The sequence below is a fragment of the Anguilla anguilla genome, chromosome 2, assembly GCF_013347855.1.
Source record: "Anguilla anguilla isolate fAngAng1 chromosome 2, fAngAng1.pri, whole genome shotgun sequence".
Lineage (NCBI taxonomy): Eukaryota > Metazoa > Chordata > Actinopteri > Anguilliformes > Anguillidae > Anguilla > Anguilla anguilla.
This window is the reverse complement of record NC_049202.1, coordinates 42,158,744-42,271,248: the sequence shown is the minus strand read 5'-3', so window position 1 is coordinate 42,271,248 and position 112,505 is coordinate 42,158,744. Positions and strand designations below refer to the sequence as shown.

The window sequence follows — 112,505 nt, the reverse complement described above, 5'->3', positions numbered from 1 at the left end:
CTTTACAACATAATAAAAGAGCAAGTATGTAGACTAGAGGAATCACAGGCTATTGGTAACTCACCAGTTTTGGCACACTTCTTTAGGCATAACTAGGCGTAACATGGCATACCTGTCATCCCAATCCTAAAAAACCTGTATTTTAACGGTCCTTAGGCTACATATTTTAAGTGATCTTGGTGAGTAAACTGACAACCAAAAAGGCAAATATAAGAACATATCCCAAGCTGTTTGCTTATTTTTTTAAGTTAAAATAAATGCATGCGGGTGGAATGCTGTGTCAGTGTGCAAGACATCATACTTCCTTGAACTTCGCCATTGTTGATGAAAAACCTTTATTTTAATTTTTTATGTCCTTTACTTATATTGCTTTATCAGTATTATAAATAAACATTGATACAGCCAACATATCCACATATTTCAGAAATATGCAATGCAATATCACAAAATAGAAGAAGAAAACTAAACATAACTGACTATTTACAATTACAACATACTCAATTAAAATATTGGAAGAAAGAAGAAATACAGTTTATCAGAATGCAAAGTTTATTTCACATCTGAGGTTCTTAAAGTACCCCTACACATGTATTTTAAAACCTTAAAAATATTCTTTATTGAATAATTTGTTTAATATGGGTTTTCCATCAAAAAAGTTCAATGACCTACTGAAAATGGCTTAATAGCATTTCTATGCCTTTACCATCTTTGTGAATGCTGGAATCTATGAATATGCAAATTGACAATGCCTCAGAAGTCTGACGTAATACAGGAAAAAACATTTATCCATATATGTATTTTCAGATAAAAAGATAATTTCTCTATGGAGAAAATGAATGGGAGTATAACATAACAGTTCTTGTCACAATCTGTGATTAAAACTGGCGTTTGAAACTTTTTCTATCCAGACACATTTCTCTCTTAAATGGCACTGGACCCACTGAATTATGATGCTGCTTTCCAACCCAACGAATTATTTTGCTAACAAAAACCTAAAACTTCTGCAAATGTTAATTACATCACAGCTAGCCTGGTGGTTTTTTAAGTTGGCCGAAGCTTCCATTACTCACCAAAGAAATATTAAGTAAGTACTCAAATAACTTAAGGAAATGACTAACAAGAACCACAACAATAACAACAATAAAGAGATTTACAAAGATATATGTGCGGCATTCGGTCCGACAGTGAACCAGATTTGTCTCAGCAGCGCCGGCTGGTGGAGAGAGCACATGCACCTGGGTTGCGTTGACTAATCAGCCCAGGTGCTTAAAGGTATGTTCCTCTTCACAGTTTGGGGCCGAGACCTGGAGCACACACACACTGAGAGCGCGGCTGTTTTGAGTTCTGTTTGTTTTGAGCACGCAAGTCAAAGAAAGAAACTGGCCAACTGAAAAGTCAGCTACAAACGGCGTACTGAAAAGCAGCTCTTTCTTTTAGCTTTCTTATTTTAGTTTGTTGTTTCAGTAAATAGTTTTTGCCCGGAACCCGTGAGGGGGAAGGGTGAAGGGTGAAGGTGTCTGTTTGTTTTCGTGTGTGTGTGGGTGCGCTCTTTCTCTCCATGTGGGAACCAGCAGTGCACTCCCGGAACTGCCACCTGTCCCTCCCATGGGTGTCACATTGGCATGCGACAATATACAACAATGTACATTGTACAAAATAGAAAACAGATCATTTATTGTACTAACCAGTAACTAGCTTATGCATGTGAAAGGTAGCTGGAAGTATAGCCCTATGTGTAATGTAATTGTGTGCAATGCTCCAACCAGTAGGAGTTGCTAATGCAACGATCAGGTCTCATACCCTCACCAGACGGCCCAGCAATTTGTTTTTTAAATACAGAATATTTTTAGATTATAAAAATTGATGAAAAGCCTTGTTTTTAGCTGTGACCACAGCTCTATAGCTCTGTCTGTCGGTCGGTCGATCGGTCGGTCGGTCCACAAAATGTGTCCCATCCCGTAGCAGCCACAGTTTTTGCCCCAGGAGGCTGAAATTTGGCATGGACGTTGGTCATGACTGAAGGTAGAGCTGAGTAACTTTCAAGACCGATTGACCAAGAGGGGGCTTGGCGATGGGTGTGGTCTATCACAAAAAGGCGCATAACTCCCGAATGGATTCACAGATTTGCACAAGATTTTGTGGAAAGGTTGGTCATGAGCCAAAGAAGAGGTCACGTGTTTGTTTGAGGGTGTGTGAGGGGGCGTGGCAATGGGCGTGGCCTATCACAAAAAGGCGCATAACTCCCGAAAGGATTCACAGATTTGCACAAGATTTTGTGGAACGGTTGGTCATGAGCCAAAGAAGAGGTCATGTGTTTGTGTGAGGGTGTGTGCGTGGATGCATGGACACATGGATGCATGCGCGTGTGCAGTCGCAGCTATTGTGGATTTGCGCTTGTTAATATACAAATGTCCAAATGTCATAAAATATTTTGAAGGAATTAGGAAAACAATAATTTCTCTATTTTTAAAAAAAATCTGGAAATATGACTAGCCTGTTAATTCAAACACTAAACAAATTTACACAAACCAGCTGTGTGGCTTGGCTAGGTCCAATCATCAGTGTGACCCAATCAGATTGTGCTGTGCTGGCCAGTTAATCTGCGCAATCTAGTTCGGTAGCGCTGAGCAACCCAACTGAAAACAAGTGACTGATCCAACTAATTAGAGTGGCGTGACTCAGCTAGTCAGCTTGGTGTGATCCAATTTGGTAGCGCTGAGAAACCTAATTGGAAATATCAGAGCCACCCAAGTCAAACCATTAAAACGCAGATACTTCGGTCACCATGTCAGTCAGGTTTCTGTGCAGAAAAGTTTCAGTTTACTACGTCGCTGTCCTGTAGTATCGTTGCATAGTGGACCATGATAGGTTCCACGTATTTGTGATTTCCCAAATTTTGCACATCCATGTTCGTTTCCAACTCAGAGTTCAGGGAAGTACGCAGAAACTCTTTGTCTACAGTGGAAGAATGTGAAAAGGGCGCTCTGGTGACACCTCCGCACAAAATCAATCTGTATAGTGAAAGTCATGCTTCCAAGAGGAGTTAACCATTAAAAAACTTGTTTTTGAATGGTAGGGTCTTTAAAGGTGGACCCTGGGATATGACACCAAACACGTGCAAACAAAGCACAGATTTCACAGCGCTCCTTTGTCTGTCCTGACAGAGCATCACAATTCAAGTGTGAATCTTTTCTCCCCTCCTTTGCTGTCATGTCTTGAGGATCCACGTGCATAACCAGAAGTAAACAAACTTGATGATGGTATCAAACTTCTCCATAAACAAAATATAGCTATAGTTTTTGGCCGTGTATATTGTATCTTGCTGAATATAAGACAAACATTATTCAGTGAAGATCATTGCAAAGTGCAGGAAGACAATGTACACCATAGGCAGATGAAAAAGAAAAAAAACAGCTAATTAGTCTCAGCTGAGGAATTCGTTTTCTAAATAACTCATCTAGAAAATAAAAAATCTCCAGAAACAAAAAATAAAGTCTTCCACACTCCAAAATCTCACAATCAAAAAAATAAAAATAATTTTCACAAAGGTCAAAATGGTCCAAAGTATGGTTGATGTTCTGCTGCTTTTGTTGCTGGCACCAAATTTGGATTCTAAATTGTGTGCCTTGTCCCGGGATAGGCACAGATTATATGCCTCCATGAACGTGCACAGCAGGATGCACAAATCTGCAGTTATAGTTGGGAAAAACGTGAAATAAAAAAACAAAGGTGTTAGTGGCAGTGATACACTAGGGGCGCTGAAGGACGTAACATCTAACAAAAGGTAGAGAGGAGATTGAGTGCACTGGAATGTGGATGCTTATAAAACCTGTGGATGGTCCCAAAAAACATTTGATTTGGAGGAATTGGTGGAGCATTCAGACAAAATATTAGAAGCACAGACAGGAATGCATTTCAAAAACTTCATGGAGCATGAGAAAACACTATTAAAGCAAATAGTTTTGAGGCACCTGGACATTGAAGATAAACAACATATATCCGCTGCTGAATTCAAGAAAAAGGACAAAGTATGTCTGGACATTATTTTGTTATGAATTCAATGCCAATGAACAAGCAACGAAAAGAACAATACAACAACTTCAAGTTAGAATCTTAATCTCTATTGCTTTCCTCTTATGAAATCTATGCAGGTACTGTGGAATAACAAGAAAATCAACCACAAAAAGACAACTTTGCCTTCATTTTCCCTCGCCTGTGACACTTCCATCATTGTGCAAGTAATTCCCTTCCAAATTCACTGTCATCATTTGACTCTTCCTCCCTCCGTTCCATCTTTATTAGACTATATTGAACAAATATTATTATTTCATAATATTTAAAAATAATAAATAGAATAACAAGTCATCTGAACAGGTCGAAAGAGTTTCAAGATTGTCAACCTTCCACATCTGCAGAAGCAAATGGGAAGGTTGGTGTCACTACTGGTCTCACCAGAAAAACTCTGACTGTCCATGAAAGGCTGACCAATGAATTTCAATAGCTCAAATATCTGTAGTTCAAATATCTTCAGAAGCATGAATTGAAAATGGAAATACAACAGGTTGAATTGGACACAGATTAAGAAGAGAGATGCAACAAAGCATGTCTGAAAATGCTTCAGATGTCATTATGTCAGTACCACCTACTGTGCACAATAGATTACAGAATCTATAAAATAAATACTCTTACCTCAGGTCGGTGTTTTTTTTCCTTAAAGCCAAAAGGATCAAAATGGTATCTAGTCAGAAAAATGGTGCGATGAAAAACATCTCTGTAGGCAAGTCCTTCTCTCTCATTCCCTGTTTCAATTGTGGGAACATCTGAATGGTTGAGGAGGACCTTGAAGTCAGTGGTCCTCTTCTGTTTGAGGATTGAGGCAACCATGTTGTTTCAGATACTTGTGAAGAATGGCTGTTGCAATGACAATGCAGCATCTTCTGTGTTTAAACGCAGTGTTTTCTGAAAGCACTGGAAGTGATTCTTCCATTGACTAAGCATGTGCTTTATCAGAGCCCTGGTGTGGTTATGAGCTTGGTTGTAGCACCATTGCTTAGCTGTAGTTGCATATAAGTATGTTGTGAATGAAAGGTTTCTTGGTGAAAGGTGCCACATGTCAAAATCTTTAAAGTGATCAGAACTTGGAGAAAAAGGACTTGATTGACATTTTTACGTATCTTGCGCAGTATGTCACTTGTCAGTTCTTGAGACACATTGTATACTGGAACAGGATATTTGAAAACAAATAGATCCCACTTGTAATAAAGTTTCTTGGTGAAAGGTGCCACATGCCAAAAACCTTAAAGTGATCATAGAAAAGGAGTATAGGCTTTCCTCTTTGGGTCAAAGATGAAAGTCTGGGCCACAACAATGAGAGTATCTCCATTGTATTTACTTTGTGCATTCAAAAACAATCTTGAAAATTGACGTCATAAAAATGATATAATGGATCACTGCTGTCAACAAATACAGAACTTGTCTGACTGGTGGTGATCATTCGTCTCCATTGAAGTAGCCTAGTCCAAATAATCCATGTGTTGCCCCTGACAGGCAGCATTAATCTGAAATTAAACCGGCCTCCTCGAAGGTTTAATTTCATCCCCGGCTCTGGTTTAGAACTGTCCTCAACAGCTAAGGGCGTGGTTATGGCAGTCGGTTGGAGGGAATCACGACGTAAATCCCAATTTGTCACCGTGATTCACAGGTTGTGCTTGCAAATACAGATAAAACCATACATTTTTCCTGCGTTGGGAGACGTTTTCGGATTTCCATTCATGGAAATGGGTGGAGCATAAATAAATTATAGCCAATGAAAGGGTGACTTCACAATGTCGCGCCTTAGAAGGGCTTGATTGACATTTGTACCTATCTAGAACAACGTGGCGCTTGTCAGTTCTTGAGACACATTGCATACTGGAACATGATACTTTAAAGTATATTTAGAAACAAATAGATCCCGTTTGTAATAAAGCTATTATTTATGGACACACCATTGGGCATATAGCTGATAGCTGGTAAATTGTGTGTACGTCGAAATATCTATGAATAACACTATTGACGACGGAGGAAGACACTTCTGTGACAAGTCTTAAGGCTACGACCTCATTTCTTCAGGCTCAGGTAAAGAGTGCGTAATGCGTATTTTTATATAGGCTAGATACAACTGACAGCTCGATTCTTTCGCATGGTAATTTTTATGGCTTAGATTGAGATTAATCGAAATGATTTTGAAAATGTTACACATTTGGAGTTAAGAGTGCTTTTTCATACTTTATGGTAAGTTAGACCGACTCAACATTCATGTAATGAGATCGTCATGTTTGTGAAAAAAAAGTTTAATCTGCTTCACCACTTATAGTGAGCTATGTCGTCTGTGGAAATCCAGTTGTTCCAGCTCTGCCTGAAACTACTGTACACGTTGACACGGTCTGAACGAGCGTGTAGCCTACATCTAGCATAGGCTGGTCTATTGCAACGTTTTAAAATGTTACATCATGCTGCATCACATCACTGCTTTTCAGTTTTTGTTTTGACGCGTGACATATGGACATTATTTGTGCATAAATGTATGCAACCTAAACGATTTTTAAGCGGTCAATTAGGCTAGGTATTTGACTCTCGTGGTTTTATATATTTAATCACATTATGCATATCACCCGAGTTGGCAATAATTACACATGAACTGAACACATCGGCTAGGTTGTTCGTCGTTCAGGTCCAGATGAACTAACCTGAGCTGGACCTCATTTACACTTTCCCCCCCAGATCTTTTAGTTTGGTCGAAAAACGGAACTTGATTTTTAACTTGAAATTACAAGTGAAAGACCGGATTCAATATCAAGGCTAGGCTACATTCAGTTTTAAATAGTGAAATACAAATTCAATTTACGCGATTAGAATTGCATCCTTAAATACAACAATTCAGTTTCAAGAGTGTAAATTCAAATTACTGCAATAAAAATTAAATTATGCCATTAAAACTGAGTTTCTACTGGCACTAATTTCTGTCCATATATTTCACTGTTGCGGACCCTGAGAGAATGGATCAAAGGGGCATGTCTATGTGTTGTGTAGTTCATCTCATAAAAAACACGTTTTCAACGTACAAAAATGCCAAGTTACTCAAAAGTATTGATATCAAAATGACGCCAAGTTACGGTACTACAAACAATATAGGCTATCTTGCCTCACCGAAATGACATAAGATGTATTTCAAAGCAATGCTACCCAATATTTCCTCAATTCTTTCAAGGCACTTGGCCCTGTGTTTTGTAATCTTACCATTTTACCATTTTTCTCGGTGCTGTATAGGTATATATATGAGGCATGCCCCCGCCAAGGCGTAACTTGGGCCATCCCTATTGGTTTTACGTATGTGGCGGTAACAGGAAAGAATCCGGATTGCGGAACCAACGAACATACCACGTGGCCTGCTTAGTTCTGTCTAGCAGAAAGGAACACGCTGTCCATAATTCTTTGTCAATAATTGTAATTATCCGACAGTATAGCTGGCCAGCAATACAAATTCAACAGGCAAAATTGTTAAAAACTAGAAACATGTACACGGTATAAATACGACCTAGCTAAACGCCTTAATTTTGCATGCTAATATTTGGTTACTGAAAGAATATTAGCTGGTAGTACATGACTAAACTTGCTTTCGGCGCGAAGACTGTCTCTGTTTTTTTTTTTTTTTTTTTGCTGTTAAACCGTGTCGCAGGTGGTAAACATCAGGAAATTGTGGTTCCTTGAGGTAAGTAACGTTGCCCATGGTACCCGCGAAGCGGTCGTATGTGGTAAGATAGGTCTGGATCAGTGGTAGTCTCCCGCGGAAAATGTAACCATTTAGTGACGTTACCAGTTAACGTTAGTCACTAGCTTTCTTTTTGTACTAGTTTAGTTGGCTAACATTCATGTTTAAAATTTAGCTAACGACTATTAATATGTTGGCGGAACTAGCGTGCCCGCGAATCGGCATTGCTCGTCGAATCGTCGGACAGTAAAATTAAGCTAGCCTAGTTAGCTAGCTAGCCTTGTAGTTTTAACCAGAACTCTGTAACATTATCATTCTTCATGTTGTGAAAGTGCTTCGGCTTCTGTTTAGTAATTATAGTTACGCTCATTCATTTATATCATTCATGATGTGCCACAGCATGATTACTGACATAATTGCGTTTCATTAATTGGATTTTCAAACAAAGCTTCACTGTTAGTGAGGGCACAGAAAGTACGGCCACATGCTTGGAACTGCCAGTTCCCTTTGTGAATATACAGTGTATGAAGGGTAGCGAGAATAAATCATTTTGACATTACAAATATACACATTTCAGCAGTTACAAACATGTAGGCTACAGATGCGTTTCGTCTTCTGTTTAACATTTTTTTTTTATTAGTGTAACAATATTTTTTGTTAGAACTTAGACATAAAAGTCAACTATGAACGCGTTTAATACTCTTTGACAATCTGAATAACAAAAAATCTGAATAACCTGACATGTATGGAATTTAATTCTATTTTTTAATTGACGTCTGACAGCCCGAGAGCCTGTTTCTTGTGAAATAATTACGAGATGTAGTGTTGTTGAGTGCTGACACTGCCACTGAATCTAACTATTTGGTAGATAATAATGAACGACACGTGTTCAACAACCTAATTAGGAGCCTATTGAATCAGCTAATTTGATCAGTTAAAAAAGTACCTCCTAATGTAATTGTTTGCAATATAGCTCGATAAGCACAATGTGAACATTGTGATTTTTATTCTTCATTCCATGTAGAGCTATTTCTGACATAATATGGCTTAAGTGGGCAAATAATGCCTCTGAACTTGAAAAGCATCTAAATAAGAAAAATTATCAGCTTGTTAAAATCCTGGGACTGCAGTTCTGGTTGGAGGGAAAATCAGCATACATGGGGAGTCTGGGCTGAGGTTGGGAACCACTGCTTTAGACACTGAAACCCCAAATTCTCTGTTACCTGGCATTGTAAAGCCATCCGTTCATCAGAGACTTATGTAAATATGTGACGTAACCTTCATCGCACACAAAAACAGTTTGGGACAAGTGAAAATTTACAATGAAACTGAATTGCTATAAAACACCCCAGAAAGTAAACTGTCCCTGTAATAGATTATATTTGTTATCCTTACATATTTTCTTACATTAAATTGTATTTATTGTTTGCAGCAATCCCTGGTCTGTCTGTGCTGATGTCTTTTTCCCTCTGCCCCCACCACTCAGATGGAAAAGGCCCCCTTGCCTGGTGATGAAAACGGGACAGTGATGACTGAGAGGCCATCAATAGCCCAGCTCCTTGAGGCGAACGGTGACGCGAGTTCAGCGGAGGATGGATCTGCGGACCCCTTGCGCGATGCCTGGAGCAGTAAAATACAGTACCTTTTAGCTCAGGTGGGATTCAGTGTTGGGCTCGGGAACGTCTGGAGGTTCCCTTACCTCTGTCACCAGAATGGAGGCGGTGAGTACTTTCCGTTAAAATGTATGTGTTATCTTCTGCTGTGGACGTCTTATCTGTTCTGTACTGTATGCCGAATGAATTCTACTAGTGTGCGCTAACATGCTGTTTTGACCAGTGTTTTCAAATGAAATGCTATGGATGAATGGACATGCGATTCTGCCACTTGTGTTAAAGATCACTGTAAAGTCCGCTTATACACCAGTTATGAATATACACAAAAGACACCAAAAGAGTTGGAGAGAAACAGAAATGTGCTGCTCTTAAAGGGATAGTTCACATTTTTTAGACCCAGGTCTGCTGAGCTTCTCGCCACAAATTATGTGATAAATTAGGGTCATGTTGGGTTGAAGTCCTACTGCCTTGAGTACACGTAGCTCACTCTGTTTTCCGTTAGCTTTGTTAGTCAAATAATGATTTAATGAGTGCTGAGAAATGCCACCTGACAGCTAGTTAACGAAGACATTGTTAATAAACCAAACTTAAACACTTGCTTATTTGCATGCATAAATATATAACTTTTTACTTAAACAAAATGTGCCAATATAGCCAAAAACAGTATTATTGGACCACTTGCCTTTTCAACACGATTGTACTTCATGATGCTTACAACACTTGGGTGCAGGATAACTGATCATGCTAACAGTTGCTTGGCAACGGCCCATAGCATTGCCTTTGTAAACAAAGTTAACGGTTGACACAGACTAGCTAGCTCATGATCCAACTCTTTGTGAACGTTGTTTGAAGACGAGTAGCAGTGATGACTAGTGACAATTACTTCAATTTTCCAACTTATGAGGATTCCATGTTTGAACTAGGGCTGTATGATATATCGAATTGCAGTTTTTTAAAAAGCGTACTAAGAATAGCTGCCACTATAGGGCATATAGGCAATCTTTTGTCTTTTTTTCATGCGTCATCTGTTAATTGCTTTAAGCATACCTGATACATTAGTGAACAACCATACGTGTAGAGCCCACATGGAATGTGGGAAAACCACACCACTGAGATCTGTTGGGTGCTGATAAGACAGCCAGTCGGCAGCAAGGCCTTGCAGCCTCCATGACTGCATCCAAAATAGTATGTTAATGTTATGTGTAATAGTATGAGAAAAATACCTGGATGTCATACTACATCAGGTGAAATCTCATATGTGAACACTGGACACTATGCTGGCATGATTATCCCACAATGCATTGCAATCGTGCAGCCCTAGTTTTTGTTTTGCGTATCAGTTGATTGTTAAAAATTGTTGTCGCACGCCAGCGTCACACCCCTGGGAGGGAGATCTGACAGTGCAGGGGAACACCATTGGTTGCCGCATGGAGAGAGAGAGCGCACCCACACAAATATGAAATAAAATAAATGCCATCTTCACCCTTCCCTCTCATGGGCACTGGCAAAAACAATTAACTTAAACAACAAACTAAAATAACAAGACAAAAGAAAGCAAAAACGAGCGGCAACTTTTCAGTTCCCCGCTCGTAGCTGGCCAGGTTTTCACCTGGCCAGCTCGTCCCACTTTTGGTTGTCTTTTTACCAGCTGTGGTTCACTTTTCGTTGTCTTTTTAAAATAAACAAAACTGAAATTAAACGCAACTCAAATAAAAGAACTTGCTCTCAGCGTGTGACATATTTGGTGCCGAATCATGGGAGCTCACATCCAGAGCGAGTTTCTTTATTTGGGTTGCGTTTATTTTCAGTTTTGTTTCTTTTAAAAAGACGGGGAAAATAAACCACTCCCTGGGGTGTCACACTGGTGTGTGACAATTGTATTTTTAAAATGTTATCCTCTCATTTATGCTATCTTTAAACAACTATACAATAGATGTGTACGTCACCGAACTCTCGCTGGACAACAACGTAAATGCTAATTGCTAGCAAGCCAACTGTTACAATAGCCTATCTTACTTGCAGCAGTATTAAGGGATGTGTCCAGCCCCTGCCAACTCAAGTATAATCGGCTTGTTTTCCATTGATGATTGTAGAAACTAGCTAGTCTAGATAATGTAGCCTATAGCTTAATTTAGGGTTGTCAACCGTCCCGTAAAATACGGAATCATCCTGTAATTGGAAATTTGGGGAGGCCTTCCGTATTGAACTCATGGGATGCATTTTGTTCTATATATCTTTTGAGAACGATTGCATTTGTATTGAATTTCCTTTTTGAATGTATTTCAGTACTTGGCTGGCTAGCTATTCAGGATAACAAGCATATCGTGAGACCATTTTGTCCTAAAACCCAACGGAATGTTAATGTTAGCGAGGTAATGTGAGTGACGGCGAACCTAAACCTAAAAACCTAAAACCTAAACATAAAGCTAGATATCTGTAATCACTTTCATATTATCTTCACCCATACAGACAGTGGCATTGTTTTACACTGTGATTGGACAAACAGCTTTTCATTGTGCCATGTATTATGTATGTACATATATATGTGTGATGTATATATATATCACACATATATATGTTGCAGAAATTTAATAACAGAAATGAAACTTGTTATTTTCAAATACCTCGGTATAAAGTTTTCTGCAATAAAGCTGTTATGATTACTCAGGTGTACAGTGCTAAGATGACTCCGTTGCTCTCTTTCACAGGAGCGTTTCTCCTCTTGTATGTACTGCTCTTGGTGGTGGTGGGGGTTCCCCTGTTTTTCCTGGAGTTGGCGGCCGGTCAGTGCATCCGACAGGGCAGCATTGGGGTCTGGAAACTCATCTCTCCCAAACTGGCAGGGATAGGATACTCCAGCTGTGTGGTGAGAACAACACTCCTTTTCCCCCCCTACTGAGGCCCTGTTTCCAATTCACTGTTGAGCTGCACCTTATGGCTGCCCACACAATGCCAGGTGCTGGGAATTTCTCAGTATTCAATCATGTCTCCTTGGAGCAGTACCACATATTTTAGCATGCCTGTACTGTACCCAGGGAAGAAAGGCATTTTCTGTTCCCTATGTTGCTATGGCAGCTGCTATAAATATATTGACATTTGGTTATGTTAATGAGATACATTTTTAAAATTCCTGATAAAAGAAGTACATTTTTGCAACATAGTCTTGTTTCAAATTGTCTCTTTGCTAACAGGTTAGTTAATGAGTTGATGACTTCAGGTTTGTTGGTTCTTAGGGGCATTTGGACATTCACTTTCAGTTACGCTGGTTTTGTAATATCCAGTTACCATTTTACTTAAGCGCACTAATCTCAATGCTCTTTCAGCTCCCAGTACTGTAGGGCTGCTCTACTATTCTTACTTCAGTCTACACTTACACGGGCCACACAGCTAGGTAGTAAAAGGTTTATTTTACTGAAGACTCTGAAACTGTGGCGCTTTACCAATACAACAGCAAATTTACCACACATTAGATAAAATTGGATGAGCTTTTCATTACTTCTGTATTGCACAATGTGCCCCAAGTAGTTTTACCCAGTCTTGACAAATACAGCTTCATGCATGGTGTGAAAAATCTTTTGACACCCATGTACAGTACGTCCCACTATCTTGCGTCACTGGAGGCCACACAAATATTTCCATGCTACATCCAGTTAATAATTAATGGGTGGGAATATAGTTAACCTCTTTAACGTCCCAGCTTACTGTTGTGCAGTGTGTATTATACAGCTGTCCAAAACATCTCTTTGAATTGCAAGAAATCAAGATGATGTTAGCTGGGCTCACAGTGAAACAGTATATTTCAAATGTTTTTCCATGAGTAATGCATTAAGTCAACAAGCAAAAAAATAATTTTGCTTGCTTGTACTTCCAGTGAGTTCAAGAATAATGAATCCTTTCCCCCTTATGATTAATAGTATCTAACACTCAAGGGGACATCTGTAAGACTGTATCTGTCTTTACATGTAGCCTGTATGTGTTACAGTACTTGTGAAAGAGAATGCATTTCTCTCTTATGTATTTTCTGATAAATATGGATTTACTCTTGATGCTTTGGTTTTGAACTGCTAAATGCATCTTTTGAACAACTGCTTTTCCCCATTTTCGCTTCCCTCTCTTGAAGGGGTCTAGAGATGGGGTTTTAAGGTAACCAGTGTCAATGTTTAAACGAGCAGGAAGGCTGATCAGCCCGTGGCAGTTTTAAATGTACTGAGCATGAGGTATTTGCATGGAAGAGTGATTCAGGCCAGGGTGTGCTAGCAAGCCTCAAATATTGTACTTTGTGATACAAATGATACAAACATGAGACAAATATGATAAGTAGGTTTGGTCTGTGCGCTGGAAAATAAGGCTGGAATAGACGTGCTTATTCTGTACACGAGAGCCGTTTATGCATTAATTTTTTGGTTGATATGTTTGTGTCTATGTGCACTTTTGTGTAGTCACAGTAATCGTAGTTTTAGTTTTAACTCGGCCCTCTTCCCCCTGCCAGGTGTGTTTCTTCGTAGCGCTGTACTACAACGTCATCATTGGGTGGAGCCTCTTCTACCTGGGCAGTTCTTTTCAGTACCCCCTGCCCTGGGAACAGTGTCCCAAACCCATGAACAATAAGACCGGTATGTGCACCCCAGCTGTGTGTGTGTGTGTGTGCGCGCGTGTGTGCGCGCGCTCTGCTCGTAGTGCGTTTAACTGGAGCGCAGACACGCACACTCACCTGCGTCCCTCCGGACTGCCTGTCTTTCACAGTGCAGGAATGTGCCGACAGTTCTCCCTCCACGTACTTCTGGTTCCGCAAAGCCCTGGACATCACGGACTCCATCGACGAGATCGGAGAGTTCAACGTCATGATGACCGTCTGTCTGCTGGCCGCCTGGACCATCGTCTGCCTCGCCATGATCAAGGGGATCAAGTCGTCCGGCAAGGTGCTGGCAGTGCTGCGTTCTGTCTGGGCACTGGGCCCTGGGCCCTGGCCCCTGGGTGCATCCTACTGTCAGTCACAGTCATGGGCATGGCAGCATTGCACCGATCCTTCATCTCCTCTGCCCTCTCTCTCTCTCTCTCTCTAAGGTGATGTACTTCTCCTCTCTCTTCCCCTACGTGGTGCTGCTGTGTTTCCTCATCAGAGGGCTCCTGCTGGATGGGGCCTCAGAAGGGCTCACCTACATGTTCTACCCCAAGGTATGGCCTCTATGCTGGGGTTCAACTCTTACTGCTTCAGGGAGAGTCTTCAGTCATTACCTGATTTTGGTACATTATAAATGATTATTTTGTATATTGATGAGACAAACATTACTAGCTCTGTAAGCTAGTGGTTAGCGGTTCCTGCGGTTAGAGAGCTTCCAGTCACTATCTAATTAAAAATGTAGACTCAAAAGTGAGGTGACTGCCTAGGGCTGAATGGCACAAAGCTCTCCTCAGTGGCTGGTGTGCATATTTCTTAAGAACACAGAGCTTAAAGCACTGACTGGAAAAAGGGCTGGATGATGTGGAAAATTTTTTAATCGTATTGGTTTCTTTTTTCATATCGGTGTATCACAATATAAAGCAAACAGTTATAGAAAAATGTATGAATATAATCAACAAACTATTAAAAGAATAAACTAAATCTCTAATCTTGTTGGCTCTCATCCAAAACAGCTTTTAAGTGTTAAAGGAAAACAGACAAAATAAAAAACCTTCAGTTCTGAACAGACACAAAGTCTCAACTGCATTGCTGTACATTAGAATGGAAACCTAGTTAAATCGCAGGCTACATGGGTGAGATGTGTTTTGCAGTCTGTAGAGTGGCTGACTCAAGCCATATGCAAGGCAATTTGCAAATTCAAATTGCCTTAATATGAAGCTATCATACATGGCTTCTGTAATTAAGCAATGCATTTCCCTCTGCATGATTTGCATCACATATTGAAATATGCACTGTATTCAAGTCAATACACGTTCATAATGTTGACATTTAAGTATATTACATTAAGTATATGTCCCTGTCTTCCTTTTAATGTCAATATACAGTTGAGCACACAATTGAAACTGCAATTGCTATTCATATTGATAGCCTAAATACACTTGAGAAAAAGTTTTTGAAGAAATGTAGCTGGATAACATGCACACCATGTACCATTACCTGCATTCTGATTCCATGTTTTCTTTTAAATACAGTAGGCCTTAATTTATTCTGCATTATTTTGTTTGTGCTAACATTTTGCGGGCAATAGAAAAAAGAAAAAAAAACATGGTTACCATACCCTTGTACCAGGATCAAAATGGAAGTGATTTTCTTCATTTAAAGGAGTATATTAAAGCCTTATTGCCTGTTGAAATGTCGACATACATTCACCCAAACATCAACAGTCAAATTAAAATATTTAAAGTCCCATGAAAGGCATCCCTCTACTGCAGATTACCTACAGCTCCTCTCAAGCTTTTATTCATTAGGCAGCAGTCACTGAAGTACATTAGGGACACATAGTGGTTGATGATGTATTTAATGAAGTGTGACAGAATGCCCTATGCTTGTGTTCTGTGCCCTTGCTCCTTTGTAAAGATGCATGCGCCTCAGTGTCTCCATTGGCATATTTCTCTTACCTCCACAGCTGAGCATCTGGGGCGAGGTTCAGGTGTGGCGGCAGGCCGCCACCCAGGTGTTCTTTGCCCTTGGGCTGGGTTTCGGCTCCGTCATCGCCTACTCGTCCTACAACCCCCCCAAGAACAACTGCCACCGCGACGCCCTGGTGGTCTCCTTCATCAACTTCTTCACCTCCGTCCTGGCCTCTCTCGTGGTGTTCGCCGTGCTCGGCTTCCGAGCCAAGGCCCTCGCCATGAAATGCGTGACCAAGTGAGCGCGAGCGCTGTGTGTGTGTGTGCGAGCTAGTGGGTGTGTGTGTGAGCTAGTGGGTGTGTGTGCGTCTGTCTCTGAATGTGTGCACAACTGTCTGTCTGTGTAGGTTTGGAGGTGGGTGGGTTAAGGTTCCCTTACTCTGTAAATTCTAAGAAATTACTGAACCTTGAGAATTTTCCATAATTTATTGAGTAAATGTTAATATGATGCACTTGTATTTCATCATAACAAGCACTGTTGTACGGGTAACATCCCCGGTAATTGGCCCCTGGATTATAATGATCAGATATTTTCTCTACGTTCTATTGGTGATTGTATTAAATTGAAATTAGCTTTTTTATTATCATTTTTCTGCACAGCACCTGTTCTTCACAAAAAAATTAATAACTATATAATATTACTGTTTACATGTTTAAAAATAATTTAAAACGTTTGTTAATTTGGGAAATTTTTAGACAGTTTCTGGTTGTCAGCCAGTAGACACCTGGACCTTGCTTCTCCTGCTCAAGCTGATTTCCTTCTTCCTCCTTCAGAAATTTGGAGCTCCTGTCTGAGTTGACTCCTCTGGAGGAGCAGTGGTTGCCCATGTTCAACATGTCTGACCCCAGTTCAGTTTCCCTGGAGGAGTATAGCGCGTGGTTCCAGCGTAATGTCGAAATACAAGGGAAGAACATCACCGACTGCAGTCTGGAAGCGGAGATGAGCAAGGTCTGTGGCTCCATCCGTTTCATTGGTCATTGTCCGTTTCCTCGGCGCCGTTCTGGTTCTGTGGAGCGTGCTCCCTGACCAGAGGCCGTCGCCTCTCTCTCTCTCTCTCAGGGCGTGGAAGGCACCGGCCTGGCCTTCATCGCCTTCACGGAGGCCATGTCCCTGTTCCCCGGCAGTCCCTTCTGGTCGGTGCTCTTCTTCCTGATGCTGCTCAACCTGGGCCTCAGCACCATGTTCGGCACCATGCAGGGCATCCTCACCCCGCTCATGGACAACTTCAAAACGCTCTCCCGCCACAAGACCCTGCTCACAGGTAACCCTCTTCACTTTACTGCCTCCCTGTGTCTTCATCCACCAGTGTGTTCTTCTTGTGCACCCTTATTCCTGTATTTTATTTATTTATTTATTTATTTCACCAGGAAAGTCGTTAATAACAAATTCTTATTGCTGTATGGTTGGGCACTGCGATAAATGGGTGAACCCTCATTCTTATCGACTGTTCTGTCTTTTGGTGTGCTCTCACTTGGCATTCCACATCTGTGAACTTATTATCGAGCATTATGAATCAAGCATTAGAACCGAGGGAATGTGTGAATGGGTTGAGATGGTGATTGTGCTACTCTTACTGTGCTCTTAAGTTGCTTTTACTCTTGCTTTATCTTTAAACTCCACAACAACTCTAGACACATGGAGCACAATTTCACCATCTCAGGGGGCTTGAGTGGCTGGCCACACAGATTATAATATCCGTCAAAACGGGCTCGCCTCGTATGTTGCCGGAGGATGTGAGAGAGCCATCTTATTAAACGCTCTTCTCCTGTAAATAATTGCCAAATCCTGTTTTGTCAGAAATATTTAAAATGCAGCTGCCAGCACCACCACCATTTATAAAAAGATGGGTCTTGAAATCGAAACCCAAAAACTGGAAGTACGTTAATGAAATAATGAAGATGAAAGAACAAAAACTCCCGATGCCATTATGCTACAGTAGCTGAGATGCACTCAAACTTCAAACCGCCTCAAAACAGCAAGGGCTTATGTGAGATTAAGTCCAGAACTTCAAAGTGTGATAACATTGTTTAACATCCGCCTTGGTAAAAATATATGAAAAGGTGTCAAATTAACGCTGAACCATTTCTAGAAAATTATCAGGTTAGTAGTTAAATGGTAAATAACATTCCTAGTAACTACATTTCCCACCTGAAGTCTGAAGTGAAGTTGGCAGTGCTGAACCCCTGCTGCGTTTATTCGGTGGCTCTGTACTGACTTGCTGTTCATCTCTGTCGCAGTATGCAGCTGTGTGGTGGGGTTTGTGATCGGGCTGCTGTTCACCCAGCGCTGTGGGAACTACTTTGTGTCCATGTTCGACGATTACTCCGCCACTCTGCCTCTCATCATCGTGGTCATCTTCGAGACGCTCAGCGTATCCTGGGTGTACGGGGCCGACCGGTAAGTGCCTAGATAATGTCTTAAAAAGGCGTAGCAGTGCAAAGCACAGTATGTTTTGGGATTGTGAAGTGTGTGGTTTACGGTGGTTACGGAGTACTCAAAAAGAAATGGGAAGTTACAGTTTGTTTGATTGGTTTCTGTTAAAAATCCTACAATCTGATTAGTTGTTGAAGCTTTACGTCATAGCTCAGTGGTAGAGTTTTAATTGCTGCCTCCAGCTATTAATCATGATTTTTTCAGCTGTAACTGGCCATTGGGTTATTAGCAAAGCACAGCGCTGGAAGCTTGGTGGATGCATCTCACCTCGGTCTTAGCCTGGCCAGGCTCATATTACAATGAGGTTATGTACCTGAGGAGTAAGGCCACTTTGTTTGTATATTTATGACTACTTTGCAGCCCAGTTCATTAGACTGTGTCAGAGTGTTACTCGTACAGTAAAGATAATCGCCCTCTATTGCTTTGCAGGTTCTTGGATGATATTGAGAACATGCTGAAGTGGCGCCCCCCGGTGGTGTATAAATACCTGTGGCAGTATGTCTGCCTGATCGCCATGGTGGGCCTACTCGGGGCCAGCTTACTGCGCATGTGTTTCAAGCGTCCCACTTACACTGCCTGGAACCAAACTACGGTAAGGGCAGCAGCTGCACATTCCAGTGTGCACTTTACCTCAGCGTTATCATGAGCATTATCATCATTTTTGAATCGGTGTAGTTCGGTGCTGAGAAGTCTTTAGTTTCCGTTTAAAATCTAATTACATCCAAAGCAACATCCAGAACAATGAAAATCCATATTGCAGTTGTGAGTTTTTTTATTCATTTTTTTCATGTAATGATCACCTCTGTCCACTGTTGCCCACTGACTTTACCCCTCCTGACTCTCCACCTTTCCCAGGCCTCAGAGATGAGTCTGGAGTACCCTGGCTGGGCACTGGCTTTGCTGGCATGTCTTATTGTCTTTGCTACTCTGCCGGTCCCAGTGGGCTATCTTCATTCTGTTGTGAAGGCCAGACTGTGGCAAGGACCTGCTGGAGGGAGGGAGCGGGATTTGGAGAGAGAGCAGTACAGAAAGTGCAGCTCTGCTGAACCAGACTCCACCCCTGGACTCACCCCATTGGATGACGACGAGAGAGAAGAAGAGACTTCCAGGAACTGTTTACATCCACTGAATGGAGAGAGCTACCGACTGCTCTCCCAAGAGGCCGAAGAAGGAGAAGATACCACCGGGGTATGACAGTGAAGAGGCGAGAGGATGGGAAATTTTGGGCACAAAAAATACCAAGACTGCAATCAAAACACATGGATGGAAGAGAAGTAGAGACATGCATACGCATTTGCGTGTACGTATGGGATGGAGCATACCATTCTTCCATTATTTATATGGATATGTATGGTGCAGCCATGTATTTATGTTTGAACTACATTTTTTAAAATTAGAAAGCGAAGCTTTAAGTTTGCTTCTGTAATGGAAACCCCAAAAAAAATTTTCACACCTCAGCAGGGTAAACATGCCTCCTGAAGCAAAAAAACAACGCTCGTTTCATAATACCATCCACTGGTGCCTGTAATATGGTACTGCTCTCCTTTGATACTTGTGTGGTATTCATTGAGTGCCACCTGGAGCACCATCTCTGACTGCTCCCTTGTCTCCTTGAAATGAGGTGCAGAGGAGACCTTTCCAGCCATTTGGTGGTGATAAATGGCTATCGTTTTGTTTCTGTTGTGCATTTTTACCCTTTCAGTGAGGGTAGAGGCCTCTCTCTTGTCTTGTCGTTGAAAAAATATAAGTTATGAATTTGTATTTTAAATATTTTAATATATTTGGTACTTGTGGAACATTGTGACTTTCTACATCTCAGAACTAGAGGGCTGTTCAGATGGGACCCAAACTCACACCATTGCTTACTTCAGCGTAAATACTCAACCTGACGAGGTAAGAACGGTCCAAGCCCATGCCTCATTTAGTGGATGATTACATGTTTTGTGGTCCACTCCATGTTTTTGTTCACTACCATGTTCAAATACAGGTATGCCCCATATTGTGCTGATGATAAATTCTCGCAGAGCGTTGCTGTCCATGAGCCATGGTTCATATTGTACATTTATTTTTGTATTGTTTCAGTTAATATTATTGATAATATTGGTGTATTGATTTTTTTTTTTTTTTTTTTTTTTTTTTTTTTTGAGCAGAGAAATTGTTACATTGACTCTTTGTTGAATGAGGTAGTGGTAAATGGGGTATGCATGCCTGATTATGTAATTACCAAGATAGCAGCTGGTAGGCTAGTCACTGGTGCTTTTGGCTTTATTGATGTGACTGTCTAGTACAGATGCACAATATGGAAATTTTGGGGCCAATATCAACAGACATTAGTCTACGGTTTTGCAGTTTAGCACAAATGTACTGTCGCCAAGTTTACATGATAATGCAGGAAGCAGATGACCACAAACATGAACCTATGAAGGAAAAATGTAACCGACTTTGTGTAACTAAATATTTCAACTTTGTCATCAAGTAAGCAGTAGAATTTGAGCTACCGAGTTTCTGTGTAGCTTTGCTTGTGAGTCTGTAGATTTATTTTTGAGTTTGAACGTTTTTTTTTACTGTTCATTTTAAAATGATAATTTTTAATTATAATAATTAAATTATAATTTAAAAATAAATTATTTAAGAGGTTGAGCCAGGGTTAGGCTAATTTACAGCATCAGTGGAGCATCAAATGCACGATGACATCAAATTTGTGTCTGGTGCATGTGTGAGCTTATAGGGCTACAACCCTCATATTATTGTGCATCCATAATGTGTATGAAAAAGGTGTATTATGTGCTGTTCAGATGTTTGTAGTGAAAAATCTGACCCCCTTTCGCATCCCACCAGTGGGTCCCCCAGTGCACTAAAGGACCCACAGGACTGAAGGCGGTAAGGGGAGGCGGGAACTTATGACTATCAGTATGTTGCTGATGCCTCTCCCCCCCATTGCCCAAATTAAGTGTACAGAAGTGTTCTGTCTTATAGCAAAAGTTGATTTAATGACCAATCTATTTACTAACCCTGGTTCAAGATTAGGGGTTTTTCCAATAGTTTTCATATTCTTTATTTTCATAATTATCATAGTGTCTTCTGTCCATAGCCTTGCTTTTGATAATGAGCTTCAAAATGAGCTTTGTTTCTCTCACTGTACTTGATTATAGGTAATGCTTCCATTCATACATTTTTCCCAAGTGTGAAGGTTTTCTTCTGCTGTGTGTGCTTTTTAATATTAATTCTGCTGCTTTTTTGTTTTTATATGAGCATGTATTGCCATGTCATGCATATTGGTCCTGAGATAATCAAATGGTTGACAGAAATTTGTGTAGGAGATAAGGTTGTATAAATTGTATATAATGCTGTAAAATAAGAGTTTGAATGCGTTCCTCAAATCAAAATGCTTGTTCTTCATTTTAGTCTATTTTAAGAAAGGATTATCTGCTGTTTCTTTGATATTGACACTGTCACAGTCATAGAAAGTAGTTGAGGTTAGAGGTTCTGAAATGAAGAAGTACTGTTTCTGATGTTACATGTAATCCAGTTATTGAGTTAGCAAGCGTGGCTGTGTTGTTAAAAAAACATGTATTTCTGCTCTGTAATTACACAATGGTACAATTCCAGGAGCCTGCAAAAGTTACAACTACATTGATATTCACTCCTGTGCAGGGCCTTTTTGGGTGAATTGAAGTCCTTTCTTTGACCATATTACACTACAGCCTCACAGTGCTGTGTTGTACTGACTCATACTAATACTATGCTGTTGCATATGTACTTCTACAGAAGTTGTACAATCAATGTTCATAAGATTTAATTTCAGGTCAGTGGGTAATCAATTCCTTATTCAACTGTACACCCATGTTTCTTAGCATCCATATGTATGCTATTGGACAAAATGGCATGAAACTGTCCAGGATCTTGGCTGCTTGAAGTGATGAATACTTTTAATGTTTCAGCTGATGTACAATGTTGTATTTTCCCCATTTAAAGTGTATTTTGTAAGTTTTTTATGAAATGTGTTTAAAAGTTTCAGGTATTTACCAATTGCTTATCTTTTGCACAACCTATGCCTTTCAAAGATCAATTTGTTTATGGTTTGTTCACAATATTTGGTTTTAGTCTTTCCAACTTTGTACCATCAACAAGGGCTGTGAATATTTTTTGTATTTGTATAGACAGTGTATGCACCCACTATTGTGCCATAGTCCTCCAGGACCAAATAGGGTGACCACGTGTGTCATGGTCTCATGATGGAAAGATGTTTCTGTGGTGTTTTTAGGCCTTTACATACAGTGCCTGTAGACAAGGGACGGTCGGTTCAATTCCCGGATGACAGGAATCCTGCAGGTTTTATAGTTTCCCATAGTGAGCAACACTTGCATGCTAAGAAAAGTGTCTTACTGACCCAACTAATAAACTTTTAAACAAATGTGATATGAGATGGAATAAAAATCAGTAGCTTCTCCATCCCTCATGTACTGGAGTCTCATTCAGTGACACTGCTTAAGCTCAGCGTAGGTTCCTATTGCAAACACTTGCTCAACAGCTGATTTTCTTTCCTGAAAGAAAATTTGACTTCTGCATTCTGAATTGTTTGACTACTTTTCTTGTGTGAATTGCTGGTATGTACATTTGTGATCTACATGAAATGGCACGTTTTTTCATGTAGCTTAACAGCAATGACAAATAAATTGGATTTTAAATATTTTGTGTGGTGCTGTAGATTTCATGTACACCAAATGTTCTCATATTTAGCCACCTTTGCATAATAATTAGTATAATTAAAACATTTCATGGGTTTTAATTAATTTCAGCTGTACAAAAATGTAGAGTTTACACATTGGGAAATTACCAAGACCTTCTGCCCCCTTCATTAATTTCATTATGAAAAACTTAAAAATTTGGCATCTCCAGTCCCACTCAAAATTTAATTCATCGATAATCTAGATCTGCTTGTTCCTGGTCAGGGTTGTGAGGTGTGCTGGAGCTTGCATCCCAGCATGCATTGGGCGAGGGGTCGGAATGCACCCTGCCAGTCCATCGCAGGGCACTCATACCTAGGGGCAAGTTGGACTCCGATTGGTCACCCATCTGTATATTACTCATAGGAAAAAACTTTTTGAATAAAAGAAGAGAGATAAGAACATATGGTCCGTGGCACATTTGCTTGACAAAGAAAGAAAAACACTGCCTAATCAGAGCTTTTGTAACTAATTTGACCTTACTTTTCACCCAGCTCTGTTTCATAAAGCAATTAATTCTATACCCACAAGTACAATCAATTTGGTTTAAAACATAAGCATACACTAACCTCATATTATCCTTGCCATAACTTTAAATGAGCAAACACAACATCTTTGACACAGACAACACCAGCAAATTTATTTGTATCACTGCTTTTCCATTAGAAGTCATTAGATATTCCACTACAGAGATCTTCTCTGGATCAGCTGTGAGACATCTACTCTTAACCCATTCTATCTAAAGCTAAGGAAGTACATCCTTAATGATACATACTTCTGAATTTTTTTTGTTGTTTTATTATTCACTGTAATGAATGCATTACAGTCTGAATACGTGAAATTGTAACAACAGAGCACTTAGACCTTTTGTGTATATATATCAAATCATTTGAAACAGTTGCTGAACTGATTAAAATCCAAATTCGAGGAGATTGTGATCTTATCTGAAGAGAACATTGTGTTTTGCTTTATACTGAAGAAATACAATGACTTATGTAAATAAAACTGTATTATTCACCAAGTATTCACCAAGCCTTTATTCACAAGGCTAATCATATTAAAACTAAACCCCTCTTTTCTGCTTTTTAAAAATGACCTCAACATATATTTCAAATTCCTACCATTTGATATACGCAATAAGATTGCAATAAGAATACTATTATTGCATAAAGTGCATGGCTCCTTGTCCCTGTCCGGTAGTTTACATGTATGTTTTTCTCATTTATGTATTTTTGCCATTACTTTTTAAACTATTTTATAAGTTTTTTGATGAATACATTTTAATTTAACTTTGCTCCGTTATACATAACTAATGTGCATTATTGTGTTTTGTTCTTGTGCCTTTTTGCTGTAGATTGTGATTTGTGAGATTTTAAAAAGAAACCTTTTGTCGTACTTGCACTGTAAAGATCCATAATCGGAATTTTGTCAGCTCCATACTTCAAAGAGCATTTGTTCCACCCACATCTACAAGTTTTTCTTTCTACTAACCAATCGGAGTGTTGGGACGTAGAAGGCGGAACTACACGTGGGGAGCGTGCCCAATAGCGACATAGAAGTGGAACCACTGCGTTCGGGTCACGGTAGGCGACAGGAGTGATCTTAGGGGGGAAATGCTGTGAATCTTTTGTTTGCGGATCAGCTCTGCAAGCAGACAACGTAAACAGCTGTGCATTCACTTATTATACGATGAAGTACATGCCATTTTAGCCTGGATAAAAGAGGGAATATTATTATCCTGAAGGAACGGTGATAGCTATAACCAGGGAGGAATCAGCGGATTTGCTTTGGTACCGCTCCCGCCGGTACGAACCCAGGACGGACCGTTTTGCAAACATGATGACTTGCTATTCAATCTTGGTATCTTAACTAGATTGTTAGCGAGCTAACCAGTGCAACTAGCTAGTTTTGTGTATGATGTGTTTAATCAGTATACTCAGAGGTCGGCCGTCATTTGAGTTAAATGGCAGGGCAACTCAATATGTGTTCCAAGCTAGCTAACAAGTCAACTAGCCTAGCTGGTCAGTCAATCCGTCCCAGACAATACCCCGCGCTAGCCGGGCCATTTCGATCGATAGGTAGCAAGCAATGACGGTCGTTCTTTTCCGTTATGTCCACAAATGCCCTTGACTGTCTCGTGTGATTAGCTACTTGGTTACATATGGGCATTTGATAGATAACGAAATTCCACACATTTGGCAAACTACCTGAATAGATAACTACTTTCTTTGTAGCTAACTGGCTAATAGTGCATGGCATCTGAGCTTTCTGCTGCGTAGTCCGCTTGATAGCTATCTGGTAATTTATTGGCTAGCGAACAGTACCAGAGTGTATGAAGATTAATCTCCGATTACGTCTTGAAATCCCCCATATTATAACATTATATATATATATATATCCGTTGCTAGCTAAATAAAACAGGTTGACGACAGTCAGTAATGTCAAGTAAGTGCACGTGCCTGTGTTAAGTCAGAATTGCAATAATTCATAGTTTCTGTGATGGCAGGGTATTTGATTAAAATACCGCACGAATTATTAACCGTTGCTTTTGTTTATATATAGATACGATTTCAATGTGAATGAACAAAGTGACTATGTTGTGGTTAGGTTTGTCTCTGTCTGTCTGTAACCACTCATCCTCCACCGTTTCCTTTTCCTCAGGGATGTCAGGGAGTACTGTGACAAGATGGGTGATCTCAGACGACGGCAGCCACCTGATTCGCAGAGAGGAAGTGGAGGCAGCAATTCCTAAAGGTGTGTGGAATTATTTTTGACCATATACGTTACACACTCGATTACAGGTTTCACATATTGAGCATTCCATTGTAATCTGTATGTGAATAAGTGGTTTGATGTTGCTGCAAATGTTCCTTGTTGAGTATGTCAGACAGTTTGTTAACGCAACAAGCTCTTTGCTGTTCTTGCAGGTGTGGAATCCCAGATGGTACAAGTAAAGGAAGAGAATTTTGACCGACCTGTCACTAATATATCAACATCATCGTCATTGTCAACCAATAAAAAAAATGGTGAATATTCAATAAGCAGACATGTTATGCTAGTGTAATATCTAGGATGCTGTAAATACAGCTCTGCCGTACTCTGTGCACTGTCACTGTAAGTGGTGCACTGAGTTTTGTTTCTTATTTATTGGTAATTCCAAGGGAAAATGGCTCCTTATCAATTTTGACCTTCACAGATCTTTCTGATATTTGACACCCCTAATATAAGATTGGAGTAATCACCATTGGTATACGTTTGGAAAAAAAAAACATAATTAAGCAAATGAGGATCAAAGTGTATTTTCACTCCACTTTTTGCCTACCTGCCTCTACTTTCAAGATCTATTTTGTCAACCATAAATGGTAAAAAGCTATTTCTTGGTCTCATTGATATCACAAAGACGTGCTCTACAACGTGGGTCATATTTGAATGCTCAATTTTGTTGTTTGACTTTTTTGGACAGTCATGCAATGTGTACACCTGCCAGTTTACAGGGTAGTATCTCTTGCACTTTTTGTTTTACAGTAATTGCAAGACTATTTCATAGGGTGATTAACTGGTTGAAGGAACAGTTCACCCTAAAATATTGCTAATAGTTTATGAAATTTTGTTTTGATTTATTGATTGATTGTTTTCAACTTCTTTTTACCATAGTTTTGGGATGTTTGTACTTTTTCTTACTGACAGGTTACATAGAACAACATGAAACATTGAGCAAAATTTTAAGTAGTTTTAAGAATTAATTTATTAGTTTTAATACTTAATTAATGAAAATAATTAAGTCAAAGTATCTAGACATGACAGAAGTTGTTGAGAAAGATATTGTTATTACAGTTAACAGTTGTCAAACTGTAGGTCTTGAAAGTAGAGGTGGTTAGGCCAAAAGCAGAGTGAAGATGGACACTTTGATCCTTATTTTCTTAATGAAGTTTTTTTCCCACAAGTATACCAATGGTCATTATTCCAAGGTTACATCATGGGTGTCAAATATCAGAAAGATATGTGAGGTCAAGATTGAAAAGGAGCTATTTTCCCCCAGATTACCGTCATATAATTTTTTGACCTCTTTCTCTACAGCTGTGCCTGCTCAGCTGCCAGTTTCATACCCTTGTGCGTACTGTGACATCTGCTTCACGGCTTCCCATTACCTGGAGAAACATGTCAAGCGTTCACACAGGAAGCAATACTTAGAAATGCTGCGGAGTCGAAACATCACGTTCAGCAAAACTCCTGCCTCGACTTCGGCCACTTTAATCAAAACCCCTGCCTCTACTTCAGCTACTTTCAGCAAAGCCCCTATATCCACTGCAGCTAGTTTCAACAAAGCCCCTATATCCACTGCAGCTAGTTTCAACAAAGCCCCTATATCCACTGCAGCTACTTTCAGCAAAACCCCTGCCTCCACTGCAGCTACTTTAAGCAAAACCCCTGCCTCCCCCCCAGCTACTGTCAGCAAAACCCCTGCCTCCCCCCCAGCTACTGTCAGCAAAGCCTCTGCCTCCCCCCCAGCTACTTTCAGCAAAGCCCCTGCCTCCACTGAAGCTATTTTCAGCAGAGCCTCCTCTTCCCCCCCAGCTACTTGCAGTAAGGCTCCCACCTCCCCGTTGGGCCCCTCTGGACCTTCTTCCTCACAAGCAGCCCCTCTCACCTCACCCAAGAGCATCCACTCCTCTGCTAAGGATGAGTCTGCTTCTACCAGTCACTCAGTAGAGGCTCAGGCCTCTGACTGCTCTGCAGGTTCCACTGTCATTGGTCTCTCTCCCGTGACATCTGAAAGAACCCCTGACCCTGCTCCTTTGCCTCCTGCCCCTAACCCCGTGAGGCCTTCTGCCTCAGCGCCATCTTCTGGCCCAATCCAGATAGCGGTAAAGCCCATTCCAAAGGAAGCCTCAATGCAAGACCTTCCCCAGCCGCTCTGTCCCCCTTCAAACGCTGAAGAAGTGAAGAGAAGAGCCCAGAAAAATGTTCTGCCATCTTGCGCTCGCTGTGGGGGGAGGAGAGACGGGCGGGCTGAAGGAGAGGGGGAGAAGGAATGCTGCTGTGAGGAAGGCACACTGTTTCTTTGCAATGAATGTGGGCAGAGTTTTCCTTCTTTCCCCTCCCTTAGCTTCCACCAGGACCAAGCCCACTGGGGTAAAAGGCAGGGCAGAGGTGAGGAGGAGGGAGAGACCCTGTATCTGTGCACTGAGTGTGGTCTCAGCTTCCCCTGCCTGGAGCTACTGGGCCATCACCAGTCCCTCCATGACTCGCCGGGAGCCAAGGACCAAGAGGAGGGAACAGAAGAGGAGGAGAAAGACGAGGATGACGACTCCCTGCCTTTCACCTCCCAGGCGCACTCCTGCCCGAACTGTCAGAAGATCTTCAAAACCGCGCGCTATCTGAAAACCCACATGAAGATCCACAGCGGCCAGGTGCCTTACCACTGCGACCAGTGCGACAAGCCCTTCACCCAGCTGGGCGACCTGAAGACGCACCGCCGCACCCACACCGGCGAGCGGCCGTACCAGTGCTCCCAGTGCGGCAAGTGCTTCGGCCGCTCGGGGACCCTGAAGAAGCACTGGCGCACCCACACGGGGGAGACGCCCTACGTGTGCGCGGCGTGCGGGAAGCAGTTCAACCAGCTGGGGGCGCTGAAGACTCACGAAAGGATCCACACTGGACAGCGGCCTTACTTCTGCACCCGCTGCTCGCAGCATTTCACCTACTCCTACCAGCTCAAGAGACATCGCTGTGTGCACAGTGACAAGAGTCGAGCTGCCTCAGAGTGATTGCACTTTAAAGGGGCGATGCTGATGTTCGAGGGGTGGATCTCCTCAGAGGACAACGCTGGCCCCCGTCAACTCGAAACGCTGACGTGCTGAGGCACACGGAAGGCTAACACCCGCGATGCTGCTTGGAGAGACTGAAAGACTGGGAGCAGTAGTGAGCGTTGCACTGGAGAGTGAGCATGATAGGGAAGCTGTAGGAACGCTAATATACTGACATGGAAACATGAGCGTGATGCTGACGTACTTCCGGGATACAATAAATGATACTGAGTGAGGTGCTACCCTTCCCTCCACTGTGAACAGCACTCTTCCCAATCACACATGCTCAGTATGCAGGCTTGCTACTGCTCTTATACGGGGCTGGTTATCCCCTCTAAGGGGAAATTGATTCCCGTGGAGGTGGATTGTACAGTAGATACAGTAAAGAGTGAGAGATATGGATGTGCAACAACCTATCATTGCTGGGAAACTGAGAAACACTGCCCCCCCTTTGCCCCCTTGTACCTGTAATGTCCCTAAGTGACAGTAAAAATGCTGCCAAATATTTGTCACCAAGCATTCCCTTTATAGCTCATCCTCTTAGAGTTTGGTCTGTATGAATGTCTCTTTTCCTCCCTTGTCTTAGAAACCTGCACATTACAGTTCAAGAAAATTCTGTCCCTGGTTGTAATGCCATAAAAATGCTTTCATCTACCAGCTTGTACTATTGAGTGAACGCTGAACAGAGCTCCTTGGCTATGGAATGTTACTATTGGCAACTTCTGATTGCCATTATTATAATCTTATAAGATCATAAACTTAAGTCTGAAAATGTAAGAGGTGGCTCTTTCAAATACCTCATTCGCAGCCATTCAGCTGTCAAAGTTTTGTTTATGCTGTACTCGCCTCTTTTGAAAAACTATAAATGACCCTGTTAATCTCTGGGTGTTTCATAATTAAAACACAGAGGTCTGTTGTCGAATCTTGTGTTATCATCAGCTGAGATACACCCAAGCTGTGCATTCACAGGGACAATTGATTCTGTTATTTCCTGGTTTCTGCATCCCAAGCCGCCCCCCCCCACCCCCAAAATAAATCATCTTTGTGACCTATTGCAGTTTGGCAGTGTTGTGATACGGCCTTACTAAAAGCAGTGGTCGGCATTCTAGGTGATCACATGACAGCATTACATTGCTGGTACTTCAGCCATTCCCCTTTTTCTGGAATATCTAGCATTAGAGAGTTGTTGTTTTCCCAGAATACAGAGCATTCACAGACTTCGGTATTTCCAGTACTGTTAGAAATCATCTTTAGTGCTTTGGGACCACTTGACAAGCAGCCTAGGTATGATAAATGACTGCAATACAATAGGTTTGCGAGAGCCGTTTCCAACCCGTGCTTTTCAGCAAGTCAGAAAATGAAATGAACGACGCCGTCGTAGCAGCGCTTTGCATAAACGCTAATTACCATGCTGTAGTGTTAGTTATTTGCGTATGCAAACTGGTATGTGTGAGCGGTGCGTTGTGTGTATTGTCTGTGTGAACAGTGTGTGCATTGTTTGCATGTGTGAAGGCCTGGGGAGATGAGTTGCCTTGGTTGCGTCTCCACCCTGGGACTGAGAGACACAAGCAGACGTAAGAGAGGGAGGGAAGTGCGTTAGATAAAGTAATGAGGCATAGCGTGAGGACAGTTGCCACAGAGAACTGGAGGGAGCCAAGAGACGAGAGATTTGTGAGTACAAACAATCTTAGTGATGACAGACCAGTTTTTATAAAGTAACATTATTTGTCAATTTCATATTGCTGGAATTATGTTGGATTACTGTTACAAGACTGAAATGGACATTCAAAGGCCTTGATACAAGTCATTCAGCTTGCTTGGATTGTGGTAAACAAATACTGGTACAGATATCCTGCAACTGTGAGTTCTTTAGAATGAAAGTGTAACTGTATTAAGTTTATTATTGAAACAGCTGGTACATAGATTTTCTGAGGCAACATAAAAGTTGTCTTTTGAAAGATGAACAGAATTGCTGTTACATTTTTGGTAGCCATTAAGGTTTTTGTAAGGCTGTATGTTGATATGGATGAATATCATTCCCTAACCAATAAAGATAACTAAATGTAAAAGGACAGTCCGTATTTGATTGTACAGGTAAGAGAATAGTCTCCAGAATTTACTAAATAAACCCCCCAGGTATAGTCAAGAATAATTTTACAGGGAATGCATTGTGCATCTTAAGTTTAAACCACTGAAATATACTTTTCTTATGAGGTGCAAATATACACAATATACTTTGGTCTGCCTGCAGTTACCATTACAGTAAAATGGAGTAACCTTGAGCCCTTGACTTCTCACTGACTGCTGCAGCTGATTAAAGTTGTTTGCATGAGTGAATCTGCCTTCTCCACCTTCAAGTGTGTTAGCTAGCAATGAGATTAAATTTATCTGGCAGTGAAGTGAATAAGTGGGGACACACTGTCTCATGTTTCTCGATATGGTTCCAAGAATTGAAATTTTGACCGATTTTATTAAAGGAGCATGGTTAGTGTTGTTTTTTTGGAATAATATGCTGATAGCTTGTCATAGCGGAACTTGATTCGCATTTAGGATGATTTGTTTATTGCTCTTGTGACATGCAAATCACTGGCGGGTAATTTATGCCTCCCTCATGCACACTCTTCCTGTTTCGCTTCCTGGCAACTCAAATTAATCTGTTCCAATTCTCCTCTTGACTGCATCCTTTACTGCAAAGTTTCTTTTCTGATTTCATACTTTCTTTGTGGGAATCTCTCAGCATAACCCCTCCCCCCCCCCCCATCCCTTCATAAGCCGTAACATTACAGTAGATTGATAAAATAAAAAAAAACAATTTACCTAGTTGCTGAAATATAGCTTCATCCTGCTGTGATAACTGCTGTACAGCTGGAATTTTATTATTCCCCATTTCCCTCTGGTACAGTAACCTCCCGGCATGGACACACAGACTGCTTACCTGTTGGCCATCAGCTTCTACCTGACATTGCCCTCCAGCCAGTCACAGAGCACACAGGAAGCATGGAAGCATGCTCGGCCACCATTGGTCCGAACAGATCAAGGGGCCGGACCACCAGCCTCCCTCACTATACAGGATCGCTATGAAGAGGAGGAAGGCACCTACATTATTCCACAGAAGTCATGTAAGAAAAGAATGGCCTAATGCAGCACAAACCCATTAACTGACTGGACACAAAAATCCATTATACGTATGTTCAATGAGAATGTTCTTAAATCATTGACAAAATGGTGTTTTGAGATGGGAAAATAACAAACGTTAAGTTATTAAAATATCATTATTGCTATCCTGAATATAAATACTGTTTGTATGTCAATGTGTTCATTTATGAGCTCATGTTGTGTGGAAAATACTTTTAAAAACTGGCAAAATAGTTGATCTAGATTAGATGACATGAGTAAAGCCTACTCTTATATTAATCTGAAAAATTGTAAAATTTTTGATGGGAGCCCACAAACCTAATAAATAATGATTATTACACACCAACACTTATGCTGATGTACATTGCGTGACAAAAACAAAACAGATGAAATAGTTACAAATACAAACGATGGGGAAAAACGTGAATTGGTATATACCCCACTGTAACTTATTTTGAGCCTTGTTCTGATAGGCCCACCCTGTGTTTCAGCTGTAAGTTAAAAATAAAAAAGTAACACGGAGGAAAAAAATAGTATAAGCTCGAAATCAGGTTTGCAGAAAGAGTCCTTTAACGATGGCAACGTGAGCTGCGGCACCTGCCCTAACAAGGCTGGATAAGTCAGCATCCCTGCTTTGACCCCTGTGCCTTCAGAGGGAGGGTTCTCAAATGCAGACCTTATTGTAAGGTAGATACAAAACCCATTGATAGTTATAAATGTGAATATGTTGCTGTTCTTAAAGCAGCTTGTAAAGCAGAGACATCGGTTGACAAGAAAAATGGTTAAAGTGGACCATAAAATCATCTAAAATATTGTTTTTTTGTCTGCTTTTGTGCTTATATTTCATTATTTTCAGATCAGCCAGTAGTTTGGGGCCAGTCAGTGCATAGTTTTTTGTTTCTTTGTTTTAAGAACAAATACAGTTATGCTGTTGCCATATTTGGCATGAAAGTCACCAAGTTTTCTGCTGCTTAGTTTTCTACTGATGGCTTACTTACACTGATTTGGCTATTGACATTCCTATGTACATTTCTTTCTGAATATTTAATGGCTGAATTTTTTAGTTCTCTGTTAGTATGCCTATACAAATTACAAATGGTATGCTAATCATTCATGGTGCTATGCCTCAAATTCTAATCATTTGAGGTGTTGACCATCATTTAATCAATATTTGTCTAACTTAGCTCAAGGGCAAATGTTGATTGAATTCCACTGTTTTTGAATTTAGCTAGATGGCAAATAGTGCTCAAATAATTTGTTATGCTATGATATAGCCTACTGTAAATAGTCAACTTAAATAGTCAAATATAATGCTTTTACAATAAGATTATTAGTATTTAGTAGTATTTTATTCTATATTTCCACACTGGGATACATTTAACACAAATGCCTATCCCTATACCAGATAGCCTATATCCGCCATAAGATGGGAGCTGTGGGTTTGCACAGGATTTTCCTATTTATATCTTGATAAGTTGGTCTTGATGCGGTTCTCTTAAGCCTGTGCCAAGATATGATTTTTAACAGGATTTGATGTTGAGCTCTTATGTTGGACAGATGCTCACCTGGGAAAGGATAGCAAACTGAGCATCTTCATAGCTGCTGCCGTGGGAACCATGACTCTGATGGGCGTGGTCTACTGCATCTACAGCCAGTTTTACAGCAAGAAACTCTTCTCTCACACACAGCTAGAGGATGATACAGGTGAGACAGCAAACCATTTTATACAACGAGGCAGTGGTCAAAAGACAGTATGTTGTGTACAGTAAATTACACTGTAAAGATTTTGCACACCTCGAAGGGCAATAGAGACACTGGAATATGTACATATTATTTCATTAGGTTTATATTATGTTGCAGTTTTATTTTGGACCAGTAGTATGGGAAGAATATACACAGGATATAGTTACATATGATGACAACTTACTGCCGTTCCAGTCTCCTTTTCTGGCTCCCCCTTTCCTCCTGCCCTCTGTATGTGTGTACAGTGCTGTGAAAGAGCATTTGCCCCCTTCCTGGCTTCCTCTAGTATTGCATGTTTGTCACACTGAAGGGTTTCAGATCTTCAGACAAAATATGACACTAAGGGATCCTGCGCAAACACAAAACACATTTTTAAATGATTTAATTTATTTATTGAATAAGTTATCAATCACCCATATCACCCTTTTGGAAAAGTAATTGCCCCTTTAAATTAAATAACTGGTTGCATTCCCTTAAGCAGCAATGACTGCAACCAAACACGTCCTATAATTTCATATCAGTCTTTCACATCACTGTGGAGGAATTTTAGCCCACTCTTTGTAGAATTGCTTTAATTCAGACAAATGTGTAGGTTTTTCGAGCATGAACTGCTCATTTCAGGTCCTGCCACAGCATCTCTATTGGGTTCAAATCAGGACTTCGACTAGGTCGCTCCAAAACTTTAATTGTGTTCCTTTTCAGCTGTGGAATTGCTTTTGTGTTTTGGGTCATTGTCTCGCTGCATAATCCAGTTACGCTTCAGCTCACAGACAGATGACCTGATATTCTCTTTAAGGATTTTCTGGTACAGAGCAGAATTCATGGTTCCTTCAGTAATGGCAAGTTGTCCAGGTCCCAAGGCAGCAAAGCATCTCCCCACCATCACACTACCACCACCATGTTTGACTGTTGCTATGATGTACTTACTGTGAAATGCTGCATTTGCTTTCCGCCAGACGTAATGGGACCTGTGTCTTTCAAAAAGTTCCTGAATGGGACCTGTGTCTTTCAAAAGTTTTGACTCATCTGTCCATAGACCATTATCCCAAAAGGCTTGGGCATCATTCAGGTGCTTTTTTGCAAATATGAGATGAGCATTGATGTTTCTCTTGGTTAGCAGTGGTTTCCACCTTACTGCTCTCCCATGAATCCCATTTTTGCCCACTTGTTTTCTTATTGTGGGCTCATGGACATTGACCTTGGTTGAGGCTAGAGAGGCCTGCAGTTCTTTGGATGCTTTTCTGGGATCTTTTGTGTCTTCTTGGATGAGTTGTCACTGCGCCCTTGGAGAAATTTTGACAGGTCGGCCACTCCTGGGAAGATTCACCACTGTTCCAAGTGTTCTTCATTCAGCTGGTTCTCACTGTGGTTCGGTGGCGTCCCAGAGACACGGATTGTAACCCTTTCCAGACTGACATATTTCAACTTTTTTCTCATTTCCTCTGGAATTTCTTTGATTATGGCATAGTGTGCTTGTAGTGACTACTTCACTCTGATGGTAAGGTTTAATATGGGTGAGGTGTAGATTCAACAGGGCTGGCTGCAATCAAGCTTGGCTATGTTCAGTCAGCTGGATCTAATTATCAATTAAATATATAGAATATAGAACATCCTTACATTTATATAGCACTTTTCCGATTGCTCAAAGTGCTTTACAGTGAAGGGGAACTCACCTCACCTACCACCAATGTGTAGCACCCACCTGGGTGATGCACGGCAGCCATTTTGCAACAGAAAGCTCACCACACATTAGCGAAGGTGGAGAGGCAGAAAACATTTATTTAGCCAATTAAATCTGGGGATGGTTTTGGTGGCAAGTTTGCGAGAGCCAGATCTGGGATTTAGCCAGGACACCGGGGAACCCCCTACCCTTAGCGATAAGTGTGAATGTGGTTAATTGGTTGATTGAGTAACTAAGGGGGCATTTATATTTTCACATGGGTGATATGGGTGTTTGATAACTTTTTTCATAAAATTTTTTTTTGTGTTTACTCATTTTCTTTTTGCCTAATATTACATTTGGTCTAATGATCTGAAACCATTCAGTATGACAAATATACAGTTATAGAGGAAATCAGGAATCAGCACTGCATGTTTGTCTATGGCTCTGATAGTTGACATCTCTTTGTTCCTCTAACTTTCTTTCAGAGCTAATGCTAGACCTTCCAGAGTCTTCTTCCTCCTACTTCTCCAGCTATCCTGCAATGATGGATGGAGAGAAAAAGACAAGCCAGGCCGGTTATGGCTCTATCTCTGACCCCCCCTCCATTATCAACATACCGCCTGCCCTCCAGTCCACTCCTCCCTTAGCTGCACCATTCAATCCCTTCTCCCTATCCACCTCTACTCCTCTTCAAACCATCTCTGCTCAGAATCTGGAGAGGAGCTTTGTCTGATGTATGACAGAACTCACAGCAATATAGAACACTAGGCACTACAGTACACTTGGAACATTTTGTTTTAATCATTACCACATATGTAATTGAAAAATAACAAAAACTTGTACAGGGTCAGCTGATTGATTATGTAATTAGTTCATAGTATACACTTACTTTACATGTGTGTTTTTTGTATTTTTAAGATACAAATCTGCACCTGACATGTCCTGCGGTTGTTCCATTGTTGTTTATAAAAGTACTTGCTGGCCCGTGTAATTATCTACTTTAATTCTAACTTCTTGTTTTGTATAACAAATATCAATGTTTGTACATTTGTAGTTTTGTTCTCTTTATTTTGACGGAATAAATATTGCTTAGGCCCTATGTACAGACACGTTGCTTGAACGCTAGATGGCGGTGTGCATGTGTCTAGTGCCTGTGCTCGTGTCTGATCGCGCGTCTTCTTAGGGCATAACAAATGTGTAGCCGTCATCATTACCGCTACCGTCGTTATCATAATGATCAGAAACAATATTTTGGCGGTTGAGATCAGCATGACATGAAGTTTTAAGAGAGAATTGCAATTCTTGTCCGTATAATATGAATGATATCTATCGGCATTCTGACAGGATGGCTGCCAATGAATGAGAGCCAGCGCGAGCCAACCGTGTTTCAGAACCACGGATAGCAGCACCAATCGCTGAGAACAGATTGACAGCGAGGGAAAGAGAATATGTGGCCATTTGAGTTCCGTGGAAATTGTTTAAAACATTTTTACCACCCAACGGCGAGTTCAATTAACTGCATTTAACTGGCCAATAATGAGCTAATACAGCACAGTCCCTTCTAATCTCAATAGGTAGGCTTTTCAATTCAAACAAAAAAGTAGTAGGCCTACCCATGTTTGTCTAACCTGACTTAATTGACATCTGACCTCATTTAACTTTTCAGACAGACCATGGGCTTCGTTTATAATTTTTTCTTGGATTTACACTTTCATGTAATCGTAAAATAATTTCGATTTTGGTGCATACGCTTGATTTAGAAGAAAATAATGCGCCGAAAAAGGTGCTTACGTTACCTAAAGTGGCGTATTTGCGTGATACAACTGTGACATAGCTAGCTTAAGGCTAAATCTCAAATGAACTTCAATATGAGGTATACGTGATTTATAATTACCCAGTTTGGTGAATGTGGCCAAGAACAGTAATTTTCCTCTAAATAAGTAGCATTTGAACATTTCTTGCACTCTTTAAGCCTAAAATTGATGATCAATTAAATTATATTCTTAGTGCACAAGCACAGCGCACTCTGGTGATTCGCGCACTGTCCTCAAACGTGCAGTACTTTCTCATAACAAGCAGGTTGTTGAACATTCAGTATCAACTTCATGTAAAGATAGGACCATATGCACTTAAAATGTGGATTTTATTAAGGTACTACTTAGTCATGGTTCTTGCGACATTTACTTATTTGAGACAGTTTGATCTAAAGACCATTTTATAAATGCGACCCCTGGTCTCTGAGGTCATATCAACACTGATGCAGAAACACTATTCGTAGTGTTTCTGTCTAACAAATAGCCTACATTTGAGAAATAATTAGCCTGACTAAATCAGCATGGCCGGAATGTATAGACTTGAATGAGATACTTTTGCTGGGGAAACACAGTTTGCTGTTAGAAGTGATGTTGGCGAGCCAGTAAGAGGCAGTCTTCTATCTGGTCTAACGGTGTATGTGCGCGAGAGAGGAGGGGTGAAAGAGAGGGAGAGAGATAGAGAAAGCGGGAGTGCTCACGGGACAGCAAAGCGGTCGGATCCCGGAGTAGCGAAGATGGAGGTCCGACCAGACAGATTTAAGGCGGTTGCAGCAAAGACTCTGGGAAAAATACACAGGTAGGCCTACCTTTAAACTTCCATATAATTTAGATGGCTACTTTTAGATGTACTGTGCACACTCTGAAACAAAATAGCTTCCAATTGGATTCCTCCCTCACATGCAGATATAGGAAATTTCACGTTTAACTTCAAAGTTATACCGCCTAGGCTATTGTATCCTGTGAATTTCTGTAGAATTGACCGCTCGATGACAGAAATGATTTTATTAAAGTATCGTGGATATGCTCTTTCTTGATAATGTTTGTCCTTAAATGTAACCGACCCTTTTACTGGAAGGCGGCCGTAAATTTGCGTCAGAAATAATATACACAATAGTTTGCACTGCAACTAAGGTCAATTGAGATTTATTAAATTAACTGATTTATTCACTTAGCATTAGACCTTATGTTATCGTCTGTTAAAATAGCTTAAACAAATCATACTTCCTATGATAACATATTTCCCTCCCCTTGAAGCTTGTGGAATCATTCCTTATGGAATTAATTAGCCTATTGTCTGCTTTGCTTTTAATGCTCGCGCCCTTATGGTAGTTTTAACACACGTATTGAATATATTCTGAGAAGTTGTTAATATGGAGTCTGTGGTGTCAAACGGTAGGGCAGTACTAACTAGATTATCTTTACTCAGGGCCTATTAATGTCCATGTGTCGCGCAGACAATGTCATCACCTGAGATCATTCACTGGCTTATAATGATTTTCGTTCCTGACTTTAATTTAGGTTGGTCTATTGCATCATATGCCGTCTTACAAGATGTCATTAGTTTCTAACGGTACCATTCTAACACATTTAATTCCACTTATGCGCCTGAGTTTATGGCCAAATATAAAATGCTTTGGCAACTCGGTGTCGTCAATGGGTAGTGTACTCGGAGGATACTCAGTCAGACTTGTCTGTAATAGGTTACGGGGGTTTAAATATGATCCTTGTTTAAATCAATTGCTGTACCTAATTTATATTTTTAATTATACTTTTGTTAATGCTTAATTCACTATACATGACTTCTATAAGTTCCCGTTAGGTTCAAGGTAGCTTATTCTACGCCATTAAGTGAATGAAATTCGGCATTCTCTACCCTATTTGAAACACAAATTGTCATATTAATACAGTAACATAGTGAAAAAATTAAATTAAAAAATTAAAAATAACAAATTGATATCTTCCGACTGATATATTCAAGAATCAGAACATTCAAAAGCTTATTTCTGTAGCATATGTACAGTAAATATTAGGCTACAGGAATAGAAAGTTCCGCAACGATTCCATAATGTAGCCTACCATAATGTTACTGCCAAAATGATGTTAGTAGGCCTATCACTGAGCAGTTCGGCTGCATCATTCGCAATTAGTAATTTGTAAAGTGATCATTAGTTATTATATAATTTAACATTGCATCTGCCACCGTTTATAGCCTAGCAATTAGTTTAAAATAATAATAATAATAATATTTAAATTTTGGAATTATTTATTTAAATAATGCATTGAAATAGGCCCACCCCAAAACAATAATACAGTTAAATAGGCCATATAATCGTTGCGCAGAATTAAAATCTGAAAATGTTCTCTATACGAAATGGTGGCTATACAATAATGTATTAAAATAATTGACATGAATCCAAGGGCATTTATTGTCTATGTTACTAGGCTGGGGTTACTGGAATTTATTTAAATACAGTAGCCTACAGTGCTTTAATATCAGTAGCACAGACATCTTTGCAATTATTTGAAGTGAACCTTGAGTCACATAAATCCAATCCCTGCTAGCACAATGCATTATTGCTACTTTTTACAATGTAGCTGTAAAGAGAGATTATGAAAAAGTTTGTTTTCCTAAAACCCACAATTTTCCAGTGTATTGAATAGCTTATATAGTAAAGGTACTCTGCTTTCCCAATAGTCTACCGTAGGCTTTTGTTTGAACATTAATGTTGGCTTTTTTTAATAACCTCCAAAAGCCACAGATGGCCTAAACTTGTATTCGACAACTTCCAAAAAGGAAAAAAAAGATGTTAGCCTACCCTGTCTATTCCAGCACAAATAAACGGACAATCAGTTTATTATGATACAAATCTCGTGTAGTCTTTTAAAAGCCTACATTTTGGCTTAATGCATGAATATTTCTATATTAATTTTAATTGAAATCACTATTTTACGATAACTGAACAAATCGGTTGTCACTGGGCCTACAAAGGCTACAAAACTGAAAGGTTTTCGCTAATTAGCGAATTATACTAATTGCAGTGTGACTAGACTTAGTCGGCTCTTTCATGCTAGACTCCTTTGAATCATATCTTTAAATATTCATAATGCTTAGAATAAATGTAAATACATGTTCAAATAACCTATAGAATAGTCTATAGAATATCAGGTGAAGCGTATGGTCCATTAACGCACTGATAGATGATTGTGTGCATGGTCTTGTAGTGCACTCTCTGGGGATTTGAGGAAGCGACTAAACTCGTAAATCCTCTCCCGAAATAGCCTGCTTCCATGCCCAGCTGTCGGTCCACGCAAATCCCCAAACTAGCCCTCCCTTTATTTTCTGTCACTTCCTCACCGCTTTCCCCCCACACGCCTGTGTATCCCGTCTAGTAAATGTCTCCATCCCCTCCCCCTCAGGTTTCCACTCCTGGGATTACGGGAACGTAGGCCTAAAGGTGCACGCGCATCAACTTGTTTTGCGCTGCAAACATGCCCAACTAGAATTTTTTTTTACAACGGTCCCTCAATCCAGATAGACAACAACGGTGGTTAATGTTAGTTTTATTTCAACAAATGACATGTCACTATTTTTCTCAGTTGTCTGTCTCTTAGGCTATTTTGTTATTTGTTGGCATCGTTTTTTTCACTGCAGGCTGGAGCCAATGGACCCTCACTAAGGAAATTCAGGGCATGATTTTAATAATAGCACACTCGACTATTCAGTAAGGCCCATGTGACCAAATTTCCATTAGAATGTTGAAGTGAATTTAGTTGGGGATGGACTATGGGATCGAATTAGCAATTTTGTTTCGCAAATAATGCATTATGTTTCGCTTAAGTTTCTACCCTACCCATGTTTTTTAAAAATCCAATTAATATATAGCCTAAGCTATGTAGTATGACGTAGGGAATAACGTGGAATTGGGCTATAAATCATTCACGCATGAGAATCGTTCTTGGGAACGTTCTGAGAAAAGTATAACAGTTAGACCTGTCATTTAGGTTATCTTAAATGCCATTTAGATTAGCCGAATTATTTCATACTTCCCCTCGGATTCTCAAAATATCGTTTATTATGCTCATAATGCTCGTTAAAACCACACAACCTTTAGTTTCCTATAGATTTTGATTACTAAAACAGTGGTATATAGTGGTAGGCTACATCTTAAATATGAACGATATCAGATGTAGAGATTGTATAGGAACCTACGTGTAGTTCTATCTCTGTGTTATTGCTCATGTTTATGTCTAATGGATTTCACAATTAGACTACTATATCTAATATAATGAGCCTTGATGCAGGCTATGCAAAGTGTTGCATATATCAGTATATTAGGATGTCTATTGTGAGTAGACATTTATATAATGTATGACAACAATCATGCAGTAAGAAATCCATATATGTATATGTTGTAACGGCATAAATACATGACTGTTTTTGCAATTAAGTTGCATAGAATACTCTCCACACATATGGGCATGCGTACATATATAGCACATTTATGGCATTTATATATGGCTAGTGTCGCAGATGTATTGATGCGCAATGAGTGTGCGCATGTGTGCTTTCACTTGCAGTCAGTAATGTGATCCCCCATTCTGGTCACCGTCAGCAACTCATCTATTATTTATATATTCTCCCAATCAGAAAGCTCTCAGAGTTACTATAATAAACTCAGCAGAGTAAGCAAATACTGAACCTTTGTCAGGACACTAACAACCTGGTACCCTCTTCCCACTACATTCCAGTCTCAGACTTTTTTTGTGATCTCTGTTCAGTATTCTTAAAATACTGTCTTTAAATGAACTTGAATATTTTGGTTCTCCTTTTCACATGGATTGTACTATTTCATAGAGTAAGGGACAATAGTAGTCTTGAGTTCAGGGTTCCTTCTCACACTATGGTGGTACACTTCCTGTATAGACAACAGGGAAGAGAGGGTCCACCTGAAACTATTACCATACTGAAAACTGAGGAATCTCTCAATGCATCAGGTTCATACAGCAAGAGCATGCCAGGCCAGCTTCTGAAGGTCACAGTACAACACTTTAAAAACCATTCAGGGGTATCCATATTAGTAGCACCCTGCATACAATGCCAAGGGAAAACATCCATTAACAGTATTATTAAGACAAGATATGCATCTCTAAAGCAGAAACATCGACAAAAGGCTTAATTTAATTTTCACATAATTTATGTTTGTAGGAGACATTATGAAGGGCTAAATATCTTACAATGAACACATTGTGAAGTACAAAACCGTTTATAGACAACAGGATATTTTACTGGAGCCCCTGGGGTTCAAGTACCTGGCACAAACACAGGACACAATCCTCATATCAGTATTTCAGAGCTCTTGCCTTTCTAAAGCATATTGTGGTCGATACTGTACGGTGACACATGTAGGGTGCTGTATGCCAGAGAGACAGTATTATTTCCTCAGTTCAATGCACTGGCCTGTAGACGTGTGTGTGTGTGTGTGTGTGTGTTTACGAATGTGCGTGCGTGCGTGCGTGTGTGTGTGTGCACCTGTAGGACATTATAAAGACACACTAAGTGTTCTGCCCAAATTGAATCATTCAGATTTCCATTAAAGTATATTTTCAGCAGGCCCCTCCCCCACCGCGGTTCCAGGGAATTACATTAATGTGTAACCTGACCCACACTCCACTATCAACTCCCACCAACAGCATCAGAGCTTTAATGTTTCTCAACAGAGCATCATGCAGCCAAGTGTTAGGGAATGGAGACTTCACATATTTACAAGTTAAACAAGTTAATACACATTTTGCATGTGTATGAATTGGCTGTTTGATTGTTTAATTTAAAAAAGCGTTTATCTACAGTAGATTATCAGTATGTCACCCAGATGAATAGTGAATATGGACATTTTTTCTTGACTTCCTAAACGTACTTTTGTTCCTCTGCAATGATACTTCATTTTGCATTAAAAATTGAAATCATCTATCCAAAACCGTAATGTCATTCAGTATTTTGTAATGCTTAGAGCATTATTTATGGCAGGGCTGTGTGTGTGTGTGTGTGTATGTGTTGTATACTGGTGTGCATCCTGGTGTTACAATCTTGTCCTCTCTACAACAATGTTATCACCACACACCCTGTCAATGCAGGGAGACATTGGCTGTAGTATGCTTTGACTCATATATGTCCAGCAATGCTGTTTGCTGAGGAATGATTCCAAGAGGACAGAGTGACAGGCCCCCTCGAAAAATTGTTCTGTAATTGTGAAAGGAATAGTGTGGCCTAGCGTTGGGGGTCCCAATATGTGATCTTTTCATGTGGCCCAAAATATCTGGTGGTGCCCCAGTACATGTCTGTAAGTACATAGTAGAATAGGAGTAAAAGTATGGCTTTCTTGCAGATTTAGATGAAAAGCTGTGCATGCACTCTGGACATTTCAGGATATTTCTCTGGATATTTGCTCATTTTGTGTATCAATTTGATGTATCCCTCACTGTCTTTATTTGCCAGTCTTTCAACTTATCAGAATAATACTGTAATAAATACTCCTTTAAAATCTACCTAAAATCTATAAAGTTTATTACTGCCATAGTATATACTACATTTCCCAGCACACCTTGTACTTTATGTTAAAATGAGTGGATAATGTGTAATATAGTATGTAGAGCACTGCACACGCCTCAAAGCTAATGACACTGTTGCTGTAAACTTATACAAGGAGCATTAACATTGTTCTGGACATCTAACATGCAATGTGCAGTTTTGTTTATAGGTATGCATTATAGGCAGATTAGCAGTCCTGGATACAACTGCTTGATAAGCAAATAAATGATCTGCTTCATTGTTTTCTTCATTGTTCTATATGTTTTTGTCTTATTGATTCACCTCAACTCTTGACTATGCATTTATTGTTTGTCATTTGAATGACTGAGTGTATTTTAATGTCCATATACAATACCTGCTCTTTATGTTATATCACAGGTGAAAACCTCTGACTCTATATAGTGGCTCTGGTTTTACCAGTGTGTCTGATCTTTCCTCTGCTGCAGTTTGTCCAGTTCAGTTTAAATCTCCTGGAATATAAATGAAGTATGCGTGTAGTGAACGGTGTGTGTCTGAGTGCATGTAGTCAGGAAGATGCCTCATCCTAGGTAAATGAGTCCCGTTGAGACGCAGTCCGTTTCAGAGAGCACAGAAACACCCTATTGTACTTTAGGACACAGCACCTGTATCGCTCATAGAGCGAGGCTGTCTTTTTGTCCTATAGGTTTTTTATTAATTTTCTTATTTTGGATGTCCTATCCCACCCAAATTTTGAATGTCCAATTCATGAGCTTTGTACAAGCGTGTTCATGTATGTCCCCTGCTGCAGGCTCGGGAGAGTGAAGAAAACTTGTGGTTCTCCTCCGAAACACACGGTGTCAGCCAGCTGCTTCTTTTCACCCCACAGACACAAACTGCACACATGCAGAGCGGGGGCGGAGATGACCCGATCATAAGTGTGCACAGAAAACAAGCCATCGGCCTGGTCAATAGGGGTTGCTTGAGCAATAAACACTGCTATCCCCACCGACTAAATCCCTCCCATATATCCCTTGGACGACACAAAGCCAATTGTGTCTCTTGCAGGACTGCTGGCCATATTTGGCCTTGGCACAGGTTTGAAATATAGTTACATGTACTTTATTCTGAATACAGCAGACCGTTACAAAAAGGAAGTGATGTAGGGTTATCAAATTGCTTCAGGCTTTGTGGAAATGTTCCTTTGTACGCTGAAAACAAGGGCAATGAAGAATTTACCAAATTAGCATAGGTTGATAGAGAGGTCCCAAATGTTCAGCAATGTGCCAGCTTTAGGCCTGCTGACTCCACGGAAAACATCTTTCAGAAAGACTCACCAGGAATAATTAGAAGTTCTTCTGAATTTTGGGCTTGTTTACCATTGCTACGACAACACTTCCACAGTTTTGTGGCACTTTACTTGTTTAGATGCCAGTGATGTCATCATGAAAACATTTTTGACCAGTTTTTTTATATTTTGTTCTAACAGTTATTCCATTAATTTATATTGGCTGAACACTGGAACAAAAACATTATTATACCGTTTTTGTTCATAACGAAACAAAAAGAAAAATAATTAATTCCTAATCTCCGTTTTTGGGGTTGCCTGCATAACCGTCTTCAGCAAGTGAAATGCACGTTCGCTTGGATTCAGGACAGATGACTCACTTGGCCAGTCAAGACATTCCACATTTTGGCTTTTGGCCCTGAATAACTCCTTGGTTGCTTTAGCAGTATGTTTGGGGTCATTGTCCTGTTGCAAGGTGAAGTTTCATCCATTGAGTTTGAAGCATTTGGTTACAACTGTGCAGATAACGTGCTTCTATACACTTCAGAATTCATCCTTCAGTCACATCATCAATGAACACAAGTTAGCCAGGTCTAGCCATACATTCCAAAGCCTTAATACTACCTCCACCATGTTTCACAGATGAAGGGTGCTTTGAATCATGAGCAGTTCCTTTCTTTATCCACTCTTTCCTCTTTCCATCACTGGTACAGATTAATACTCGTCTCATTTGTCCATAAGACTATGTTACAGTTTAAAAAAAAATACTTTTTAGGAAACTCTTCCCTGGCCATTCTGTTCTTGAGGCTTATCAGTGGACAGAACCATCTGAGGTTATACTGGTGTAGTCTTTTTATGGTAATCTTTGACACATCTATGCCAACATTCTGTGTGTTCTTGATCTGGTTGACAAATATTCTTCAGTCATCCACTAGAGTAGTCTTTCATAGTCATGTCCTTTGGTATTGCTGAGCTCACCAGTCCATACTTGCTTCCTAACAATACATCAAACAGATGAATCAGACACACCAAATATGTGTCAGCAGCCTACATGTGTCACCCTACAGCAACGAGCACAATATGCTTTGCAAAGGCAAGAGCTCTGCAATACTGATATGAGGGTTGTGTCCTGTGTTTGTGCCAGGTACTTAAACCCAGGGACTCCAGTAAAATATGCTGTTGTCTATAAAGGGTTTGTTTTCCCCATGCTCTGATCAATGTATTCTGATTTTTCAGCCTAGGATGGCCTGCTTTACTGGCATTGGTCTTATTTGGTCTTTATATTGAGAGACAACACAAACAGACTCCAGTTCCATACTAATCCTAATTCCATTCATTCAATCAGCACCCAACCTTTTGTTAGCTTTCTTGTGTATGCACTAATGATGCAATAAACAAAAAACAAAAAAACAGCTGAGGAGCCCACTGTCCAATTATATTTGCTCTCCTAAAATAGGGGGGAAATGGGGGGACTCAACAGAAAAACAGTTGTTTCTGTAAAATTGTATGACATGTAAATACCATGAAACAAAAGCTGATTGTCTGCACTTTTGCCTCACATTCATCTTTTAATCTTATATCCAAATGCATTAAGTATATAGCAGAAATAACAAATTTCACTCTACTGTTACCATACTTTTGGAGGGCACTGTATGATTTATGTACACATACATTCATAGTGCACCTAGAATATCTGTCTATTGTAATACATCTTTTACAGTACTCTGGTGCTAGCGACAGCTATAGTGTCCTTTCATCCTTTCACAGCTTTTAGAATGCACTCAGAAAAAAGTGAAGTACAAAACTTACTTTATTGAAAGGATAACATTACTGTAAGTGTGAAATAAAATAGCACACACACACACACACACACACACACACTTCACCTTTCTTTGATTTGTGATTTTAATAGAACAATGTAAGGCAATGCCTGGGATCGTCTGATTGTGTTATTGGTTTTTTCCTCAGCGCTGTATCTGTGCTGGCTGCAACCACCCCCAAATGAAAAGGATGAGTATTTATAGCACTGTTTCATGGCTTCACTGAAATATGAATGTCTTGGGGGCCGCTAGATGGCTCATCCTGTTAAGTCACTGTCCTAGTGCATGGATGGGCCCCATGATCTTGGATTGAATTCCAACTGCGCCAGCACCAAATGCAAGGTTTAGTTGGCTAGGGTTTGCATCTCATTGCTCTCTAACAACAGTCGTGGTCTGCCTGCAAAAGTTGTGCATTTTCTTACAGCTCATATCTGTGCATGCTTGGCTTGTGGGTTGTGGTGTAAAAAGAAGCAGCAAGTTATATCATGTACTTAAAAGGAAAATTCCACCTCAAAACAACATTTAGCTCATTTAACAGATCTAAGTATAAGTGATTAATTCTCTCTGTGTGGCTGGACAAAGCAATCTATGTACAGAGGTATCAGCAGCAAAAGGTGGTAATGCCTCAACACACATCACATCAAGCCTTCCCCATTTTTGTACACCCCTACACCTCAACCCTTCCCCATTTTTGTACACCTTGTGGTGCTGTACACCTCAGCCCTTCCCCATTTTTGAAAAACAGCAATGAGCGGGTAATTAGAATTTGGAGATACAGGAGCTCCGACATAGGTGAAGGGGGCATTGACCAAACTCATGTCAAAGAGAGATTTGGGGAAGCTGCTGTCCAACTGTGAACAATATTAGCTTGCTAGCTCACTAGCGCAGTGGACTTGCTTGCTCTTCTGTGCTCTCCGTGGCCCCTTTTTGATGAGAATCCTCTGTCCTTGGACAAGGTGGGGAAACATAGACGGTATCCATAGTATGGATACAAGAGCACATTAGCTGGGTAGACCAGATACTGCAATGAAATCACTAATCGTGGAAAACACTAGGCACATCAAGACTACTAAAAAAATAACAAAAATGTGTACTATTGTTAATTATATTGCCAGTTAGCAAGCTTCATCATGTTTGGTAACGACAGAAGACAGTAGCTAGTCATTACTATGTTGCAGCATCATATTATTGCCGCTATTTCATCTACCATACATCTTACGTATCACATGTAGGTTACCATCGACATATTACTAACAGTAATAAACAATATATCATTACTGACAGTAATATGTAAGCTATAATTAAAGTGTGTGTTTGTGTCTTTTGTAGTGGATTAACCCCTTCTGAATGGCCCTCCTTTCTAAACACTGAATATGGCATGACCAAAATAAGATGGTTACTATTCTGAAACCCTTTTGACTACAGATGTATTCCCAGTCTCTTCTGAAAGGTAACCCTTGGGATTTTGTTTTCCAAGAGTCAGATATACTCTTAATATTTTGGAAAGAAAGTAAAAGAAGCTCTAACACAGTGTGTTCTTTTTGAATGGATACAGATGGGTCTGCCTGGTGAGTTTAGAAACACAATGGAGCCACAGCCACAGTGCTTGGCAAATCCTGGTTCAAATGTGATGGCAATACCACCAAAATTGAGCATTCTGCATAGTTTTTTGTAAGCTATGTCTACGCGGGTTTCCAAAAGGCCATTTGGAGACTCCTTTATATAGGAGTTAAATACTATGTAACCCCCACTCCTTGTCTTCCCTTGCCACCTTTGGCAGCAGCAGGTCTAGAAGATTGTAGAAAATAACTACATTAGTTATCTAGCATAATCCATTGATTGAGGCCTATTGATTGAAGTTTTCCTCAAATAACCCACCCCCATCAAGAGGTCACATCCCACAATTTCACATGACACATTTATTATTCAAAATCCAGCCTAAAACGTATTTATAATACTGAATAATAATAAGTACATTTTGAGAATGTATTTAGATATAAAATCAGATCAAGTCTTTAATTGATCATGACCTCTGCTTAGGAATCAAAGCTGTTTATACTGTCTTCTTCAGAAATATTCACTCAGATGAGTGACTTCTTCCAAGGCCAGGGTGTATTAGACCTGTCCTGTCTCTCACCCAATGCATGCTGGGATAGGCTCCAGCACCCCCCGTGACCCTGCCCAGGATAAGCGGGTATAGATAATGGATGGATGGATGGACAGATTCCCAAAGGCCAAAAAATATACATCATTGTATTATCGTGGAGAATAGAATTACTAAATGAGATTATGTAAAGCATATATTTTGCTACCTATATTACATTTTGCCATTATGAAAACATGTTAATATCAAAATGAACACAGATTTAATGTGCTAACACAAAACCGTTTAAAAGCGGAGAGACTGCATTAACACTCTTTCACACCTGACCTGGGGTACACCTGGCAAGACGCCTCTCCTGAGTCACTTTCCATCTCTGTGACTGCTTGGGTAACAGCACAACCTCATACAATGGAAGATGTTGCTGCAAAGTAAAATTATTTTTGGATGCATGTTAACATAAAGCGCATAGTTCCACATCCTGGCCTTTTCATTTTAGAGTGATCAGCACTTTACTTGCACTGGGATCAGTTTTTTGAAGATGAGCAAACAGCCCAGAGTTTAGGCTGCAATGGCTGGTGGAAAAGCACTGGGTTCTGTAATATGACTCTGTAATATGAACTCTGTCAATGACAACTATTATGTTTATGCTGCCAGGATGCAGCTTTCCCCAGTGAGTCCTGCTGTTCCCAACTGTGCTCACTGCAGTAGTGCCTGGTTAGTGCTGAGTTTGAGGTCTTTGTAGCTATGAATGGCGCTGTGTGTGTGTGTGTGTGTGTGCGCGTGTGTGCGTGGTGTGTGTGTGTGTGTGTGCATGTGCGCAACTGAGATCCTCAAGGGTAACAGCTAATGTAGTTTCAATCACTCCCTGTTCCCTACCAATCTCCCTGCTCCCTCCCAGTCACTGCATGAGTCAGCTTGTATTCCAGCCTTATCCCCCCCCCCCCCCCCCCCCAACACCCACATTTTACCCCAAGCTGGAATGCCTAGTCATATACAGCCATGCTCATACTTTAACCTCTGCAGCTCATCGACCAGCAGGGGTTGCTAGAGAGCAATGCAAAGGGAATCTTGGCTGACTGAACAGTCCCTACCTTTAGGTGACATTGAAACTTATAGGCTCCCCATTGGCAACCCCATTGTGTCAGCCTTTCTTGTGAGAGGAAAGTTCCAATGAAATGGCCAGATGTGATAGACCCCATTCAACCTGTATTTATTCATAATTCTTATATGCAAATATAAAAATACTGCAGTCAGAATATCATCTGAAGGACAGATGATGATGACAATTAATTTGAACAGATTAATTTAAGCATAATGTATAGTCTCATTGGAAGTTACAGCCTGACATCTCTATAAAATTATGTTTTGTGAATTTTCAGTTTCTGTTAATTCTGTGAAGTTTCCTTCTCTTCTGTTTGTTTCTTATTCCTTGTGTTTGCTCAAGTTGGTACATTTTCCCATTAAGTATTTTCCTTTGTCCATGGCTAGTGTCCTTTTATGACTTTTTTGTGTTCTATTTTTGTGTGGACAGGCCTGATAGAGCAAATACTGCCTGATTTGCTGGATTATGCAGCAGGATGACATTGCTTTGGGTGACATGAACATGTCATCATGAACATCATTAAGTAAGGGGGGTTCCCTACACTGAGACGCCACAGCACATTTTGATGTGCACAGGGAAGAAGAGGTTGGCACCTTTTGCTGTTTTGTATTACTAAATTAATTGTCAGTGGTAAGTAATTGTAATCCTATTCCGGGGGTGACAGATTGGGGGGAGGAGGCTAAGATACAGCAAGAGAGGCTGGAATCACTGTATTAAATGTGCCAAAGTGGACAGTTAATTGGGTTGACAATTCATTTACATTCCCAGAGAATTTTGATTATTTTAAGATTGATAGTTAGCTTGCTTGGTGGCTTGATATAATAAAACTACCTCCACTGTTGAAAAGTGAAATATTTTATGTGTACATGTGCAATACATATCCATCTGTCACTGCCAATTTAAAAATATTTGAAAATATTTGAAAAATAATTTTGTGACAAGACTGGGTATCCCAGTTACACTTTAATGTTCGGTCTCCTGTGCATCTTAGCCTGATGACTGCTTTTTGTTTGTATCTAAAATGGATTAGATGCAGAATGTGTGAATTCCTCTCTACCATTCGGGGACTGTGTTCAATTTTCAGCGAGGCGTAGATTTTAATGAATCAGAGACAGATATGCGTATTTATTCACTCTGAGAAAATAGTGCTGTGACTGAACTAACTCCAGGGTACTCGTTGTTCTATGCGGTATTAGCAAGCTTTAAGATGCATATGGGAACAAAATTCCCCACACTCTGTCATCAACATCAGCCCACTGATGCAGAAAAACAGACAGTGGAAGTTATGACCAATCAAGGGGGGGCTCTCACTCAATAGACAGCTTTTTCCAAAAGTAAAAAAAGGGAGACAGGTCAAACTGAGGGGCCACAGCCACGCCCAGTGCTCAGTTCATGTAACCCAGCTACCGAATATCCAAGCCTGGAGATGGTCAATATATTTATATATATATATAAGCGTGCTTCTAGCCACAGTTAGAGGCGACTCTTATATAAAAATTGTTCAAGCAACAGCTACTTCCTGTTGGATGCTGAGCTCAAAACTGCATATGCAACCGATGGGGTTGTTGCATCAAGCTGATAAAAAAATGTTGAGGCGCGTGGCAAACTCCAAGATGCCCCTGTACAAATTTACTGCCCGCTTACCCCCCGAAAAAGTGCCTGAGATGCTGCCAAGCCTCGATCAGAGGGGGCACGGAGCCCCATCAGAGGGGGCATGCCCATACCCTGCCAAGTCAATCGTGCCAGTGAGCCAGTGGGAAAATGTTTGTGACGTAGCAGCTTTCCCTCGGGTAGCAGCAGCAGCATAACACACAAACAACTGACCTGATTGTCAAATAGACTGAGAAGATCAAACATACATAGACAGAGCGTGCACTGGGCAGAGTTTATGAAGTACAGTGTCTTTCTCATTGTCATGCAGAGGGGGCTTAAATGCCACCAGGTCCAAAACACGTGAGCAAAAGGACGAGGTGATAACCTTAAGTGCAATCGCAGGATTTGGTTGTGGCACAACTCTGTCAGATCCTGAAAGGGAAAGACAGTCCTTGCATAAATCACTTACTCTCTTAGTGGAAACTAGCGCAGTAAGCAGCGCCATCTTAAGAGACAAAGCCTCCCAATCTACGAAAGGAGGGCTGCACAAAGCTTTCAATGCCACCGTTATGTCCCACTACGGAACACAGGGTGGATAGCTTGTATAAACACAGTGTTTATAGCTGCCTCACTTAACCCCATATTCGTGAGCCACACCCAACAGGCGCCAGGCCGTGTGACGTAACCTCAATGGGTGGGAGTGAATAAACTGACCCCGCCCTCTGTGATGCTTTGGTCACAGTTTTCCAAAGCGTGACCAAACCTCCGCTACCTTAAGTGGATGAAGACACCATTCCAGAGGGGAGGGGCCACCCCAGGACAAGAAATCTGCCCTGTGGTTCAGCTGTCCTAGGATGTGCAGTGCCCAAAGGGACTGAACCCGCCCAATCAGGTCCTCATTGCCAGCCAGTATAGATGTGGACATTTGATGTCGCCCTTTTGGTTTATATAAACAACTGCTGCTTTGTCATGTTTAGAGCGTTAGAACGTTTGCCCCAAAGATGGGGTTCAGAAGGTTATAATGCAAGCCAGCACTCCAGCACATTGATATGAGGCAGAGGAGGGTCCTACAACCCACTCGTCGTCATGCCATTGCAGGCTTGGTGGAGGCATCTACACAGGAACATGAGAGGAGATGCCGCCCATGGTAGACCAGCACTCAGCATCTGGACATTTTGCCAGTGCGAGAGAGCTCTTCCAAATGACTGTGGAATGCAAAACAGCTTTGTGTGGTCACTCATGTATTCAAATTGCATTCGCCTGTGCCACAGTTGTACTGGTCTCAGGCGTAGCAAACCCAGCGGGATCCCAACAGCATTGGTAACGCTGTTAAGTCTCAACAGGCGCACAGTCGTGATCCCACTGATGCAGCGACCTGGCAAACTCAGTCTCGCAGGGGAGCAGTTCTCTCCCGAGAGGTGCATCGTCACCAACAGTGAATTCAGCTCGAGCCTGAAAACACTTTGTAACGATTGATGGTGAACCCCAGTTCTTTGATGTGGGTGGGATGTCAGCATCTGCATGTGTTTGAAAGCTCCTGGGAAGGGGCTAAAATGAGCCAGTCGTCTAGATACGTTAGAACCCGTTTTCCCTTTTGATGTAATGGGGCGATGGCAGTGCGCACCACCATTTTGAAGGGACAGCCCCAACAGGAGTTTTAGCCCTAGCGCGACGGTCCTGGTGTCTTGCATCTGAGGCAAGAGGCGGGTGTTTCTGCCGAGTGGGCCTCTCCTCATCCAGTCGTTTAAAACTTGCAATCACTTTGGTCGCTGCATGAACGAATAGACCGTTGAGGGAAACGGAAGCGTCTAGGAGAGGAACCTAGTCCACATCAGGAAGCTTCACCTTACTGCAGGGGTGTAAGGTGACCTTGAGCCTCAGAACACCTTCCCTGCAGCTTTTGTTGGCCCCATGATTGTGTTTTATGACACTAATAATTCAGATATTCTGTAAATGGCCATTCTATCACTTCTGCCTAAACTCTCTCTTTACGCTGTAAAAATGGCATAGGGATTTTACTTCGAAACATGTAGGGACTGTACAAGGTGATGTTTGGAATGTTAAGCTACTTTTTAATGGATTAATTAATAGCTAGAGTAACTACGGCTGGGGTTGATTCAAAATGGAATTAGATTTTTAAAATGTTTCTTTTCTGTTGGCAGCTATGACTACATATACAAAACCCAGTGCTTGTTCCAAAGTAGCATTTTAAATGCAGTCATGACTGACATAACTAATGACTGATGAATCTTCACTTTTGGGATTTTGAGATTCTTGTCATCACTACTGATGCTTAAAGACCTTGATCTACTGATCCTTAAAGACCTTGATTCATCCAACATTTATCCTTACATTTCTCTCTAAGTTAAAGTATTTTTTCTTTCAAAACAAAAAAAGGGGAAATTATTTTTTCTTGGTAGTGAACATTCATTCTGAGCTCTGCTTCACTGATTATCTACATAGGTAGTTAACAATGTCATGGTGTGCTATTTTAGTTTGTTTTGATTCGACAGCTTGCCTGGCAGCTGTGCTTACTGGGTTGTGAGCGGCAATGCTGTATATATTTGTGCTCTGTGTTAAATAACTGGAGATTTAGACAATTGGTGTGGTTTAAAAAACACAGACAGAAAACACAGAATTTGCTCTGGATATATATAATATTTGGATATAAACTGCATGATTGGCTCCATCATGCCACATAGTCGTAAAGAACGAAAATGACTAATTGATACACGTCTTTGGTTTCAATGGAAAAATACTCCATTGGGGGTGGAGTGTGCTGATGGCATGAATCTAAAGCAGGCTTGTTTCAATATTGTATCAATGTATCAATACATCAAAACGTATCAATACTGCTTGTCCTCTCATGTCCTCTCTGTCCCTGAAATGTTCAAAATGGAAGCCATGTTTGATCCAGACAGCTTTGATCCTTGTTTCCTTTGGCAGTCAATTTGCAGCCCTGGATATCAGTGCTGTCCATTTAATCTCGCAGTTGTAGTGCATGACTTTACAGGCTTAGGACATGTCATGCATTCGCTGAAAAGGTTATGTTGTCTCGATCAGGTCAGTGTTTGTCTGCTCTTTTCTGTTATCTCTGTTTCCTAAGCTATGTTTAATCAGGTAGTTTACAGTGCTTTGCCTTTTGTCTGAGCATTGGTGCAGTGTCAGGTGAAAAACTGTACTATGAAAGTATGTTTTTTGTGTGGACCCCCTCACCCTCCTGTCTTCGACTTGCACTGATCGCGTGTTACAAGTGATTTACTGAGGGACAGAGAAAGACGAGGGGATTAAAAAGGATCTGCTTTAGGTGCAGACTGAGCAAGACACCGTAAAACAGCAGAAGGAGAAACAGGAAAGAGGGGGATGGGAAATGAAGTAGCCTCAAAAAGAGTGAAAAGATAAACAGAAAAACTATGGTAATATTTTATTTCCATAATTTTCACCTACACTAGATTGGCGCATCAATGACTATTCCTAACTCTTCAGAAGTGTCCTCTGGAATAATATATGAGAGACGGAACTGAAAATGAGGGGAAAAAACAAAAACAGTGGGAGGGGAGTCAAATGAATAATTTATCCTCAATGAAAGCTATTAATATTTGATCAAGGTCCAAGAATGTCTGAGTTATCATTATCCTATACTGATGTGTTATTTGCACATCCGTATAGGTTAATGAGGAGAATAACTCAGACATTTTTAAAAGGTGTTTTTAAAAGGTGTTTTTTAGGTTTAGTTCATGAATTAATGGGAAATTAAAACTGGCCCATAATAATGATACATTTCGGAAACATTTCATTAATATTTGGACGGTAGAAAATTTGAACAAATTTCTCTTATTTATATGATTCATTCAAACTCATTTTTTGGGAAAAGTGACAGCTCCACCCCGGATTAACAATTTAGAAATGAGGAACAGAAACCGCCACTCTAACAACTCAGGTTGTCTGTGCCTTCAGCGGAAATGGTTGGAAGATCTGTAAGAAAAACATCCTCTCAGTGGATGGGACATCACTGCAGAACATTGCACACTGGATGCGTGTGAGCAGTACATGTGTGAGCATACATAATTACTTAATCAAGTGGCCTGATTTCCTCCAGTGGGACACTCAGTGTGTGGAATCAATTAACATGGCTGCACAACCCTGGCTGTTACAACATGGGTGAGGTGCTGCGTTTGCCGCAAATGTATAACAGCAATGACTGCGGCATCTCCCTCCTCCACCCCCACACTTCCCAGCAGGGTTCCTATCTAGACCCAGTAACGTATGGCCATAGCATGTGTTCCTGGTGCCCACATGACCTGCACACAGGCATATTCCTATTTGATATTTTTTTAGGAGGGGAGGCAGACACAGCCACAGTTTGTTGCAAGTCAGGCACAGTGATCCAGTTACCCAGTGAGGTGAGCGAATGAGGCGAAGAGCGTGCAGTAAGGGCACAGGCGGCCTGCCATTAGACCACTGATTGATGTGGCTCTGCTGCGCAAACTCAGGTGGATGCCAGCAGGACCCTTCACCACATGACAGCCCCGGCAATTACACCTCGGTACACTGCCATAGTTCAAAGGTAGCAGCATGCATGGAGTCCACTTCTTAATCTGCTGACATAAAGCATCATCTTACATGACTTGGCATGAAATGTGAATATCTGCACTGAGAAAGATGTGCTTCTGATGTTACCTCCTGCTGTGTTTGAGTCTGAAATAAATGCCATTGCACTGATCATGAAAATCTATGAAAGCAGCGTCCACTAATTCTTCCTTTAAATAAAAAGGATGACAAAGTTGCGACCAGTACATGGATTGTATATACAGTGACCTCGATAATGTTTGGGACCAAGACAGTTTTTATTTATTTGTCCCTGTACCCCACAATTTTAGATTTTGGATTTCAGCTTTGTTTTCAGAAATCATAGCACTTTTTATACACCCCCCCCCCCCCCCCCCCCCCCGCCATTTCAGGTCACCATAATGGGGACATATTCATGTTATGTAAATGAAATCATTCATGTTTAGTACTTTGTTGCATACCTTTGCCTGTAATGACTGCTTGAAGTGTGTGACCCATAGGCATTATTAGGTGCTAATCATCTTCTATGGTAATACTCTGCCAGGTCTGTACTGCAGCCATCTGCAGTTCCTGCTTGTTTTGGGGGTTACTTGCCTTAAGTTTTCTCTTTAGCATAAAAACGCATGCTCACTTGAATTCCGTTTGGGTGAATGACTGGGACAGTCAAGAATTTTTGGCTTTTAAAAACTGTCCAGTAAGTTTGGAAGCATTAAGTTGAACTTGAGTAGCTAAGATGCTTCTGTACACTTCAGAATTCATTCTGCAGCTGCTATCAGAAGTTACAACATCAATGAAGACAAATGAGACAGTACCTGTGGCACCCATACATGTGCAAACCATCACACCCCTACCATAATTCACAGTTAAGGGCGTTTTAGTTCTTGGACAGTTCCTTTCGGCCTCCATGCTTTTTTCTTGCTGTCACTTTGATACAAGTGAATCTTGGTCTCATCTGTCCACATGGCCTTTTTCCAGAACTCTGCCGGCTCTTTTAGGTACATCTTGGCAAACTGCAGCAAAAGAGTAAATCAGCTGCCATATCCACAGTACAGTCCTATGCAAGGGCTTACTCTGTCTCAGAATTCTGTTTCAGGACAGACTGAGGGTAACCTTGTCCGGAAAGGTGAAATGCCACTGGTCATTACCGTACTGAAAGGGCGGGATTGATACTGCCCACATTCGTGCTGTGAGGCAGTTGATGGGAAGGGCATAAACATACCTAGCACAGTGAAATCATGGAAAGCACGGAGAAATCATGTTGGTTTGCACAGAGCAATTAAGGTTTAAGTTCTGAGAAGGACTGCAAATGCCTACCAGTAGACAGGAAAGAGTGGGTGATCAGCAGTCAGTGGAAAGTAAGACAAACATGTGGGGACGATGTGATAGGGTGCTTAGCATTAAGAAGAAGTGTAACAATTCAGCTGGGAGTATACTTGCTGCGGAAACTAACTTCGGCTAATTCGTATGAACTCAACGATGTAAAATGACGTGGAGAAAACAAAACTCCACGTTGACTTTGGCTACCACAGTGTGCACATTCCCACTGGCTGAACTAGCCGAGATGTTTGCAGTCCTCCCACCAATGTAAATGTGGAGATTGTTTTCAGTTGGTCCAAAATATCACATGGGTGGCTACATTAGCTGCATCTGTTCTCCTCATCTGATTGAGCAAACGCACATATTATCTTCTTTGTTCTATTTTGCGGCACTAAATAAATAAATCTCTTTGGCTAAAAGCATCTGCTAAATTACTAAATTGCAAAATTGTAAATTCTACAAACTTTATATTTCGGAAGTACTCGCTTTTATTTATCTCACATTTCATCTGTGTATGCTACACTTTAACTGTCTCAAGCCATCTACTCCACCATTCCTGATATCCAGCAAATCACTGAGCACAAGTGCTGAACTTCTCTTTCCTCCAGGGTGTTGGAGAAGCGTCAGGCAAATGGCGAGACGATCGAGCTGTCAGCTGAAGGGCGGCCTGAGCTTGTCGAGGAGAAGGAGCTCCCTGTGGTGGACTGCACCTGCTTTGGCCTGCCACGGCGCTACATCATCGCCATCCTCTCTGGCATCGGCTTCTGCATCTCCTTCGGCATCCGCTGCAACCTGGGAGTGGCCATCGTCAGCATGGTCAACAACCACACAGTCGTGAAAGGGAACAAGCACGTGTTGGTGGTAAGTCCAATGTGAAAAAAACTGGGTTGGGAGTTACTGACAGCAGTACTAGTGTCCATTTGAGTAATTTTTAAATCCACAATATTTTTGTTTAAAGCTCTGTTATATTTTTGTTTAAAGCTCACAAGTAAAATGACATGGTATATTGTGAAAATATACAAGAAGCATTGTAACACATAAGATACAAAAAGAGTCATATTGATGGTTGTAAAAGGCATACTTCCTAGCCTATATATAATGTTACCAACCTAGTATCAGTTATCAGTTAGCAATGGGTCACCATAGATGCTGCATACATGTTTCAAGTACTCAGTAAAACCCTATGAATATTTTCTCATTAAATGTGAAAAAGTATTTGTAAAATATGTTAAAGCACTGTTTTAACTGGAATTTAATTATGCCTGTGCATATAATCTTGTGTATATATATGAAATAAAGTTGAGTGCACAGAAGTGACCCTGCATAAACAAACACCACAAAAGCGGGACTGACAAAAATGTCAGTCACAAATGAAGTGAATGATGGTTCTATCAATGATTGTTCTTTTTCAGAAGGAACAGATTAGTCTTTGTCTCTCTCCCTTCCATCAGTGAGAAACAAGTCATTTACTGAAAAGGCAGAAAGTGGAGGGTAAAGGAAATATTGTCAAGTGTCAGAGTGGAGATGTCATGATACTGCTTAAGAATGACCAATGTGTGCAGTATTACCCAGTAAATTAAGCACCAGAGATCAGTATATGCATCAGGAGTGGACTGCTTCAGTTCACTTTGCAGAAAGCCCAGTTCTTGAGTTAGTGAAATTCACTTTCTTTTTTACATTCGGCTCTGCTCGTGTTGTAATGTATAATCTCTCTTGGCCAGAAGTTCTGATTCAGTTGAATTTCTCTGTACAGAATGCACAATTCGCATGGGATCCTGAGACAGTGGGGATGATACATGGCTCTTTCTTCTGGGGATACATTGTTACCCAAATACCTGGCGGGTTCATCTGTCAGAAATTTGCTGCCAACAGGTAAGCAAAATTTCACTGTCATCATTAGGTCTTTATTCTACTCACTGCATTATCACACCTATCATTTCTTATTATCCTTCTGTCTCTCCCCTGTTCTCTTTCCTCTCTCTCAGAGTGTTTGGGTTCGCTATAGTGGCCACCTCCACCCTCAACATGTTGATCCCATCAGCAGCACGAATTCACTTTGGCTGTGTCATCATAGTCAGGATATGTCAGGGACTTGTGGAGGTACCGTACTATCCTGAGTCTGTTGTCTGCTCGGTGTCCAGCGTGTGCTGACCTTGAGGTGCATCAACTCTGTATCCTGTGCATCTGGATGGGATTTAACATGTAACGTTGACACAAACCTGCAGCCATTCTCTGCCCTTTCGCCTCATTATCACTATGTAACTGTGTCAGGCAGGATTTCATTTCCCAGTCTTTATCAGTGGTCAAGGGTGAGATGCTCCTTCAGTGACACTTGTTTTCTGTGCCCCACTTCCCTCTTTCTTAGGGTGTGTCATACCCAGCCTGCCATGGAATCTGGGCCAAATGGGCGCCCCCTCTTGAAAGAAGTCGACTGGCGACGACAGCATTTTGTGGTGAGTCATCAATAATTTGCTATGTAGGTTTCCAGATTAAATGTTGGGTTTTTTTTCTGCGGCTAATTATGCTAATAGTTATAATGGCCATGTACACACTGCCAGTGCTTTTGACTACCATATTTATCTGCAGTGTGTATGTGCGGGCGGCAGTGTAGCACAGTGAGTTTGGAACTGGGCTTGTAACTGAAAGGTCATAGGTTTGATTCCTGGGTAGGACACTGCCGTTGTACCCTTGAGCAAGGTACTTAACCTGAATTGCTTCAGTACATATCCAGCTGTATAAATGGATACAATGTAAAATGCTATGTGAAAAGTTGTGTAAGTCGCTCTGGGAAAGAGCGTCTGCTAAATGCCTGTAATGTAATGTAATGTAATGTAATGTGGCCAATGTGGAGTGGTACTATGTGCTAACACAGTGCTGCTACTTTAATAACTAGTATTGTATAGTCAATACCACAGGCTCTGCTGTTTTTGTGCTGTAGGTCTCTCTGTATTGTTGTTCATACTATCCAATTGACATTTTTGGACTTATCTGTGTCTCAAGGTTCCTATGCAGGAGCTGTTATAGCCATGCCATTAGCAGGAATGCTGGTCCAGTACACCGGCTGGTCTTCAGTGTTCTATGTCTACGGTTAGTCACCCCAGTCCATCTTCAATCATTCCAAGTGACTATTAAACGATCACAATAAACTGCATTCCTCCATATTTATCCAGATTGCTCTGATAAAGAGAAAGCATCTGTTTTGATATATATGGTAGGTTTCCAAACCAAAGAACATCCACTAGTTATAGTCCTCAAAGTGCAATGATCTCAGTTTCTCAAAATTGATCCATTGAAGTATCAGTCTTTCACTGTCAAGCCATGACTTTGTAGTCGCTTAATTGGCCTGAAAGTCCTTAGTTCTCTGTCAGCTGGAGCACCATGGATAAAGGTCACAGCAATTAAAAAAGATAAACTTGCATTAAGCATTAAGAAATAAAAAAGATATAACTTGCATTAAGCAAGCACATATTAATTAATTCACTTTTTCCTCTAACATAGTCACTTTGATATGTTAAACCTGTGCATGGAAAATTTAATTCTCATAATTCATCCGCTTTAATATACTGTATCTGTTTAAATACGGCCTGCATAAGATGGCTTGGCTCACTGTCATGCAAATACAGTGTTTATTTAAAAGTAAAAAATATTCAGTAGCAGTATCATACATAAAATGATATTAACAGATGTCAGTCTTACATAAACTGTGTTTATTTATGGTGTTATATGCATTTAATCCTGACTAATCTGTGTTCTGTCTTTTGGCGCTTATTATGTCCCTTTCTTTCTTCTGTTCACCTCTCTTGTATTCTGTCCATCATCTTCCATCTTACATACCGCTTCTTTCTCTTTGCCCTTCTTCTCTCCCCCTCTCCCTCCCTCTCCCAGGCAGTTTTGGGATTTGCTGGTACCTGTTCTGGGTCCTGGTGTCATATGAGAGTCCAGCAGCCCATCCTACCATCACAGATGAGGAAAGGAAATATATAGAGGAGAGCATTGGGGAGTCAGCAGGCCTGGTGAACCCCCTCCAGGTGCACAGTTCTAGCCCAATCTTTGTACACCTCCTCTCATCCTCACTCTTAAGCCTGATACTTTGTCGCATGACGTTTTTGACAAGTTGTCGTATGACAAAAATGACTTATTTCCAATGGAAAAAAGTGTAGCACTACACCTTTTCAGTGTCAGACCATTTATTTTCCCCATTTCTCAGTAATTTCACCGGGTGCTGCCATGTTTTCGGATATGTAAACATCAGCAGTTTGGCTACCATAGAGACAACAGAAGCCTCCCCAGAGGCCTTTGCTGAAGTATAAATGCAAAATGTTGTGCGACTATTTCATTTTTGTCACACGACACTTGTCAAAATGATCATGCGACAAAGTATAAATCAGGCTTTAGAGGACATGTTGTATGCTAGTACAGTAGAGCTCATTGAAAAGAATGTAGCATCTGCAAAGAAACTGTAGTTGCCTTTTCTTCAATCTGACAGTCTTAAGATGTTGTATTGTACAGCCAACTATTGTTTACTGTATTGTGATCATGTCCTGTGATTTAAAATTATGTTACAATCACTTAGCAAAAGCTAAGTGACTTACAAAAGTGGAGAACATCAGGGTAAGTTTCAGGAATACAAATGGCGATATCACCAGCAAGACACAGAAGGTGGCAGTATAGTATAATGGGTAAGAGACTGCTCTTGTAACCTAAAGGTTGCAGGTTTGATTCCCGGGTAAGTTACTGCTGTTGTTCACTTCAGCAAAGTGTTTAACCTGTAAATGCCATGTAAAATGTTGTGTAAGTTGTCTGCTAAGTGCCTGTAATGTAATGGAAGGTATGACCATCGAGGTAGGAAGCAAAGCAGTTGAGAGATGTGTTGCTGATCCCAAAGGTGGTCTGCAGGATGTGGTGGTCAAATGCTGCAGAGAGGATGAGCAGTTTACCATTATACAGAATACATGTGTTCTCTTATTATTTTTCCTTACAGAAATTCAACACCCCTTGGAAAAAGTTCTTCACCTCCATGCCAGTTTATGCCATTATTGTGGCCAATTTCTGCCGTAGCTGGACCTTCTACCTGCTACTAATTAGTCAACCGGCGTACTTTGAGGAAGTGTTTGGCTTTGAGATCAGCAAGGTAATATAGAGAAGAGATCAACATTGTCTAATGCTGGTCTTCATTAGTATTAGTCTGTGTCTGGGAGACTAAATAGCATGACATCTATTGATGAAGGACTCTATTTTCTAGGATCAATGTTGCATGGTGCGGCGTGTATGTGCACTGGGCGTGGCTAGTGAATGTTGGTATTTTTGGGACCAGAGGCCAGGAGGACACAGCACAAAATGCATGGTGCACATGGGAACAAGTCTGGGTTTTTGGTTTTTATTTTTCGCAAAAATCTTATTCCATACCAATTTATCAGTGTTTATTTCGAATATTACAAAATTGGTGAAAATCTGTTAAAAAAACAGTCTAATGCAAATATCTGGGTGAAAATCAGATAATTAAAATAACAATAGAAAGATCATGGTGAAAATGAGATTTTAATTCCAAACATTGATAACTTACTGCTTTTCATCGTATAATAAGCTGTTTGTTTGTGCTCCCCAGTTTTCTCTTCACTTTCAATTTCGGAAAGTTTTTTCTGAGCCATCCTGCGGCTAGCTGAATCACCAACTGACCATTAGCAAAAGGTCCTACCCTTCTTAGTGGACTGTTGCTATATACGTCAAACGAAGCAGATGGAGTCAGCTGGCAGCATCTGATTGAATGAATTACTGCAAAAAATTACAGATGGTTTTTGAAAGTATAATCCAGTATCTTCGTAGTTTAGCTTGATTGTTCAAATTTTCTTCCGTATGAATGAAAACATTGCCTAAATGTTTATTATGGGCCAGTTTTAATTTCCCATTAAACCTTAGTTAATGTCCCATTAAACATGCTATGCTATAAATAAGAAATTCTGGCAACAGTATCTTGAAATTTTATTAAACAAAATAAAACCAGGGAAGATCATACAATGCCAGTGATCACGTCCACAGCAGTAAAATTACTCGGTGTTGCTCAAATGAAAGAAAGAAAAATTATAACGCACAATTACAATTATAATTATAAGTTCATCGTTAATTCATGACAATGGTGTGGCTTAACTGAACTGAGAAGGTTTGGATGACTTGTGTTTATAGAAATAAATACAGAATCAAATTTATAAAAAAAGAACAAACAAACAATGAACAAAACGAGCAAAGTGTGCATTTTTCCTGTTTCTGGGATTTATATCAAAGTCAAATTAGACAGCATATGATCCATGAAAATTGTTGAGTGGCTTTTGAAAAGGCTGTGTCATGTAATGTGTGCATTACATGAGAAATTCCTGAAATTTGCAATCCATAGTACAACGGTAAATGGACTGCATGCATATAGTGCTTTTATCCAAAGCGCTTTTATCCAAAGCGCTTTACAGTTGATGCCTCTCACCATTCACACACACACTCACATGCCAATGGTGAAAGGCTGCTATGCAAGGTACCAATCAGCTCAGTGGGAGCAATTGGGGGTTAGGTGTCTTGCTCAGGGACACTTCGACACGCCCAGGGCTGGGGATTGAACCAGCAACCCTCCAACTACCAGACAACCGCTCTTACCTCCTGAGCTATGTTGCCCCTAATGGCCTGCGCTTTAAGCCATAGATGTGGTCTGAGGCAGGCAGCAAAAGGTACAAATGGCAGACTTGACTGACCTGACAATTTTGATGAGGTGCATAAAAAGTGCCTTATTGATGACACAGCCCCACCAATTACTCCCCTCCCACTTCGGCACATGGCGAGTCTCAGAATTAACTAATGGGTCAGGTATGTCAAAATCCATGACGAAAATACCATTTTGCCAATACGACAGCTGAAAACACGCCATGCACCACCTGGAAAATAGAGCCCCAAATGCCTTCTGGTAACCAGGTCCCACAGTTTTTGAGCAAATCTCTCCTCAATGATTTCTTGGAGTTTGACACAAAGATGTATCCCATATATCGCTGGGGATACTACTACGATTTTCCATGAAAATCTTTTAAGTGGTGCTCAGTATATGATATCCTTACTAATAACAGAGGTAGAGAATTTTAGGAAAAAAGTGAAAAAAGCAATTGAAGAATTCTGTATCATGTGAAATCTTAGGTCCCTTTAATTCCCACCCCATAACTGCTCTCTCTCTCTCTCTCTCTCTCTCTCTCTCAAAGGTAGGGCTGTTGTCTGCCCTACCCCATCTGGTGATGACTATCATTGTGCCCATTGGGGGCCAACTGGCCGACTACCTGCGGTCACATCAAATCATGACCACCACCAATGTCAGGAAACTCATGAACTGTGGAGGTGAGGGAGAAGCAGGGAGGAGATCAGGATGTGGATGAATTGGTGACAAACAGAGCTGTTGTAAGAGTGTAAATGAGAGAATAAGAAAGGAAAGTGACTCTATAGGAGAAATACCAATCTACTGTATATCATCAATGATTACACACAGAATCAACTCAGTGAAGCTGACTAAAGAGGTATTGGATAGGATAAAAGAAGGGAATCTGAAAGACTGTGGGAAGAAAGAGGGCAGTACTGTTTTAATGATAAACAAATGAAAACACTGAAGGAGTAGATATTTCTGTTCTTCACTTGGTAGCTTTGTACTAATTATGATGTCTATGGTCAGGGCATTCTGCACCCTTTGCTTGGACATCAATATTAGATGCTATGTCCCTGCTTCTATTAACCTCCTACTCTATAAAATACTACTACTCTAGTAGTATTTTAGCAATTTAGCTGATCATTTTTCTCTTGTTTACTTTTTCACCCAATTCTTCTCTTCTTCAGGATTTGGAATGGAAGCCACTCTATTGTTGGTTGTTGGTTTTTCTCACACAAAGGGTGTAGCTATAACCTTCTTGGTCCTGGCTGTTGGCTTCAGTGGATTTGCTATCTCAGGTTAGACAGAGTGATATAGCCTTCTGATATCTGCTTTTTTCACCATGTGACTGCTTCTGCTGTATCTTTTTCTGTTTAAAAATAAATGTGCATTTCCTTTACCAAACACTTAGCTTTCATAAATGGGAAAATACACTAATTGTGCATCAAATTAAAATAAAAAATCTTGAACAAACCAACTAGTCCTCCCATTAGCTGAATTACTAGTTTGGCTAAATGTCAGTTACATATGTACATTTGTCGCTCAGGCAAAGCCAAACAAAATGAGTCCAATGAATAGAAAATAAAACAAATTAATGGCACTATATGTGTGACATTGAATATTTATATTATGGGTATCTTCCCACTTTGCTGATGAGACCATAGAGTAAGTACTGTGCTAAAGTCAGGTTTATGGAGTGGCCCCTGTTTGTTGATCTTTCATGCTAGGCATTCATTGAATTAGTCTACTTCAGACCTTTGGGTAATTTGGGCAGATTTATTTCAAATTGATACATGGTGATATAAATGTAGATGCAATGTAACTTAATCACTATTCTTGATACTAGTCTGATAATAGACAACCACATAAATAAAAATAAATGAAAATGCTAGTACTTTTAGCAGTACCTTATCAGTCTCTTGCTCATGTTTTTGTACAATATTAATGCGTATTCTGCCAACGGTCATCCATATGGCATCAACTCCATTTCCGTCCCCCTTTCCTAGGGTTCAATGTGAATCACCTGGACATCGCTCCTCGATATGCTAGTATTCTCATGGGCATCTCCAATGGAGTTGGTACTCTATCAGGCATGGTTTGCCCTCTCATAGTTGGTGCTATGACCAAACACAAGGTACGGAACAACTGAGCACCACGCCAACATATCACATGTACACACAAACCCAATTTCACCTGGTTAAAGGGAACTGCACCATTGAACAACATCTCTTAAACACTATATTAATGAAAACATTTAACCTTTAAATGGTACAGCCAAAATCTAATTTGACACAGAGGCACAGAATGTGTGCAAGCACACAGGATATCCTCCCAGGAGGAAAAAACAAAGAAAAATGTTCTAATCATGCCCCTATGCAATATCATCTTCTAAATTTCTATTGTTATCCATAAGTTATCTGTTATATAGTAATCATGTGTTTTCTGTCTTGTCAGGTAGGTAAATTATTCTTCATTCTGGCTGATTTTTCCATATTTTTCATTTAATCTCTGTCTTTCTCTTACTTTTGTTTCATTGATTTCTTTCCTGGCCACAGACAAGGGAGGAGTGGCAGTATGTTTTTCTCATAGCCTCCATTGTGCATTATGGAGGAGTTATCTTCTATGGTGTGTATTTCCTATATTTCTCCCCTCTCATCCATTTCATGCTGTACACTTCTTAACACCTTCACAATACTTCCTCTTTGAAACCACATTAACGACCTAAATGAAACTCAATGCAAAATTGAAATATAAATAGAAAGTCAAAATCAAATTAATCATAGCACCTGTGATTTTCTGTCTGTCAGGTATTTTTGCCTCAGGAGAAAAGCAGGCATGGGCAGAGCCAGAGACCACCAGTGATGAAAAGTGTGGCATCCTGGATGAGGATGAACTAGCTCATGAAACAGAAGAATTATATCGCTCTGGAGGAGTGGGGCAATATGGAGCGATGAGTCAGCCCAGTATAGACCCCAATGGAGGAGGAGGAGGAGGAGGGTGGGCTACAGATTGGGACAAAAGTGAGGAGTATGTGCAACCTCCAGGGGCCAATAGTTATCTTTATGGGGGAGAGGAAGAGAGGGAGCTAACATAGAGTATGTGGGGGAGGTAAGGGAATTAAGGGCAGAGGAGGGTAGTTATATAGTGAGGAAAGAACAGGGATGAAGTAGGGGAACACTAGGTACACAATGAGACTGTTACACATTGGGAGGGCATGCAGAGAGAACTAAAGAGAGCTATAGGGTAAAAGAAGCTGGACTGAAAAGAGATAAGAGGTGGAGGGTACAAGATCAAGAGAGGTGAGTTGTAGAATGAAAGTAGCTGCAGTCTAACCAAAGGAATACAATTGGGAACAATGTGTGTATCAAAAAAGTATGATAAAACAGGGAACAGTGAACCCCTTTATACAATTAAAGAATAAATGTGTGTATTATGTTTGTGAGTGTATGAATGTGAGTATGGATTTGTACATGTCATGGCAAGATCAGAGCAATGTATTTTAGCATACCAGAGCCTACATTCTATTTGTCAGAGGTCCTCTTTATGAGTATAGATTGTTTGAAGCCCAGTTTGGTTGTTTCCGGTTCAAGAATGTATCTGGTTTACAGTATCTATCAACTGTCTACTCCTCTTTAAATTTAAAAAGTATTCCATTCATTACCAAACTGTATGTGAAAAAAATTCGTTTATACCTGGTGTGGAACAGACATTCCTGGCTGTGAAGGAGCTGTTCTTGACTCGTGCTGCACACGTAGGATGGCATAGCATAGCATAAGATAGCAAAGCATAGCGTGCTTACAAGGGCTGATTAAATTTACCTCCAAGTCTTTGGCCATAATGACAAATAAAATGATCCAAATCAGTATGGATTTAAAACGGGTTCCATTTAAATTTTGATCTTTACAACATAGATTGTTTTTTTCTTCAAAATTAAATAAAATGAAGAGTATGTATTTAAATAGTGTGACTATGGCTGAAGGATTTGTTGGAGTTTGAGAGGCATTTATTCCTCACAGAGATCTCGGATCACCTGAAAATAATAAATACCTGTGAATCTTTACAGTACATTATCCAAATAAGAGATCAAATATGTGCCAGTAAAATATATCGGAAACAGTTTATTTTGCATAGGGGTAAAAATGAACAAAGAATACCCCCCCCCCCCCCCCCCCACACACACACACAGCAAGCACACAAATAAACTGATTGCATTTGGTATCTATTTGTTTTTGAGGTTCAATTCATTTTCACAGGCCTTGTCTATTGTGCACACGCTAACATTTTCTGTGAGGAGATGACAGTGACAGGGGTGACTTCAGTTCTTTATGTTAAATTACATTGTATGAAAATGTGTACTTCAGAAGTTATGTGTACTATATTGTGTACTGAAAGTTAGCAAAACTCTTGTCTTAATGTAAAATGTTTTCCAGACAAAACCTACTTAGTTCCTACCAACATACACAACAAAGATAACCTATTCAAGTGGTCCAGCTTTCTTAGGGTTTCTTTGGGCTCTTTCTTTGTTGCCATCTTATTGCAGACAATCATGCCTAAAAGGCCTAAAAGCCCAGTCAGATAGGTAAAGCAAACATCCTGTCACATGAGTTATTGATTAAGCTCTTTGATGTGCATCTTTCCTTTCCTTACCTGTACCAATGCAGTTACCGTGCATGCTCTGTAGTGCTGATTTTCATATCCAGAAGACTGTATAAAGACCTAATGAAATGTCATTCACAAATGATCCTGGGATTTTGGGCAATCAGAAAACACACTTGCCATATAAGGTGTGTCTCAGTACTACATCATAATTTCATAATTTCAACCCATGTTCTCAAAGATTGTATCCGGATCTCTGGCCCAGAAGCTAGAGTCACTGTCCTGTCATTGGTGGCTGCTGAGTTGAAAACAAGGAGGCAGACAACTTCCCTTAAACTGATTATTGGTCTCAATTTCTTGATCAGTCATAATTTCATAAAATACTGTCAGATAAAGCCAGTTCTCCTGAATTAGGCTATTAGGCGAGTAATAAAATAATTTATATTTGCATTGCAAAATTGTTAACATTTTTAATTATGTAAAATTGTGGATACATGCACTTTGTTCTCCAAGAACTTTCTGAAATTATTAATGCAAAAGATCTGCAATGTGCAGATTTTGTCATTAACTCAATCTTGAAGTACAGGTTTTGTTAGATGGCCTTTATTGCAGGTTGCACTGAAAGCTAACTTGGTTAACAGAGTGGTGTATCTTTTTTGTTAAGAGTTCTTGGTGATTAAAACAGATTTTTCTAAATTGCATTTATCATTTAATTTCCCTAACTTGATGTGAAGAAAGAAGGTGTCTGCTTATCTTCCAGTGGATTATTCTGGTTGTTGGCATACTTAATAATCAAGGAAAATGATTCAAAACAGGTCAAGACCAATAATCAATTTTTCTGCCACCTAGAATTTCAGTTCAGCAGCCGCCACTGTGTCCTGTTTTGCTCTGCATACGTACAGGATTTTCTTGGTGTCACCTATCACTGTTATGCAATCCTGTAGGAAGTGGCAAGTCTCAATAAGACACAGTGTTCTAGTTGGAGTGAACTTCGGAACATAGAGTCTACTCTAATGGCTATATATGTGTTATGTATATCAGCACATCCTGTTGCAATGTATAGATGCAGTTTACATGAGTGACACCTGAGTCACTTAAGAATAAGTGTATTACAGGCATTTACATTACATTACAGGCATTGCATACATTTCATTTTCACTTTGAATTGCAGAACTTCTAGAGAGGTTCTAAAAACTCGCAAAGGATGAACATATTCGGTTAAATTTAAATTTTCCATTGGGGTTTGTCATTAGTTCTAAATGTACCATCCTTCAAATTGTGACTCCTGGCCTGTACATGATATTGTTCTTTCTCATAATTATTATCTGCATAAATTATACGCAGGGGCAGAATGGTGATGAGCACTAATGATGTCGGATAGTTTTTTTTATTAGATTGTGTATCTTAACCAAATTATTTTTTTTATGGCATTGAACTACTGTGTGTTGCATAGTTTAACTCTTTACCACCACTTGTTACCATCTTTTGAATATTCATTTTATGTGTGGGTGTGTGTTTGAATGTGTGTACAAAACACATCCGTGCAAATATACACACAATACAAAGATGTCTATCAGTGGTAGCCCCTATAAGCAAGACAGAAGACATAGAGGAATTCATAAACTTTCAGTGTGGACTTATGGAATTGTTTATCATTTCATCATTATGATGATGGTTATTAAATAAGGACAACAACAACAATCATTAATAATGATTATCATCATCATAATGAGACAATTATTTTATTTTGTCTTTCTATTATATTTCTATTTTCTATTATAGTCTTTTTATAATAATAATAATTGTAAAAATAATAATAATAGCAACAATAATACTTCATTATTAGTATTATTATTGTTAGTAGTAGTAGTAGTATGTGTTTAAGGTCAGTTCTCATCTTCCCTTTTTCCTATCCTTATTCACCATTTTTTGCTCATGGGATGCCACTGGTGTCTACAGGTCAGACAAAACATGTTGCTTATTTCATGGATTACAACTGGCCAAACAAAGTGCTGTATATCTGCAACAGGTGGGGTTCATTCCTTTTGCCAAAGGTTAGATAGAACCACTGACTTAAACATTTTATGGCTATGAGTACTGCACATTGATTTTGTATTTAACCATACACCTGTACACCTGGCATCGGGCACTGGAAAGTACTTCTATTTTGCCATGTGTAGAGTTTGAAAGAAGGGGCTGGTTCCTGTCCTATTAATATTATTTCTGTATAATGTGTATAGCATAGCAGTGACTTACAGCAATGGTATGGAATTGGGATAACACAATGCAGTACAATGACTTCATATACTGTAGACTTGACATAGTTTTACTTACATCTGCAGCAATTCTCAAGCAATAAAATAACAGTGCTGCACTTAACTATTCTCAAAGGACATTGTGAACCCTACTGAGAAGCTTTATTTCTGTGTTTGGCCCTCACACACAGTGTGTTTATCAGTCATACTGCTGTGTCAGTAAACTGCTTAGGTGTCTTCTGAAATTTTACATTCCCAGAATGCATGGCAGTTTGTCAGTGCCGACGCAGGGACAAAGCAACAAGTCAAGGCAAGACCTTGGCATTCATTTCTCATGTTGTCACCTGTGAGGGGCATTTCTATCCAACCCTTTACTTGAACTCCCCTGCACTCTGTAAACTTCCTTGAATTATAATTTCATTATTATTAAGTCTTTTTAATTTTACATTTATCAACCCTTCAAATCTCAAAAATTGTAAAACATGTACATTAGACTACTGATGATAAGGCAGTAAAGTAAAATGTGGTTCTCTATATTATGAACTAGACCAGATTTTTTAAAAAGAAGCAGTGAAAGGACAATTTGGAGTAAATTCCTGAAGAAAGCAATTCATTGAGTGTGGAGGGAGGTGGCTAGGACAAAATTATTGATGAAACATGACAACTACCAGAAAGCTCAATAAAATAATAGCTATCATTATCAAGATTATCAGCATACATAACCTTTGCATAATTGTTTCTATACTCAATGATAGAATGACAAATAATGAATTCTAGGTTTTTATTTTGGTTATAGCTGTTGTTTCTCCCATCCCACCCCCACCCCCCCCCCCCCCCCCCCCGGGATTAATTCGTGTTTTCAGCATTTAATTCCAATGTTTTCATATCTTCCTTACTTGCAGAAAAAACAAAAGATGTATATGTATTATATATCTGCAAAATTTTGAAATAGTACAAATATGTATGTGATAAATCTTATGCAAAATAAAACAAATGTATATATAAATGTTTCTTCATTTATTATGATTATGATTATTTGCTCTCCCACTTCCCCTCTCTCTAGCTGACACTAATGGATGTCTAGCTCCCTCTCTCCAGATAGTTAATATCATGTTTCCTTCATTTTCTCATTTTGTCTATTGATCATTGAGCAAGTGATATTCCCTGAGAGTGACAATAAAAAGAGCAAGAGTAAAGGAGGAAACAAAGAGATCTATGCCTTCAGAGCTGAGGTTGGCTGTGTTGCTTTGTCTTCTGAGATATTTTTTTATAAATAGTTATAAAAGTAAAATTTTACTGTGTGAGTTATAGCCAGAAGTAATACTTTACTTGAGGGCACCGGGAGCAGTTGTCTGAAAAATATCAGAGGTTAAAACCTCATTATTTGTTTTCCAGAGTGCCTTGTGTACTCAATCCTAATTTCAGATTGGCTGGTTCACCTTGGGGACTGCTGTGAGCTTCTGAGGATGAATATATTTTTTTTAACGACCATTTTCAATTACTTCATGACATATCTTTTAAAATTCAAAACATGAACACACAACAGTGCAATGCTTATCTAAACATATGGGCCTCGTTCGCAAACATTTTCTTAAATTATTCTTACTTTTGTTCTTAAAAATGTTCCTACAAAAAGCCAATATTGGATTCATGACACATGTACAATCCTTTGTTTTTGTGCATATCCCATGTGCATGAGATGATGAATGCTGATTGTTTCAAAATTTTAAAATGCCAAAATGTTCCTGGAAATGTTCTACACACAGTTTAAGATCAAATGTGATTGTACACGTTTCACGAATGAGACCCATTGAGCTCACAAAGATGAATGAAGCAAAAACAGAACAAAGATAAGCAAAACGAGATCATGGTCGGGCTCCCTGAGTGCCTTGCAGGTGCACTGCAGGAGTCCTGCTTTGAGGGGTGAACTAGATAATCAGTTCTTTCCAGTGGTCTACCCCCCATTTCTCTTGTTTTCCAATGTTTGGGAAAATCCACTGTACACTGGCCATGTCATTTATATTGCTTGGAAGATGAGATTGTTTTCTTCTTTCTCTCAATACTGAGGAGGCCTAAATTGGTCACGGGCAAGCCATCCCTGATTTTAAAGTACACTTACGGAACTCCATAGCTTTAATAAAGCTGCAGTTTAAGGTAGTGTCTGCCTGTTAAATGTGACTTAACCCTTTATCTCACGGTACCAACATTGCTGTCCGTTTTCTTTATCATTCCTGTGCACTGTGGCTGCTGCAAAGTAATCTTAGTCTAAAATCACTAAGCTAATCCAGCATCCATCTGCCAGGTATAAAGAGATAGAGAGAGAGAGAGAGAGAGAGAGAGAGAGAGAGAGAGAGAGAGAGAGAGGGAGAGAGAGAGAGAGGGAGAGAGAGAGATAGAGAGAGAGAGGGGGGGGGAGAGAGAGAGAGAGAGAGAGAGAGAGAGAGGGAGAGAGAGAGCAAATTAAACTTGATAGAGATAGAATAGAATGTTTTTTTTTTTTAACTTTTTTTCCAGAAAATATTAATAAAAGAGAGAGAGAGGACTATAAGATGCTTCCTGTCCTATAAACATTGACCTGCCTATTGGACCAGTCACTGAGTTTTTTGTATACACCTTTCACCTTGTCATTTGTTTTATTACGGTGGTGCGGGTTACTTATTTATAATTAGTGCAAGTTAACGACGTTGGTTCCTTGTTTAAACTGCAATGCCAGACTACAGTTTGATTCATTTACACACAGTAAAATGTTCAGTGTTATATCAACTCTTACAGGGTACATTTGGTCAGTATTGGACTCCTATGTACTCTGTTAGAATTGAATTAACACTGAAGATTTTACTGTGAAGCACTCCCTGTCTCTTGAAATGGCTCAACTATAAGCGATGTAAGAACATATGTCACATTACTATTTGTATAAAATCTTTCACATAAAATCATCCCACCTGAGAATATTTTAGATACTTTGCCATCAAAAGGTGTATTGTTTATTAATTTATTTATTTTCTCAATTTTCAGATAATCTAGTGGAATGCGGGTAGAGGGCATCAACACGCATGCACAGTGCTCGCAGTTCTTTGGAAAAAATACCTGTTCATGTGAAATCCTTGTCAACAGTTTCATCTAGTGGTGACATGTAGAATTACACCAAACACACAACATGCGATGGCAAGTTGGTATTTTAATTTGTCAAAAGTAAGAATGGCATCATTTACATTTCTAAGCAAGAAATAAAACACTGAATTTGCATACACAACACATGCATCGTATGTCAAACTTATGTAATGTGTCAAACTTAATATACTACACACACAGCAAATAATAAAATCAAAACACCACAATTTTTCTCTATACTCTATGGTTAAACTATTAGCATAAACATTTTTGGTCATAGAAAGGGACTAAAAATAAATGTTATACTGTTATACATATTTAGGTTTACTTCCTTTTCTCCTCACTTGTCTGTTTATTCTTCCTCCTTCGTCTACATCTCCGTATCCAGCTTCTTATGTCTTAATCATTATTTTTCTTTAAGATCTCTTCTCCACCTTTCCCCCCCTCGGCCCCTAAAGTCTGGTACTCCCCCTCTTTCTCGTCCATTTTGGCTCTCTTCAGAGCCTCATAACCACCCTCTGCTCCTTTCCCCCCCTCGGCCCCTAAAGTCTGGTACTCCCCCTCTTTCTCAGATTGTTTCAGGGCCTCATATTCACCCTCTTTCTTTTTCTCTTGCATCATGATGTTGTCTGTTGCTTTCCTCTGTCCGACTTCCTCATACCCTCCGTCCTCCTGGAAGGCAGCACCTGCAAAAAGGAAAGAATTACCCTTCAGTGGAGAGAGGGAACACACATACATGTGTGGATCACACAGACATACCAGTAGGCTCTGCTGATTAAAAAATGCATTAGCCTCCTCCTACATTTATTCTTTATTGTTACAGTTCATTGATTAAGTAATGCCAGATGAGTGGAAGAAACCCTTGATCTACCTCTGAGGTAGAGAACAAGAGAACAAGAGAGAGAAAGAGAGAGAGAGAGAGAACGAGAGAATTAGACTTCAGAGACAACATTATACTTTTATAAAAAAATACATTCTTTTATACAAATACAATTGCTCAGAAAAAACGATGCCATTGAACATGGAATACTATTGTTTCCAAATAGATGTGTCACAATTATTCATACCTCAAATAATTATTTTAAATAAGATCTACCAAAACTAAATCTGTAACATGAGAAACTGTACTGCCTCCAATGGCTTTCTGTTTCAGTGGGATATAAAAATGAGGCAGCACCAGGGGCACCACCAGAGATTTTGGGCCCCACCACAAATCCTATGTTCTAATATTTTTTGAGGGCTCCTGTCAGTCAGGACCCTTGGAATTGTCCAAATATTTAAAAATCCACCATCAGACTCCACCTCAAGCCAATTGAGGGGTTTCCAGACAAAAAAAAGAATCTCTATTGAGAGAAATCAAAAAAAATAATAATGTGGAATTTGCTAAACAGCACTGGACTTGATAGGGACTGTGTGTGATGGTCAGATGAGACCAATTTGTGCATTTGGCTGCACATACTAGCGATGGGTTTGGCATGGACGAAGGATGTTTATGTTGAAAAGAAAATGAGTACTCACTAAATCGCGCACTTGGTGCTGAGACTCTATCATCCCATACTGCTTTACACCAGTAAGACCCCCCTTCACTGGGAGAGAAATTCATGACTTCCTGGTCTACAGTTTCCATTTGCCCTTGCTTCTGTATGTACCACCGGTAGTTGTCTGGCTTAGAGCATTTTGGACAGGAACACTTCAAATTGGTTCCACTTTTTGTGTAGACTGCCTCCGGAGGTTGTGCTACAGCGAGAAAGATACCAGCACATAAACACATAAGCACCCTTTCTCACATACATTTATCCGTTTATACAGAGGCAAGCATTCAAGCAAAGGAACACAAACGGATGTGACTGTGAGACACATACAGAGCTGTATACCTTTGACAAGGAGTTCCTGAGGGTCAGAGGTGACAGTATTTGGGATGTTGCTGGTAACTTTCTTGAATTTATAGGTTACTGTGCATGAATAATTTCCCTGATCCTCAATTGTTACATTGTCGATGGTGAGAGAAGAGTTGTTTTTATTTTGTTTTTCCTCGCCATTTTTAAGGAAAACAACCCTACTTATGTCGGGTTCTCCCCATACACGGCACCATATAGTCAGCTGTTTCCCCAGAATTGCAGGCTCAGGAGGGGTCTCCAACACTACTATCTGACCTGAGGGAGGGAGCAAGGGGGAACAGAGGGGAGAGAGAGAAAGAGAGGGCAGAGAGAGGAAAAGTAGAGAACTGTAAATCTTTGTGCGTACAAACACTCAAGATATAGGGCCATTAAAAAGTATTTTCCCCCTTCCTGATTTCCTCTATTATTGGGTGTTTGATAACTTATTTTGTTAAATAAATGAAAAAAAGACTTTTATAAAAATATGGTTTGTGTTTACTCCCTTTCCCTTTGACTAATATTACATTTTGTCTATAGATCTGAAACCATTCAGTGTGACAAATATACAATAATAGAGTATAGGTTTATTCTGCTGCACTGTAAATACCTGTGGTCTTGATAGTAATAGGGTTGCTCCTTTTCATTTCTGTCTTATGTTGACACCAGAAGATGGCTGGGGATTCATGGTCCTCCAGGGTTTTTGGATGAAACTGCACATCCTTTTTATCAGAAGTCATCAGAGTTTTATTAATCATAATCTTCTTCACCTTCCCCCCCTTGTATACTCGACAGCACCAGTCCAGCAGCCCTGTGTCGACGTGGAGCTCCAAAACCACAAAGTCCCCCCTATTAATCACTGCCCTACCAGACTTTATGGAGAGAGAGGCAACAGGTAGATAATCTGGGACAGGCAGAAAGGAGAAAAAGAGAAATTGAGATAGATAGAGACAGAGACAGACAGAAGGAGAGAGAGAGAAATTAATCGAGAAAATAACAAATTGGACTTGAAAATTCTTGTGAATGATTTACCAAGTGAATTGTAGATAAGAAGGGAAAAGTCGTCCCCAAGCAACACATTTAGTCTGTGATACGGATGTTAGTTTTAATGCCAAGTACAGTGCAGTCACACAACTAGAGGGCTGTGTCGCAGAAAATCTCATAGTAGCTACAACAAAAGCTAGACATGACATTTGTCTAGTTTCTATTTGAGCCACAGTGGAATAAGTAAAATTTCATTGGTCACTATATTTACCCAAAACTGTGACATCTTTAGGAGCACTTTTTTCGCCATTCCTCTCACACTGATATGAGCCAGAATCATTTTTGGAGATGACATTAATGGTCCAGGTTTCACGCGTTTGGTCTTTATTGGGGTTGTTATTGAAGAGCCATTTCAGCTGGCCTGACCCTGAGCAGGTCAGCACTAATGTATCCCCAGAAAACACCTGTTTGAACTCAGGATACATGGTCACTGAAAGAGAAAATTACATCGTCAAAATACTCTCAAAGACAGGGAACAGTAACACAGAATATGAGAGCCAGGTTTTTGGAAGGATTGTACATTTTTTATTCTCTAAAAACAGGTACAGAAAGGTCTGTTAATATTCTAACTCAAAGCCTTTTCCAAGCCCAAATCAAAATGACATTTAAATCCATCATAATCATTCATAGAGATTTAAAAAATTGAGGAAACAATGAACATCACTTGGAGATTTTTCATGCTATGACTTTATCTAGGACTTGGTGAGTCTGTTTCCATGAATGGCCAAAAAAAGCACTTCTGTTTGTTTGAAAACCAGACCATCGGACAGATGATTGAATCAACCAGATATACAGTAAGATATACAATATCTTTGTCCCAAACATTATGAAGCTCACTGTATATCACACACGGGCGCAGTCAATGGCACCGCCCATGGGCTTACTGGGCGTGGCCACTGAATTTTTGTGTTTTTGGGACTCGAGACAAGGAGCACATGGTTCACAGAACAGAGCGCAGAGGGTACATGGGCTGGATTTGGCTGAATGTATTATCAGTGGGTCTGTTGCAGGTGGATTCAATCATACACATTTAAATGACCTCTTTTCCCATAAAATACCCATAAAACACCTCGGTGTACTGCCAATTTCAGAAGTCTACCAATGCAATGGAAAACTAGGATGTACTGATGAGAAGAAGCTTCTTCGAAGAGGAATCTGACTTTCTTGCGTGGGAGATGCAAGTTGCATGTAGCTTGCATGTTGCTGTCATTTTAACGAGGCACATAATTAAAATGAAAAAAATTGTTCAAGTTGAATTTATTGCCACTATTCTAATTACTGATGGATGTAAGAAAAAGAATGGAATACAGTACCCCCAGGGCCCAGTTTAATATAAGAACATATACATGCAGAAAATAATGCAGGAATTAACATGTTTGGGGGATTTAGATCAAAGTCAAATTGGACAGCATATGATCCACAAAACTGGTTGATTAGCAAATGAATAGGTTATGATCATGTGTGTATTGCTTAGGAAAGCCCCAAAATTAGCAACTCGCCATATGCTGCGCTGTGACTTGTGCCAGAGAACGAGTCTTAGCAGGTGCGGGTGCAAATCGCAGATTATGCTGACACCAAAATTGAAATGTGCTGCACCAAAATTGCAGTGCACTTCTTGGCCTGCACCTCCTCCCTCTTCCATGCATGGCAAGTCACCAAATTAACAAACGCACTCAGGCATGTCAAAATCCATGACGGAGATACCACTTTGGCAGAGCAACAGCCAGAAAATAGAGCTCTAAACAGCCCTTTCAGTACTGGAAAAGAATGATCACTAAAGTTAATATGCTCAGTAGACTACGTGGCAAAATGTAACACCACAGCACTGATGGAGAAAATAGAAAATACCAGTTGGGTTCTGTTGACTCCTCGCCAAGGCAAAGAATGCTGTAAAAAAAAAAAAAAAAAAAAAAAAAAAAAAAGATTGCATTACTTTTTCCACACATTGAAAATTTGTTGCAATGAGAATGCTTTTACACTTTCACACTGTGCAAACTTTGCTAGTTAGCAGTCTGAAGCATAATGTACTTCCTAAATAATTGGTGGAGTGCTAAAGAGAGAGTTGGAGGCAGGATGTAAATGAAATAATATTCAATGAAATTAGAAAATGGCTGAAAAGTGTATTAATTCTTATCAATGCTCAATTTTTCAATTCTTTGTATAAGGGTAATTTTTTGTCAACCTTAATGGCACCAGGGCACTTTACAATAAGGTCACATGAAATGGCATTAACTAATGTAGTTGTTAACTACTAACTACTGAAACGGTAATATCTACAGCTCTGTTAATGTATATTTACATCATTAATTCATGTTAAGAACTTCATTAGTTCATGCCAATTCATTTTGGGATTAAAAAGCAGTTAATGTACAGTATTTGTTAATTGTTAACTAATTAACTGGGGCGACATAGCTCAGGAGGTATATACGCACATACAGACGAATTACCATCAACTTCACTTTGGTAAGTTGATGGTAATTTGTTTAGCATGTTAGGCTTTCAGATGTTCTGAAAATATTAAGCACAGCTACATACAATAAGTAGTAATAATAAATAAAGTTAAAAATTCAGTAACGGTAATAACTATAAAACATGACTTAGTTATTAGAAACCTTACCTGCACATAGATACAAAGGAATGATTACCATCCAAACCATTGTGTTGCAGTTAAGAGGCGAGGGAGGTGTTTAAGAATGAAAGAAAATGCACACAGCTTTGCGTGCTATTGATATTAAAGCCTGGACAGGAAATGATAGGGGGAGGAACAGAAGCTGGAGTGCAACAACAGAGAGAGGAAGGAACTCATATTTTCCAGGGCGACATAGCTCAGGAGATAAGACCAATTGTCTGGCAGTCGGAGGGTTGCCGGTTCAACCCCCCCCCTGGGCATGTCGAAGTGTCCTTGAGCAAGACACCTAACCCCTAACTGCTCTGGTGAATGAGAGGCATCAATTGTAAAGAGCTTTGGATAAAAGCGCTATATAAATGCAGTCTATTTACCATTTAACTCAAGAACAGAAACAAAACAGCCAGGGGAGGATATGAAATAAATATACATCATAAATATTTTCATCTACTACTTACAGCAGTGTAGTCTAATGGGTAAGGAACTGGTCTGTAACCTAAAGATCACAGGTTCAATTCCCGGATATCCCCAGAACATTGCTGTTGTACCCTTGAGCAAGGCACTTAACCTGCATTGCTTCAGTAATATATCCAGCTGTATAAATGGATGCAATGTAAATGCTAAATGAATGCTATGTGTACGTTGCTCTGGATAAGAGCGTCTGCTAAATGCCTGTAATGTAATGGTTTACTACTGACCTGTTCATTTATTGCACAGCAAAGGTACTGTAGGAAAATTTTGGGATTCCCCATGATTGTGATGACATCACATGTCAAAGTTACATTACATTACATTACATTACATTAGGGTACATTACATTACATAAAGTTAGGGTATTCCCATCAATGTTGATCAAACTTGTTCCTCCAAACTCTCGATGCTCCATGCTAAAAATACATCACCTGTATGACTATTTACTCATGTAATCAATATGTAATCCAATAAACCTGTATCACTGGTTGCAGCTGAGCTTATGGAAACGCAAGAAACCACAGTATCAACTGTAGAGAAGAAGCAAGAGAATGCAGAAGGCCTAAAAACCACACTTACTCACTCAGCAGAGAACATTAATCAAATTTTAGCCATACACTCATATTTTCAAACTGATCAACTGCTAATAAATATGTGCTAGAAGACTAATATTTTACAGCGACCCCTATGTTACCTGAATAGAATGGAAAATTACAGCAATCTATGACTTGTATTCTTAATGGAAAATTACAGAACAGAGATACAACAGAAATAAAAAGTTCTGTAATTTTCTGTTTGGGGTAAAAATTCCACAATGATGTTATCACCTAAGAACAGGAAATCATTGTGGCGCCAAGAAGGTCAGGTGATGTTTTAAGGAATGTTTTAGGAGGAGTTATGTTGAGCACAGTGTATAAAATGGATGTAAAACTGACAATCGAGGTTCAATTCTGCAGAGTTGATCTGGCTTTGTGCACCTGTGCGAATAAAGTCTGACTTTTCTGAAGAGCTTGCTGCTGTGGTGACCTTTATCTCGTGAAGTTGTTTTCTACAAATTAGAGATTGGACTTTGAATTCTGTCGATTCCTAGACACAACAGTACATTCGTAGTCACCCCACAAGCCACCAGTAATACAATAAATTAACAGCCTTTAGATGCCTGGTCCTTCAGCATCTTCTATGACCTCTTCACCCTCAATCACTTTGCAACTATTTTGTTCTCATATGACTGTGCATCTCCTAAGAATAACAGTAAGAAAATTCAGAAAATGTAAAACCATATTAATGTACATTTCCCCAAAAGGCCAAAATAATAGGCCAAAGTCACTTCTGTCATAAATCATTGTATCTCCATTAGCATTGTTCCAATGTAGTCTGAATTGTGCTTTGATATAGATTGAGGATTCTCAGAAAAAATGCACACAAAGCAATATTAATGTATGAAAAATATTCTGTATACTGTACAACAAATATACTTACAAATAAACTTAACTAAAATGAGAGGATTTAGAACATGCTACTATATATGAAGTATGCGGGGCGACATAGCTCAGGAGGTAAGAGCGATTGTCTGGCAGTCGGAGGGTTGCTGGTTCGATCCCCCACCCTGGGTGTGTCGACGTGTCCCTGAACAAGACGCCTAACCCCTAATTGCTCCCAATGAGCTGATTGGTACCTTGCATGGCAGCCTTTCACCGTTGGTGTGTGTGAATGGGTGAATGAGAGGCATCAATTGTAAAGCGCTTTGGATAAAAACGCTATATAAATGCAGTCCATTTACCATTTTAGGTTTATCCTATGTTTTGCTAATGTATAAATAATCATGTAACTAATAGGCTATATTAGTTAATGTATTTATTAACTACTAACTAAATTTCATGCTGAATTAATGTATTTGTATTTCATTAATTCATATTAACCGCTACATTAGTCAACTGCTACTAATTAGTCAACCGGCGTACTTTGAGGCAGTGTTTGGCTTTGAGATCAGCAAGGTAATATAGAGAAGAGATCAACATTGTCTAATGCTGGTCTTCATTAGTATTAGTCTGTGGCTGGGAGACTAAATAGCATGACATCTATTGATGAAGGACTTTATTTTCTAGGATCAATGTTGCATGGTGCGGCGTGTATGTGCACTGGGCGTGGCTAGTAAATGTTGGTATTTTTGGGACCAGAGGCCAGGAGGACACAGCACAAAATGCATGGTGCACATGGGAACAAGTCTGGGTTTTTGGTTTTTATTTTTCGCAAAAATCTTATTCCATACCAATTTATCAGTGTTTATTTCGAATATTACAAAATTGGTGAAAATCTGTTAAAAAACAGTCTAATGCAAATATCTGGGTGAAAATCAGATCATTAAAATAACAATAGAAAGATCATGGTGAAAATGAGATTTTAATTCCAAACATTGATAACTTACTGCTTTTCATCGTATAATAAGCTGTTTGTTTGTGCTCCCCAGTTTTCTCTTCACTTTCAATTTCGGGAAGTTTTTTCTTAGCTGTCCTGCGGCTAGCTGAATCACCAACTGACCATTAGCAAAAGGTCCTACCCTTCTTAGTCACTGTTAGTCACTATACTGCTATATACTTCAAACGAAGCAGATGGAGTCAGCTGGCAGCATCTGATTGAATGAATTACTGCAAAAAATTACAGATGGTTTTTGAAAGTATAATCCAGTATCTTCGTAGTTTAGCTTGATTGTTCAAATTTCTTCCGTAAGAATGAAAACATTACCTAAATGTTTATTATGGGCCAGTTTTAATTTCCTTAAACATTAAACCTTAGTTAATGTCCCATTAAACATGCTATTCCATAAATAAGAAATTCTGGCAACAATATCTTGAAATTTTATTAAACAAAATAAAACCAGGGAAGATCATACAATGCCAGTGATCACGTCCACAGCAGTAAAATTACTCGGTGTTGCTCAAATGAAAGAAAGAAAAATTATAACGCACAATTACAATTATAATTATAAGTTCATCGTTAATTCATGACAATGGTGTGGCTTAACTGAACTGAGAAGGTTTGGATGACTTGTGTTTATAGAAATAAATACAGAATCAAATTTATAAAAAAGAACAAACAAACAATGAACAAAACAAGCAAAGTGTGCATTTTTCCTGTTTCTGGGATTTATATCAAAGTCAAATTAGACAGCATATGATCCATGAAAATTGTTGAGTGGCTTTTGAAAAGGCTGTGTCATGTAATGTGTGCATTACATGAGAAATTCCTGAAATTAGCGATCCGTAGTACAACGGTAAATGGACTGCATGCATATAGTGCTTTTATCCAAAGCGCTTTTATCCAAAGCGATTTACAGTTGATGCCTCTCATCATTCACACACTCACACTCACACGCACACACCAATGGTGAAAGGCTGCAATACAAGGTACCAATCAGCTCATTGGGAGCAATTGGGGGTTGGGTGTCTTGCTCAGGGACACTTCGACAAGCCCAGGGCTGGGGATCGAACCAGCAACCCTCCAACTACCAGACAACCGCTCTTACCTCCTGAGCTATATCGCCCCTAATGGCCTGCGCTTTAAGCCATAGATGTGGTCTGAGGCAGGCAGCAAAAGGTACAAATGGCAGACTTGACTGACCTGACAATTTTGATGAGGTGCATAAAAAGTGCCTTATTGATGACACAGCCCCACCAATTACTCCCCTCCCACTTTGGCACATGGCGAGTCTCAGAATTAACTAATGGCTCAGGTATGTCAAAATCCATGACGAAAAACCATTTCGCCAGTGCGACAGCTGAAAACACGCCATGCACCACCTGGAAAATAGAGCCCCAAATGCCTTCTGGTAACCAGGTCCCACAGTTTTTGAGCAAATCTCTCCTCAATGATTTCTTGGAGTTTGACACAAAGATGTATCCCATATATGGCTGGGGATACTACTACGATTTTCCATGAAAATTTTTAAGTGGTGCTCAGTATATGATATGCTTACTAATAACAGTGGTAGAGAATTTTAGGAAAAAAGTGAAAAAAGCAATTGAAGAATTCTGTATCATGTGAAATCTTAGGTCTCTTTAATTCCCACCCCATAACTGCTCTCTCTCTCTCTCTCGCTCTTTCTCTCTCAAAGGTAGGGCTGTTGTCTGCCCTACCCCATCTGGTGATGACTATCATTGTGCCCATTGGGGGCCAACTGGCCGACTACCTGCGGTCACATCAAATCATGACCACCACCAATGTCAGGAAACTCATGAATTGTGGAGGGAAGGGAGAAGCAGGGAGGAGACCAGGATGTGGATCAATTGGTGACAAACAGAGCTGTTGTAAGAGTGTAAATGAGAGAATAAGAAAGGAAAGTGACTCTATAGGAGAAATACCAATCTACTGTATATCATCAATGATTACACACAGAATCAACTCAGTGAAGCTGACTAAAGAGGTATTGGATAGGATAAAAGAAGGGAATCTGAAAGACTGTGGGAAGAAAGAGGGCAGTACTGTTTTAATGATAAACAAATGAAATCACTGAAGGAGTAGATATTTCTGTTCTTCACTTGGTAGCTTTGTACTAATTATGATGTCAGGGCATTCTGCACCCTTTGCTTGGACATCAATATTAGATGCTATATTCCTGCTTCCATTAACCTCCTACTCTATAAAATACTACTACTCTAGTAGTATTTTAGTAATTTAGCTGATAATTTTTCTCTTGTTTACTTTTTCACCCTATTCTTCTCTTCTTCAGGATTTGGAATGGAAGCCACTCTATTGTTGGTTGTTGGTTTTTCTCACACAAAGGGTGTAGCTATAACCTTCTTGGTCCTGGCTGTTGGCTTCAGTGGATTTGCTATCTCAGGTTAGACAGTGTGATGTAGCCTTCTGATATCTGCTTTCTTCACCATGCGACTGCTTCTGCTGTTTCTTTTTCTGTTTAAAAATAAATGTGCATTTCCTTTACCAGTTAGGAGAAACACTTAGCTTTCATAAATGGGAAAATACACTAATTGTGCATCATATTGAAATAAAAAATCTTGAACAAACCAACTAATCCTCCCATTAGCTGAATTACTAGTTTGGCTAAATGTCAGTTACATATGTACATTTGTCGCTCAGGCAAAGCCAAACAAAATGAGTCCAATGAATAGAAAATAAAACAAATTAATGGCACTATATGTGTGACATTGAATATTTATATTATGGGTATCTTCCCGCTTTGCTGATGAGACCATAGAGTAAGTACTGTGCTAAAGTCAGGTTTTTGGAGTGGCCCCTGTTTGTTGATCTTTCATGCTAGGCATTCATTGAATTAGTCTACTTCAGACCTGTGGGTAATTTGGGCAGATTTATTTCAAATTGATACATGGTGATGTAAATATAAGATGCACTGTAACTTAACCACTATTCTTGGTTTGATAATAGACAACCACATAAATAAAAATAAATGACTTTTAGCATTTTAGCAGTATGTACCTTATCAGTCTCTTGCTCATGTTTTTGTACAATATTAATGTGTATTCTGCCAACGGTCATCCATATGGCATCAACTCCATTTCCGTCCCCCTTTCCTAGGGTTCAATGTGAATCACCTGGACATCGCTCCTCGATATGCTAGTATTCTCATGGGCATCTCCAATGGAGTTGGTACTCTATCAGGCATGGTTTGCCCTCTCATAGTTGGTGCTATGACCAAACACAAGGTACGGAACAACTGAGCACCACGCCAACATATCACATGTACACACAAACCCAGGGTTAAAGGGAACTGCACCATTGAACAACATCTCTTAAACACTATATTAATGAAAACATTTAACCTTTAAATGGTACAGCCAAAATCTAATTTGACACAGAGGCACAGAATGTGTGCAAGCACACAGGATATCCTCCTATAAATATAGTATATGACCAATTACCCAGGAGGAAAAAACAAAGAAAAATGTTCTAATCATGCCCCTATGCAATATCATCTTCTAAATTTTTATCGTTATCCATAAGTTATCTGTTATATAGTAATCATGTGTTTTCTGTCTTGTCAGGTAAGTAAATTATTCTTCATTCTGGCTGATTTTTCCATATTTTTCATTTCATCTCTGTCTTTCTCTTACCTTTGTTTCATTGGTTTCTTTCCTGGCCACAGACAAGGGAGGAGTGGCAGTATGTCTTTCTCATAGCCTCCATTGTGCATTATGGAGGAGTTATCTTCTATGGTGTGTATTTCCTATATTTCTCCCCTCTCATCCATTTCATGCTGTACACTTCTTAACACCTTCACAATACTTCCTCTTTGAAACCACATTCACGACCTAAATGAAACTCAATGCAAAATTGAAATATGAATAGAAAGTCAAAATCAAATTAATCATAGCACCTGTGATTTTCTGTCTGTCAGGTATTTTTGCCTCAGGAGAAAAGCAGACATGGGCAGAGCCAGAGACCACCAGTGATGAAAAGTGTGGCATCCTGGATGAGGATGAACTAGCTCATGAAACAGAAGAATTATATCGCTCTGGAGGAGTGGGGCAATATGGAGCGATGAGTCAGCCCAGTATAGACCCCAATGGAGGAGGAGGAGGAGGAGGAGGAGGAGGAGGAGGGTGGGCTACAGATTGGGACAAAAGTGAGGAGTATGTGCAACCTCCAGGGGCCAATAGGTATCTTCATGGGGGAGAGGAAGAGAAGGAGCTAACATAGAGTATGTGGGGGAGGTAAGGGAATTAAGGGCAGAGGAGGGTAGTTATATAGTGAGGAAAGAACAGGGATGGAGTAGGGGAACACTAGGTACACAATGAGACTGTTACACATTGGGAGGGCATGCAGAGAGACCTAAAGAGAGCTATAGGGTAAAAGAAGCTGGACTGAAAAGAGATAAGAGGTGGAGGGTACAAGATCAAGAGAGGTGAGTTGTAGAATGAAAGTAGCTGCAGTCTAACCAAAGGAATACAATTGGGAACAATGTGTGTATCAAGAAAGTATGATAAAACAGGGAACAGTGAACCCCTTTATACAATTAAAGAATAAATGTGTGTATTATGTTTGTGAGTGTATGAATGTGAGTATGAATTTGTACACGTCATGGCAAGATCAGAGCAATGTATTTTAGCATACCAGAGCCTACATTCTATTTGTCAGAGGTCCTCTTTATGAGTATAGATTGTTTGAAGCCCAGTTTGGTTGTTTCCGGTTCAAGAATGTATCTGTTTTACAGTATCTATCAACTGTCTACTCCTCTTTGAATTTAAAAAGTATTCCATTCATTACCAAACTGTATGTGAAAAAAATAGAGTTTATACCTGGTGTGGAACAGACATTCCCGGCTGTGAAGGAGCTGTTCTTGACTCGTGCTGCACACGTAGGATGGCATAGCATAGCATAAGATAGCAAAGCATAGCGTGCTTACAAGGGCTGATTAAATTTACCTCCAAGTCTTTGGCCATAATGATAAATAAAATGATCCAAATCAGTATGGATTTAAAACGGGTTCCATTTAAATTTTGACCTTTACAACATAGATTGTTTTTTTCTTCAAAATTAAATAAAATGAAGAGTATGTATTTAAATAGTGTGACTATGGCTGAAGGATTTGTTGGAGTTTGAGAGGCATTTATTCCTCACAGAGATCTCGGATCACCTGAAAGTAATAAATACCTGTGAATCTTTACAGTCCATTATCCAAATAAGAGATGTGCCAGTAAAATATATCTGAAACAGTTTATTTTGCATAGGGGTAAAAATGAACAAAGAATACCCCCCCCCCCCCCACACACACACACACACAGCAAGCACACAAATAAACTGATTGCATTTGGTATCTATTTGTTTTTGAGGTTCAATTCATTTTCACAGGCCTTATCTATTGTGCACACGCTAACATTTTCTGTGAGGAGATGACAGTGACAGGGGTGACTTCAGTTCTTTATGTTAAATTACATTGTATGAAAATGTGTACTTCAGAAGTTATGTGTACTATATTGTGTACTGAAAGTTAGCAAAACTCTTGTCTTAATGTAAGATGTTTTCCAGACAAAACCTACTTAGTTCCTACCAACACACAAAACAAAGATAACCTATTCAAGTGGTCCAGCTTTCTTAGGGTTTCTTTGGGCTCTTTCTTTGTTGCCATCTTATTGCAGACAATCATGCCTAAAAGGCCTAAAAGCCCAGTCAGATAGGTAAAGCAAACATCCTGTCACATGACTTCTCAAGCTATTGATTAAGCTCGTTTGATGTGCATCTTTCCTTTCCTTACCTGTACCAATGCAGTTACCGTGCATGCTCTGTAGTGCTGATTTTCATATCCAGAAGACTGTATAAAGACCTAATGAAATGTCGTTCACAAATGCTTTAATGATCCTGGGATTTTGGACAGGAAACACACTTTTGCCACTTGCCATATAAGGTGTGTCTCAGTACTACATCATAATTTCATAATTTCAACCCATGTTCTCAAAGATTGTATCCGGATCTCTGGCCCAGAAGCTAGAGTCACTGTCCTGTCATTGGTAGCTGCTGAGTTGAAAACAAGGAGGCAGACAACTTCCCTTAAACTGATTATTGGTCTCAATTTGTTGATCAGTCATAATTTCATAAAATACTGTCAGATAAAGCCAGTTCTCCTGAATGAGGCTATTAGGCGAGTAATAAAATTATTTATATTTGCATTGCAAAATTGTTTGCATTTTTAATTATGTAAAATTGTGGATACATGCACTTTGTTCTCCAAGAACTTTCTAAAAGATCTGCAATGTGCAGATTTTGTCATTAACTCAATCTTGAAGTACAGGTTTTGTTAGATGGCCTTTATTGCAGGTTGCACAGAAAGCTAACTTGGTTAACAGAGTGGTGTATCTTTTTTGTTAAGAGTTCTTGGTGATTAAAACAAGATTTTTCTAAATTGCATTTATCATTTAATTTCCCTAACTTGATGTGAAGAAAGAAGGTGTCTGCTTATCTTCCAGTGGATTATTCTGGTTGTTGGCATACTTAATAATCAAGGAAAATGATTCAAAACAGGTCAAGACCAATAATCAATTTTTCTGCCACCTAGAATTTCAGTTCAGCAGCCGCCACTGTCCTGTTTTGCTCTGCACACGTAGAGGATTTTCTTGGTGCCACCTATCACTGTTATGAAATCCTGTAGGAAGTGGCAAGTCTCAATAACACACAGTGTTTTAGTTGGAGTGAACCTCGGAACAGAGAGTCTACTTTAATAGCTATATATGTGTTATGTATATCAGCACATCCTGTTGCAATGTATAGATGCAGTTTACATGAGTGACACCTGAGTCACTTAAGAACAAAGTGTATTACAGGCATTTACATTACATTACAGGCATTGCATACATTTCATTTTCACTTTGAATTGCAGAACTTCTAGAGAGGTTCTAAAAACTCGCAAAGGATGAACATATTTGGTTAAATTTAAATTTTCCATTGGGGTTTGTCATTAGTTCTAAATGTACCATCCTTCAAATTGTGACTCCTGGCCTGTACATGATATTGTTCTTTCTCATAATTATTATCTGCATAAATTATACGCAGCGGCAGAATGGTGATGAGCACTAATGATGTCGGATAGTTTTTTTATTAGATTGTGTATCTTAACCAAATTATTTTTTTATGGCATTGAACTACTGTGTGTTGCATAGTTTAACTCTTTACCACCACTTGTTACCATCTTTTGAATATTCATTTTATGAAGTTATATGTGTGGGTGTGTGTTTGAATGTGTGTACAAAACACATCCATGCAAATATACACACAATACAAAGATGTCTATCAGTGGTAGCCCCTATAAGCAAGACAGAAGACATAGAGGAATTCATAAACTTTCAGTGTGGACTTATGGAATTGTTTATCATTTCATCATTATGATGATGGTTATTAAATAAGGACAACAACAACAATCATTAATAATGATTATCATCATCATAATGAGACAATTATTTTATTTTGTCTTTCTATTATATTTCTATTTTCTATTATAGTCTTTTTATAATAATAATAATTGTAAAAATAATAATAATAGCAACAATAATACTTCATTATTAGTATTATTATTGTTAGTAGTAGTAGTAGTATGTGTTTAAGGTCAGTTCTCATCTTCCCTTTTTCCTATCCTTATTCACCATTTTTTGCTCATGGGATGCCACTGGTGTCTACAGGTCAGACAAAACATGTTGCTTATTTCATGGATTACAACTGGCCAAACAAAGTGCTGTATATCTGCAACAGGTGGGGTTCATTCCTTTTGCCAAAGGTTAGATAGAACCACTGACTTAAACATTTTATGGCTATGAGTACTGCACATTGATTTTGTATTTAACCATACACCTGTACACCTGGCATCGGGCACTGGAAAGTACTTCTATTTTGCCATGTGTAGAGTTTGAAAGAAGGGGCTGGTTCCTGTCCTATTAATATTATTTCTGTATAATGTGTATAGCATAGCAGTGACTTACAGCAATGGTATGGAATTGGGATAACACAATGCAGTACAATGACTTCATATACTGTAGACTTGACATAGTTTTACTTACATCTGCAGCAATTCTCAAGCAATAAAATAACAGTGCTGCACTTAACTATTCTCAAAGGACATTGTGAACCCTACTGAGAATCTTTATTTCTGTGTCTGGCCCTCACACACAGTGTGTTTATCAGTCATACTGCTGTGTCAGTAAACTGCTTAGGTGTCTTCAGAAATTTTACATTCCCAGAATGCATGGCAGTTTGTCAGTGCCGACGCAGGGACAAAGCAACAAGTCAAGGCAAGACCTTGGCATTCATTTCTCATGTTGTCACCTGTGAGGGGCATTTCTACCCAACCCTTTACTTGAACTCCCCTGCACTCTGTAAACTTCCTTGAATTATAATTTCATTATTATTAAGTCTTTTTAATTTTACATTTATCAACCCTTCAAATCTCAAAAATTGTAAAACATGTACATTAGGCTACTGATGATAAGGCAGTAAGGTAAAATGTGGTTCTCTATATTATGAACTAGACCAGATTTTTCAAAAAGAAGCAGTGAAAGGACAATTTGGAGTAAATTCCCAAAGAAAGCAATTCATTGTGTGTGGAGGGAGGTGGCTAGGACAAAATTATTGATGAAACATGACAACTACCAGAAAGCTCAATAAAATAATAGCTATCATTATCAAGATTATCAGCATACATAACCTTTGCATAATTGTTTCTATACTCAATGATAGAATGACAAATAATGAATTCTAGGTTTTTATTTTGGTTATAGCTGTTGTTCCCCCCCCCCCCCCCCTTGGATTAATTCATGTTTTCAGCATTTAATTCCAATGTTTTCATATCTTCCTTACTTGCAGAAAAAACAAAAGATGTATATGTATTATATATCTGCAAAATTTTGAAATAGTACAAATATGTATGTGATAAATCTTATGCAAAATAAAACAAATGTATATATAAATGTTTCTTCATTTATTATGATTATTTTATTGTAATTTTTAGTAGTAGTAGAGGTTAGTAGTTGTATGTTGTTATTATTATGTCCATTTTTGTCTATTCAAGTATGGATACTTAATTATGTATCTTGGAATATGATCGGTGAGCAATATCTATTTAAAATAGACTTACATGCTAGCATCAAAAATCCCCGCTCAGCTCTGTCTCATCTTTTACATTTTTTTTGCTCTCCCACTTCCCCTCTCTCTAGCTGACACTAATGGATGTCTAGCTCCCTCTCTCCAGATAGTTAATATCATGTTTCCTTCATTTTCTCATTTTGTCTATTGATCATTGAGCAAGTGATATTCCCTGAGAGTGACAATAAAAAGAGCAAGAGTAAAGGAGGAAACAAAGAGATCCATGCCTTCAGAGCTTGGCTGTGTTGCTTTGTCTTCTGAGATATTTTTTTATAAATAGTTATAAAAGTAAAATTTTACTGTGTGAGTTATAGCCAGAAGTAATACTTTACTTGAGGGCACCAAGAGCAGTTGTCTGAAAAATATCAGAGGTTAAAACCTCATTATTTGTTTTCCAGAGTGCCTTGTGTACTCAATCCTAATTTCAGATTGGCTGGTTCACCTTGGGGACTGCTGTGAACTTCCGAGGATGAATATATTTTTTTTAACAACCATTTTCAATTACTTCATGACATATCTTTTAAAATTCAAAACATGAACACACAACAGTGCAATGCTTATCTAAACATATGGGCCTCGTTCGCAAACATTCTTACTATTACTATTCTTAATTATTCTTACTTTTGTTCTTAAAAATGATCCTACAAAAAACCAATATTGGATTCATGACACATGTGCAGTCTTTTGTTTTTGTGCATATCCCATGTGCATGAGATGATGAATGCTGATTGTTTCTAAATTTTAAAATGTTCCTGGAAACGTTCTTACACACAGTTTAAGATCAAATGTGATTGTACACGTTTCATGAATGAGACCCATTGAGCTCACAAAGATGAATGAAGCAAAAACAGAACAAACATAAGCAAAACGAGATCATGGTCGGGCTCCCTGAGTGCCTTGCAGGTGCACTGCAGGTGTCCTGCTTTGAGGGGTGGACTAGATAATCAGTTCTTTCCAGTGGTCTACCCCCCATTTCTCTTGTTTTCCAATGTTTGGGAAAGTCCACTGTACACTGGCCATGTCATTTATATTGCTTGGAAGATGAGATTGTTTTCTTCTTTCTCTCAATACTGAGGAGGCCTAAATTGGTCACGGGCAAGCCATCCCTGATTTTAAAGTACACTTACGGAACTCCATAGCTTTAATAAAGCTGCAGTTTAAGGTGGTGTCTGCCTGTTAAATGTGACTTAACCCTTTATCTCACGTTACCAACATTGCTGTCCGTTTTCTTTATCATTCCTGTGCAGTGTGGCTGCTACAAAGTAATCTTAGTCTAAAATCACTAAGCTAATCCAGCATCCATCTGCCAGGTATAAAGAGATAGAGATAGAGAGAGAGAGAGAGAGAGAGAGAGAGAGAGAGGGAGAGAGAGAGAGAGAGAGAGGGAGAGAGAGAGAGAGAGAGAGAGGGAGAGAGAGAGAGATAGAGCAAATTAAACTTAATAGAGATAGAATAGAATGTTTTTTTTTTATTTACTTTTTTCCAGAAAATATTAATAAAAGAGAGAGAGAGGACTATAAGAAGCTTCCTGTCCTATAAAAATTGACCTGCCTATTGGACCAGTCACTGAGTTTTTTGTATACACCTTTCATCTTGTCATTTGTTTTATTACGGTGGTGCGGGTTACTTAATTATAATTAGTGCAAGTTAATGACGTTGGTTCCTTGTTTAGACTGCAATGCCAGACTACAGTTTGACTCATTTACACACAGTAAAATGTTCAGTGTTATATCAACTCTTACAGGGTACATTTGGTCAGTATTGGACTCCTATGTACTCTGTTAGAATTGAATTAACACTGAAGATTTTACTGTGAAGCACTCCCTGTCTCTTGAAATGGCTCAACTATAAGCGATGTAAGAACATATGTCACATTACTATTTGTATAAAATCTTTTACATAAAATCATCCCACCTGAGAATATTTTAGATACTTTGCCATCAAAAGGTATATTGTTTATTTATTTATTTATTTTCTCAATTTTCAGTCTAGTGGAATGCGGGTAGAGGGCATCAACACGCATGAACAGTGCTCGCAGTTCTTTGGAAAAAAAAAACCTGTTCATGTGAAATCCTTGTCAACAGTTTCATCTAGTGGTGACATGTAGCATTACACCAAACACACAACATGCGATGGCAAGTTGGTATTTTAATTTGTCAAAAGTAAGAATGGCATCATTTACATTTCTAAGCACACAAAAAAAAACACTGAATTTGCATACACAACACATGCATCTTATGTAATGTGTCAAACTTAATATACTACACACACAGCAAATAATAAAATCAAAACACCACAATTATTCTCTATACTCTATGGTTAAACTATTAGCATAAACATTTTTGGTCATAGAAAGGGACTAAAAATAAATGTTATACCGTTATACAATATGTTTTACAGTCCCTGTAATGAAAAAGGTTTCTAGTTTGCTTGCTTTTGCTTCCTTGTATACTGCTTGTATAATGACACCTTGCTAACTGTTATATCGGCTTGAAACACTCATCATTGATACTAGAATCTCACAATGAACTCACAATGCCCTGTAATGGATTCACTCCATAAATTCCACTGAATTGTATAATAACGCTGACTCTCAAGTATGACATTACAGTGGACGAAAACTTGCGTATTTGCTGTCATATAACTTAGTTACTGATACTGGGGCCTGAATATCTGCTATTTAGATTCTGTATAAACCGTTATACAATTAATGGCTTTTTAGACCAAATATCAGCATTCATGGCGAAGCAGTTCTTGGCACAAAATGTTTTAAAATATTATTTTCTTTTTATCACAGTAAAAAAAATTAAACACGAAAGAAGGAAATAAATATATATGGTTTCAAAGCTGCCGCTGATATATTGAAGTGGACTGCAAATGGAACACACATTTGAATCAAAACTATGGATATTGGTTAGTAAGTTACCAAAAACAAAAAAGCAAAAAAAAAAAAACAAAACAAAACAAAACAAAAAAAAAAACCAAACAAACATACAGAATATATCATGTTAGAAAATGTGGTTCTTATGTCATGTTATGCAAAAAAATTTAAAAATACATATATATAATGTTCTCTCATATTCCACATCCATTCACGTGTATTAAAATTAAAATACACCAGCCAAATTGGTTCTGTGTTCCCCATTCCCTGCTGTTGCTCACTCAGTTCACATGACTAGACTCTCTCCTGTTATTTCTGTCATAATACCCTGGTTATTGTACTTGCCTTCAGCTGTGCTGAAGATATCAAATTGTTAACATGTTTTTCCCTGTAATATTAGGGATATCAATGAAATCAGATTTGAACTGTATTTTTACGTGTAGCCCATGTATAGTGTATAGAATTTGGCCCTCTGAGATAGCCCCCTAGTGGTGAAAAACCTGTTGCATTTCATTCCTGTTAAATTTGCAGATTTATTTATTTTTTAGCTTCTCAATGCTTGAATGTGCTGAATCATAACTGTTTATAATGCCCCCCAAAGACAACAAGCGTTTATTTTGTCTTCCTTTAATCCATATTTCTGCACTGTTTCAGTATAATGCATAGTTTTGTATTGGGTTAATTGTTTCATACTGTTATCATAATACTTTATTTCAATTTTGCATAATAAATTGACTTTACAATACAGTAAATAATAAAAGGTTTAAAGTCACCCTGAACCAGGGTGCCAGTTGAATAATAATAATAATAATAATAATAATAATAATGGTTTTTGACTGCTGTTCTGCGATAACATTAAATCAAATGTTCCTGTTTCTACACCATCAACATCATCTATATTTCTTGAGTGCAATCAAGAAATCATGGTTCCTAACTTTTACAAATGCCTTTTTATGAAAATTTTAAATGACATATGAGCCTTAGAATGCAGCCTCTAATCCAAGGAGCAAATGATGACAGGGCTACTAATATTCTTGTTGTACTAACAGTTCTATCTTGTTTATATATACAGTAAAATATTCAATGTTAAATCTATGTTAAATGTTAAATCTTACTGAGTACATTTGGTCCCAGTTGGACTCATATGCACTCTGTTTGAGTTGCAGGAAGCTAAAATTCAGTTTTTGGGCCTGCACATAAAATTCCAAATGCCAAGGGCTGGAGCAGACACTACACTACAACTAAAGTATTTTGAAACTCCTAAAGCAGTACCTGAAGATATACACTGGAATTATGGACTGTGCAAAAATGGTAAATTATACATTTACTGTATTGAAAGAGGGAATTACTTTTTGACAGGCCAACTAAGAAACATTTTTTTTAGCAACACATTTTATCATTTTGACTATGTGAGTTCTCATTTTGACTGCTAGTTTTTTTTAAAAATATTTTAGGTTTACTTCCTTTTCTCCTCACTTGTCTGTTTATTCTTCCTCCTTCTCCTACATCTCCGTATCCAGCTTCTTATGTCTTAATCATTATTTTTCTTTAAGATCTCTTCTCCACCTTTCCCCCCCTCGGCCCCTAAAGTCTGGTACTCCCCCTCTTTCTCGTCCATTTTGGCTCTCTTCAGAGCCTCATAACCACCCTCTGCTCCTTTCCCCCCCTCGGCCCCTAAAGTCTGGTACTCCCCCTCTTTCTCATCCATTTTGGCTCTCTTCAGAGCCTCATAACCACCCTCTGCTCCTTTCCCCCCCTCGGCCCCTAAAGTCTGGTACTCCCCCTCTTTCTCGTCCATTTTGGATCTCTTCAGAGCCTCATAACCAGCTTCTGTTCCTTTCCCCCCCTCGGCCCCTAAAGTGTGGTACTCCCCCTCTTTCTCAGATTGTTTCAGGGCCTCATATTCACCCTCTTTCTTTTTCTCTTGCATCATGATGTTGTCTGTTGCTTTCCTCTGTCCGACTTCCTCATACCCTCCGTCCTCCCGGAAGGCAGCACCTGCAAAAAGGAAAGAATTACCCTTCAGTGGAGAGAGGGAACACACATACATGTGTGGATCACACAGACATACCAGTAGGCTCTGCTGATTAAAAAATGCATTAGCCTCCTCCTACATTTATTCTTTATTGTTACAGTTAATTGATTAAGTCATGCCAGATGAGTGGAAGAAACCCTTGATCTACCTCTGAGGTAGATAACTAAAAACTTTGGAGTTTTTGGATATTTTACTAGGCAACACTACCACAGTGATAATGGTCATACCAGATGAACTGAACCATATTGACAATGCCAAATAGAATAAAAGAGGGATAAACACACTTACTTGACCGTCTTTTCTTCATATAAAATACTGCAATTACACAACATGAAACCATAAGAATGACGCAGACAAATAATATCACGATCAGCATCACAGGGGCATGACCTGAGGGAACCAACTTCACACCTAAGGGAGGCCGGGAAAGAGAGAGAGAGAGAGAGAGAGAGAACAAGAGAACAAGAGAGAGAGAGAGAGAGAGAACAAGAGAACAAGAGAGATAAAGAGAGAGAGAGAGAACGAGAGAATTAGACTTCAGAGACAACATTATACTTTTATAAAATAATTACATTCTTATATAGAAATACAATTTCTCAGAAAAAACGATGCCATTGAACATGGAATACTATTGTTTCCAAATAGATGGGTCACAGTTATTCATACCTCAAATAATTATTTTAAATAAGTAAAATCTGTAAAACTAAATCTGTAACATGAGAAACTGTACTGCCTCCAATGGCTTTCTGTTTCAGTGGGATATAAAAATGAGGCAGCACCAGGGGCACCACCAGAGATTTTGGGCCCCATGAAAAGATCTCACATTGGGCACCACCACCAATCCTATGTTCTAATATTTTTTGAGGGCTCCTGTCAGTCAGGACCCTTGGAATTGTCCAAATATTTAAAAATCCACCATCAGACTCCACCTCAAGCCAATTGAGGGGTTTCCAGACAAAAAAAAATCTCTATTGAGAGAAATCAAAAAAAATAATAATGTGGAGTTTGCTAAACAGCACTGGACTTGATAGGGACTGTGTGTGATGGTCAGATGAGACCAATTTGTGCATTTGGCTGCACATACTAGCGATGGGTTTGGCATGGATGAAGGATGTTTATGTTGAAAAGAAAATGAGTACTCACTAAATTGCGCACTTGGTGCTGAGACTCTATCAATCCATACTGCTTTACACCAGTAAGACCCCACTTCACTGGGAGAGAAATCGATGACTTCCTGGTCTACAATTTCCATTTGCCCTTGCTTCTGTTTGTACCACCGGTAGCTGTGTGGCTTAGAGCATTTTGGACAGGAACACTTCAAATTGGTTCCACTTTCTATGAAGACTGCCTCCGGAGGTTGTGCTACAGCGAGAAAGATACCAGCACATAAACACATAAGCACCCTTTCTCACATACATTTATCCGTTTATACAGAGGCAAGCATTCAAGCAAAGGAACACAAACGGATGTGACTGTGAGACACATACATAGCTGTATACCTTAACTGACCAGACACATACCAGAGCTGACAAGGAGTTCCTGAGGGTCAGAGGTGACAGTATTTGGGATGTTGCTGGTATTTTTCTTGAATTTATAGGTTGCTGTGCATGAATAATTTCCCTGATCCTCAATTTTTACATTTTGAATGGTGAGAGAAGAGTTGATTGCATCTAGTCTTTCCTTGTTATTTTTAAGGAAAAAACTGTTACTTATGTCGGGTTCTCCCCATACACGGCACCATATAGTCAGCTGTTTCCCCAGAATTGCAGGCTCAGGAGGGGTCTCCAACATTACCATCCGTTCTGAGGGAGGGAGCGAGGGGGAACAGAGGGGAGAGAGAGAAAGAGAGAGGAAAGGTAGAGAAGTGTAAATCTTTGTGTGTACAAACACTCAAGATATAGGGCCATTAAAAGGTATGTTCCCCCTTCCTGATTTCCTCTATTATTGCATATTTCCTCTATTATTGGGTGTTTGATAACTTATTTTGTTAAATAAATGAAAAAAATACTTTTATAAAAATATGTTTTGTGTTTACTCCCTTTCCCTTTGACTAATATTACATTTTGTCTATAGATCTGAAACCATTCAGTGTGACAAATATACAATAATAGAGTATAGGTTTATTCTGCTGCACTGTAAATACCTGTGGTCTTGATAGTAATAGGGTTGCTCCTTTTCATTTCTGTCTTATGTTGACACCAGAAGATGGCTGGGGATTCATTGTCCTCTAGGGTTTTTGGATGAAACTGCACATCCTTTTTATCAGAAGTCATCAGAGTTTTATTAAAACCAATCTTCTTCACCCTCCCCCCCTTGTATACTCGACAGTGCCAGTTCAGCAGCCCTGTGTCGACGTGGAGCTCCAAAACCACCGAGTCCCCCCTATTAATCACTGCCCTACCAGACTTTATGGAGAGAGAGGCAACAGGTAGATCATCTGGGACAGGCAGAAAGGAGAAAAAGAGAAATTGAGATAGACAGAGACAGAGACAGACAGAAGGGAGAGAAATTAATCGAGAAAATAACAAATTGGACTGGAAAATTCTTGTGAATGATTTACCAAGTGAGTTTCAGATAAGAAGGGAAGAGTCGTCCCCAAGCAACACATTTAGTCTGTGATACGGATGGTAGTTTTAATGCCAAGTACAGTGCAGTCACACAACTAGAGGGCTGTGTCGCAGAAAATCTCACAGTAGCCACAACAAAAGCTAGACATGACATTTGTCCATTTTCTATTTGAGCCACAGTGGAATAAGTAAAATTTCATTGGTCACTATATTTACCCAAAACTGTGACATCTTTAGGAGCACTTTTTTCGCCATTCCTCTCACACTGATATGAGCCAGAATCATTTTTGGAGATGACATTAATGGTCCAGGTTTCACGCGTTTGGTCTTTATTGGGGTTGTTATTGAAGAGCCATTTCAGCTGGCCTGACCCTGAGCAGGTCAGCACTAATGTATCCCCAGAAAACACCTGTTTGAACTCAGGATACATGGTCACTGAAAGAGAAAATTACATCGTCAAAATACTCTCAAAGACAGGGAACAGTAACACAGAATATGAGAGCCAGGTTTTTGGAAGGATTGTACATTTTTTATTCTCTAAAAACAGGTACAGAAAGGTCTGTTAATATTCTAACTCAAAGCCTTTTCCAAGCCCAAATCAAAATGACATTTAAATGCATCATAATCATTCATAAAGATTTAAAAAATTGAGGAAACAATGAACATCACTAGGAGATATTTCATGCTATGACTTTATCTAGGTCTGGGTGAGTCTGTTTCCATGAATGGCCAAAAAAAAGCACTTCTGTTTGTTTGAAAGCCAGACCATCGGACAGATGATTGAATCAACCAGGTATACAGTAAGCTCCATAATGTTTGGGACAAAGACATATTTTTTTTCCTTGATTTGGCTCTGTACTCCACAATTTTAGATTTGTAATGAAACAACTGGGGGACTATGTTTTTCTACATGGTGAAACCGAAATGTATAAAATACCCTTAAATACAAACAGAGAATGTGCACTTTAACACCATGTTAATTGTTTCATTACAAATCTAAAACTGTGGAGTACAGAGCCAAATCAAGAAAAAAATATGTCTTTGTCCCAAACATTATGAAGCTCACTGTATATCACACATATCAACAGCTGTTGTTGTTGTAAATATATTCTGGGACAATGTTTGGCGTAGGCTACTATTTCACATCACGCATCTTAAGCAAACAACAATCTTTTAATGTATGACTGACATTAAGGGTTCTATTTCCCAGGATCAATGGCGCACAGCGTACGGGCGCAGTCAATGACACCGCCCATGGGCTTACTGGGCGTGGCCACTGAATTTTTGTGTTTTTGGGACTCGAGACAAGGAGCACATGGTTCACAGAACACAGCGCAGAGGGTACATGGGCTGGATTTGGCTGAATGTATTATCAGTGGGTCTGTTGCAGGTGGATTCAATCACCCCCATTTAAATTACCTCTTTTCCCATAAAATACCCATAAAACACCTCGGTGTACTGCCAATTTCAGAAGTCTACAAATGCAATGGAAAACTAGGATGTACTGATGAGAAAGAAGCTTCTTCGAAGAGGAATCTGACTTTCTTGCGTGGGAGATGCAAGTTGCATGTAGCTTGCGTGTTGCTATCATTTTAACTAGGCACATAATTAAAGTGAAAAAAATTGTTCAAGTTGAACTTATTGCCACTATTCTAATTAGTGATGGATGTAAGAAAAAGAATGGAATACAGTACCCCCAGGGCCCAGTTTAATATAAGAACATATACATGCAGAAAATAATGCAAGAAAAAATACAATGAACACAAAATGCAAAGTATGCATTTTTCATGTTAGGGGGATTTAGATCAAAGTCAAATTGGACAGCATATGATCCACAAAACTGGTTGATTAGCAAATGAATAGGTTATGATCATGTGTGTATTGCTTAGGAAAGCCCCAAAATTAGCAACTCGCCATATGCTGGGCTGTGACTTGTGCCAGAGAACTAGTCTGAGCAGGTGCAGGTGCAAATCGCAGATTATGCTGACACCAAAATTGAAATGTGCTGCACCAAAATTGCAGTGCACTTCTTGGCCTGCACCTCCTCCCTCTTCCATGCATGGCAAGTCACCAAATTATCAAACGCACTCAGGCATGTCAAAATCCATGACGGAGATACCACTTTGGCAGAGCGACAGCCAGAAAATAGAGCTCTAAACAGCCCTTTCAGTACTGGAAAAGAATGATCACTAAAGTTAATATGCTCAGTAGACTACGTGGCAAAATGTAACACCACAGCACAGATGGAGAAAATAGAAAATACCAGTTGGGTTCTGTTGACTCCTCGCCAAGGCAAAGAATGCTGTAAAAAAAAAAAAAAAAAAGATTGCATTACTTTTTCCACACATTGAAAATTTATTGCAATGAGAATGCCTTTACACTTTCACACTGTGCAAACTTTGCTAGTTAGCAGTCTGAAGCATACTGTACTTCCTAAATAATTGGTGGAGTGCTAAAGAGAGAGTTGGAGGCAGGATGTAAATGAAATAATATTCAATGAAATTAGAAAATGGCTGAAAAGTGTATTAATTCTTATCAATGCTAAATTTTTCAATTATTTGTATAAGGGTAATTTTTTGTCAACCTTAATGGCACCAGGGCACTTTACAATAAGGTCACATGAAATGGCATTAACTAATGTAGTTGTTAACTACTAACTACTGAAACGGTAATACAATACAATACAATCTACAGCTTTGTTAATGTATATTTACATCATTAATTCATGTTAAGAACTACATTAGTTCATGCCAATTCATTTTGGGATTACAAAACAGTTAATGTACAGTATTTGTTAATTGTTAACAAATTAACTGGGGAGACATAGCTCAGGAGGTAAGAGCGATTGTCTGGCAGTCGGAGGGTTGCCGGTTCGATCCCCTGCCCTGGGTGTGTCGACGTGTCCCTGAACAAGACACCTAACCCCTAATTGCTCCCAATGAGCTGATTGGTACCTTGCATGGCAGCCTTTCACCGTTGGTGTGTGTGAATGGGTGAATGAGAGGCATCAATTGTAAAGCGCTTTGGATAAAAACGCTATATAAATGCAGTCCATTTACCATTTTAGGTTTATCCTATGTTTTGCTAATGCATAAATAATAATGTAACTAATAGGCTATATTAGTTAATGTATTTATTAACTACTAACTAAATTTCATGCTGAATTAATGTATTTGTATTTAATTAATTCATATTAACAGCTACATTAGTCAATGGCAATTCATGTGACCTTATCGTGTTACCCAACATTTAAGCAACCCCTATTTGGTACTTCTCCATATTAAATTATTAATAGTAGGAGTTGTGGGGTATGGTGTGATGTGGCGACTGCAAGGGTGGCGCAGTCAGCCAGGGGTTCGATGACAAGAGACTACACTCCACACCACATCCCTCAGCTAAAGGATATTCTTAATAGATATATAATTTAAGCTCAGTCTGGAAGACTCAGTGAGTGCCTGAGCCCTGGTAAGAGGGGGCACTGTGTTTAATAAAAGCTTGATTACAGAACATTCTACCACCTGCAGTACTTTTGATTGTTCTAGGTATAGTAAGATGTCCTGTACCCTGTCATCAAAGAGATGATACAGAAATGAAAGGAGAGGGCAGATCGCTGAAATACAAGTGTAAAGCATATTTAAAGCCTTAAAAGTAAACAGAAAATGTTTAAATAGCTCATAAATTTAACAGGTTGCCAATGAAGTCCAATACAGGTGGAATATGTCCCCAGTTCTGATGAACATACATGCTGCTCCATTTTGGACTAAGGTTTTTTTTTTTTTTTTGACTGAAGTGAGATCCAACAGAATTATCTCATTATCTGCTGTAATGTTGTAGTCAGACATTACTGGTGCCATCGCATTACTTTTTCATATAGTATTTGCACACAATGACTTGGCTTTTGTAAAACAATCAGAAAAAGATTAAAGTAAAATCAGGTTTTTAATCCAAAATGTCAGATGTCACATAACAGATGCGCCCGTGAGAACCAGTACAACTGAACCACTATGTCACATTTCCAGTGTATTTTTCTCAAATTATGATGTAAAAGGTGTATTGATTGTTTAAAAAGAACACTCAGGCTGTAAACCAAAATTGGAAAAGTGAGGAGAAAAACAATGATCACTTATAAAATGCTTTTGGACTGAGAATCTGCTGGCCAATTGTTATTCAGAATATGCACATTCTTTTAACCTTCCTCTAAAAAAACAAGCAAGTTTTTTTGTTTAGTGTGTGTTAACAACTGACCAGTCACATTTGAGATGCAAATCAAATTATAGATGCACAGCAGCTTAAAAATAAATCAAAAGTGCCCAAGACCTTTTAGCAGAAACAGAGCTTATCTCCACAGTCAGAATCAGGCCCATGATAAATATTATGAAAAAACAATATGCAAATAAATTATCACACTCAAACAGATGAACTCATATCCTTATCTGTCATTCTGTGCTATTTATTCTTAAAATGTACTGGCTTTCTTCCTCTGACCCTTCGATTATTCAGTTTTATATGCTGTAAACAAAAAATAGTGAGCTCCATAATGGCACAAAAACATTCTTTCTTGTTTTGGCTCTGTACTCCACCAAAACTATAGATTTATAATCAAACAATTCACATGTAGTTAAAGGGCAGATCCACTTTTATTCAAGTGTATTTTTATACAATTTGGTTTCACCATTTTGAAATTACAGCACATTTTATACATATCCCCCACCATTTCAGGGCACCACAGTGTTTGTGACAGCATGTTTACCAGAAACATGCCGTCCCGCATCTACTGACTATGTTTGTTAATGTGGGACAAATAAAAAATGGCTGAATGAAAAAATTCTATGCATAATATTGACCACTTTTTAAGTTATTTTATTTCACAAATATCTCATCTGAATACTTACATCATAATTAGGTGCAGTGTATTGTGCAGGACAGATTTAGAACCTTAAAGTGGCAATCTCGAAGAAAACCAGAAACACCAGGGGTAAAATTTTGCAAGGCAGTTGTTTCAAAAATATCACACAACAATCATTCACGAGAAAGACAATGTTTATTGAGCACGAGATACATAACTGTATGATCCACAGCGAATTCCGCGGATTCTACTCTGCAGTGTAACGGGTAAAGGTGGATAAAAAAATTGATCATCACTAATTCTACCCCAGGTCTGCTACAGCATTTTAACCCGGCTTGGCAGTGTAAAGACAGCTTAAGTTAGCCTAATGTCAGACAATTAATATGTACATAATGTTACTTTTATAACAACCATTTTTTATTCAGTAAATAGTAGGCTAAGTGTTGTAGTTACCGTGGCCCAGGTGCCAGCTGACTGATGTCACACACAGGCGACACTTTTTGGAAGTTGGGAAGTGAGGTCCAAAAACACACCTGCAATGACCGCTTCTTGCCATTGGTACCGCCAAAGAGAACGAAACGGATATCTTCGAGATTGCCACTTTAACATTAATCCAAGCAAAAGCTTATGTCATTGCCCTTACCACGTATTTTGCTGGATGACCTTCAAATATGAAGCTTGCCCTGACCAATGTTATGACATCACATACATGAAATCATGTGACTTTTATTATGTGGTTTCACTGCAAGAATTTAGTAACAATTATTTTTGATTGGCTCTTCACAGAGCAGGAAATAAACATATCAAAGCTTAGCTGTCGCACATTACCTGATGTCCCAGATGACCTGAATTCACCCTATAACTATTCTTATTTTGGCTTAGCCCTGTACATTGATTGTGAGTTTGTGGCTCAATAGCCATTATGACAAATCACCTCGTTGTACCTGTCACACTACAAGAGCAATAATGAAAATATCAAACATCTGGCTTGGATCAGAAGAACGGGAAAACTATTAACAGGAGCGTGCTGACCCCCTCGCAAGCAACAATGCTTCTAATCAGGCTCGTGATGTACCCTTGTCACTCTGATCTTTAAAATTTGTCTATGATGCCAAGATCAGTTGTGATATTCTGTAGTGTTCGCCTGGCCTTATATAATGGGACACATCAGCCTTTTAATAGTTATAAAATCAATGGCCTACAAAATCCAACATTCTAAACCAGTTAAATAGTGACATTCTTTTGATTCTGAAGTAACTTTACATGCATTACATTGCTTGCTAAAAATGTTTGATAGCTTGCTAAAAATGGTTTATTTATCAAAAATATCATTCAACCTTTGCAGACTAACCAGATTTGAAACACTCAGAACATCCAAAACATCAAAAACCCCTGACCCACCTCCAGCTCTGCTATCCAACCCCTCCCTTTGTCAATGCCCAGTTTCACAATTAACAACAACACTGAATTCAACTTCAATTGATAAGCTAGTGCCAGTAGCCTATCCTATAATTCTAGTATTATACGTACAGTTGAGGCCAAAGGTTTACATACACCTAGGCTAAAGACATTTAAACTCAATTTTTCACAACTCCACACTGGCAAACAAGCCTGCCACAGGCCACCGAAGTGGCTTTCCAAGGGGCCCTCCAGCACAGAGACACAGGGAGATGATGTTCAAACAGTCCACGTTTATTCACGAGGTTGGCAAGATGGTACAGCCAAAGAGCAGATGTTAACACTGTCATGACAGAGGCTCTTCTTTGTGTGGGTGAGGATGGCAGATTTAACCTGTGCGCACCGATTACGCACAGGTGCAGCCACCCCTGTTCCCGGGTCCAATTAGCCCAGCCAATTATCGAATTATCTTAACCAATTATCTAATTGGCCAGGTCTAATTAGCTTGACCCAGGGCAGGTGTGGCTGCTTAAACCAGCCATCCCCACACCACACACACATTTCATGTTACCATACATTTCTTGTGTTCAGTCAATTTAGGAATCTACTTTAATTCCATAAGAGGTAATTTCAAAATAATAGCTAAGAGACAGATTTATTTCAGCTTTTATGTACTATATCAGATATTCAGTGGGTCAAACGTTTACATACTTGTTCAGCGCTATGTATTAATGAAAAAGGGTGAGGATTTTAATCCGAAGAACACCATCCTAACTGTGAAGCAAGGGCGTGGCAGCATCATGTTGTGGGGGTGTTTTGCTGTAATGGACTGGTGCATTTCAGAAAATAGATGGCATCATGAGAAAGGAGGATTATCTAGACTATACTGAAGCAACACTGCAAGACATCAGCTAGAAGGTTAAAACTTGGTCACAACTGGGTCTTCCAGCAGGACAATGATCCTAAGCATACCTCCAAAGTTGTAACAAAATGGCTTATAGACAACAAAGTGAAAGTATTGGAGTGGCCATCACAAAGCCCTGACCCTGAATCCCATAGAAAATTTGTGTACTGAACTGAAAAAGCGTGTCCCAGCAAGGAGCCCCACAAACCTGACTGAGATACATCAGTTCTGTCAGGAGGAATGGGCAAAAATTCTGTCAAAGAAGTGTGAGAAGCTTGTGGAAGGCTACCCCAAGCGTTTGATTCAAGTTAAGCAATTAAAAGGCAATGCCACCAAATACTAACAAAGTGTATGTAAACTTTTGACCCACTGAAAATCTGATATAGTACATAAAAGCTGAAACAAATCTGTCTCTTAGCCATTATTTTGAAATGACCTCTTATGGAAATAAAGTAGATTGACTTAACACAGGAAATGTATGGTAACATGAAATGTGTGGAGTTGTGAAAAATTGAGTTTGAATGTCTTTAGCCTAGGCGTATGTAAACTTTTGGCCTCAACTGCATGTATAACTCAATAAATAATTCAATGATTTTAAACATAATGTGATGGTGATATTTCTGAGCATTTGTAAACAATATGTCATTTTTGGCTGGTTTCTAAAATGTTTCAGCCACTTCATGCATTGTAGTCTATAGCGAATGAAGCATTAGAGCAAATTACACAAGATGGCAACAATTTAATCTTGTGTTATTCATTACATTGTGGCATGTCTACATTGCATGAACAAACTATTTTTTAAAAACAAGACTGAGGTATGGTTTCATGCAATTTTGTAAAATAATGAAATGACAAAAATAACCAAACTTTGTAATAATTGTAGGCTATGGTATAAAAACAAAGGAACTACTTTTTCCCGATAAAATCATTGTTCTATCAATTCTATCAACCAGAATTTTGCTCGAAAACGCTAAAACAATATTCCTAAACGGCAATGAAAGAATATTTCTATTTCAGCTAAGTTTATAAAAATCAAGCAAGATAAAAGTAAGTGTAATCCACAGGCGGCTGACCTGTTATTGTAAAATAATGCACAATGGGTGTGGTCATGCGGCCCATCACCATGACCATATATATGACCATATATATAATATATGTAGAGTGAGAGAGAGACTATAGGATGGGAGGGATGGAGAGAGATGCACTTCCTCCAAAATGTCCATAAATTCAAAAATAAGAAAAATATATTTACACATCTTTGATCAAATTAAAAATACCATAACAAACTCCCTATCACATAATAATACTACTAATTCTACTACGACCAGCTGTAGGGCAGTCAGTCCTTCTAATAGGATTACTAGTTTTTGCCATCATATCACTGTAAAAAATTAAGTACTAGTTCACTTTCTGGATTCTATGGTATTATTTCAGTTTTAGCGTTAAGTTTTGAATTAGTATAGACATTGCTTACTTCCTGCACTGCTCTGTTCACTGTCAAATGTTCAACATTCTCTTAATTCATATAAAATATTTTCCTACATATACAGGTTCCTACCACCTCAGTGTTGTACAGTATTACTACCAAGAATTAAAAATGACCTTTTGTGATTAATCGTTTCATACATTTCTCAAATGAGGATACAAGAAAATGCATTGCATTCAATGTAAAAAGAAATCAATATAGACTCCTTTTTATTCAGACCCTTCATAGAGATGAACAAAGACTGTATAAAGTACAAAACAAAATACATGTACTGAGGTATATTTTAGGCTCAAAAATGCTGAAAATTCCTTGTTCTCTCTGCCAGGAAACCATACATTGGCTGTTGAGGATCCCCTCCCCAAGTTCCATAACCTCATACAACACTACAGAAGGCAATGCTGCTACAATGACCAAGGGAGGAGTAAAAAAAGTAATAATAACATGTGTTCTTAATTTTTCTGGGAAAAAAAAAATATATAATTTGTGAACTGTTTGATTGTGGTTTGTGCCAGTGCATTAAAGAAAACTTTTGAGCATAACATAGTACTCAGTACTTGTAGATTTTATTTTATCCATTTTTTTTCCTTCATCGTTGTCAAGGGTGTGAATTAAATAGGAGTCTGCTATACAGTCTGATTGGTTACAACAGCACTTTATTAATTATCAAAAGCGCTGTAAAAACACATAAATGAGGTCATGCTGTAGTGTTGCAGTGAAGGAACCCGTGAAGAGGTTAGCTTAATAAATATGAAGCTATCAAAAACCCTTCACAATACATTCCAGGGTGAATTGTTAATTGAAAATTTACTGTGTATGCAACATAAAAGCAATATATACCTTTATTGATTTATGTTGTTCTTACATCTTCTTAGATAAACTGATTAAACACAATGAAATGCATTAAAGTAATTAAAGTAGCATTAAAACAGTAGAAAACATAAAGAACAACAGATTGAAAAAGATATGATCTTACCTGTCAAAATGAAAAAAAGTATTTTCATACTGATGAGTGACTGATGAGTTTCGACCAGAAGACTGAGTGAGTGGGTGAGCAAGTGAATGAGTGACAGGCGACAATGCACTTGAACCCACTGTAAACAGTGAGAACAAAAAAAAAAAAAGCAGAAGAGGATATGTACTGCATACAGGAAATTATCCAACTGGCTTTCTCGTACTTTGGTTGAAGACATGACTATTATGTCCTCAGCATGAAAATGACTAGAGTGCATAGTTTCTTCTCTAGCTGCGACAAATATTCACTGCAAGTTTATTTGGAGCATGGGATACTACGTTCAATACTTTGTTAATCTACTAATTCCAAATTCACAAACTATTTTCCTCAACAATTTTCATTAGGACTTTTCTCATATCATGGAAGGACAGTACCAGAGTACTAAAGATGTTTACTTCTTTTATATATGACACGTTTGCAAAAGTACTGATGAAGACTACTTTAAAATCATTTTATAGTGCATGTTGGTGGACTGAGTTGACAATTACACTTGGCGACCACAATTCACACCATGAAATGGCAAAACAGAATCACCCGAAGAGTTAAAAAAAGCAGGTGCTGTTTTTTTCCATCTAGGTTCTGCTTTTTACTAACCAACCATATAACTGCAAGTCAAAAAGTGAATCAGCAAGTCAGTCATCCAGTACAATATATAACAACTGAGACCTGTATATAAAAAATATAAATACAGTGATTTTCATGTTTGTGATAGACACTATTTTTCCCTCTTAAATTGGCTTTGTACTCCACAGTTTTCAATTTAAATGTGGTTCAAGTGCAGATTCTCAGCCGTTATTAAAGGGTATTTCTATATATTTTGGTTTCACCATGTATAAATTACAGTACTTTTCACACATAGCCCTCCCATTTCAGGGCACCATAATGTTGGGAAATACATCATATATAACCAAAAATATGTGGAGACCGCTTGGTCTGGGGTTGTTCATGGTTTGGGCTAGGCCCCTTAATTCCATTAAATGCAAATCTTAATGCTACAGCAAGCAGTGACATTCTGTACAATTCTGTACCTCCCCAACAGTTTGGGGAAGGCCTTTTCCTGTTTCAGCTTGAGAATGCCCCCGAGCACATAACTATTTCTGTATGGACCTGGTTTTGTTAAAAATGGTGCAGAAGAACTTGACTGGCCTGCACAGAGCCTTTACCTCAACCCCAACCAACACCTTTGTGATCATTTGGAAAGCCAACTGTGAGCCAGGCCTTATCACCCAATCAGTGCCCGGCCTCACTAATGCTGTTCTGGCTGAATGGAAGCAAATCCTTCCAACAATGCTCCAACAGCTTGTACAAAGCCTTCCCAGAAAAGTGGAAGCTGTTATAGCAGCAAAGTGTGGACGAACCACATATTTAGGCCCAAAATTTTGGATGACATGTTGGAAGTCAGGTGTCCACATACTTTTGGCCATGTAGCGTATTAATGTTATGTAAATGAAAGTAGTCATGTTTAGTCCTTTGTCGCATATACTTTGCAATGACTGCTTGAAGTCTCTGACCCATAAACATGACCAGGTGCTGCTCTGGTGATGTGCTGCCAGGCCTGTATTGCAGTCATCTATAGCCCGTTTGATTTGAAGCTTTCTCTTCAGTGTCTGAAATGTATCTTCAGTTGCATTCAGAATGGATGGATGACTTGGCCAGTCAAAAATTTCCGTTTTTGGCTTCAAAAAAATCCTTTGTTGCTTTAGCAGTAGGTATGGAGTCATTGTCTTGCTGTAGGATGCTTCTGTACACTTCAGAATTCATCCTGCTACTGCAATCAGCAGTTACATCATCAATGAAGACAAGTGAGCCAGTACCTGTGGCAGCCACACATGGCCAAACCATAAAGCTGCACTTTTTAAATAAAACTTAGATACATTACCCTGGCGGTTCGTCAGAAGGTAGCAAATAACCAGGAATGTGTAACTGCCGCTAATTCCAATAGTGATGGTTCGGCTGTGGACCTGGTTAGAGTTTTGTACCAACTGAGAATGTGATGAAATTGAACAGTAAGCTGGATAACATGGGAGATAATTTCAGAGTCAGGGGGAATGGCCACCAGATGAAGCTGGAAAGAGGAATTTGTATGTTGTCGTGTTTTAATGGTTCTTTGGTAAAAGATATTCCAAGGTGTATCCGAGGGGTTTCTAATATCACGCTCAACCAGAGAGGGTGTGCCACAGCCAGCAGAAAGTTCACCATACAATAACGACTGATTGCCACAGCACAATGCCTATCAGTTAGTGACACAGATCTTCTGATAAGGTGTGGAGCTCAGCAGGTGGATTGCAGAGTTTAAAAAGTATCCAAGGACATATTTCTGTGACCAGGTGTTTTCAACCTTTCCTGATCCAGGGACCCCCAACGCAAGCTGAAAGGCTTCCAGGGTGGGCCCAGGCTGTGGGCAGACATGAGTTTGTACAATGCAGAATACACAATTTATCCTCCACTTCCCCCTGAAACCGAGTCTATCCTCATAAACTCAGGTTGCTGTGATGTCCCAAGGCTGCTCTCACCTCTTCTGAGTAAGTGCATACCTAACCTGGATCTGGCTAGAATAATGCAGGGGTAAAAAAAAAACTCTTTGTGAAGCTTTCTTTGTGAAGCGTTTTAATCAACCCACCGCACGGAAAACTGCTCCCCCCTAGAATGTATATTCTCTTATACATTGATTTGTGAGAACCCACCCAACCTTTTCCCCCTCAGATTTGTAACTCCAGGCTGTACTAGGCTGTAAATGTAGAAATGCAAGGCAGAACACAGTACAACTGGAAATTCCAAATGGGAGGAACAAAGGGAAACTTTAAAAAAGCAGACAGTTTTCCACTCAAGCTGCACAAGCAGAAGAGGGCATCACTTACTGATGGAAGCTGCTAAAACACTGAGTCACTCGATGGCTTGGTAAACATAGCACCATTCCCCCCCATCAGGGTGTGTTGGTGTAACAGGACCTGTAGCGCAGGAAGTGGAAGTCACACATTTTAATTTAATTAGTTTCATACAAACTTTGACCTTCACAAAAAATTGTCCTTGACTTGGAGGATATACCCACACTATAGTGGTCACAGAAATACAGGACCTCAAATCTAAAGTCCTTGAAAAAATTAGGACTAATCTAGCACAAATGAACATATTAAATAAAAACAAGACTGGAGGGTTGGGCAGTGAGCCTCAGGTACAAGTGATAATGTGTACACCTCTCAGATCCTCCCTTTTCAGTCTACTGAGTCTCTCCTGTTACTGAGGATGTGACGATTCTCCTGATTACAGTCAAATCTCAATGACAACAGTGGTGTCTGGGGTTCCAAAATTATCAACGTACCATGTGTGCTACTCTTTTATGGCTATATTCAATTGACTTGCATTTGCATGGTCTGCTAGCTTTGAAGTGATTTGTATTCACACTCAGTGGAGAGTCTGTAGAAATGAGGTCACAAGGAAAAGAGCAATGGTAGAAACAAGAAAACCAAAGAGGATTGTGATGACTTGCCAAATAACACTTCCACCCAACAACCTACTAACTCCT

General features: G+C 39.4%; 5 protein-coding genes across 9 annotated transcripts; 3 read left to right on the top strand and 2 right to left on the bottom strand.

Annotated features, from left to right (window-relative positions):
* Window positions 1-5,871: 5,871 nt before the first annotated feature.
* LOC118221228 (sodium-dependent neutral amino acid transporter B(0)AT2-like) lies at window positions 5,872-23,079 on the top strand. 2 transcript variants are annotated; one of them, XM_035406096.1, is made up of 12 exons: window positions 5,872-6,117; window positions 9,237-9,471; window positions 12,072-12,229; window positions 13,853-13,976; window positions 14,107-14,282; window positions 14,428-14,538; window positions 15,951-16,192; window positions 16,729-16,903; window positions 17,015-17,216; window positions 18,193-18,352; window positions 18,818-18,980; window positions 19,244-23,079. In XM_035406096.1, the coding sequence occupies exons 2-12, from the start codon at window positions 9,237-9,239 to the stop codon at window positions 19,580-19,582; spliced, it is 2,085 nt and encodes a 694-aa protein (XP_035261987.1). In that variant the 5' UTR covers window positions 5,872-6,117; the 3' UTR covers window positions 19,583-23,079. The 2 variants fall into 2 exon arrangements, with proteins under 2 accessions (XP_035261987.1, XP_035261986.1); XM_035406095.1 differs by lacking the exon at window positions 5,872-6,117 and adding an exon at window positions 7,385-7,750.
* A 1,625-nt stretch (window positions 23,080-24,704) lies between these two features.
* LOC118221568 (vesicular glutamate transporter 1-like) lies at window positions 24,705-67,708 on the top strand. Of its 2 annotated transcripts, XM_035406764.1 has the most exons (16): window positions 28,892-30,593; window positions 31,825-32,041; window positions 33,615-33,761; window positions 35,949-38,073; window positions 58,223-58,475; window positions 59,368-59,486; window positions 59,600-59,714; window positions 59,980-60,067; window positions 60,615-60,701; window positions 61,500-61,642; window positions 62,596-62,745; window positions 64,844-64,976; window positions 65,466-65,576; window positions 66,285-66,412; window positions 66,834-66,903; window positions 67,086-67,708. In XM_035406764.1, exons 4-16 carry the CDS (start codon window positions 38,012-38,014, stop codon window positions 67,370-67,372), a joined length of 1,746 nt encoding a protein of 581 aa, XP_035262655.1. In that variant the 5' UTR covers window positions 28,892-30,593; window positions 31,825-32,041; window positions 33,615-33,761; window positions 35,949-38,011; the 3' UTR covers window positions 67,373-67,708. The 2 variants fall into 2 exon arrangements, 1 of the variants encoding a protein (XP_035262655.1); XR_004764141.1 differs by lacking the exons at window positions 58,223-58,475; window positions 59,368-59,486; window positions 59,600-59,714; ... (7 more) ...; window positions 66,834-66,903; window positions 67,086-67,708 and adding exons at window positions 24,705-24,920; window positions 25,777-25,869; window positions 26,043-26,141 and having other exon boundaries at window positions 27,193-30,593; window positions 35,949-38,303.
* A 6,579-nt stretch (window positions 67,709-74,287) lies between these two features.
* On the bottom strand, window positions 74,288-79,928 carry LOC118221061. Its single transcript, XM_035405698.1, has 7 exons — window positions 79,776-79,928; window positions 79,007-79,045; window positions 77,370-77,588; window positions 76,725-77,018; window positions 76,115-76,393; window positions 75,759-75,977; window positions 74,288-74,926 (listed from the first exon to the last, which is right to left on the bottom strand). Exons 1-7 carry the CDS (start codon window positions 79,813-79,815, stop codon window positions 74,640-74,642), a joined length of 1,377 nt encoding a protein of 458 aa, XP_035261589.1. The 5' UTR covers window positions 79,816-79,928; the 3' UTR covers window positions 74,288-74,639.
* A 1,852-nt stretch (window positions 79,929-81,780) lies between these two features.
* Window positions 81,781-86,927, top strand: LOC118220363 (vesicular glutamate transporter 1-like). Its single transcript, XM_035404231.1, has 7 exons — window positions 81,781-81,785; window positions 82,186-82,249; window positions 84,367-84,497; window positions 84,980-85,092; window positions 85,806-85,933; window positions 86,374-86,443; window positions 86,626-86,927. The coding sequence occupies exons 1-7, from the start codon at window positions 81,781-81,783 to the stop codon at window positions 86,925-86,927; spliced, it is 813 nt and encodes a 270-aa protein (XP_035260122.1).
* Window positions 86,928-94,167: 7,240 nt separating this feature from the next.
* On the bottom strand, window positions 94,168-109,071 carry LOC118221060 (titin-like). 3 transcript variants are annotated; one of them, XM_035405696.1, is made up of 8 exons: window positions 108,944-109,071; window positions 101,600-101,638; window positions 99,553-99,771; window positions 98,911-99,206; window positions 98,296-98,569; window positions 97,913-98,134; window positions 97,058-97,180; window positions 94,168-96,732 (listed from the first exon to the last, which is right to left on the bottom strand). In XM_035405696.1, the coding sequence occupies exons 1-8, from the start codon at window positions 108,969-108,971 to the stop codon at window positions 96,266-96,268; spliced, it is 1,668 nt and encodes a 555-aa protein (XP_035261587.1). In that variant the 5' UTR covers window positions 108,972-109,071; the 3' UTR covers window positions 94,168-96,265. The 3 variants fall into 3 exon arrangements, with proteins under 3 accessions (XP_035261587.1, XP_035261586.1, XP_035261588.1); XM_035405695.1 differs by having other exon boundaries at window positions 97,913-98,131; window positions 98,290-98,571; window positions 98,913-99,206; XM_035405697.1 differs by lacking the exon at window positions 97,058-97,180 and having other exon boundaries at window positions 97,913-98,131; window positions 98,290-98,569.
* Between the last annotated feature and the right edge of the window lie 3,434 nt (window positions 109,072-112,505).

Bases quoted from the DNA above. Each gene is read 5' to 3' on its own strand.
- LOC118221228 (XM_035406096.1), top strand. From the start codon at position 9,237: ATGGAAAAGGCCCCCTTGCCTGGTGATGAAAACGGGACAGTGATGACT. The intron at 9,472-12,071 runs GTGAGTACTTTC...TCTCTTTCACAG, and splicing joins CTGTCACCAGAATGGAGGCG to GAGCGTTTCTCCTCTTGTAT. The intron at 16,904-17,014 runs GTCTGTGGCTCC...TCTCTCTCTCAG, and splicing joins TGGAAGCGGAGATGAGCAAG to GGCGTGGAAGGCACCGGCCT.
- LOC118221568 (XM_035406764.1), top strand. From the start codon at position 38,012: ATGGAGGTCCGACCAGACAGATTTAAGGCGGTTGCAGCAAAGACTCTG. The intron at 38,074-58,222 runs GTAGGCCTACCT...TCTTTCCTCCAG, and splicing joins ACTCTGGGAAAAATACACAG to GGTGTTGGAGAAGCGTCAGG. The intron at 61,643-62,595 runs GTGCACAGTTCT...TTTTCCTTACAG, and splicing joins GCCTGGTGAACCCCCTCCAG to AAATTCAACACCCCTTGGAA.
- LOC118221061 (XM_035405698.1), bottom strand. From the start codon at position 79,815: ATGGTTTGGATGGTAATCATTCCTTTGTATCTATGTGCAG. The intron at 76,394-76,724 runs GTATTTACAGTG...TCCCTCCCTCAG, and splicing joins TATTACTATCAAGACCACAG to GTCAGATAGTAGTGTTGGAG. The intron at 75,978-76,114 runs GTATACAGCTCT...TTCTCGCTGTAG, and splicing joins TCAGGAACTCCTTGTCAAAG to CACAACCTCCGGAGGCAGTC.
- LOC118220363 (XM_035404231.1), top strand. The intron at 82,250-84,366 runs GTAATATAGAGA...TCTCTCTCAAAG, and splicing joins TTGGCTTTGAGATCAGCAAG to GTAGGGCTGTTGTCTGCCCT. The intron at 85,934-86,373 runs GTACGGAACAAC...TCCTGGCCACAG, and splicing joins GTGCTATGACCAAACACAAG to ACAAGGGAGGAGTGGCAGTA.
- LOC118221060 (XM_035405695.1), bottom strand. From the start codon at position 108,971: ATGAAAATACTTTTTTTCATTTTGACAG. The intron at 99,772-101,599 runs GTATTTTCTATT...TTTCTCTTTCAG, and splicing joins GAGTCAACAGAACCCAACTG to TGACCATGTATCCTGAGTTC. The intron at 96,733-97,057 runs GTAAGTGTGTTT...TCCTTTTTGCAG, and splicing joins TATGAAGAAAAGACGGTCAA to GTGCTGCCTTCCGGGAGGAC.